The sequence below is a fragment of the Rhopalosiphum padi genome, chromosome 1, assembly GCF_020882245.1.
Source record: "Rhopalosiphum padi isolate XX-2018 chromosome 1, ASM2088224v1, whole genome shotgun sequence".
NCBI classification, from domain to species: Eukaryota; Metazoa; Arthropoda; class Insecta; order Hemiptera; family Aphididae; genus Rhopalosiphum; species Rhopalosiphum padi.
The window spans coordinates 15,924,264-16,065,133 of NC_083597.1; the positions used below are offsets into that span (position 1 = coordinate 15,924,264).

The window sequence follows — 140,870 nt, forward strand, 5'->3', positions numbered from 1 at the left end:
GCCCTCCGTTTATTTTGTGTTTTATTTTTTTGTTTTTTGTTTATACCACTACCTACGTTCGTTTCACGTGCACGAAGGAAGCGCCGATTGGTTTCGGTCGGTATCCATGTCGGATTGTTTCACCCTTGTGATTCAAATCAAACAGTCATCATCGCACGGTGTTTATTATTGTTGAAACTTCCATGAAACCACATTCACCCACTTTGGATTACCTACTAGTGTTTTTTTTCTGTGTAATTACAAAACCTATTGCCACCGATTACGAGGCAATTCAATTTGAAACCAGTGTAACGGAATGTACCTATAAAGTCGGTACCTATATCTGACTGCTACTATTCCACCGTGTATCAATAGTAATAAAATAAAATACACATTTTACATTTATTTAAACTGCAAATCCTAAGTGAATTTAATAAGCATTACGGATATTGTTTTATTGTCTCGGATAAAATTCAAAGCAAATTTAAGTAGATAGGTAGGTACTTATGTTTTCAAATTATACAAGTTTAAACGATAATAATTATAACGATGTGACGGCAACCATTGGATTGGTATCGAATCTTTTTAAATAATCTTGGTTTTGCTATTTAGGTATTATTGGATATAAAAGAAATACATAATGTATGACAAAGTACCTACTTGACTTTTTTTTATACTAACTTTTAGTAACGAAAACTCCAATAGTCTTAATAAAATATACGTCATGCCATATAACTATACGTCATACATTATGTACATTTCACTGAACCCCCCTCAACCCATAAAAAGGTTGTGCAAACATTATGCTACTTGCATTTTTTTTTAATATTCTGAATGTGAAGGGGGTTGGGATAATACATACATCATTAATTTGATTCACGAATAATATATTTATATACATTATTTAATAGGTATCTTAACTTTCCACCACAATATTAAGTATTCTTCGTCACTATAATATTACTTTCATAATTTTAAGAAAATAAAAACTACCTACTTTACACTTAAATTATCTTATTGTTATAATAAAAATAATGCTAACCAGCGGGGCTCAACTATATATTATAGATGTAGATATGAGTTATCTAGTAATCATGTTATCCTTTACCTCTTCCTAAGATATAATTCAATCAGAAAACTTCTGGTATAGTCAGTTATTAGAAAAAAAAATGTACAAATCACGTTTCATACGACTGTACATTTTTTTTTATATTTATCTAAATAGTATATTATGTTTTTATTACTGTTTATTACGTACAAGTGTAAAGCGTCATTTTAAAATGTAATTATATTATATTTGATATAAAACAATTATTTTTAATAAATGACGATAGCAAATAATAACTAATAAGTATACGATTATGAGTACTTGGTAATTACTAATTAGTATAGATATATTTTGACATCTTGCTACACCAATAATATGTAATCAATTTAACAGTTAATAACCCATTATTTCAATAAGTTTAAACTTTTTTGAAAATATTTTACTTAATCATTATAATTTTTAAAGTTTTTATTTATTTTTTTATTGGTAACATAATGTATCGAAGTAGAATATTTTTTTAGATTACTAGAAAATTAAATTTCGAATAAGTAATTAGTTATTCTTATAATTATTGAAAATGTTGATGAGCGGTGAGTTTTCCGACAAAACAGTTGACCAACATTTTTTGAGGTACTCCTGTGCCACTTTACTCCGCGTTTATATAAGCTTTGAATACCTTTTGAGTTGTAAGTTTATAACTAATAAACCACTTGTCGGAAATTTGATTATTACGTATCAAAAAAATTTTAAAAATCATTCCGCTTTAGCATATGAAATAATTATAAATCCATATTGTGCTGTCATTCAAAAAAGTAAAAAAACTTAAAAAATGATAACAATAAAAAATTGTATATAAGTATGTACAATAGGTGTACCCACTCAATATGGTGAAAATTGATACGATAGTAGCGTAGGTAGGTATATCGTATATGATGACAACGTCATACTTGTCTTATGGTATAACAATTCTCATGACTCATACACTTCCTAATTAGTTCCTATTCCCATGGCCATATATATCTGCTTTAAATAAAGTATGGGTAAAGTTGTTAGTATAGATATAGGTATATAATGTATACGATTTTATATTATAATTTATATAACGAAGTTAAGAGCACAAGTACGCTGTGTGTGAGTGTGTAATAAACTGACAATTGACATACTGTACTGTAGTAAGTACTCAACAACATGTTCTCTCTACGTATCAAATAAAACAATTCATATAATATTAGAACGGTGTAATTTATGACGATTACATAACATCCGTATGACAAAACATTATATAATTTTATTATGCTTTGTAAAGCGAACGAATATTGAACTACATACCTACATCTCCGGCATTTTCCGGATTAATCATAAAACTGTGTTAAAACAAGTAGGTATAAGAATACCATTAAATTACAAATATTAAATAATACTAACATGTTACAATTTAATATTGTACTTATGTTAGATTATTGTTACTATAAACATCACAGTTGAATTTGAACGACTAATTTCAACCAAAATCTCACGCAATTTATACCTACTTTGCATATTAATATTTTACTATTGTTCAATTAGATATTAAATACAATTAGTGAATACAAATGCGATAAAGTTATACTCCGTGCGCATATAGTCATATAGGTAGAAGAAATTAATCGTTGTAGACTTGTAGTGTATATAACGTTAATAAACCAACGTTAACGCTTTTAATTGGCATAGAACGAGCACATCGTCGAACTGGAATCGTTGTTGCAGTAAATTAATCGCGTGTCGCTTACTCTATCCGCAACATATTATTATAACGTAACTTGTGTATAAGCTGTATAAATCATAAGTATTGTAGCAGTAAAAAATTTGCTAATTTTCGCTTAAATATTATGCTCTAAAAAACACAATAAGATAAAAAAAAAAAAAACAAAAAATGATTTTTCTTACAAAATATTAAACTTAATATAACATTTTTATTTGTTAAAGTAAATTAATTAATAAAATAAAATACCACGATAGAAGAAAAGTATAAAATCAAAATGAAATCATTTTATGTAAAAGTGAGCAAACAAATTTCATATTTCACTTAACTTTGTTTTTCTTAAGGCTTAATATCTTGATTTATTAATGGTTTAAAATTACAGAATAAATATACAAATGATAATGAAGTTTTATTTTTACGATAATATAATTAATAATTCTGCAGTAACAAACAAGTTCAATTATTTTTATGCTGGAAAGATAAATATTACATAATTCATAATTTCTTATATTATAACACTAGTTTTATTTGATAGAGATTTTTTAATAGTATTTATAATATGTAAAACAAAATATTACACAACTGGTTTTACCAGAATATAAAAACCATTTGTTTTTATTATAACATTGTTGTGATTGAGTGAAACAAAATACACAAATTCTGCAAATTGTCTGTCCTGATTAAATTTAAAAAGATTTTTTTTTAGATTTTATTGCTGATGTTATGGTGTAGCATAATATTATAATGTAATATTCTGTGATATTACATACATTTGTCGAATTTTATTACAGCAGTTTAATAGGTTTTTAGATTTGTTTTGCAGCTTTATAAAGTTATAAGATATAAAGATAATATTGTTATACTATATAACATATATATTATATTATCAAGTATGAACCTTATTTATTTTTAATATAATACTAACCAAAATAAGTATATAATCAACGTTACAAGGTCCAAGACATTTTGAACAAAATATTAGATCCATACATGTTTATAAAATTATACACTCATACAGTCATTCTACAATAAACCATGGTTGATATGGTTGAACTGTTTTCAAGCACAGATAGATTTTTGTATGAATTTTTTTATCAATGGATGAAGACTCAGTTGATGTAACCAAGACCATAAATAATAACAATACAAGTTAACGAACCCATGATCCATGGTCACATCGATACCAGTTGGTATAAAATATTTTTTACTGCAATTTTTTTCAATAAAATATGATTAGAGAATCTATAGGTAGTAAGTATACGCGTATACCTGCATAAGTTACGGGTAAGGTACAAAAACGAGTAATGTACATATTACTCGGGTGGCCGGGTAATTTAAATCTTATCTATATGAATAGTGTAATCTGTAATGTATATACATTCTATATATATATATTATCTATCTTAAATATGTACAATGTATACATTATATCCTATCGATATTTTTTTGTAGCTAAAACTTCTAAAATATCTATTATTGTTTCAGTAAAGTAAGTATAGTACCTAAAGTAAATATTGTTTCATACAGTAAATTGATTTCTCAAATAAAGTTGAAGAAAACTGAAATTTTTATTCTCGAGTTTATCGTATAGTGTTGACTATTACTAATAGACACAACTGTAAATAGTACATTTTGCGGATCACCTACTTCTGTCTATACTTTTATGTAGTTTGACTCGAAGTGTATCACGTACAACGCCTACAATCGTTATTTTATCGTACAATTCATTAAAGTATGTACTTTACCTACTCAGCCGGCTAATTTACGAATTAAACATTTTATAAATTATATTTTTACTTTATCCAAAAACCATGTAGCCCGTATGATGAGTAGTGTTCACTTTACCCAAAATTTGGGTCCCGGATAATTTATAGGTATATTATCCGACTTTAGTGCTTTAACCATAAAATAATATATTATATATAACTATTTATATTTTTAATGAGTCAGTTCTTACTTGATGAAATAGTATTATAATATTCTCAGATAAAAATATACTTATAATATTAGTAAATTAAATATTATATTTAAAAAAATATATTTATTTTTATTTTATTTTTAAATTACAGTTAATTGATTTTATTCTATAATATAATATTTTTTTTTACAAATAATTTAATTTATAAACACTCGATCTATATACTCAATTCTCAATTATAATGAATGGAGATAATAATATCGGTATAGATACTAAATACAATTTTTGTACCAAAATATTTTTTATCTTTGAATATAATTAAATAAAAAATACTAATTCTTGTATAGAAAGTATTTACTAAAAGTATCGTGAAAGAACCCTGCTTATTATTCTTCGTTAAATACCTACTTATACATTCTTTAAGTTTTCAATAAGTTTGCTAAACTTTTATAGAAATAACATTATCTACCCAATTATATTATCGATGAATAGAGGTGTATTTAAATATTTTAAATTCAGCAGAAAATGATTTACGATTTCAAATATGACTAATAATACCTACTAAATAATTGTATCAAAAGCGGAGTAATTCTATTCATTATTTTCTTTCTCTATTCATGCAAATACGCTCTTTCTTTATCTCATAATTTGTATTTTATTGTAGAATCCTATCTAGTATATAATTGATGGGAAACATCATATTATTTTAAATATTAATAATAATAGAAATAAAATAGTAAATTTTTATATGATTGGAACAAAAAATTCATTGAAGACATCGTTAAAATATAATAATTAAGAATTGATAGGTAATTTAAAATTATATAGTCTATGTCAAATTTTTAATAATTTATTATTCTTTAATATATATAATTACATAGACCGTATATGACAACAATATCTGAATATAAATAATTATAAGTAAATACGAGTACTTATAAAAATTAAATAAATTATAATACAAAAATAGCTAGGTATTAGAATTCCCCTACCGTAAATTGCAATAATACACATTTATATCATATAATAATTAAACAAAAACATATAATTTAAGATAACATTTAAATAATAAAAAGAATGTTATAGAAATCATTTTCAAAATATATTTAGCTTTTATTATTATTCAATTGAGTCCGCGACAGCAATGACCATAGAACAAACATTAATATTTAGTAATTATTATAGAAAGAAACTATTTACATGTAGTGTTCAGATTTTGTTGAGCATTTTTGAGTTATGTAAGAGTGTTATGTCCATAGTGGCTTTGACGTTGTGTAGCAGATCTGCAGAATTTAGAATTTCGGCAAGGTGGTTATGACGAGAGAAATGCTTTCGTTTCTTTTTAAAAAAGTCGACATTCCGTGAGGATGTATTTAACGATTTTAATAGAGTACCACAGCTAATGAAAATTGGTGGTTCTTTCTCTTCATGAGGTGTTGGTGCATAATCTGAGTAAAGTATTATAGCTTCTTAAGATAATAAACATGTTTACAAATCGAACGAAGAGAACTTTAATTTAAATTAAAATAAGTTTATGAATAAATACATTGATATTATTTAGTGAATATTAAATTTGTGTAATAACTGAAATGTATTCAGTTAATGCTAATAATAATTAAAGTAAGTAATTATAAATGTGACTCTACGTGGGCAAAAGTTAAGACTCACAAAGATTTTAAGGCATTTTAAGGCAATTTATAACCTGTAACTTTAACTCTTAATTACAAATTAAGGATTTCTTAAAAGTTTATTTACTACGTAACTCAACTATATAGTTTATTTATTGTAGTCGCTTTGAGAAACATTCCAATTAAAATTTTTGTTTACCTCTGTTTGAATGGACTGGAAAAACTTTTTTCGTCCACCAGGAAAGTTTCTGAAATGCTACAGTGATATTGTTTTAAAAAATAAAAGATTTGAATGTTCCTCAGGGGTCACATTTGGTGTTTTTTCAATCTACCCCTAGTTTGAAACTTTAAATTATATTAAACAAATTTTGAAAACAACATTAGTTATATCGGTAAATCTTAATAGTTGTATGAACGATATAGGTACCTGCAGTAATCTATATTATTGTGATATTATCAGACATTACCTATACGATTTATACATATACAAACTATATTGTAAATGGATACCTAACATTTTAAGATAAATAATTATGAACAAAATAAATATCGAATTCTGCAGTTGAAAACTAAAACGATATTTGAATGAATTTGTATTCTATATTATAACAAGTAATTGATTCATTGATATAGACAACATATTTTTTTTATAGATTTTTAAGTTTAAATTCATGGATCTTTATGCTTACCAAAATTTCAAGTAAGATGCATGTAAGTTATTATGATATTAAATTAATAAAATAAATATATTATAATATTTTAACAGTTGTTTTTTGTTTTAATTAATTCTAGAAGATTTATTATATAAATATTGATGACTAAACACTTGAGAGTATTTCATCGAGTGCATTCACTTCTAAACATATAGACAAGCAAATAATTTGTGTAATACTAATATTTTTAATATTTTCACTGAATGCCACACATATAGGTACTCAGGAAAGAGAAAATTCTAAATTTCCGCAATCCCTGTCAAATCGCTCGAGTAGATTACAGGACTCTTATCAATATCTCTGTCATCGTCGAATTCATTGTTTTCACCTATATAGTTTGCAATTAAGTTTATAATATTTCCTAATCGTTTATCTACGAACATATGTTTTACGCAATTTAATACGATTTTTATTGTAATTTTAGATAAAATACATAGATGTTAATCCTATTGCGGTGACCACTGTTGTGTAAAGGGTATTATTTATAATTTTAAAATAAAAATTCTCCAAATTACATACATTAAATTATAGGTATTATAAATAATAATAAATGTATGATACCAAATAATGTACAGGTTTTTTTGCGATAGCTGTAATATTTGAGTATTTCATATTTTCGCACGATACACACCGCGAGTCAATGTTCAAACTTAAATCAAAAAAAGAGGGTGCATTGAACTGCACGAAGTGTGAAAAAAATCATGGTTTTTTTTTTTTGTCATTCATCAATAATATATTTACCGATAAGTCGTGAAAAACCCCAAATGTGGAAAAAATACTTGATTTCTCACATACAGTAAGACCATATCGTATTTTTTTTTGTTTCGCGGCCATATTGTCGTCTCGGCGGTTAATTTTCACGGACAAATCCATTTTCTTTTTTTCTCTTATTTTTATTATTATTTCGTGTATTTCCACAATTCCACGGCGTGTGCCCTCGCGCGCTTCGGATAAGTTCAACGCATCCTGTTCTCCCACTCCCTTCAACGAATATATAGAGTTCAACGACCAAATACCTATATATTCTCCACCGCCTGCTCCCGTAGTGTTCGCGCAATGGCCTCTACCTTCGTCGCGTACATGATGCCTACTAGATATACATATACACACAGTGGTTGAATACCCTTTACGATAAGAGGCGGCAATAATAATAATAATTATATTATATACACATATACTTTAGGTATACTTATAGACTGTATTTTCAAGTACGTACACGTAATAGCTGTATCTATAGCTGTGTTGTATGTATACATAAAGGTATATTACAGGCATTAACTGGAAATTAAAAAATAATAATTGACGTGACGCCTTCCGCAGAGCGAACCTTATTGGACGGTCGTCAGGCTCGTGGGGGGGAGATAACCCGGCCCCTGAGACCCCCTCCTAGGTGGACCGGTCCTCTCGCTCGCCCGCACTAGTACCACTTCCAAATAAATCATTACACCAATTGAACCGGCAAACGGCTCGCTGAGCCGCCGGATACGGAAATCTCAACGACTCCTCGTGTATCCACGTCGTATGATGTATGTATATATATTATATATTTCTAAACCCGTGAAATGTATTGTTATTTTAATAGTAATAATAATAATATATAAATATATAATACAAAATCATCTAATATTTTTGTTGATCGACGCCCACGAGGCCACGAATATATTATAAACACATTATATCGACATTGAATATTATGTATTTTTACGTCTGCAATAATGTTTAATTACCTATCTAAATGATGTAAAATGTTGGTTGTATAATAACGTTTTATTTTAAAACAACAGTTTTCCTATTTTTATTTTTTATTGAGTTTATAAATACACGCGTTTTAGGTATAATCAATGATTATATTATTTTTGCATGATCAATGTTGCTTACGAAAACGAAATAGCTATTACAAAAAAAATTATATATATTACTTTTTTTTTATAACTCGGTGTACTTATATACTATAATGTACCTATACAAGATGTAATTACTGTGAGTAATGTGAGTTATCTAGAATAATAAACAATGTATTACTATATTATATTAGTTAAACGAATTACAAAACTATTACGCGAAAGGCGAGTACCTATAAAGTTATCCCATTCAAAGGGATAAATCAACAAGTGTCTATATGTTTTTGGAGGCTATGCAATTTTCGTACTTGAGTATTTTATAGGTATTATATTTTATACTAAGTTATTATAAACATTTTTAAAATATTTTGAGTATAGATGAACAGGATAGTGTAACACAAAATAATTAATTAATTATCATAATATTATATTATTATATATTATTATAATATCATTCTATAAGGTATCATATTTTATATAATATAATATATACCTACACACGATAAATCACTGATCATTACTATACTATTTAATTATTGCCTTTTAATATATATTATATTTTTAAAATTATTATTTCATTTTCTAAGTCTTACATTTTACATTTCAAATACGAGTATACAACTAATTGAATTCAACATTTTTTTACACTATGGTAAAAACACTAATATATTACACAGTACTTTATATTAAAATATATAAATATAATATATAGATATTATGTTTTTGAATACAATAAATGGTAGATATATACGAGTAGTTATTTACAAACGGAACAATTAAATTCAAATACGTAGCGAGGAGCTTAAATGGAAATAATAGTAATAATTGTCAAATTTATAATTATTATTATTATTCTAAATATTTAAACACTTAGTTATACGCCAACTAATAATGCTTAAGTTTAACTTTCCGCATAATATATCAAAGATATTGTGAACTCTCAACTATCCATGCACTGTATATTTATTTTGCATTAATTATACTAACTATTGAATCATGGTAAATTTATAGATAGTTAATGCTGTAATTTTACAGTATACGCAATTCAATAGTTTGAAATTACAATACTATCTAGTTGATTGTGTAATACCACAATAGTTTTGTGTATATTTACGTCAAATATTATTTACAGACTAACAGCAAGAACATTTTCTAAAATATTTGATGCAACTCAAACATAATATAAAATATAATATATCAAATACTCGAAAACGTTTTACAGTAAAAAATAAACTAACAATAAATATAATAAAATGATTTATAATACAATATACATTTTTTTTTGTACTGTTCACTAGATAATAGTTTTGCAATTCTCAGCTCTGATGAAAATATTTGTGTATAAAATTATTTATACCTATTTTCTATGATGATTTTTTTTGTAAATCAGATAACTTTTATATATAATAAATAAAATAAATAATCAGATTATGCACAAATTGAAAAATTAATAAATAATACAAACAAATATAATATATGTAAATTTCAATAGTTCAGTCAAAACTTTTTAATTTAGTGCATATTTCGTATTTTTTAGTGCATTGCTATATGATATTTTTTTTGTATATATAATTATGTGTTTTTAAAGCTGTCATAGTCCCTAAACCTACACTGGTTTCTAATATAAGACATATCTTCTATTTAATTATAAATTGTAAAACGCATATTGTAGTATAATCTTATTTTTCGTGAATCATTATTTATAAAACTAATTAATGATATTTTAAAAATGTAGAATACAGATAGAATTATAGACATAATTGAATAAGTATTTATATTTTATATTGATTAAATAATATATGAGCTTAAAAATGTTAAATTGTCTAGAAGTATACCTATAGGCATATCTACAATACGCTCTTTCTAAAAGCGAATCATAATTATACAAGTCATTTATTTATTGACAAATTATATAAAATATAATTTCTCTTGTTAGGGTTTTTAAATTTAATTTTGTAATTTATTTTATAAAAAATAATATCTTAAAGACTTCAAATATTTAAGATCTAGACTTTTTTAGTTTTAGGTTTAACAAATAATATTTTTATTTAACTTCATATTTATATATTTGTTGTTTAACATTATTATCATGTATAAACAATATTAATATACCTAACTAATAATAATAATCATTATACCCACACCAATATCTATACTTACATAGGTAGCGATTACTGGCTATACTATTTATTCATTTTCTCTTGATGAACAGATAATATTATATTATAGTGAATGTAAATAGAGTTTTTCTTTTAATATTGAAACCAACTTTAAACGTAAAGTAAACATACCTAAACAAATAATTAAAATTGACGATATAATAACGGTTTATATATTATTATTATTAAAGAACCAATCATTTATAAATTGCAATTTAAAATATTTAAAATGTATTGATCATATAATACGTTACGGTTGCATAAGTTGCAATGGGCATTAGCTATAAACAATATTTTTCTTAACTTAGTTTTTATATGAAATAATAAGTTTGATTTTTTTATGGAAAAATAATAGGCTATAAATTATATAATATTGTATTGTATAGCCATATTATAGGTATTGTTATCGACGATGAATTTTTATTATTAGTTTATTTACAACTACTTTACCACACTATATATTATTATGTTTGAATTCACAAGACCGTTGATTTTAAAAATGTATAATATACCTATAATAAATATATTATTTATAATTGTATAATGTATATTATATAACCAATGACAGGTATCAAAATGTCACGTAGTCACCTATATAAGTTGAAATGTTTAATATATTATAAATTATAATACTCTACACAACATGGTATCATATTATATTGGGAACCTGTCAACTTGGCAACTTACTGGTGCTTACATAATATAATAATACGTACTCGTGAACTACGACGCGAAAATAGTTTTATTTAGCGAATGGGACGGTACGATGGAAATGGTGGAAAAGGCCCCGGTGGGTTTTAGTCAGACTAACCGACGACGCGGAAATTATATAGCATATTATACGTATTATTATACAATGTTAACAACGGTCGGGCAAGCAATCGTTCAATTATGGTTTACGTTACTTGCGAGCTGGTAACCGCCAACCGCGGTGTTTACCATAATTCCGATGATGTTATAAATATTTAAGGAAAACGGTGGTGCCGCCGAGCGTTTTTATGAATGTCAGCGACGCTCCATCTAGTATTGAATGAATCCCTTTTAGACTGACCAACCGACCAATAAAAAATAATATATGGTGTACTGTACACTTGCGAACCGGTAGCCTATCAACTTCCCATCGTCGGTTGATGGTTATATTAGTATGAGTCTGAAGAAAACGCTGTCTTCGTAGCTCTCTTGTTTTTATCGCGTTTTTTTTTTGTCTCGTTCGATTCGATTGATCAATCCGTTTTCGAGATACTGTTCTGTGTTCATCACAAATGCGTAAAGCGTTATGTAATGCGAAGATGTTTCGAGAAAAAGAATTTATAAATCTCGAGATTTGGTATAGATCTGTACAGGATAAAGTTCGAATTCGAAACAGTTTCAAATTGTATTGGTGTTGGTTTTTAAAACCGGGTTTTAAGTTTTTGATTTCGGTTGAGGTTACGAATGAGTTGAAAAGTTAAAAACCGAGGATTTAACTGTAGTTTTTGAAAAACCGTGGTTTCAATTTCTATACTAGTCCAGGGATGGTAAAATTTCCATTTTTAATATGTATGTTATTTAAAAAGTTACGAATAATTATTCCTTTTAGCCAGGATGTCATTATAAAATATATTATAAGAAAAAGGGGATACTTCCTAAGAAAATATTTTATAAGAATAATTTCTAGTATTGTATAATATTAATAATATTAAATAGTATTAGTGTATTACTATGATAAAATAAATTTTAATATTATAAACAATGAAAGTGTATACTGTATATTATTAAAACAATTATTTATAATATCAATAATGAGTAAAAAAAAGCATTAGCCTTTTAAAAATTAAATATATTATGTTTAGTATAAATTAATTAATTTTGATATGACTTTTGTTGCTGATTTTGATTGATTAGTGATCGATTCTCGGACTGTGATGAGTTGATTTTATTTGAAAACACGCTTCGCTTATATATATATATCTGTTTCGAATGTGTAATATGTATATACAGTGTAAATTTAATTTATAAGGAATCATCTTTATATTTTTTGTGAGTTTCAATATCTCCTATTTGCATTGATCATATTTCTCGTAGATTTGTTGAAAGTGGTGCCTGTACATGTAAGTCACACATCGTGGTCTTCTGCAGTTGTCAATAGTTTTTAAATAATCTGTAAAACATAGTTGAACAAGGTACAAGTTATGTTTGTATAATTAATCATAAAAATATATTTTATTTAAAATCAAACTGAGTATGGCTCAACATATCGGTGACAACGGATCACTTCCACGCAATTGGTGTATGGTGATAAATATATACTTAAATGGCGTATTTTTTTAAACTCTGATTTGCAAGTAATATTCTTGAAAATAGAAGGAATAAGTATAGGTAATTAAAAGTTAGATTTATGATGAAATTAGATTAAGTGCCTTGGCGGTTTTCCAAATGAAAATTTCGTTTTTTTTTTTTTTTTAAATTGATTTTGCAAATGATGTATTTTTATAAATCATATTAATGCTGATACATATAATTAAAATTTGGACAAGAAGGGGTTTTTAGTTATTGTATGCACTAAATATAAAAGTTGTAGATAATAATGGTATTGTTTATGTATATTATCCAATTATCCATACTACAATATAAAATTATAAAATAATAATTGGAATAACATCAAATATGTAATTGAAAAAATAAATATTGTGTTGAGTATAGCGTGAAAATGTTTGGTAAATCTCCAAATATTTATTATAGTTATTTGTTATACGTGTTTTTCAGTAACTTACTGTATTTGGATGATTTTTTTATTTACGCTTTTTTTGTGTTCTTGGAATATTTAACTTATTTTCAATTATTTCCACGATTACAAATTTTTCCTTCGATGATGCGTAGTCTTGAGATTTATTGTCCTTATATAATGGTTTTCGTCACTTGTCAGTTTAACTATTTTAACGTTAAATGTACTTAGTTATGTGTGCATTATTCTTCCACAAAATAATCATTGTTATCAAAAATGTTGATGACGGGCATGAAAAATATTTTAATCAACACTTTAAGTTTATAAGATTTAGATTATAATATCAAAATATATTAATTATATAGATGTACACTATTTTTATTTTTTACTGTAAAGTACCAAAAAAATAAAATTTGTTATTGTATTTTCGAATACAATAACTGAATCAGCTGGAAGTGAAAACATAATATTTTGACATTATTACCATAATATTATCTATTCAACAATAAATCTTATTTAATTGCGCATATTTTTATTTTGTACATTCAATTATATACTCTTCGTAGACCAGATAATTTAACCTAAAAAGTTAATGTTTGACGGGCGTCTGTGATCGTGTTAATAGATTTATATTATTCATTTAAAGTAAATTTGTCTCCTGAAGTATCGCGATCAACGTCATAACCTGCGACAATATTAAATTATTAACCACATCGCGATTATTTGATAACTACTTATTAATTGTCGACCGCAATACTTACTGTACGAATTTTCTATAGCAGAACGACGCTTAATAATAATAATATAATTATTATTAATTGTACTTAGATTGGAAATATTTTATTATTATATCATAATAAATTGTAATAATTATTTAGGTAAAATATTGGATTAAAAATGTTGATAATATTAAAATTTTTTAAAGAACAACATTTTTAACATAATAATATAATCTGTAAAATTAAAATAATGTTGTACGTATTTTTAATATTAAGTATAACAATTATTGTAAAAAAATAAATAATAATAACTATATATGTGTTCAAGTTTTAGCGAATAATAATATTTTGGTTGCTCAATTACGTTTTCAACGCATTCTCTCGACATACCGTTCACTCTGGTTGTTACGCACCAGTAGATCGCGTTGCAGTATACTCGTAGTTGTGTTTACAAAATCAACAATAATTTATTTTACCACTGGTGGACCATATTTTTAACTTACTGTGTATAATGCCAATGCGTATAATAAAATGTAATCAATTCAATAACAATTAATAATATGATTACTACTTAATAGTTACTCATTACCACTAAATAGATTCAAGTATTTCACTACTTTGTTTTGTTTAAGGAGATCGAGGAATTACTTTATAATACTTATCTTTTATGCATTTAAATTACTGTAAATAAATCAAATGCACTTAAAATTCTTAAAATTAATTTTTTGATAAAAACCATTTAAATCCATCGCTTAATTTATGTATTTTCTCTCATTTTTAAAACAAACCTATCAATGTTTATATTTTATATAAATATAATATTTTACTTGGTATATTACATAGATACCTAAATTTATTAACAGATATTAAAATATATAAATGTATACTATAAAGTTATTGCTTATTTATAAGTTACATTAATCAAATACTGGCAATAAATATACAAAGTTTTTATTTTTTAGTTTAAACTTTAGTGGTAGCAAATTTTATCAGGTTTGTATTAGTGACGAGGTGTGGATAAAAATAATAAATACCAAGTTCTTTTTAAAATAATCAGAAAATTATTTTTTTGTTTGTTGTAGTTAAAGAAATGATTATTGTTCGTTTGAAATGTTCACCAAACATTTAAGTAATAATACTTTCTATAATTTTCAAAATATTTTGGTTTTCTTTCAACTTTATAAACATTTGAAATGGACGACCAATTAAAAAAAAAAAGGCGCATTAATATGATGAGCGTTTGAAGTTAAGAGGATGTCAACGTAATGTTTGTTTTCTCTCTGGCCCATGCACAACATCGACAAAACGCATTTACGCAGAATCATTTTTTTTAACATTTGAGTAATCTTAGAGTAAAATCAACCATTACAAAAATTATAGAGAATAATATTTTCGTGGGTAAGGCATGTCGATTTATCTAAATATTGTTTCCAAACAATTTAAACATAATTTAAATTTACGAAATTATTTTTTTTATTTTGAAAGTCAAATACAAAATCAAATAACAATAATATATAAAACCAATGTCATTCCTTCAAAAATATTATCCTTTATAATTTTTATAATCGGTGATTTTACTCTAAGATTATTCAAAATTCATAAATAAATTGTTTTAAGTGAAAACGTTTTATCTATGTTGCACAAAGATCTAAAAGAGAAAACAAATATTGCGCTGACATCCTCTTAAAATACTTAGACAATTTAGATATTTGAACGAAAAGTAATGAATATTTGCTGTAACAACTATATTCTAATGTACTTCAATACTTCGAAAAATAAGTAGGGACTTGTACGTTTTTATCATTACGAAAATTATTATTTTCTATATATAATGAACTTTTTTAATAATTTAGAATAAATTCAAGCTATTTATTTCACGAACCTATTCACATCGTCTTCTATATAGTATATGTATTATACTATTTATACTATAATATGATGTGGCGTAACTACGAGAGGCCCGGGATGTGGTTGATACATTCAATTCCCCTTAGTAACCATTTTTTAGTCCAAAATGTAAGTATAACAATTTATTTTGACATGTTGTGTAAGTTTTAGATCGTACGATTTTTTTACAGCGAAACACAGTGTGAATTGTGATAAAGATCTATAATATTAGTATCTTAATCTAACAAAAACAACAAAAAAACTATAAAAAATATTAATATAAATCTAAGACCTAAATATGCCAGAAGAACAATATACCTATGCATACTATTTAATTTAAATTATAAATGATAATATATCGTACGTACATAAAAATTATAATTATACGATAGTATATATTTATACTACTTCCACATAAACAAGCCAATATTTTAACTTATATAAATAATACCTTATAGACTCATTCAAGACACTTCAGATAGGTTAAAAATATATGTGCTTTAATTAAAAAAAAGTACTTTACAGACAACGAAAAGGATCCATAAAATGTGAATCTATACTAAACAGCACTTTTTTGGCTTAGAAATTATACGTTAAGGATGTACTTATAATAAAATATGCGTTACTCTCATTAATAAAAGTAATAAATGTAAACACTGCTCTATTATATAATGTATAATCTTCATAGTTTTTAGGTAACCTATTACTGAAGTGTGAAGGGATCCTCCGAAAGTTCAAAATATGCAATGTTATTACTTAACAATTTTAAAATACCCGCATCACTCGCATATACGTGCTCATATCAATTAAATATTTAAATGCATTTACTTAGAGGCACCTGTACAACAGTACAATATAATAATATAATATACCTTTACCTACTGTTTAATGGTTCACTAACAAGAGGTACAAACAAATAACAACAGTTTTATGTGTTTATCAGGTTGTGTCTCAGTTGTATTTTTATTGTTTTTATTTAATCTACATTTAAATTAAATCTACCTATACCTATAATATATGTTTAAATTATAAAAGAAAGAAATAGTGATTTAATATTATAGGTAAAACCTTTTGTTGTTAACACCTAGCTATTTCAAAAATAATAATAATAGTTGTTATAATTATTGATAAACGCCGATTAGATTGATTATAATGTATTTATATGTAATAATTAGGGCCCGAAACTTGATGACCTAAAAAACAAAAAAAAAATGCATAAAATGACATAAAAATGTTAAAAATTGACCTAAAACTTACTTTAGAATGTTAAAAATACGGGAATATTATTTATTATTAATAAGTAATAACATACTATAGTTGTAACCCTATCTCGATTATAACATTATAAACGTGGTTTCGATTGCCAGTATTTCAGTGGCGTAATTTAGGGGAGGGGGGCTAGAAGGGCATTCACCTCTAGAATTTTTTTTAGTTTAATTATTAATGAATGTTTAATAAACAATAATTAAAGTTGTATATTTTCATTCGTCAACGTTATCAGTTACACATTTTTTTCTAAACACTAATTATCAAATTCAATATGATGTGTATGATGTTATATAATCTATAACCATGATGTAGTCAAGGTGTATTTATAAAAACACCTTGGATATAGTCTTAAGTCCTTTTTATATCATGTTCATAATCTAATAATCATTGTTGCAAATATCTATATTCGTGATTCGACCAAGTGTGTACCTACTGTACCTATATAATCTACAAAATGTCTAAAAAAAACGCTATTTTTAAATCGATTGCCATTTTTTTGTTTTTATATTTATAACATTGTTCTTATCGTTTTTTTAATCTACTGCCATTCCGGTTTGCTGTTGTGTAATCAGTTTTTGTGAAGTGTCACCATGAAGCGAATGTCAATTGAAACACACGTGTGTTGGTTATTAAGACCTTTTACCAATCTAACGAAAGTGGTGACTGGTGCAACAACTTCATATGTTACTCGGATGGGATGCTGCTCCTAAGTCCTAATGTGTCATCGATTCAATGACTAATACAAAATTCAAAAAAACTAGTTCGTCTAGTTCAACTGTTGAATAATGATTTCAAATGCCCTGGTTAGGTTAATGCTACCTCCTGAAACTTAGTAGAGAGAACTGAGAGGTAGATATTGTTAAATGTTAATTTTCTCGAACGCACTTCGGCCTCTCAACAAGCTAAGGGAGGACACTCGAATGATATTATTTTTCATACGTAAACCGCATATTATACCGAAACTTTACATACCAATCCGTTTTTGTATTTATGTATATATACATACATACATACATGCAGTATTTGTTTAATTCCTTAATTTTTTTCCACTCTAAATATTATGTTACTATTACCATAGGGTTGTCATTGATTTTTTTTTATGATTTTAAAGTCATAAGATATTTAATATTTTGCTGCTCCTTCTCTTATAGGATTAAATATTGCATATAGATAATACTAATACTACGATACGCGTTATATCGTGTAATATTAGGTACAATAATATGAATTTCGTTGTCTATTTAGACTTTGCTAATAATTCACAACTATATTATACCTATTGACTATTGTTTGCGTAATAAAACTAAGACCTCGTCGTATTATATATTAATTATACATAGCTAATTACTGTATATTATTATTGTGTACTTTTCTAGTAATTAAATTCAGAAAATATTAAAGCTTTTAAAATTAAAATTGTAATGTGTTTAATTGTATTATGTATCTACATACTACATGTATATAATATAATTTTCTATAACTTATTATGTGATAGGTATAAAGGTACTTACATTATAATAATGTGTCAATTGGCAGTAATACATTTAATAATTTTATATTTTGCATTCATATCTTTTTCGTGTATGATGGCGATGTACGAGTAACAATATATTTATCCGTAAAATCTTTTATATTTAAGAATTTCATTAGGAGCTCGTAAAAATAAAACTATATGAACAAATAAAACGAATTGGTAATACTGCAGTCTATATTTTATCTGTACCGCTATAATATATTTTGGTAAATAATATACCTAATACAAAATTATTATGCGGTTGGTAGTATTGCTGCAAATGTGGTCAGAGCTCATTTAAGAAACAAAATATGTATGATGGGTAGATATATTCAGAGTGTATCACCAAGTTCTGACAAATGAAATAACTTGTGTTCTAATCAATATATATTTTTTTTTTCATAAAATTAATAGACACTTGTATTACACGTGTAATATAAACTTTTTATTTATTTTATTTTTACAAAAAATAAAATTGGTAGTTAAAATTAATATGATAACCATATTCTTTATTATTTATAACTTTTCTGTCCAAAAACCACCACGATTTTATCTAAATTGTAAATATTATTATCTGTAATCGGATATGGTTATCATTAACTCCAGACAAAAATTATCTTAGCAAAAAGTTGAACGAATATTTAAACGTTCATAAGTCGTTAACAGAAAAGTCAATTTAAATACTGTAAACATTGAAACAATTTTTTTCGATATATTTATAAATTGGCCATTTTGAACTTTTTAAAAAAAATTTAAATTAAATTTGAAATAATACCAAAAAAATAAAAAGTTTATAATTTATATTACACGTGTAGAACAAGCGTTGATTAGTTTTATGAAAAAAAAAACTAAAAAATATTGGTTAAAAGTTAAAACACAAATTATTTCATTTTTCAGAACTTTGAGATACACCCAGTGTAGGTATATATATATTTATTGTTGTGTACTTTTGTGTATCACCATCGAGTATTTTATATACTATGATCTATACTCTGAAGTTAGATGTTTATAATATCATTTAAATATACCACCATATTCACAAAAAAATACCTATAGGAGGCACATAGATTGAGGTAACGTTATTTTTTTTCTATTTCAAATTTATTCCCAAAAAAACCGGAATAAACATAACCGAGCTCTATGTATATTAAGTTATACCTACATAATATATAAATCTGTGACACAATGTTCTACATAGGTTCTATACTCGATGTATGTCTTGTTCGCGTGAGAATGAAAATAACAATAATAATATTATTACGGCAAACGTATCACAATCGCATGTATAAGGCTGCACGAATATATCTACACCCTGCTGCAGTAATATAATAATTGCATAAGATGTGTCTCGGTAAACTATATATACTGTATATATAGTACCAACTAATAGTAAAGTATTTAACAATAATAGGATACTGCATGTAGTCTATATACTGAGCACTTGCAGTGCAGTCGAGTGGAAAACGCTCAAGACTCAGAAACAGGACGTGTTGTTGTTTTTTGTATATTTTTATTTTCCATTTCTATTTGGAGTGCGTTATAATAATATGTGACTATGCCTCTATTATATTTGTATATATATATTTATACACATTTAGTGTGTACGCGTATATAGGTATACAGGTGATTCTTTTATCAAGCATTCATTATTTCAAAATCTATATTAACATTTTTCTTAGATAATTTTCATTCAAAATAAAACAACATTTTTTTAAAACTGTATTTTTATATTTTTTATTGTATTATATTTTAAGTTTTTACTTTTTTAAATGAGATACTTATAACTTGACTCGTATATAGTAACCACTCATTTTTATGATTTTTATGTAACGAAATACACCGAACAATATTCAGCTTCAGAATATAAAATTAGAAATGTTTGTTATTCAAAAAAGTAAAAACTTAAATATAATTTTTCAAAAAAATGTTGTTTTATTTCGACTAAGAATTATGGAAGAAAAATATTTTCAAAAACGTAAATCAATTTTAAAATAATGTAAAAAAAAAAAAACCTTAGATTATTATAAATTAATGTTTACATTCTTATACCTGTACCATTGCTTGAAATTATTTAATAATCAAATTCACTAACTTTTAATTAAAAATATTCACTTATAAAAATAAATTAATATTCATATAGCTAGTAGCTACGTTATATATTTAATTTTCTTAGTACGTAATTAACATAACGTATTATATATACGCATTAAAATCCCAAATTTAAAAAATATTTATAATATATGCAAGTTCCTCACAAGAATATAATATATATTGTATGTATAATATAATAGTCAAAGTTAATTAAATATCTCCTGAGTACGTTGTGCTACCTATTGTTCAATAACATTTATAAAAAATAATAGTTATATACTCCACTCATATATTTTGGGAATCAAAATAATATACATATAGGTATATATACCTGTACCTATTCGTTTTAATAAAAAAATCAACTGTAGGTTTATATTTTTTCGTAAGACTAAAATATAAAACTACAAAGTACATTTTATTTATTACAAATTAAATTAATTTATAAATTATTAATAGTTCAGTATAACATTCTCGTTAAGACAAATAATATTATAGACATATATAGAGCGATTTGAAATAGTAATATATTATAATAATGCTTATCGGACGTACCCATATACAGACAAACGGACGGTATTATAATAGCTGTACTGCACATCTGCATATTATTATATAATATTATTATAACATTGTATGGTATAGTTATGTCGTCGGCGACTCGTGTGGCTATAGATGTCGCGCGAATTACTTGCACATTATCGATGCGGCACGATGACCGCTGTGTACACCGCGGACGTGATGAGCTGGTGTAGTAGGTGTATGTGCTCTGCAGTGCTCGTACGGCAAGTACAATAATAATAATAATGATAATATAACAGTATAACGTGCGTAATGTGGCTGGTTATTGGTAAATATAATAATATATAATATTGTATGGTGAAACTTATACTGTGGCGGGAAAGAACTAAAAAGACGCGGGTGGCAATAAAGTCGTCGGCGTCCCCCGCCGCAACCGAATCCCCCCCCATAGACGCCGAGCACTAGCGTGGGTGTGCGACAGGGGGGAAGGGGGGGGGAGGTAATGTGTTGCCCCGTGTGCGTGTGTGTACCCGACAGGTAAATGCGCGCGCGCGCGAGTGTGTGTGTGTGTGAGTGTGTGGGTATGTGTGCGCGCGTGTGGCACCTGTTGCGGGCGGCCCCGGCTCCGGGCCAATGGCGTGCGGCCCGCGTGACGGCGGCGGGGGAGACGGTGTTCCGAGCGTTTGGTTTGCCAGTGGACCATAGTACAGACCGGTACCTCCGCGCGCATAGTAGCAGTGCCTAACCAGCGAGCACGGCGGACGACGGTCGTGACGCACCATCGGTAGACCATATAGAGAGCTTGCGATCGCGCCCGTGTGTGTGTACGCGTATATGTGCGTGTGCGGTGTTTGTGCTTCGATTGACTTATCGTAATTTATTTTTTTTTTCTCACCCGGTTTGCGTCTCCGCACCCGTGCGCATCGACGCTTTAGCCCTTCGGACCACTCGACCGGATTTCGATTATTAATTCCGTATTAATATACATTAAACTTTGATAATACCATAATATTCGGTATTTACCGCCGACGTCGCCCGTTCAAAAATCTAATACGCAAATCGTCCATTTCGCCGCGTCGCTCCGTCAATACGATAATAATATCATATTTCATATTATAGTATTATCATTAACCGTTTGTATACACGTGTGGCGTTCGACAATAATAATATTATTATTATCACCCTCGTTGTCGTCGACCGATTTCGCGGGCCCATCCGTCGAGAGTGTGCGTTCGCGTGAACAGAGCTTACTTCCGCTTCGGGACACGGGACCTGCCCCGGAACGAGCTTTGATATACTGATTTTGGTAAGTAACTATATATTATATTATGTGTCCATCTGCATTTACACGTGACTCGTAGCATGTGACTGCTGTAAAATTATTAATATATTAAACGTTTTATAAAATAATAGTGTAATACAATAAGACACCATATTATGTGACCTACCACACCAGCCGAGTAACTTTAACGCAAGTGAACGCCGGAAACGAATTTTTTCGTAGTAGATTTTATAGCAATAATTCCTTTATTTTCTTCGATAAATATTATCTTTATTCTTACCAAACTACTGACATTCGATATCAATAATATTATTGTCTCAATCAAATTTAAGGTGTAGTCTATAATAATAATAAATACCTATTTTTTAATATTTATAACATGAGTTATAATACGGCTACAGCGACGGCATTTTATATAATATAATACATTATTTTGAAAAGTATGTGCAAGTGCCATTTGAAAAAAATAACATCATCTCCTTGACTTTATCTACGGCAAGATTTGCGTACACATGTTTTCAATATTTTTCTACAGCAGTTTGCCGTAAACACATTTCTTTTCCTCTCGTTTTCATAATATCCCACGGCCATTCGTTGTATAATGCGTAAACATAATAATATTATACGTAAATTATATATAGTTATAGTCGCAACATAATAAGTTTATCGTGACACTGAGCTGTTTTCATATAATTTAAAAAAAAAACAAAACAAATATATTAACAAGCCTAAAACTGAATTAATGTTTTCCCATGGAGTTAATAGTATTATACCTATATTTTAGTTATCATTGCTGCAATACTAATATTATTTAATTAAGTATTAATTCAATTTTAACTGGCAACTGTTAAAAATCATGATTTTCAACATAGATAAATAATTTTTCTCCTTATTATGTACATGATATTCGTTGTTAAAATTCACAATTTATATAACATAAATAAAATGCATTCACCCAAAATATTTTTTAACATTTCTGATTAATTTTATGAGGAAAATCGTCAATCACGAAAATTATAGAGAATATTATTTTTAAGGGTAGATACATCAATCTGTTTAAATGTTATCTCAAAATATTTTAATACCAATAATATCCATTTAAATTAAAAATTTTTTTATTATCGAATTTAAAATTTAATAATATTTAAATATAGTACCGATATATCAAATTATGAAAAAAATATTATTCTATCATATATTTAATAGGTGATTTTACTCTAAAGCTTCTCAAAAATCATAAAAACGATTTTACATGAATACATATTTAATTTTATCTATATTCTATTGTGCGTGGGGTTTGATGGAGAAAATAATATATTTACATCTTCAAATAAAATAAAATAGTTTTCTTATTTATTTATTTCCGGCTGAGGATTAATATGCTATGTAATAATTAGGTTATGTATTAGCAAGAATGTTATGAATAAAATAAATTAGGTACATACTAAAAATAAAAATATAAAAAAATTAACAAATTAAATAATGAATGTATAAATTGATAAAAAAAACTAAATAATTGTATTTATGTCAGTACTATATGGTTAAGGGTAGTTTATCATAAAATTTCAGTGCTGTAGAAGGAGTTTAAAAAATGCGTAAAGTTTTAGTGGAATAAACAATTCCAATTATTATGTTTAACGCACTAGAGGGATTTGTCAAGATTAAGTTTTGATAAATACAGTGAAACCTGCTTTAATTATAAACAACACTCTGGTACTGAAATGTTGTCCACTATTTAAAGTTTAGAGGGTTTAGTTTGTATAAAGATTGTATTTCGTTCTCAAAAAAGTACGCTATTTATAGGTATCCATTAGGGGAGGTTTTACTGACTTACTGAACTATAATATGAAATAGAATGGAGTTATATAGTATATAATTTTATATATTTTTATATATTATTTACAATTATATTATGTATATTTTTAAATCTCACGTGATTTTTATTTTAAATTCCAATATGATTTATTTTAGCGTATTGTGATCGTGATGCATAATTATGTTTTTTTCAAAATCATTGTCCTCTTGATTATCAAAAAAAAAAAAAAACTAACAGACACAAACAAACGACGTGCGGGTGAATCCACAGGTCGGTGCCCAGCTTTGCTGGGCCGCACGTTTATTGTTGTCGTTTCCGCCGATTACCATTCTTCTATCACACGTACTCTATATACAGTATACACATATATATGTATAAATTATTATTATTATATCACCCATTACCTATTTGGTTATATCCTTTTGGTACAAGGTACAATTTATATGTATATATACTAAATTATCATATTGGTACAATATACGTGTAAAATATTATAGGTATACGTAAATTATATTGCGTAACACTATTAATAATAGTATAATACAAATAATTATATGTACATAGTACACAATATACACTTTCGTCATTCCGATAAAACTTTTCGGTAGGCAATACAATAAATTATATGGCTATCTAAATATCGTGGCAAACTCATTTTCAGCGTACACGCGTCGCACAAACGCTCCATTCACGCAAATTCGTATATCTAATCGTTTTTTCGCACATTTTCCTACTATCGGCCTCCAATGAAAAACGGAGTCATTGACATTTCGACGGACACGTCACAACCCTTTTTGTCCCGGACTTATAATATATATTGTGCGTGCGTTTATAGTTTTGTGTCGTTATCAGAGTCGAACAGCAGCTGCTGACATTGCGCCTCGCACAGACATCAAGGACAACACAAAACGATAATAATTACGGGTTATACTGCTGATGACGGGTCCCCTAGTCGTAGTTGTAGTCGTCGCCGTCAATCGTCTATACCGCACCCGCACCCAACGTCTATACAATATATTATAATGATATTATATGAACACTATGGGCATAGGTATTATATATATAGCAATATAGGATAAACACTATAATTATTGCGCGCTACTGTGAGTCGTTTTACACAACACACAGACGGCCAGCGTCGGGTGCAGTGCAGTTGTTCCACAAATCTTGATTAAGATATTATCTATGATTTGGGATCATACTAGTAACAAGTCGCTAGTTTAATAATCAAAAGTCAATTTTACTAGTACCTCTATGAATATTATTAAATTGCAAATTTCAAAATTATTTACGTTTTTAAAGCCGTTTTATTTTTAAATTAAATACAATTTTTCGGTACAATTGTTCTGATTGTATTTTATACTTATATATTAGCTTATAAGTAGAAAAAATAATGTATTTAATTATTAATTTATTTTATTATGAGCTATGAGTTATATACTTTAACAAGCGTTTATATTTACTTATTTATATTTAATAAAAAATAAAAATATGAACGATTTATTCAACAAAAGTGATTATACTATGAGAAAAAAATTGTATTCAATACTTGAAAGTACTTCAGTAATTAAGCATTTTTTAATTTCTCTATCAGATCTTGAAATATTTTGTAAATTTCAAGGAAAGAGTACTTGTACATTTTTATTATCAATTATTATTTTAATTTACATTTTGAAATCTATACCTTAACAATATTTTTATCATTTACCAATAAAATAAAATAATAATTTTTCTTTCGTGTTTCATGTACTTATGTTCTGTTTTTATAATTATTAAACGTTTTTAATTGTTTATAACAATTTATAATTTTTATAGAAAATATAAGACGTATTTATTTTTGTAAAGAAAAAAAAATAATAATTTTCATAATAGTATCAAAACACATTTTGATGAATAAAAATTTCTTTTTAAATATTTTTCTCATTTTGAATAGAATATTTTTTGGATATTTTAGAGAAAATTAGTATAATTTTGTTGAACTTTTAAAATCTGGATGTTACTAATTATAAATATTTTCTTAATTTTCTTACTATTTTTTTACATGGTATCAATATTATTTGTCTACATTTAGTGGTATATTTAATTATTTTTGTTAAATATTATTAAGTATATTATGTACCAAGTAGGTAAATATATATATGTGTGTGTGTACCAAGTAGGTATATATATACAGGTAACAAGTTTGCTATATACATACTTAATGTTTTATTATTTATAGGTATTTAACTGTCTCGATAATAAATACATTACTTCTTCGATGAGGCCTAGTATTTCTTTGTAAGAAGATTAAACTAAATAAATAAACATGATTTCACAAAATTAATTAATTTACTTTTGTATTTTATTTTAATTTTGAGCTTAAAATATAAAAATATTTTTTGCAAAAACGATTTTGAAACATAAATTACTATAGTCATATCAAGTTGAAATATTTTAAAATAATACTAATACCTTATATTTTTGCATAAATCTTTTAAAATTAGAACACATTTGAATATATTTTTATCAATATTACAAAATATTTTAATGCAATATATAATAACATGTAAATTATTTTAAAAACAAAATATTATTAATTATTTGTGCATATTTTTACTAGAGATTTGTATTAAATATTATATTAAATTATTTCATACAAAGAAGAATTTTTCACCAATCATAGATTTAGGTACCTTTAACGTTAGTCTTACAATTCTTCAACAATAGTGTCGTTTCTAAAAAATTTAAAGCTTGGATATCCAAATATTATTTAATTAGATATTTATTGAGTTAATCAAAAATTTGTGCAGTGTGTGTATTATGACGGGGAAGAAGAAAATATCTCGTGAAAACCCATAAAAGAACCAATCGGTTGATTGGAAAAAAGGTGTATAATAAAAGTGTATATAAAATAAATATATAAACCTAACCTATACATAAGAAGGAAATGAACGAGAAAAAACCTCAAGAGAAAGTGGCAGATTAAATTTTCCTACAGTGGAAACCCGTCCCAGATGGAAAATCCAATTAATTGCGTAACCATCGGTTCTTTTTCCGGTCATTCGTAACTGCAGAGATAAATTTTTTTTATATATATATATTTATCGATTTACATTATTACTTGACGTAGCTCGTACCGTTTTATTTGTACCACGGAAATCGTCGCGTGAAATAATATAATTTATAACGAAATCACGCAAATATATTAATATAGGCTATTACGTTTTCATTGCCGTAATAATATCGACGGGTTGGACAGGGCCTGGTCATTATAATATGATATAATACAATGATAAATGATAATAACTATTATATTTATCTATATTATTTTAGTGGAATGATGAATTTGTGCGGGCCTGATTCGAATTTCCCCAAGTCGATTTTACTCGATGACTATTTTATGTATATTTCATGTCATATTTGGGCACTGAAATGATCTGTCGTCCCAAAATTTCTTATTACTATAGTACTCTCATAAAGAGTATACCTACATAGATACTATAGATAGGTATTATATTGTAGCAAGAGACACTGCAGTCTGCAGTATACACGGGGTTATTTCTTCCGCCACTACCAAGCCCCACGGAAACCCTCGTCCACCCCTAACAGCACGCAGACACGTTGCCGTCACAATAGACGTTAATTGTCTGTGACGTTTCCACTGCTGCCGCGTCGGATGTCACAGGGTTCTGCAGTGTATGATGATGTAGTGCATATATACGCAGGTATATTACTCGCATATTATTATAATAATAATAATAATATAATGTATATTAACACCAAAATGAGGGTAGCACTTAATATATTATATATATTATATTTATGTTTAAATGCGTTGTATTATAGAAACGAATGTGTTGTACATGCGTTTTGTTTGAATAAAACAAAAGCTTCGATAGATAATATATTATATACCATATATTATGTTATGTATAAATGTGACAGGAATTACAGATGAATAGCACAGAACAGTGTTAAAAACCCGTCATATTATATAAAATAATATACTCACGTATATTTGCCCACTAAGTAGTCGGAACTTTCTGTAATAGGTTTGATATCTACGTCATAATACATACATATAATGTCAATGAATAATAAAATATACATAATAATAAAGCTGGCACTAAAATATTACGTTGTTTTTTTCTTTTGATTCCGTTATTTAGCTCCGATCAAAACGTATAAAGGATAATAGGGAAACAATGAGAATTTATTTAAGTCTAAGTCATAGATTTATTTTCAAACTTATTTCATAGTCTAAAATGTAAAATTATAGTTATCAAAAATATACTCGCACGCACGTACAATGCCGCAAGGACTTCCAAATAAAAAAATACAAACAATCTTTAGTAAATGATTTTTTATTTATCTATTTGGTAAAATAATTGAATCGACCTTCCTGAATTATTGCTTGTTCCTATATTTTATTATCAACTAAAACGGAAATTGTAGAAAATACATTTAAATTAAACTCGAGAAAATGTTTATACCTTATACTATCTGTATGGCTGTATCACTTATGATTCGTGACGATAATATAATGAAAATTTAATTAGTGAAATAATATTGGCGATAATATAGGTACATATAGGTATAGTAATGTAATATTAATATATATATATAGCTCATGCTATTACTAAATTCTATTAAACAAATAATATTATAAAGTTCAAAAAATATTTAAAAATTAAATAGATCAATAGTCAATAAGTTATTCGTTAAAATATGTCTAGTATTTTTTTTTATTAATAATAGAGGCAGAAATGTTGAGCGCTGCACTTGCTTTAGTGTACTTAGTTTAAATTAAATTACTAGTATTATCGATAGGGAGTTTATACGTAATTTATTATGAAAGTTGCCATACTAAAAATAAATGTTTTTTATGTGACAAAATAATATAATTATAGCAATATAGCATGTATTATTATATATTTGAATTCAGAAATAAACAGTTTCCGACTATAATTACCAGCTATAATAGACTTTATAGTAAAATGAGAAAATGAAGGATAACCGTTTTTTTCTTCTAATACGAAATTAACTAATTTTTATACCGAGCGTCCTTAGAAATAATACAAATACAATTTCCAAAACTATAGAAAATCACAAGGTTCAATTTTACCGTAATTGATCAGAATATTATCTTTAGTATTGTAAATTGTTATATATTTATTTTTCAAAAATAGCTAGATTGCCGCTGTTTACACAAGTGCCAATTGTTTTTTCAATCTTAAATAAATGTTTAAAAATATTTTTTATAATTATAACTGTAATAATCTAGAATAGATTGTATATAGTTTTTTTATATTCTTACATTAAAAAATGGATTTGTTATTGATTTAAGTTCATCGTTAAGACATATATTACGTGATAGCCAACGTATTATATTAATTTCATGTCATTACGTTAACAAGTCCAATTACGATATTACATTTTTATTTTTTTTTTTTACAAATTGTCGGCACCTATAATAACACACAATTTTAACTAAAACTAACAATAGGAATTTTATCTTACATAACCAAAATAATACTTATAGCTTATTTATTATTATAAATGATTTAAAATAGACCAATTTGTTTGCAATGACAATAAATTATTTTTAAATATTATTCATGGTTATAGCGTTGAAAATCAAGTAAACGAATCAATGGTATATATTTTATATAATCTAGAAAATACATTTTACACAAAACAATGTATAATTTAACTTATATAAATATTATTTTACTCAATGTTCACTATGAATTTAAATTAATTAATATCTGTATGCGTTTTTAATTTTCTGTTTATTATGCGCTTATTGAATTTGTTCGATATATTACACGCTTTTCTCATAATATGGTGTAAGTACAACTGGTACAAGCTGACGCGGTGGCGACAACCTATGCCGCTTACCTACACGAATAATATTAAATAATAATAATAATAATATTGCGTCGAATGAATATACTATTATACACGCCAAAGTGTTTATGCATACCTATATAGATGTTTACCAATATGTGCTGTATTTATTTCGTTAAGATATTATATACATCATATTATACCCATGTATATACGAATAAATGATTATAACCTCCTGCGTACGTCGAAAAGTTATATTATTATTATTATTACGGTCACGGATCTGTGAACACGCGCTAAGTCAATAGAATATACACCACAGTACTCTTACAGTATAGTAGTGACAATACTATATTATAAAGTCTGATTGCATTAATTTATTTTTTAAATATAATGTATAATATTATGCATTATTGAAAATATGTTTTGCCTGTGTCGTGTTATTATAGTTTTAATATTACACATTACACTATAGTGCAAATATAATAATAAAATATTAACGATGTTTTCGTTTAAAATTTAAACAAATGAAATATTATAATAATATAATATATATATCTAGGTGTTTGTATATTATTATGGGAATAGAATCGTCATCGGCGACCGACGTATAAACAGACGGCCTTTCGCTGCGACGTTTACTTCGACAACGATTTATTATAAGGTAGGAAGAACGCGACTTGTAGCACTGCGCGTGCACGCGTTACATTGTTTTTTTTTACGCACATATAGGTATATGTACTACGCCGTTGTCGGTTCATCCGAGTTTACTCCGCGAAAGCAATGATTTATTTCACTTTGTCGTCGTTCTCTTAATTTTTTTCCCCTCTTTGCGCAGAAAAACGCAAATATTATTCCGATTTCATGATTGATAAAGCGGTTAAAAAAAAATGAGGTTAAATTTCTATTCTTCTGTCTATGTGAATGTATAATGTCAACGCGGTTTTACAACACGCGAGTGGTCATGATAATATTATTATTACTGTATCGTTATAGTATAGTTGCAGTGTGTGATTATATATACCTATATACGCGGTACGTGAAAAAAAAACGAAAAAAAAAATCTTTGAAAGTCAACTGTTGAGCCGCGTAACGTATCATATATATATATATGAGGGTATATTATATGCGATATAGGTACTTATGTGCGGCACATCGTATATTATTATATTATTATGTACTCGTATAATATCAGCCGTATACTATAACAGCGCACGGGCCCAGCCATCGTGACAAATAGGCCGTCGGACTGACGGAAGTTATTGGGTTCGGACCTTCCAACCTGTACTATAAAATCGATGCTAGTTGATGATATGATAATACACGCCCGCCGTATTAAAGTTGTCTGGTTAGGATAATAATAATTATAATACAATAACATATTTCACGCTCACACCTCACAGCACCTGTCGAACGCTTCGTGGGTTTTCGCACAAAATATAACGTCGCACACTGCTCCTTTTTAACATAATCTAAACGATTAAACACACATAATAGTAATAATAATAATAATAAGAAAAACAACAACAATAGAAATAATCTAAGTAGATATAATTTATTATATATATATATATATTGGTAGAGCCGTAGAGGTATAACTGTATAGCATATAAAGTACGAGTATGATATACAACGTGCACGCATTAAGGCGGTTCTGTCGGACGCATCTCGTGGACAAATCAAACTCAAACTATACTCGGAGCGTTGTTATTATTACTATATTCTCTGGCGCGAGCGCGTGTCTCCACGACCGCGATCGGCATTCTTATTGCCGACCGTCTCGCCTCCTCCTCTTATTTGGCGGTATTAAATTATAATAATATAGTTATTTATATAGATCGCACCGGCTCGTCTCGCACGCCGGACACACGCTCACCGCCGCCCTCGTACATTTGTTTTCTTCCGAGTATTATAATATATACATCGCGCGGTAGATAAAACCCGATTTATATGAGGCACGTGAGAAAAATGCCAACGCGAAATAATACCTCGCAAGAAGATTACATTTCGGACGGTATATTTTATTGTAGAAATGGTACACGTCCATTCTCCCTGCCAATTGCTTAGTGAACTTAACGATAAAAAGTTAAACTTTGCTATTTTAATCGTTCAGATAGTCCGTTCGTAGCTCTTTGATGTACCGTATATGTATGCATATATTATGCGGCACCTACTTGAAATTATCGCGTATTCGATTGCAATAGTCATGATATTATTTAATAAAATATTATGCTTTTCGCTATTATTCTCTTAAAAAATTACAGACTTTTTAAGACAAAATAATTGATAATATTAAAGAATATGTATATTGAATACATTCAATTATCTGTGTATATACCTATACTTGTTTTATGTACAGTTCGAGAGCGAGTACTTTTCTCTTTAAAGGAACTTACGTATATTATGTATAAATTCGAAGAGACGCTTGAATAGGCTTTTCGTATTGAGATAATTTTATTGAGAGATACCCACGAACTGATTGTCACTGGATTCTGCGTTCGTGCAGTGACACACGTGAGCATAACGGGCCCGATGCGCGTAGCTTCACGGGAATTTTTCCTTCTCTTATTTTATTCTTTTATTTTATTTTTACCTCATTTCTTCATTTTTTTCCCTTGTTTTTTTCTGTTCTCATTCCTTCATGTTGGTTTCGTGTTATCAAACACACACAACGCGAGATGACCCGGTGTATTGGAAGAATATCAAGCCACGATTCTGACCGGACCCGCGTGATCGAGATTTATACGCACACGCGCACGCCGCAGAGATGACACCCCACAGTGGTTGACCGCTAGCGTCATCACGAGCTTCAATTTTCACACTTTTTCGTTTCTTTCGCAGTGTACTTATCCGCACGACTCGGAACATTTACATAAACGCGGTCGTTACAATAATATAATATATATCCTATCCCGATAAAAAAGCTGTATTATAATATGGTATAGATGTGTATACCTACCTTGTTATATATATATATTTATATAAAATATAGTGCATATAAACGACGTGTATATATGAGCGTGTGTGTCGGCAACCAAAATAATAATAATAATAATACTCAATAAAATAATATTTTTTTAAATATGATAGTTGGAGGGGGGGTGAGATAATTTATTTTACAAAACTAATCTGAGAAGAAAATTTGAGAGTTAAATACAGGACGCATGCGTATGTGACATATGTGTATATCACGGTACGAGTCGAAGAACAAATAAGAACGTAGTAGACTGTCAACGAGCACAGCAGGCCACCGGGATAGCGAAAACTATTGACCGTTTGTAATGATTGTAATGACACGATGACAAAGCAAAAATCTTCTACTTAAACACCTATCAATGGTTTAGAATAACCTCTACGGTAAAAGACAGCCGTCTAACATCAGTTTAAATTATTTGCACCTGTTTTAAGTTAGAGTATTTGCATATTTTATTTACGTATTATGTCAGTTATATAGAACTATAATTACCCAGGTATAATATAAGTCGTAAACTAAACTTGAGATTAAGTCACAGCTGATACAAATCGAATTAGATTAGTTTCTATTCGTTAGTAACATTATTATTATATGTTTTTCGAACTTATGTTTAATCTTGAAATATAAGACAACGAATATGTTTAGGGGGACCCACGAAAAATAAAAATATTAAAAATATGTATAACAAATTGAAAATAAAAAATAATAATTATAAGTATTATTGGCGATTATATGCAAAATAGTTTATAAATATTGTATACAAATAAATTTATGCATGTGATTATTTCCAATCATTGTACTTTTCTCGGTAGAATTTAATCAAAGTGCAATTATGTTTTTCAGACGAGGTGAATGACATCGTGGAAGGGGTTATGATTGGGATGGAGCTAGGCTTGGGGCACCATGGGGGCTCCTTGCACCCTCACAATATGCCACAACATCAGATGCACACACAAGGTCTTATGCATCAAACACAACAGCAGATGCACCATGACGATGGTAAGTAAAAATTATTTTATAATAGTCGTATTAAGATTATTACTGCTCTAATAATTATATCATTATAATCAATAATCATGGATTATTATTTCTTAATATGAAACAATTATAGTCTATATAATATAATACTAATAAATTACTTCGCTCGTCAATCGGCGATGTCACGAATCCTGATAATATTATAATATGTTGCAACTTTAACTTAAACATTTCCTTACGAAAAAAGTTTTAACTTTAGGAATATAAAGCAGTGGTGGATCCAAGATTTTTTTGGGGGTAGAGAGATCCAAATTTTTTATATTAATTTATTAAACACAATATTTAGGATTTGATTTTGGGCCTTACAAATATAATAAAAATACCGAGGGGGCCTGGCACCTCAAGCCCCCTTCTGAACCCACTGGTATAAAGTGACTTACCTGGCTTTATTCAGGTAATTAGGAAGTATAAATATTATACGTATACAAGATATAAGATATTTTTTTTTTAAAGTACTCAATTGATATTATTTTTGAAACCGAATTCGTGGTTAAGCTGCGATATATATAAACCATGAATAGATCCATTTGGAAAAATTAACTTCTTGTGGTTTTTTTTATTTTTTTTTTCAGTGGGATCGGGAAACATTAGCAGCAGTAGCAGCGTCAACGGTTTTTCACAAGAAGGTAAGTGCACAAATAAAACATATCGTAGATAAATTAGTCGATTAGGTACTTGCATATAATTTAATACCGGTTTGGGTTTGGTGTAGCTTGTGATGATGTTATATTATATTACACACAGTCCAGACGCGTATACTTGGGGAATGGGGTTTAAATCTGATATCGCCAAATCAAAAATAATATAATATACATACAACATACACATTTTTTATGCGAACATCTATCTATTATATGTCTATATAAGTACTTATATGACTTCCTTTGCAATAAAGTTATACATGTTATAGCTTAACCTTTCCGAAGTATATAATTGTTTTTTGTGTACCTATTTATATTTTATATTATATGACTTTAACAGTCCCACGAGGCGGGTAGCCATGGCGCATATTATGATTCTTGACGTTCAAAGTTATAGATAATAGTATTGTACCTGTGCATAATAATAATATAATCCAATCGAAATCTCCAGGACGGGCGGTGATCGATCCAGTCGATCACGACTAATGTAATATAGCCGGGTGAAGGAGGCACGCGCGAAACATATATTATAATAATATAATATATATAATACCACAGTCTATAGACCTGCATTCACGTATAAAATAATATAAAAGGCGGCCGATAAATTGTTGTCGCCGCCGCCGCCTATGTCCGTATGTATACACATATTTATTTTTTAAACAATATATTATATGATTTTACGTTCGCCGTGTTGGAAATGTTGGAATATTGTAGTATAATATAATGGAAATACCGTGTATGCTCGGGAGTACACGTGTGTGTATGTGTGTAGTTCTGTTATGTGTGTGTGATGGACTAGACACGACTGGATTAATTCGCATGTAACATATGGTTTGGAGTTGGACAACAGGTGTCGTCTTTACTCATGAGAATCGTCCGAGACCGCTATCGACGTACGATGATAATATTATGATGGTCATACAAAATATTCGTTTTAAAAAATATGTAATTTACTAAATAAGTACACAGTCGGACGAAATGGTGAATTGTATATATAGGTATTAGTATGGAAGTCAGGCTTTTAGAGAAATAATATAAATAATACCCATTATATGATCATAATTTGTATTATTATTATTATAGGTTGAGCAATAATTATTATCGTTTTCACTTTCATTGGTAAAAATAGTAATTAAAAAAACGATATTTTCTTCCAATTCGTTGAACACAGTATTGTAATGGTATTAGATATTTTAAGACATTATGTACTCGTATAAAGTTCGAACGAAAAGGCGAATGTAATTTTCAGAATTCGAATTTCAAACTACATAGTGTCAACACATTCAAACGCGGCTCGTAAAGTGAAACGCGACCGTAGTGCAGCACTATAACATTAACAAAGTCGATCGCTGTCGTCGTCGCCGTCGTATAAGTGACATCGTGAAACCAGACTGTAATATTATAATAATACACGTCATGCTCAAAGGATTAATCGTTATCTATTCCGACCATACGCCTATATGTATGTATATCTATAAAATATAATATATATAATAACTAGATTTTTTCGTTAAAAAGTGATTTTCACGTTCTTAATTACATTTAGCTTTTTTACGGTATACGTCGTTTATTCCGATTATATAGTAAAAATACCATTAATTAGAATATAAAAGTGTGTGTTTACGCGTAATTATCATCTGATTGATTTGTTTGCAACAGTTTGTTATATTACTATTTGTACGGTTTATGTGCGGTTGCAGTGTGGGTTTTGTACTACTGTCTACTAATAATAATAATATGTGCGAACATATATTATAATATTCTTCTTTCCTAGTTACAATCGGTATAATATACACGCTAGCGGTATATTGTATTAATATAATGTACCATGTATCTGTATATAGGTACACGCGCCGGAGAATTTGCTCACAATGCCCTAGGTCAAGACTGCCGGTGGCTTATTGGTTATGATACACGAGACAGATACATTAATTGAACATATACAAACACACACACATTATAATATTATTATACATACATATAGCGTTATTATTATGTGCGTACACGTATATAGTGCAGCGCTGCTGATGCTGTTGCTGAACAGTAGTAGTTCCAGTTACGAAATTAGCATAGGATAAGGCTAAAGTTTAGCGAAGGGTGCGGGTATGTGCGGAGGACCGCTGCAAGTGAATTATTCATGAGATCGTGCTCGGCGATTCGCCGGCGCTCATTGAGGGCCGTCTGGATTGATTAAACAACGAAAAGATAGAGAGAGAAGGTTGTATGGTGTGAGGCAGAGTGAGATAGATAGAGAGAGAGAGAGATGTAAAGATATAGTAGGAAAAAATTCTACGTTTAAATATTCATCATCACGACCGGACACACACTAGAGTATTAGCATGGACCAGTTATTAAATCCGGATCGCCGCTTAGTATTGTTTTACCGTGTCACCGACGAGGCTTTTCTCAACTGCTTAGCAAGCACTTATAATATACATTCTAAACTCTATTTGCCTACACAACCACCGTTTTTCTTCTTCTCGTCCTCCGTATGTACTCGTCATACTCGTATACTATAATGTTATAGTCTTATTACACTTTTTTAATTTTAACAGAAGTTATAATGCAAAGATAATGAGAATACTGAGAATATAGTGACCACTTTGGTTCGTAATCGTCACGTTCTAATCGTACAGCAAACCCCTATCTTGAAGGGTAGTGCTGTTCAGAAGTCCCTAAATATATTGTAAATTTTTTCGGAGTGCCAAACTTAGGCTATCACAGAATTGTATATGTGGTTACATTCCGTATAATGTGTATATTATAGGACTTATAAAACCTTTAACTCGATGTACAATAAATTATTATTCAACAGTATATAGCAAAACACTTAATATATTCTTGTAACATTGATTTGGTATTGTCTACGACCAATTTAGATAATATCAAAGTTACTTCAAACGTGAAGTGCAGACCTGTATCTAGTGGCTTAAAGTTTTATAATTTTTTTTCGGTTACTTACTGGCGCCTTGGGGTATGAAAAATACGACGACGACCGATCACAAAAAGTGGTCATCTCAAAATTAAAAAGAAAAAATAATAATAATAAAATAACCGTCGAAAGTCGTAATTATTTTTAACGGACGTTTTTTTCGTCCAATACCATCCATTTGTACGAAGAAGCGTGCTTCCTCAAGAACAATGGGCGAAGATAATGAAAATAGTATGTTTTTTTTTCCGTTGTACAGTAGTCACATTATTATTACTGTATACACTATACGTGTACGTATTATATAGGCATACGTGTGTGTGTGTGTATTACATATTATTATACAATGTGTACAGTGGTGGGTGTATTTCGCGTCCGTTGACGGCGGCGGCGGCAGTTGAGAGAGCCGCGCATCTGCCCCCCGCAACGGTTTCACCACATGTCGTACACCGCCACTACGCCCCCACCGCACCGACACCACAGGTCCCACCCGCGCTCGCACTTGTTACGCGGCCTTGTCATTAACGTGTAGTTGATTGCGTTTTAAATCGTCCGATTGTGTCAAACACCCCCGAAATCTTCTATTTAACGGCTCGCCGACGAGAAACGTATTTTTTATTATTATTATTTTTAACCGTTTTTTCTCGGAGACGTTTTTAACGTACATATTATGTTATATTTTTCCTGTGTAGCGTACCAGCCTATATTTTCGAACCGAATGAAAAGTATAGTCGTACGTCTCTCTTTTTTTCCTTAAAGGTATTTCAACTCGACTATTCGGATAATAACCGTTGACAATATTATAAGTCGGACTTTATTATCACAACATTTTTACACGTGTTAGGAACACGATAATATGACCGATGTGCTGTTTAACTGCGGACAGTACATATTACACGTCTCGTTGATATTATGTTATTATTATTACTATCATATAGTTTTCTCGGGTTGACGTTGTACTAACGTTCGCTCTCGGGACGATAAAGCGATAACGTTTTAACGACGTGTATATGTATGCGGACCGATTTCCTCGTCGATTTCGTGTGTCCGCGGCTGATCAGTAAATATATTCTACTATACCTCCTGCGTATTATTTTATTTTTATATATGTATCGATTTAAAACATCAACCCGATCATGTTTGCACGAAAATTTTCAGACCATCACGATTTAAACGTAACCCGAGGAGGTATAATAGTTGTAGCGTTATATGGGGACGTATATATATATATACGTATGTGTACGGGAGAAGGTCGCAACGTTTTGTGTATACATGTTTTAATTTTACGACCTAATCACATAATATTATAAGTGTGACGAAAATGATACGTATAGCAAGTTTTTAAATAGTTTTCAACGAAAAACGTAGGCAGAGAAATTGTACCAACAATTTGAATAATTTTACAAACTTATTAATTTTTTTTTTTCAAATACTGAAAATAATTAGACCCTTTTGCCTATACATTTTTGCGTTGCAGTAATACATAATATACGAGACAACGATTACGATGTGACACAATAAACAACCTTGGTTTGGTCCAATTAAAAAAAAAAACATATTTTATTTCATGCGCTTGCAATGCCTAAGTAATTATTATTGTACAAGTAAATAATTATTAAACCCATCACATACTAACAGTCGTGTCTTTAATGAATATAAGATCTTTATTCATCCATTAAATAGATAATTTTACGCAATTAAATTCTATTCAATATTCTAGTAGGTAGCAAAATGTTTTTTTTTTACTTTCACACAAACATTCTAAGATGTGGCATATAGTTAAAATAATGTAGAATTGTTGTAAAAATCACCTTCTTTGTTTGTGCGTCAATTTCAATTGACAAGTCTGTTTAAATGCCTAGCTGTTTTTCTATGCATATTTACATTTTGTTCAGTGCAAAAATGAGTGTTACGTTGATTAAAACAAAATAAATAAAATTATAAAACAATTTCCATTCATTTTACGTCTTGACTTTATCGTTTCCAGTTCTTAACAATTAAATTATTATTAGGACAGTTATTTTTTGGATCACGTCATACGAGATATAACTCATTGCGAATCGCTGTCGTTAAGTAACAACCACCCGAAATAAATCTATTTTTAGACTTATTCAATTCCGTAATTCGCCCATTTACGATCGGTCATGGTCTTATGGCGACGTGATCGTTTTCTACACTCGCGAGAATGATCGTATGTACTACATATATACCGCGCATGTGTATGCGTACTTGTATATTCGTCTCTAAACACACACATATAGGTACTCGCGAGCGCGTGTTTGTGTGTGTGTTTGCTCGTCGGCAGATTAAGGGTTTGATGACACCGTATATAGACGTACTTTTTGCATGATTATCTCCACACACTCATACATGCATCGTAAGTACGTGTACGCGTATTCCGACAATGGTATATATAATATATATTGTACGTATAATATAGAAGGTAAAAAAAAAAAACACTAAGAATAATAACACAAAGAACCGATTTGTTGTTGTTTTTTTTATTTGTTCTCTTTTATCGCGCGCTGCTGCCGCCACTGTATAGAGGTATATTATGTATATACACAACTATTTTGAATAGGTGTCGGAGGCGAAAAAAGGCACAATGGCGTTAAATCTCCGTGTGCGTACTGTTTATATACATGTATAATGGATGTATATATATTTATATATATGTGTATATTATATATTATTATAAATATATGCATACACGCGCGTAACTGGGCACCGGTAGCAGTTTTTCCAGTAATGTGCATGTCGAAGTGGTATTTGGCGGCGCTTTCGTAACGTCAGTCCGGCATACCGAAAAACATAACTCAATAATATTATAATGATATTATATTACAATATGTATACCGTCGGCAGTGGCTTAGCCGTGCTTGCACAGTTGCACTGTCACAGCCACAGTGGTGTATTACACAACAAACGAAAAATTATGTCCAATATTTTCGGGGTTAACGAGAAACGACGCGTACATAAGTATATTTACATTATATAATATATAATGATAGGTAATATTATACATATTATAATAGTGGGTGGAATATTTGAGTGAATGACACAACTTGCCTTTTATATTATATAGGTATATATATATATAGGGACTCGTGGTATATATAATATATAGGCATTCTCGAGTCCACGACAAATTGGTGATTATCCATTTTTAATAATTATATATAGTTATAGTCATATAGTCTTCGGGAGAAAAAAACCATTCTTCCTGTATTTACTTATACTATAGAATAGAAAATTAATGGTAGCGTATAATTTTTCTCCAATAAAAAACAGTACATTTCATGATTTGCTTGCGTTAACCGTATAGTGTACATATATATTGTATACTTTCTACTATAAAAAAAATCGTCTCAAAAGTCTCACCAATTTTTTTTTTTATATAAATATATTATATTGAATTGACCAAATCGGTTATTATACAATAATTCAAACAAATAGAAAGATTAATTTATTAGAAATTTACTTATCATCATTATTATTATTATTTAGGGATACCGTTTGGCGTTTATAACTATCTATTGACTTTTCCAAATAACCTATAGATAGCTAAATAATACTAAAAAAAAAAAAATTTAGAAGAAAAAACTGTAAGACCTGGGTACAATAAATACAAACGGACCTAATCGAGTATAACATAGCAATTGCTCACTTAATAATATTTTTGATGTAAAAAAATTTAACTTAGTTTTTGATGATCTTCTTCCGGTGACGTGGTAAACATCACTGCAGGCCACAGCAGAATTCCGCGCTCGGTTTTTTATTTGTGTCTCGAGTACCACAACATATTAGATAAGAATCGTCACGGGGGATTATTGTCTATGTTTTTTTCGCATCGGGCGCAAAATCATCTTTCGTTTTCAATTATCCCTGGACCATCTGTTGTAATCGCCGTATAGGTTACCCGCCGCCGGTAGGCGTATATAGGTGTCAAGTATACGGTAGCACAAAGGCGTAGACAACGTAACAAAAACAACAATAATGTTTATAATAATAATAATATCACAGACGACGGCAGATTGCGAAACGGAAAACATTACGAACCGTCAATCATCGCGCGCAAGCGGCGAAAAGCCCATACGGCGGCCGCGGGGCGCCTGCTCCAACGTCATAAAATAATAACAGCTATATGGCTGTACGCACAAGATGACGCGAATTCGTTATGCAATTATTGTATTATATTTTTTCGGGGTGTGTGCGTTTAGGTATATGTTATATATATCTACTAGAACTCACTCGCTCTTCCGCCCAAATCGCCACCTAAAGGGAACATTGTTTTTAATATTTTTCAATCTCACGTGTACAATGTTCAAACGTCAAACACTAACAATGAGTTTGATAACAGCTGAGCCGACCCGATCTGCCCGTTTACGAAAAATATTATAATATTATCATTATTATTATTATTATTATATAATAATATAACGATACGGTGAAACGGTGAAACGGGAGCCAAACGTGGTGGTCACGACGGCGACAACTGTATTATTATAATAGAAACAGTTGTCAGGTCGTATTCGCGCGAGTCGATGCAAGTTGCGACGCGTGCACATGTGTGTGTGTGTGTGTGCATAATACATATTATATATAATATGTCCATGCGTGAGTGTGTTCGTGTGTGTGTGTTAGTGCGCCGTCTAATATCGGCCGAGAGTTTCCGCATTAACGCGCCGCGCAACCCGTTCCGCAGCCCACATTGCCGCCGTCCAGGTATATTATAATATTATAGTTGTCCGTACACGGTTTTTCGTGTTTAATCGGCGGCGGCGGGCCTACGACGACAACGCTAACGAGGTCGATACGATTCCGACTGCATTATTATATAATATATATACACCATATACATAGGTACACAGCGCGTATGTGTACTTTTGAAAGAAAAAAAAACCAATATTCCATTTCGTCTTAATTCCGACCGATACGCCGTTATTATATTATATTATATTATCGTATAATACACGTGCAAAGCGTATATATAGGTACGCAATTACAACGTACAGCGACTACAACTCTGATCCATTACGCGTGTATATGTATAATACGTATATATACGCACATGCACTATATATTTTTATTTTGTATACACGCGCCTACATTATACAGAGGTACCACGAGTTATACACGACGGCTATGTACTACTACTACTACTAATAATAATAATAATGAGAATATTGTAATGTAGGCACTCGGTCTCTCCTGCTGTACATATTATATTATTATAATACGTAGGTAAGTGAATTTGTCGTCTTCGAAAAGTCGATATCTAACTTTCGTTTTGCGCTGTTCGATCGCTTTATCGGTAATAACTGCGCCAGACTATAATATTATGCACACGTAATATAATAATATAACTGTATGTATATAAGGAAGCAATGCGTCTGCCACTCCTTATTATATATTATTATTATTATCGAAGTCCGGCCGTGTCGTGCAGGATGCACTGAAATGCATCGCGAGGATTCTACAAGCCGCGAAATACGAGTAGCTATTACACTGTTGTAGCAGTACTATTACAATATTACGATCCATCCGATATTTTGTCATAAAAATATATATTGCATTAGTATTGTATGACCGACGTGCGTTAATTGCGAGCGGTACCTGTTTTACAAATCTTCTCACCTGACTCTATTATTATAATATTATTTTAATATACTAACCTAAACTGTTTCCCAAAAACTCTACAACACTAATGAAAGCTAAAATGAAATAATTCAAGGTACGTAATTATTATAAACAACTTAAATGAAATTATACTTAAACATTTTTTCTTGCTTTAATCGAATTCCTACTGCAATATTTTAGTGCCGGTATGTACTGCACATGATCTTAGGCTCAGTAATATAATGTAATATACGAGCACTGCAATAATTCGTATCCAGTATATAAATATAAAATATAAGTACGTCTATATTATGCGTCCTGTAGAGGTAGCATCCGTGGGAACTAAACGTTCTTAATAATCATCATAATCCACGTGGTGGGAGAAGAAGTAAAATAAAGATAATTCCCGGGTTGCAAATTATCATTATATTGAGCACCTCTCGTAGAGCTAATTATATTCTCTTATTTTGTTAATCTCCCGTATTGGTGACCGTTGTAGAGCTGAGCATCTTACCAAAACCAGCAGCAGCTTTGGCCGCTGCAAACCTTTTTTCTCTTTTAAACACGCCGCCGCGCTGCACCGGTAACCTGCAGATTGCTCGACTCGCGTATCTCTATAATAAAGCTTATACGAAACCTAATCGTTATCGTGGCCGGACGATAAATCTTAAAAACGAAAATCCGATGAAATGTTATGCTACAATGTAGTCAGCACGGTGAACTTCAGTTCGTGTCCGATAAAATAGTCCTAAATATTCCGAAGACGAGGACGAGGAAGACGACGAAGAATGACTCGAGGCGACCGTCGGTCGGTTAATTATAATCAGTATCGGATCTGTGCGCCTGTTCTACTGCGCATCACACACACACACACATAGACACACACGCGCAAACACGAGAGATTATTAAAATACGGACCCGATAAATTAAACGCGTATCGGTCGGTCGGGCCGGTCGAACTCTCGCGGGGGCCGCACGTCTGCCGCCGCCGCCGTCGAGAATCGTGTTCGACTCTGGTCGATCGTATCTCTTGGGCGCGCGCGTCGTTTTATGTGTAGCACATATAATATCATAACAACATTTATGTGTATACGCGACCGGTACCCTCTATGCGCGTATATTATAATATATACGACGTATGCGCACAATATAATAACGCATAAATGCGAAATAGGTGAAAGGGCACGAATTTGTAGTCTAAGCATTTTTTTTCTCTCTTTCTCTCTCTCTCTCTCTCTCTCGCTCTTAACTTCCATCGAAATGATAAACAATAAGCGCAAGCCGTTTAACGATGCGCGGATATGATATTTTTCAAACGATCGCAGTTAGTAGGTATGTAGATGATACGATAATGATGTATATTATATATATATAATAATACGAGTGTATGACCAATCCCTCGTATATGTAGTGTGTACGTATTATAATGTATTCTATACTCGTACCTATATTATGTACGAATGCGTTTCGAGTGTTATGATACGGAGTACCTACGTCATAATCTCGACAAGTTATACTGCATAAACACCCCGAATACAACGTCGATAATCTAATATGATTTGAACTTATATATATACCCACCAATGTGATTATATTTCGACGAGGTGTATATAATTCGTTATATTATGCAATATACTATATCTACCTATAATAATAAAACAGTGATGCATATAAATAATATACGCTTTTGGTGATGTTATGATTTTGCAGGTATGTCTACAGTTTTTGTATCAGCCGAAATATTATGTAGAGTATATATTACGTTAGTTATTTTTTTAGTCTAGTCCTCCAGGTTGGGGGTAGTTAAACACAGGATTGAAAACCCTGCCTCGTAAACATGCTTTGATCAGGAACTTAACAACAAGCTTTGGACTAGATTTAATGGTATTTTATACATTAATACGAAAGTCACATTTGGAAAGAAAATAACCAAATACATCACAAAATCACGATGCCAAAACGAGCGATTGCGACGTACGATACGCGCGTATTAAATACGCACATAATTATTATTAGCGGACGATTCGGAGCCAACAAATCGTAGGTACAATACGCGCATGCATATTATATGGTATACATGTATATAATATAATGTACGGTCGATGCACGAGACCGATTTGCGGTTTTATTACCCGCGCGCCGACAATATATTATAATATATATACAGTAAGCCACCGCCGCCGCCTCTCTCGATCACCTATAAGCTCAGTATAAATATATATAAATATATGTATACCCACTATCCGATATCCCCGAAGGTGTTGTGTATGCCGTACAGGAGAGTACGGGCGCGTGTGTGTACGAGGAAAAAACACGGCTATAAAAAAAAAAATCAAAACACTCACGACCTTATAACTCATGCAGATAACGACGCACACAAACGGCTATATAGCGCTATTAAAAAAAAAAAAATTTAAAAAAAACTAACGCTTATACCGGCTTTCACACCTCGACAGTGGGCCACGCCCGCGCAACGGGTAACAACAAATTGCCCGGCCAGAATACAATATTATATAAAATATTCTTCGGCGGCGGCGATGGGTCCAGGCGTATAATGTTATTATTATTATATATATATATATATAAACATGTCTCAGCAGCCTCGTGTTTACCTTACAGGTATATATAATATTATTATTATTATTACGTTGCCGAGCTATACGGACCGACGATATTCGACGACCGACGTGTACGGGGGGTGCACGACTTTTGAGCGCGCGCGAGGCTCGTGTGTAACGGTGCTGCCCTGTGAGAAATCGGTCGGTCGAAAGTAGCCGACGTCGCAATAAACAATAAATCTGCAGACCAATAGCGAAGATTTTCGATTCGTTGACGTTTGGAGAATGCATTGACGACCAAAAATAATGTTATAATACGTACGATTAACTTAAATATATGATATTATTTTTATTTTTTCCAAAAAGACTCAAGTAACACAGTGTTCATTTCAAAGCGCCATCCTCCAACAAAACGTAGTAAAATTTATTGTAATTATGTATGCTCACTTTTTTTTAATAGTTTTAAAACGGTTAGTCGTCTGATCTCCAGTAAACTGCAATTCATGTGTACAAAGAATTGTTTTTACTATTGTTTGTTAATATATTTTATATAAGTAGAATTTATATAATATGTAATAATATTACATATGTACGCAATATCTGTTGCATGTTGGCATACATATCGGCGGTTTTTGAATGTATTTGACAAAAAGAAAAGGAAAATATATAGTTTATCGTATATGTATAGTGTGGGCAAAACTATACGAAGAAAAAAAAATACTTGACTTTCCGTGTCTAATTTTCTTATTATTTTTACAACCACCGCATGTCATCGAAAACAACAATATATATCGACGTAGAAAAAATATTAAGATGTAAATAAAGTATTCATCCCACAAAAGAATTTTATATTTTAATATGGAATAATCATTGTTGCTATGCCGCACAGCCGCCGCCACCACCACCGCGATACAAAACAGTTTGTTTATGTGTATTATAATAACAATATTAATATAAAGTATTCCGGACGACAAGAACCAATTAAGAACGGGTTGAGAATCGTGATAGAATCACGTGGAAATCTTTGGATTTCTCTTATTAAGACAGTATGTTAAAAAAAAAAAAAATGAAACAGAATTACACGTAACACACCGTGCGTCGTATACACTATATATGTATATATAGTTTATTTTTTTTTTTTTTCTAAGGAGTAATGAATTATAATGTACCTAAGTATTCCCCGCCGAGGGGATCCGATCTCGAACGGATACGACGACGATACTACAACGCGCTGCAGTGTCCACTGTCGATAATAGGGCGCGATAGTCTCCGCAAATCCGCAAACGTTTCACGAATTTCGAACACTGCCATATAAACACGAGTATACAATACGTCATTATATCGTGTGTCTTACGCGGCCCGGGAAACGCGTTTTATATTCAAATATTCTCGTCTTGCCGCAACATATATATACACTATTCCGTGCACCATATTATATCGGCGTCGATGTTTTTTCTATTTTATTTTATTTTCTTTCACTCTCATCCGAGTGGACGTAATTTATCCCGCACCTTTACAACACATACGCGCACGTATATTATAATATAAGTAGGCTATTGTGCGCACGCCGCCGATCGCCGGCGTAAAAACACCGGCACAAACGACACCATAAATAATTGTTCGTGTGTGCAATATCCAACCTACGGGCCGCGTGCTTTAAGCGAGTGAAAGACACACGCCGACTGCGCACCGGCCACTACTGCCCAAAGATACGATCGCACGAGTTTCCACCAAATCGCACAGAGCCCGTCGTCTGTACCCGTACAGAATATCGTCGTGGCGGTGCAGTGCTGTTTACACGCGTTTAGATTTCGCACGATAACGCCGACCCACTGCAGCGGTATAGGTAGGTACCTGCAGCTATTAAATGATAAACAATATAGCTATATAGGCGCGTGCAGATCTAACGAACTCTAGAATATGTACACCTAACTACTACTATAATATGGTCCATCGTCACCGGGCCTTCGGTCGATCTCGTCTCGGGTCGGATTTTCGACTTTAGCCCATTGATACACATTCGTCGACGTCCTTGATATTGGCCGCGCGAATGACACACCACCAAAACAACATAAACGGTGTCCGATGACGCGTTTTCGTGTGCATTTATGCGCTACACCATGGACGGCTGGCCAAGCGCGTCGTCGTCGCGTTAGGGTCATACCGTCCGCCGTCATCGATCGCTTCTGGTCAGACTGAAAGCGAAATCGCGCGCCCAAAACACACACACACACAGCTGACTGTCGGTATGAATGAGTGAAGCCCACCCCTCCTCCCCTCTACTAATGCTGCGTCGTCAGTTCGTCGAGCAAGACGGTTTTTGCTCTTTACTCGTGCGCATCAGAGCGTTCCAGCAGAACAAGTAGACCAAACTTGGATATGGGTCAAAGAGCAGCCTACTCGATTGGATCTCGCGCCGAATCGTAAAGCGTGCCGCCGGCACTACCGTGGATTTGCGCGTATATATGGGTATAATACGACTTGAGACGTCACCGCTATGATATTAAGACGACTATCGGCAAAAGACGGATGTAGACCTGATTTTAAGCCTCCTATCATATTTATGTATATTGTGTAATAATAAGAAGCTTAGCGTTAAACTCGGGCTAGCGCTAGCGCACGCGCATTTGTGTGTGTGTGTATGAGTAGACGAGCGGTAAAGGATGTCAGACCAGTTAAGACGGTGCGGTTACACAATGAAACCGTATTCAAGGCCGTTCCCATACTACAACTATTATGATTAAAAATATCACGTTGAAAAGGGAACGACTGTCCAAAAACGGCTTTCGGTAAACGTGAAATGTAGAAGAAAAATAGTGACGGTGTGTGTGTCTGTGAAAAAAAATAATAAAACCGATTTTCTAGCGTTCGCATCGCTATGTTTACGCACCTACTATCGTCACCGATGATTCAAGAAGAACTCCCACGCCTAAACACATATAACATACACTATACGTGTATAAAGTAAAATGCAAAACACGTGAAAAAAGTGAAAAACCTGCTGCCAGTATATCGCGTGATCGTTGCGTTGTGTTGCGGAAATTGACCATATCCTCTCTGCGGACACGTTTGCTCAGGTGCTCGTTGGAAATAATAACGAAATGGCGTTCGTGTGTTCGAGAAGCTCGACAAATATCGGTGAAAACGCGGGAGAAAATTCATTCAAAACAACTGCTGAAGAGTATTATTATACGTACCACACCGTCGTTGCAATGTTTTACAAACTACCTATGTATAGGTATTGAATATCATAATAATAGAATATATTGTATTTACTGGCACGCACGGGAAGTTCGTACACCAACTATATATATATATATTATATTATTATGTGTGTGACTATCGCCTGGCTAAAAACGCATAAAAATATCTAGTTCCCTCCACCCCTTCACCGGCCAAGGACCGCGGCGACGATACATGTCTTGTTCGTGAGTGCACGTCCCCGTCGTCGGCCGGTGTCGGTGGCGGCGGTAGCGGCGGTGGCTGTTGTGAACCTGCCAGTCAGCATGATCAATGTGGGGCATATCTAATGAACCATGCGGCACGAATTCATCTACAATGCTTTTATAGTGCAGCCGCCGCCGCCACCGTCGTTCATTGAGTTTTATACCGACGTTTAATGTGTCCGAGAGCCGACAACGCGTGTATATCCACCCAGTGTTTCGTTTATAATGTTTATATACATTATGTTAAAAAAAAAAAAAAAAATAGCGGACGAATTACTGTCTATGTGCAGTAACTTTCAATATCAAAAAAATTGGTTTTACAATTTTCTTTAATTGAAAATCGTCTATCACTATATAACAGATCCGTCGACAATTTATTGTACTTGTATGGTTTTAATATTTATAACCCTTTATAGAAATCGTTTTTTGATTTTTCGAAGGATAACATATGACTCCCTGCAATGTTTGTTGTTCCCCAAGAACTGTGACAAATTTTTGAAAACGTTAATAGTATGTTAGTAATTTTAATAAGTTTTCCCACAAGATAGATGAACCATGAACGATGGTAGACATTGTGGAGCCAGGAGATCATATTGATCAGCTGACCGAACATTGTAGTGATTAGCAACGGTCGGCGGTCACGCATGGTTCCCTGTTCGATCCATTCATACATTTTTTTCTTCTTCTTCTTCTTCTTCTTCTTACCAGAAGCTGCTCCCGGTATTTGCTATGTATGATGTGTACAAACATCCCATTCATGGGTGTCTTATGCTACCGTCGTCGTCGCGTAGTGTGAAATAGCTTCGGGCAAGGTCTCAGCCGCGGACCATTAACTGCTACACTGACTCCTAAACAGAATAATACCGGTTCGGTAACTGAATCGTCGTCGTAATAATATGTCTGCGGTTTTGTTTTTATTTTTCCCTCCCATTTCAAAACCCGACTGACTGTGACAGTATTAAACTCAAAACACTGATATACGTCAATTAAAAAAAAATAAAACGTAATAATAATATAACGTGTACGTAGGTACACGCGTACTTGTTGAAGGGATATTCAACCCTACCTTAATTGAATATTGGTTGGTTATTTACGATATTGATCGTTGTTAGAGACAAAACATAGAACATTATTATTTATTTCTCCAAAGAATATTGTAAAAATAAAATATAATAAAAATGGCAGCGAACAAAAACCGAAGAAACTATCTGTATTATTTGTGGTGACTGAGTATAGTGGCAGATTATAAAACCGATGACCGACAGCAGTTCATTGTGGAAGGACTCTACTGGTAACCTTGGATCGACCGGACGCTGTAATGAGCGAGAAGTCGGTGTTAAAAACATAACCAAGTTTCGAAAAATACCACAAAATTTTTAGTCTGACATCATAAAAAAATGAATACATTTGTATGTATAAATATAGTGAACAGTTGCATCATAACCTTGATACTATGTGTGTGGTGAAAACAATAGGTTTCCACGTTCTGTAGCAATGGGAGCGATTCCCATCCGACCCTCTTCGACTTGCATTAAGTACATCGTTGTCCTTGACATCAGTCGACTCGAGGTTAAGAATTCTGCGAATTGATACGCGTCCCATGTGAACACACTATATTTTTGATGTCGCATCTATGATGAAAACGACCAACCGTAACTGTGAAGAAATGTAACAGAACTAAATAGTTTTTGAAACTCAATAATCAATATAGTGGTAATGTGAATAATATTTACATTAAAAATATTTCTATAACAAACTTCCCAACTAAATTCACTATCGTTTAAGTCTGTCGCTTTTCTATCGATATGAAAAACAATGATTTTACGCCTTGTATGTGGTCTCGAAAGCGAAATTCGTTTGACCGTGGGACCATGTCAAATGTGCGCCACACATAAAAAGCGAATAAATCGTCTGCACGCAAAATCGGAAAATAGGAGAGGGGATTCAAATTATATTAAATGTCTGTGGATTCTAAGCCCGGAAATGACGTCACTAATTAGGGTGGGGTTTCCGATATGCATGCAATCATCTTGTATCCCATTGTTACCTGTTAAAAATGTAACCAGAGTGAATACCTCCTCCCTCCTATCCACCCCACACCCGTTTCCACTACGGCCCTATTCCACATCCACTGGAGATGACTCTCTACACGCCCTACACTGTGACGAACCGATTACAGTACGCGGCTTCCTACAAAAAAAGATTCGCCGACGAGATGGACTAGTCGATTAGATAGCATGGTGAATATACCGCAGACACACAAAAGAACGATATTTTATTACACATTATTATTATACCAACGATTTATTGAATGTGTATAATGTATATTGTAATAGTAGAATAACACATATTATTATCATTATCGATATGGATAAAGCTAACTCGAGTTTCGATAGTATATGATCGTATTATTATTAAATGAATATTATAGTAGGTAATCATATTATAGTACCTAACACAATTTAAAAAAAATAATTTAAATTTGCTTTAAACTAAAATGAATTAAATTTTTTTAGTATTTAATAATTGTAAAAATGTTTCATTTTAGTTGTACGTCTCTTGCACTTATTAATTATTATTGCAGTTGAAAAACCTTTCAAATAATTAACGCCAATAAATAATAAATACCGCATACTATATTTATAATAATAATACAGTCAATAAATGACATACGTATACATAACGTAAAAAATAAAAACACACACACACACACACATATAAATATATATATATATATATATATAATAAACATTCATACATATATACATACATACATACTATGATACTTGTGCAGTACTGGGCGCGGAATGAAAAGTAAAGTCAACGAATAATATAGTCGAAAACCATTAGGACAGCGTACGAGTTGATTGATGATCGGTTCATCGGAGGAATGTTCATTGACTGGATGGGATGAAACGGAAGTGGCCGTGATTAGCGCGTACGCAGCGTTCTGACCGCAGTCGCACATCGCGGCGGCAATTGCTCCTCCACGGCAGCAGTAGTCTGGACAAAAAAATAAACCTTTTTTTGTATCACACACACTCACACAAAGGAAATATACCTATACTAAGTATAAAAGTAACAATGAAATAATGTTTGTTTTGTTTTACATTATTCAATATATATACGCCTGTAATACACAAGACAGGAAACGGGTACCGGGTACCTATATCAACTATACAGGAAAAAAAAGGAAACGACACCCAACCACGGAGGTGTTCTTGGAATGTGAAGGTAGTACTTATAAAATAGAACGTTTTCGGTCACACTTTTCAATAACTTTTTTATAATGAAACTCTTCAAAATAACCGCCATATAATAATATAACATTGGAAAAATAAAATCCCAGTTTTCTCACAACAACAATATTATTATTGTAATATTCTTTATAGGATAGCCATACATTTCGAATGTATCTACGTATACTTTACACGATAAACATAAATTAAATACGAAAAGATGATTTTTGGATAAATCAATGTATATTTTTTAAATTCTTATTCGATAATATTATTTTTACAAATCAATTCAACGTATTCAATTTAACGTTTTAGTTTGATTTTGGGTTAAAAAAAAATTGTAGACTGTATAGTCTAATCACACCGAATAGAGTTAAAATCATAATTTGGCCGGAATCCGTGATGACAATTACCTATTATTATTATTATTATTATTTTCATCGCAGATATTATATATCTCTAAATCTCTTTTAATTCCCACGATTTCGATGTAGATGTTTCCGATGAAGACGTTCCTTTCCGTACACCACGACTATGAATCCTATACATCGGGTCCCTGCGCTTAGACATATGTATATAGACATTACGCGCATGTGCGGCGTATGAAATGTCGATTTGTCTACGCGATTCGCGTGCTCCGGGGCAGAATAGAAGAGAAAACCGTGTCGTCACTACCGCCAACAGTCGTGACCGCCGTGTTTTTGGAGGCCCATTACAAAACGATCAGCCGGCGCAATAAAGACCTCACACGAAATAATGAAAAATAAAACGGGGTCCTCCCCGTCCAGTCACCTCCTCCACCGCCGGTTCTTCTGCTGCTGTGTTCTCATCTTTTACGGATTACCCGAAAATTGCCCCGCAATCAATTATCATTACCCGTTTTCGCGGCGGCGACATGACTGAGAGTGAACGGACGTGTTATAATAAAGTCGGTAGCTATATAATATTATATTATAATAGGACGCGCGCATTATTATTCCGTAATTTTCTTCTCTTTTTTTATACATTATTATTCCTTATACCGACTTTATAGGCAAACGAAAATCATAAAACATAAAAGCCGAATCAATAGCGTGTGGTACGATTGTTTCCCCGTGTCTACGTATACAAGTGAGGACATTTACAGTTCTGAATGAGTATTATAATATTATACAATTATGTACATGAAACTGATTTATCTCTTAATGAAAAATTGTTTGTAGGTATATATTGATTTTAAAATGTATATATATTATTCTGTAAACACTATTTTATTTTTATTTTATAAGGAACTCTCAAAAAATTCTATAATCCTTAAATAAATCGATTTTACTTAATACTTATATCTACTTTAAGGAATTATATTTTTAGTTTATTCGACATTTTGGATTAGTGTAAGGATAACTTACCGGCAACCGTAAATCATAGTATATTTTTCTTAAGAAAAGCAAGAACGGCCTTAGTGATGATTTATTATTATTTATTGCTTTTGTGGTAATATTATTAAAACACACATCTATCTTGAGTTAAGAAATTAATTTTTAGTATCTGACGTGTCTGTAATTATACCTATATCATTGTAAACATATTATTATAATATTTTCTTTGTCAAAATAACAAATTTATATTATTACATATTTTGTAAGGATGTTGAGTGATTCCGATCAGAATATATTTTTTATAAACGTGAATAATAATAATAATATTTAATTTTGAATCTTCAATTTGTCGGTTTTCCTAAACTATTTATTTTTTATCGACATTTTTCTGTTTCACGCAACCATTTGAGTGTCATTTCCGTAAGAAATTATTGCTTTTAGTGAATTACCAGGATCCATGTGCTACTGGTGACCCTTCGTTTTTCCAAATCAACGATATTAATCAATTTCCAACGAAAACGAGTCACGTAGTACAGTGGAATGTAGGTACATACATCTACGCGACAGTAGTGGAATAATAATAATAATAATAATAAAAAAAAATTCACCTAATGGAAAGAGAAAAAATATCGAAAACCGATCGATGTTTTTGTTATTATATTATATTGTTTTGGTACTGAAGTCGTCGTTTTTTCAAAACACCACGGGTAACGTTCCGTGACACCTGTACAATCTGCCAGTGTGGGAGTTCCAAATTATCTAAAATTTATCACAATTATTGATTGTTTCTAGTTCGACCAATTGGTCACACTCGGGCGGTATATAAAGAGTTAAGTATAATGGTGATTGATATTATTATTATTATCATTAATAATATACAAAACATCTAGTGGCTAATATTCAAAGGTATTACTACGTCGTGGTGGGAATAAAGATTTTTTTTTTATATATATAATTTTTGGAACTCCGAAGAGACCATAATGCATGATACGCGGAGTTTTTTTTCTCAATCACCAATCCAAGAGCGATTCAGAATTTATTTATTAAAATAAAAAGTAAGATTATAGAAACGAGAAAAATGCATCTTTCGCCTTTTCCCACAAATCGATTTGTAACCATCTCAAAGCTTTTCCACTTTGGCAAATTACACCGGGGGAGTGAAGGAAAAAAATATAAGAGAAAAAGCAACGGAGAAAAATAAAAGAAAAAGGTGCGTGCGTTATGTCTTTAGGCCATAACAAAAGCCGAGGAAAAATAACCGAGAGAAAACGAACTTTCCGTAATGGCGCAATAAATATCTAAAAGTAGTGTATGAGAAGGGGTGCGTATAAATACATTTGAACACAGAGGCGGGGCGATGTGGTATAGGGTGCTAGTAGAATATCGTCGATTTTATTTTTTTTTTGTTTTATTTTCAAAACCCTAGAAATATAAAATTTTAAAAACTTTTTCAACTGGTAAGATACTTTATTAAAACATATTATAGTAAAGAAAAACAATTTATTTAATCGGCTTATACAACCACTGTTTTTTGGTCGTGCTATAGCATCACCGGTTACGCCTATACAAACGCTGTTTGCTTGCAACACTGACAGGGATGACATATTTTTGTATCCAGAAACCGGTCAGGCGCCAACATATAATATTAATTATCTTATTAGTTTCACTACAGCCAACATATTATTAATTATTATACATCTACTGTTTTTAAATTTATAATTTTTATTTACACTAGCAAGCAACAAAATAATAATCAAGAATAATTTTAAAATATTAAATCAAAATAAAATTTGGTTTACGTTTTCTATAAATAAACAATTTAATTTATTTACATCAAAAATGAACTAAAATAAAATATTTGAAGAACGAATCTTAACGAAAAACATTAAAGAATGTTAAAAATAGATCTACGAGTATACTATTTTATAAAAAAAACTATTTTAAAAATGTTAATTTGAGAAAAAAATCTGTATTTTATGAATTTAATACTACATATTATGAGCTATACATAATTTGCACAATAAGCATATTTATTTATTATTTTTAAAATATGTTTACATGATAATATGATAAAATGAGTTATCGTCGGGGACACTTTCATCTATGAAATTGTATGACGAACTTATTATTATAAATTAATTTCATCTTTATAGGATGTGGTGTTTTTTGATATCAAATCTCAAAGTATCTATAAAGTATAAATTATGGCCAGGGCAAGGATTTATATGCACCAAGTTAGTTGAGATAACAAATAACAATATTATTGTTGAAATTTAAATATACATATTATACAATATTGTAAAAATAATAAATTGTTTCATTGTTAAAATACTCTAAAATTATGCTTTGACCATCGACAACAATTAATAAATGTCATATTGAATGAATTTATCATTGGTGTACCTATATGTAATACTATAATATATTATCCCTGATATATTTATTACAAAACATAGTAATTATTATTAATATTAAATATTTATGATAAATTTATTATCATTGAAAATGTTTTTATATCTTATTTGAAAAAAATACAATATATATATATACTTGTAGTATATATAATATTTTATTATAATTTGACGTATTATATTAAACTTATTTAAGCAAGACTGTAATATTTTTTTGGCAAAAAATAATTTTCAATGATTTAATGTCTTTAATTATGTTTTAGTGAATAGACTATATTTTACGAAAATATGATATTTGTTTGTCAATAAAAAATACTGTTAAATTTATATTTTATATTATAGCACTAAAAAATCAATAAAATAGAATTAAAAATAATATTGAATGACAGTTTTAATAATTATCAATACATATTATATTAATAATTAATATAGTATAGTAACTTGTCTATATTGTTCCGATTTAAAAATAAAATATGCGTAACTTGTGTTTTAGAATTATTATGTTGGAATAAAATCTCGGACGAAAATAAAAATGGTTTCTGTAGACATTAAATAAATCAGATTAATCTCGGCTTGCATAATAATATTATTTCGTTGGTTCAATTTGGATAAAATATTTATTTCGTTAGTATTTTTTTGTTTTTGTATTTTCGGGCACGTCATATTATTTTGAAAATGATAAATTCAGCAGCACTCCGTTCTCATCTCTCGCTATAGCTCATGGCCCGCAATGTGCACGCAACTGTGAAATATGACCGTGTACCACTACCCGGCAACCCCGTATATATTTTCGATCCGGTTTTCTACTATTATACAACAGAGGTATTATATTTTCTGTTTTTTTTTTTTTTTTTAATTTCGCGGACCGTCGACTACCCCTTACCCGGGGAGCCGTGATTGATTGCGCGCCGGTCTCGCGAATTATATTCAAATTTGACCTAGCACTACGACGACAGTTTCATTAGAAAACCCCGACGGAGTTAAATCCAACTTACGATACTCTTATAATAATAATAATAATAATAGTAGTAATAATCAAAGACCAAAGCGTTATGACAGTGATGAATCGCGATAAACGTAATCACCAATCATAAAATAAAGATGCCCTAAAAGAAAACAATAAGAAACTTATTCGTTCGTCCATGAATTAAAAATTTTTATCAAAGTAAAAAATTCCATTAAAACAAATAGAAGAATTCGATTTCTTTCGAACTGTCTTTTGTTTCTCTCAAATAATCATAAAATTACTTATGAAGAATATAAAAAATACAAAAATAAAAAGAACTGCTAAATTTTCTGGCACGGGCATTATACGTTATTCGTGGTTAGACCACGTTTTCGTCGAATATTTCAAAGGCCAACGCCTGTGTGTGTGCGTGTGTTGGTGTGCGTGTGTGCGTGCGAGTGTGTTTTAAAGAGAAAAAAGAGAGTAGCGGAGGTCGTACACTGCTCGTACCGGTGAAGTTTCAAAGTGTTGCGACCATAATCTGCAAACAGCATTGCGGGCTTGTGCGATCCTTGATCCTCGGACCGTGAACGGCCCTCCGCGGTATTATTTATTTCTGCGGTTGTTTTCCGAGGGATAATCCAATCTTGAGAAACCGGGTGTATAATAAACAATGCGGGGAGCTTTTTAAGTGCTTTCCGCCCACAACAGCCTTTATCTTTCCGTCTACCCCATACCCCCCTCACCAGCATCTCTACAAATCCGCGTATACGCATCCCCGCCTGATGTTCACCGTTTCTTTCTCCATCTCTTTGACGACGGTATTATAAAACGGTAATGGCAAAAATACAAGCTCGATCCTCCTCCCGCACCACCACGACCACGACCACCAACGTCTCATCAGTTAACCAAACTCACACCCGCTACTTCGGGTACATACATTTGATGTATATCAACAGTTTATTTATATACACATATATTTATGATGTGTGTGTGTAAAAAACTTAACAAACCACCACTCCTCTCCGTCGTAAACCACTTTTGATCATATAAACCTTCCCGCCGTCTCTTCGGTCAAAGCAGAAAAAGCGTTTTCACAATTTTCACAAACCCTGGAATTAATTTCTCCTTAACGACGAAATTTCTGCGGCTCCCTACCCCATGTTTCTTTAATGGAATCCTATAAAAGGCTTGTTTTGCACTTTTGTACCCGACCGAATGAATATCATTATAAAACATATTAAACGAGATGCGAAATTATTTATTATCAAAAGTTAGGTTCTGAAACATTCATAATATCTCGTTGTCGTCGAGCTCATAAATCTCTCAACAATTATATTAAGTATATATATTTTGTGTACATGTTATATATTATTATGAACGATTAATGCAAGTACTCGGATAATAAAAAAAAATAAATCAACGTAATGCGATGTTCGTCATTTAATTATAGTGGCTTAAATCGATTATTGTTTACAAACGTTTAGATATTAGAAGATGTTAGGTATATATTATTTATACAGAAAATATTTACGATAAAACGTCGTTATCTAGCGTATGTTGACAAAATAATAGTTTAAAAATGATTTTTTTTTTTTTTAAAGCTTTGCTCTCGTTACTACGACTACGACGTTGACAAAATGAGAATTAAGCTTATATAATATGCGAATAAGATTTATTAAATATGTATCTTTTCCGTGTATATAAGTAAGTATGAGTATATACGATAGTGAGCAGTATCTTAAGGCTTCGCCGTTCGTTTCTTCGGGAATACGAATAAAATATTATATGCACTGTGGTGGTGATATATCGAAGGGAAGTCGATGAGATATTCCAGCAAACTTTGGAATCGTGAGAATTTCCCACCAGGTTCTATATTATTATAGCGTCTTCGTCGTATACAATTGGAGAGTAGTGAGTACGAATGTAACGAGCTGAGGAAATACGAACAGAAAACCGGACCATTGTGGTCGGCGACCGGCGTAATCGATACTTTACTGGCCATATTCAATTGCACTTGTGTGACAAGAGCACTGTGAGATATTCGTGATTCCCGGACACACCCGAAGGCACAAGCCACTCTGAAATCGAAACTGCGATGCAACCTTCGTCGTCACTAGGTGTCGTCGACGGCGAACAGTACACGCTATACGAATACACGTGTAATGATATTATAATATTCGTATAGTCTTCGATTTCCTAGGCGTGATATTCAGAATCACGACATATATATACGTCGTACGCGTGTTATAGCCGCATGTGTAATATCCATATTCGGTTGAAGCAAATGTGCAATTCAATAATATTTACACGAAAACAATACATTGCATATTGTTTGATATTATATAAAATATGTACCGACAAATCGGACTAAAAAAATATTATTAAATTCGAAACGGTTAGATAATGATATAATAATTATTATTATTATTATTTACCCCAAAACGAGTTTCAACAAACTAGTTTGTTTGTTTATAGCATGTAGTGTATTCGTGTATGGACAACAATATTATATTTAATATTATTTTTTTTTACATTTGGGATCAATGGGTAATCGTTCGGTAAACATCCGACAGTATATAATATGTAGTTCAAAACACTTATATACATATAAATATACATACATACCTTTATGTATACATATTTACCTTATAGCAATATACACTCGTCGAATCCCTCTTTCGGTAGCTGCTACTGTCAGCTGCATCACTGCTATTATTGTTATTATTATATATACCTGATTCATCCTAACACACCTTTTGCAGGCTTTTACGATCAAGTGCCCCCCCCCCACATTCATGACGTACTCGCGCCGGTTTACAGTTCCTCGCTGTATCCCTCTCGCTCAATCTCGTTCGAGTAAACGAACCTGGCGTTTAATCGATAGGGATATATTATTATACATACACGGCTGCCGTCACACATATCATATATACCTCCTGTATACACGTCGCGCGGGGTAGCCGTGACAATCCCGAATTTATTAACTCCCCATTGTGCGCTCCGACGAGAGGGACACACACACACACAAACAACAATATAATAATAGTGTTATACCGCCGACTTGTGCAGCGTCTGAAACTGCGAGGGACGTGGTTGACTATACGACAATGTAAAGAATTTTAGTATTTTATTCTCTTTTCAATGTGTATAGGTAACGTTTTGAAGTTTTTTTCTTTTATGACTTTCTGACACGACGACAATTGCCTCATCGTCTTACCTCGTCGCTATATATAAGTACTACACGTCGGTCATAAAATATAAAATACGGTTTCGTTCAAAGTGTTGTTTCGTACACGGTAATATGTTTTGCCGGCGCGAACACAAGTGACGTTTAAGTATCGGTCCAAAGGCTACCACAACCGTCACCGTCATCGACGACGAATAGCCGTTCCGGTAAATCGATCATCCGCGACCACGGTTCAAAACACCAGCGCCGCTCTGGCTCTGTTTCTCATTTTCAATACGACGATCTAAATCCGTACCACAAACGATTTTAAGCGCCGGCGTCGTTAATCTCCTGTCGTAATAATATCCGCGCATTTTTATTTTGGACGTTACCTAATCCCCAGCACGATATTATAATATTATCGCGTACGTTTTTTGACCTGACTCGCGTGTACTATAATAATTGTTATGGCGCATCGCGCCGCTTAACGTCCACTGCAGCGGTAGGTACGCGCGATCGTCCGCGCAGGGCGCAGGGCACGCAGCAGCAGCACCACACGGCCCGGCGAATCTATCGTCGGGGGCCACCCACGCGGGCCGCGGCACGACAGCCACACACATTGGTGCACACACACACACACACACGTCATTGCGCATCATTAACCGCCGCGCACCGCACGCACGTCACATCACGCGGTCCCGTCGGCGCGCGTGTTAAGTAGCGTTTTTCACGTGTCGTCGTGTGACAATCGTCACGAGCGTGCGACAAATTCGCGTCGGGACCAGCCGTGTGAGACCGGCCGGTGGCGTGCGTGCGGGCGAAACGTATAACGTATATAATCATAATAATATGTGAAGAGGGAAAAAAAATGATTTAAGCGTCACACGTCGTTTAACGGGTCTTTTGATGAGCGGTGGCGGCGGCCAAAAAGGCAGTCGCCGCCACACGCAAATCGTGTAATGTACGACGACGCAGCCGCGGCCGATAAACGATTGACGCCGCCCGCGGTACCGCTGCACCTCCGCCGACACCGCCGCCGGCCGACTCGACGTCACGGACGATTGTGTGTGTGTGTGTGAGTGTGTGTGTGTGTGCACTATATGCGTGTGTTATGAGCACCGGGCCAGGAAAAGGCGTCAAGTTATAAACATTTAATTACCGCAGCAGCCGTGCGGTCTTGCAACGTGTGTCCGTATTATAATTATTTATATTTTTCTGCTGTACATTTTCTCTCCTATTTATTGACGTTAAAAGGCGAATAGATATTTTATGCAATAGCCTTTAAATAGTTTATGATTTTTTTTTTTTTTTTACAAAAAAGTATGCGTCCTAGTTATTCGAGTACCTACGTGTGTGTACGTGTACAACACTTATTGTGTATGAAAAACCTCGATTCGAAAAAAAATAACGTCCAAATATAATATATATATATATACATAATATGTCGTATATTGTATATACACGTATGTGGTATGTCGTACCTATGTATATGTATAGAAACGCTTTTTTGCCTTATGTGTGGCATTTCGATTGCCATTCCCCAAAGGAACCATTACACGGCACAAAGGACGAGCGGGATGGAAACAAACGTTTTGTAACCCGTAAAGCTTTTGCGGGCGCGGTTTAATAACACAAAAAGCTCTGTGCTGGCTTTTTCGACTTTTGGCGCTTATTAAATATTTACGGCCCCACTACCACCCGTATACGTACATATACATATTATACACTATATATAAGCGTACGACAGAGTGGAAAAGTCGGGAAGAGAGAAAGAGAGAGAGAGAGATAGAGTGAAATGGTGAGGGGTGACGTTCGCGGAGATCGAGAAGGGTGAAAAAAGCGTACGTAAAGCGTTTTCGGGTTTCCGGTCCGCCCATTGGCCAATGGCAAAGGGTCCTACAGGAACCTCCGCGCGGCACATGCGTCATCCACCACCACTCTGACGTCTCTCTGGCAATACGCGGTGACGGTGGAAAGGATTTTTGACGGGGGCCCAAAAAAAATCAAAGTATGCGCCGTCGTGGGGTGGCTCCAACGGGGACGATTTCAAATATTTACGAAACCCACGAATTCGGCACGCTTCGACGCTGCAAATAAATAAAAAAAATTTCTTCCTCGTCACATAAACCGAATGAATAAACAGGATTAGAACTCGCGATACAAGAACGTGTGCAGTGCAATACGATATTATAATATTGTCGTCTGGGTTAAAAATAAAACTAACGGTGAAAGATCAACATTCATCGACTATTGTAGGCCTATACTAACCTGCAGCCTTACGAACAAACTATATATTATAATATTCTATATTATTAGTATAGGCACTACAAAATTGATATTATATAGCTGCAGGTATTGAGAAATTATTTGAAGTCAGATTTTTCTTATTTGCACTTTGGTTAAAAATAATTTTTTTTTATTGTTGTATTGCGTATTTATATTATTTTTGCCGTCTCTCTTCGGCGGCGGCGGTGACGGCGGTTGCAGCAACCGTATATAATAATAATAATATTATAATATAATATTATGCAAAAACAGATAGAGATAAAATAGTATAACATGATAATAATATACAAGAGGATAAAAAGATGAAAAATCAGACTCCGCGCTTATGTGGACGACGGGGGTGTGCGGAGGCAACGGTGGGGAGGTGGCCGTCCCCACCGCGCAAATCCCTTTGTCCCGCCCACCGGCGGCGGCATATAGGCACCACGACGACGACACTGCCGCCGCCGCACATAAGCCACCCCGGCCGGTCGTCGGCGGCGGCGGATACACATATTGTGCACGTCGTCGCGCGCGCACACACGCACACCGTTAGTCGTACTCGTCGTCGTCTCTAAGTCTCTAAGTCTCGTAGTCGTCGTGGTAGTCGTCGTCGTCGTCGTCACACATCGCATCGGTCACAGGATTCACTACCCCTCCCCCCCAAATTATATTGCGCCCCCTCGCGACTCGTGTTCGCCGCGTGCGTGTTATGTGCCGGCATGGTGTTAGGCGGCGATTCCGTTGTCGGTGAACTCGGCGCGGCCGCCACCAAACTGGATCCGTCCTGCAATATCGGACTGTTCTCCGCGCTCAGGCCAGCCATGGACCTGTCGACGGCCGCGTACCGGTACAACCAGAACATGATGGAATACTACACGTGTGAGTACCGAAGCACCCGCGTGCCTGTGAACTTATATAATTCGTAGGTCCCTATATTATAATCATCGGCACTAATAACACTATAATATTAATACACAACTACCTATCTAGCGCAATACTTATGTGCGCAAATATTATGTTTGATAGTATGTCTGAGTGGTTCGTACCAAACGTAGGACATCAAAATGTTGGGAACCTTTAATGCACTTAAACCATGTTAGAAGCATTTTTTCCTTATAGTCTGCACCGTATCAGCGCAATAATAAGCGTAGACATCGCATTCATATAATGTCATATTTCCAATATCGTTCGATGTGAGTGCACTTGCGATCATGTTTTCAATAGCCTATATAGTTGGAAACCTTTATTTTTAGCTTGAATATAGACGCTGGAGGACCGTTTTATTTTGTTGCAGATTACCTATAACATGCGATTATTCGTGTGCGCGCTGCAAAATATATTCGTGTATTCCAACCCGACGGTTGTCCAAGTCAAACGCAACCAAAATATAATATGTCCGTCCCGTCAACCGGGAAGACGGCCATAGCGATATCTTACCCGAAATATCGAAATATATTCGTTTTAATTCTGTCGTAGGTACACACGCACCAATTAGCCGGGAAAAAAAAACGCTCGGGCTTGATTGGCACAATAATAATACAAACGTATGCAACTCTCCTGGCACGATATTTGGTACCGTCCAATTAAGATTTCTTCTCGGTCCATTCGAGTAGACGACAACGGCTCTTGATTGTCTTATAGACCAGACAAATAGTCATTTTCGTATCCCAAAAATAAAAGATTTAATTAACCACAAATTACCAAAACTGCCGTTGTATGTGGAGACCACAGTTGAAGCTATTTTTGTTGTTCATCGCTTTTGTGTGTTTACCATGCCAGTACGTTTAAATTTAAATTTTATTAAAACTTTTAAAATCGTTTGGACTTATGATTAAAAAATAAAAATAAAATTGCTTTTTTTGTTAATATATTAAATAATACATTTATCATTGTTTTCTGTACTTACAATTGAATAATTGTAAAGCTTTTAAAATTCGGATTGACCGGTACATTTTTCTTTACGTGCGGATTATTTGATGATACCCAATTACAAAATAGAACATTTAAACTATATCAACGTTGAGAATTTACTTTTTTTTTAATCCAGTAAGTATCCGGAGTAATTCGTTGTAATATCAATAATGATATCATCATGATTATATTTCAGACACGGGGCGACCAATATATATATACATTGCATACACGTCGAGTGGTGTGTGCGCGCGTGGCCCTTTAATCGACACTCGATTCTATAGGGTAGATTCATTAAAAGCAACAAGGGCGAGTAATCCCAAAGGGCCAAACACTCTTAACAGGGATAAAACTGCAATCTCTGTGTAGGAAAAGTTACTGATTGTTTTCGCAACAAAAACCGATCCAATGTGGGCAGTTTATCTTTTAATGCACACTACATGGTGTGTTTTTTTTCACGTCTATATCGACCACCGGAGTACACGTATTTTATTATTTTATTTTTTTAAATTGAATTGTATACGCGACTCGAAATGGCAACGATGTAAAGTTTCGTCAGAGATAGCCGCAGTAAACAAAATACAAATCCCATACGTTATACGATAATATATAGGTAATATATGCTTGTATTGTATACATGTAGGTACCGGTTCTCTACGCGATTTCGCAGGGTTTTTTTTGTTTTGAAAATATAAATATACCAAAATAATATTGTAGTACGATAAAAAAAATAGTTATCATAGAGTCGACTCGTTTTGTTATGCGGCGAGGTCGTGAATCGAGTGCTCTTCACCGAATAAACACGGTCGTGTAAGCCGCGGCGAGAGGTGTAGGTATATTATTTACACGTATAAATATAAATTAGCGGAGGTTTATTGTTTTCACGGCGGCGCGGAGACTCGAGAGCCACAACATGTCGACCCTTAATAGCCACCGCCCTCTTAACCCCGTCGTCGGCATACTCGAGGATAATCTGCTTAATTCGTCGGCCGACCCCCGCAAAGCCCCAAACGAGATTATCTCGTTAGACCATCTGATACGCGCGCACACGACTGCGGGTAGTTTTGTCCGTAATCGTAAACGCCACGTACCACACCCACAAACACCCACAAACACGAATATTTACACACACGCGCCCGCGTGCAAACGGCCCAGCACGATAGATTTTTCGTACGATATATGCATTATTATTATTATTACTACTATTATTATTACTGTATATATATGCTGCGCGGTATTATATTGTTGTTGTTGTCGTTGTTGGCCGGCCGAACCGGACCTTTTCACACTTTTCGCCCGTCCGATTCGGACCGTCCGCCACTCATTTATTGTGCGGTCGTTGTAAACAAAATGATTGTATTAAACCGCCGCACGCGACCTCGCACAATGCAGGCAGATGTTTTAATTAAAACGCGACGAGCTTTGCCCGCAAATAGGTGTGCACAATATTATATTATATCGTTATTAATAGTTGTTTAAAACGTCGTGTATTTTGCATGATGCCGCCGCGAATATCGTTTTCCCGTACGGCGTCGCCGGCACACTGAAAACGCCGAACACTATAATACATAATATATTGTTATTTCTAACCGTTTCAATCTTGGCAATCTTCGAAACGATAATATTGCAGTCGTCGTGGTCGCGTAAATATTATTACGATACCTATCGCGCGGTCGAAGAAGTCGCACGACGTACACTGTACGATATCATATTATACACCCGGCAAGCTCAGAGAACGCGTCGCGATGTGCATAATATAATGGTCGTCGCGGTGTAACAATTTCGTGTGCGAAGCGGACGTTCGGAATGCGTTCGTCGTAAACCTAATAATAATGTAATATGTTATTATAATACGTACAGTGTGACATTAGCGAGTAAAAAACCGGGACAATACGTGGTTGTGGTACTAATAATAATAATATTTAGGCACTGCGACGATCGCGTACAACGATACTTAGGCGTGTATTAGGTATATATATATATATATTATGTGTGTGTAACAATTATCGGTTTTCGGGGATTTTTTTTTTTATATATATACACTCTTGAGTTTTGCGGTGTGGCAATAGGTGTATACATACGAGTATATGACACACAGTAGTATGCGATCATAACCGGCAGTGTAAATATGCGTATACGCGAAGACGGACAAAAGAATAACGCGTCCATCGAATCACCGTGTACCCATACGGTTAGTCGTGTACGATATAACAATATTATGTATATGCAATACGCGATTTATATTATTATTATTATTATTATTGTCCACTGTGTAATATATTATAATATATATACGTGTGTGTGTATGTGTATATGCATATAACTAGTACATAATATAATATTTAATACTTGAAATCGATCCTTTTGTTTTGTATCTTCGCCAAGGCTATTTAACGAGTACACATATTATAACAGATTATTGTTTATTGTCGTTCGCAGGTCACGGCGGTGTAAATCAACTGGGCGGAGTATTCGTAAACGGCCGACCGTTACCGGACCTGGTCAGGCAAAGGATAGTCGAACTGGCACACAACGGGACTCGACCGTGCGACATATCCAGACAGCTCAGAGTTTCTCACGGATGCGTTTCGAAAATCTTGTCCAGGTAATAATCATTGCAACGACGGAGAATTGTTAAATTTTTCCAATCGCATATATATATATATAGACCAAACTGTATTATACTTTATATTATATCATGCCATTATCGGTTCTCCCGAAATCTCGACCGGTAAAAATACCATTTTATATTTTGCAAGCTGCGGCCCGGCCGAAAGCTCTACCGAGCGTAATGAACTCCAATGTATACATTATTTATAGTATTTATCTCGCCGGAATCATCTCCGTGTATATCAACTATCAACTGTTACGCCGTATTAAAAAAAAAGTCCGAATACTTGAGTGTATACCACGAACAAGCAGATTATTATATTTACCACTAGATTAAAAACCTTTTAAAATAAACAACCGGCGACTTTTTATGGTTCTAAGGACGATTTCCTTTCTTCTCTGGTATTCATATTTATTTTTTTTTAGTAACGTCCAATTCAATATATGAAACAATTACCATAGTATACCGGAACCAAGATAATGGATCTACTCTTTCGAGCCTCAACCGCAACCGATGTCCACGGGTTTTTCCCCCGCTTCCGGTTCTTCCTGGGACAATATCGTCCCTGTATAATATATATATATATACATTTATATTGTATTTGTTTTTTTTACAAACGTACCCTAATAAAATAGAGAAGGTCGTAAAAACCATGTCGCCGCTATTAATTTTTATGTTACTCTCCCATCCTCTCTTACCCGTACGTTCTATACGCGAATCTTTTTGCCATTTATTTTTTTTTGTTCGCGGAAACGGGTTACGCGTGCTGGTGTATTACATGCATTATGCATTAAGGCACAAGTGGACCTACCAACAAAAAAAAAAATATCAAGTACGCAAACTTCATATTGTGTCTATAGTCTACACACATAACATAATATACGTATATATATATATATATATTCGTGTATATTATTTTGCGATAGAAGTACCCTAAATTCGATTTAAAAATATAAATTGTTTGTATATAATTTGTATGATAATACGCCGTAATCAAGAGCATTGGGCGTTCGATTATAAAGTTAATAGCATATAATATTTTCACGCCATTAACAAGAACTGTCATCGAAATCATTCGTGTGCGTAATAATAATATGATTGCTAGCAATAAATTTGCATTATAGATATATCCGTACGCTTTAGCCAATATCAACTGCAAGAACTCGATTGAAACTCGACTGAAAATTATATTTGTTCTACTGTCTGAAATTATTTAAATATTATAATTTATATACATAGAGGTACTCTCAAATTACATCGTCGTAATGTCAGAAGCTTTATTGTATATAATCAAATGAGTTCTAATAAAATTGTTAACAGTTCAAAAACGTACGTCCGCGTGTTGTACCTATATTATGTATATTAACAAAGACAAAAAAATTAATTTACAACAACTGTGGCGCGAAAACCATACCTACACACAATCGAAACTGTTTCTCTCTTTTTTTTTTTCGTATTTTAAATATAATATACTGCCACTGCATCGTAGCCCGTATTATATGTACGTATATCGCTTAGAGTATCTCCCATCCGATCCGTTTCTTCCGTCACCGTCTCCCGTCCCTCAGCCTGGAGCTGCAGGCTCTGTCGCAAGTTTCCGCCCGACGCGAGTTTTATAATAACATTAACCGCGGCCGCGTGTATTATATCCGTGCGGCGGCTTCTGGGAAGTGTCACCGCCTGCGCGCGCGTGCCCAGGCTAAGTGCAAAATTGAGTTAGCTATATACGCGCGAGAACGCGGTGGTGTATAATACGGTTTTAGTTCGGTCGGCGGCGGCGGCGGCAGACCTATAATAATAATGATGATAATAATAATAATAATAATAATAATAATAATAATATACGCGACGAAATTATTATATTATATAGGGTCGGCGGTACGTGTATATATACATTTATATAGACCGCAGTGGCAAAAACAACCGTGAAAAATCGTTGTATACGCCCGTCCCGCGAACAATGATTCTCGATTATATTATATTATTTATTAAATATGATTTCCAACACTGCACGCGCGAAAGGGTTGCCCGTCGACGGGACCGTGTATAATATTGATAAATTCGTGAAAACCGAACAGCGATACATCTCACGGCGGCGGCGGCGGTGGTTTCGATCCGCTAACACGTCACACAATAATAATAATATATGCATATTGGGCAATGATATTGTAATATTACGAATATTATTGCGCACGAATGTGTATACGATATAATAATATTAATTAGTAATCGTATCACTTGGAATTTTAACGGTGTACATATATTATATCTGTATAGGTGTCGCCGAGTATGAATATACATACGGTCGCTTACATGCAATATAATATATCATAACAATCACCTGCACAATACTGCACAATACTATTTCTGTATATTCGTGGATTTTATCACGGAGATCGGCTCCCGGATCACAATAAACAGCGCACGCCACATATTTTTATTCGGTTTAGTGTACTGTGTATACGATAATAATAATAATAATAATAATATTATAATATCGTGTGTGTGTGTGCAGGCGGTAGCGCAAACGACGGCTGTAACCGTGTCGGCGGCGGGTCCAGTTGCCACGGGGAGGGGGTATAGGTGAATTAATAATCGTATATCTCGCGCCGACCGCGCGTCCAAGAATAATATATTATTTTCGAGTCTTGTGTATTTTTTCGGATAAAAAAAAGTGACTTAAAACTCTTTGTGATTTGCGTACACCGGATCGTATTTTCGACTCTCGTGATTTTGGCTCAGGTGTAGACATTGACAAACTGCTATGTACTATAAATACCACTTTAGATACGGAGATTTTGGGGTCGAAAAAATACACCGCTTTAGAAACACAGTTCTAATTTAACGACTCGTTTGTTCCAATTAAGCTGCTCTGAACTTTGCGTTTTTAATGCGTCGAGACAATATTGTCAACGCGATCACTGCGGCGTGTTAATTGAACCGTTCTAATAGCAAGCTGACTAATTTTTCCCCAGCAGTTATGGTTTTTTTATTTTTATTTATTTATTTTTTTAAAAGCGTTGTACATTATTTTCAATACTCGGACTAAACAGCGTCAGCGATATTAACATTTCACCGCGTTCCGCGCCCGGCATGCAAATACTTTTCAGCAGTGTCGTTTTTAAAAGCACCGGAAACAATGGTCGGACCTACATGAATAGACTAAAATCTGCATTTTCTATATACTATACGCGGGACGTGGAAAGGACGAAAAAATTACAATCTTCCAAACACAATGATAATAATATATAATGTTATGTGTGTGTCTGCGTATATTATTACTATAATAAATAATCACTATATAGCTCCTTTGTTTTAAACGGGATCGTGTCCCGGAAGTAGGGCATCTTCATATGCATATAATGACCAACGGTCATTTTCCATATCCTGGTGATATGACCACCGTCGCGGGGAGAAGGCCTTTCATATGGTAAAAAGGACGCATTGTTTTTTGCAGCACTCGGAGGTGTGCCTTTTACAGAAAACCAAATGCGGTGATCACGAACTCAAAATATGCGTGGCCACCACTGCAAACATATAATAATATAATATTGTGTAATATCATGTGTGTTATCGAATGCTAACATTTTGCTCATTTTCAGGTATTACGAAACTGGTAGTTTCAAAGCCGGAGTTATCGGAGGTAGCAAACCCAAAGTGGCTACGGCGCCTGTTGTAGATTCCATAGCGAACTACAAACGAGAGAATCCTACAATGTTTGCTTGGGAAATCCGTGACAGATTGCTGGCTGAAGGCGTTTGTACTCAAGACAACGTACCCAGCGTTTCGTCAATCAATCGGTAAGCAATATTTATTATTTTTAAATATACGGTGACAGTATAATTATCAAGGTATATAATAACCCAGTGTACTAATACAGCGTAATATAGTATAGACACTTGCATTTTAAATAAAACTGTTAATTAAAGATAAATAAAAATTGTTCTGTAGATTTTTGAAATTAGGTCGAATTAGGTTGGTTATCTTTTTAACATTTATAAATTTGTTTAATTTTTTTTTTATTTGAATAACGCTAATAACATCCCATATGTCAATAATATCGTTTTATTCCCTTTATTTTAAATTCAACAACTTGTTTGATTAAGATAAAGACCACTGGGTTATTACAGTAACTTGATCGAGGGGCCATTAGAGATTACATGATTAGATGGTGATAGAAAGCAATAACAATAAAAAGGGTGTAACGCCCGGGGATTGGAATATGAACGAGGGGAGGGGGCTGGTAGTGTATATGTTTTTATTAATCGCAAAGTAGTAGAAGCGACTGCACCCGTGGGATTCGGTGGCGTTTTAATAAAATTCCTTGCCAATACAACACTATAATAAATATATATAAAAGTATATACGACTGAAGCAAGAACATTTACTATACCAAAGAAGCAGAACGCTATACATAATACAAATGTAGCTGTATCGAATGAAAGTATGAAACTTTTTTACTTTTGAAGTCCGACATGGTTGTGCGATTTGTCGTAGATGTTAATAATTATTGTCGGATTTGTAACGCAAATCGCGCATTAGTTTATACCCTATAGGACATAGATAGCCAATAATTCGTATGTGTGAACAAATCAAACGCGGATTCATAAAATTCGTCATGGAACAAAGAAGGACCTACAGTGAAAACGACAACGGGAAATTACGTAATAATTTCTTGGCGTTGAGAAATTTCCAATTCAAATTACTGATAATAACCAATACCTACTCTAAAATACATTTATATGTATAATAAATATTAATAATAATAATAAATAAAATGAAATTATAATAATATCACATCCAAAAAATAAAATGCCAATTATTTTTTTGTTTATATTCGAAACTAAAAACTTTTCGAACAATCACATAAACAATAATTATAAATAGTCTTGTTGTTTAAATAAAAATGCATATTATACAACATACGTTTATAATATTTTTAAATTTCAAAATAATTATTAACATTTATTATGAAATAATTTTGTATTATTTTATAAAAACACTTATTTATACATTATAAAAAAAAAATTGAAATATTTTTAAGTTCAATAAAATGTTAAAAGAATTTAGAATTTAATTGTGATAAAATTATACGATATTATTCGTTATTATAATTATTAACAATACTAATGATACACGCCCAATCAAGTATAAAAATACACGTGAAAACACCCCTTACTGTAACCCGATACACGATAAAATAATGTTCGTCGACGTTGTCTATTTAAAATATTCAGTGCTGAAAAAACAACCCGGACTAGACCTTTGAACGTCGAATAATACATAACACATTACAATGTTTAAGCTTCACTAAACTCGCATTGTTATCGATCATCGTCGTTGTCGTCGTCCGAGGCTGTTAATCATTGACGGCCAGTCGAAACGGAAAGACCGGCGGCGGCGGCACATCTGTTGTGCTGCAAAAATCATCGGGTCGTGTTATTATTATTAATATCATTATCTTCATAAAGTCGCGCGGAAACGCGCAACCTGTTGTGTGCGTTTTTCACACCCTCGCACCACTTCATATAAGAGAGGTCTTTTTATTCCAGTGGCGGGCGCGCGCCCCGAGTGTATATATACACACACACTCAGTGTACACACGCGTACATACGGCTATTTATCATTTCCGTGCGATTGAGTCGAAAAAGGCTAATCTGAAAACGATAACACTCTGTGCACGGAATCGTGATGACTCGATGACTCAATGACCCGTCCCTCGCGTTTAACGACGCGCACCATCCGAAAATCACATTTCACAGTGGCGGGTTGCTGTGTAGTAGCAGCAGCAGCGGCAGTGGCGTAAGGCGTTCAAATCGAGCGCGAGCGTCCGAGTCAAAACACCAGACGCGCGACGTTGCTATACATCGCGCAAACACGAGCCGTAGCTCATAAGTACCTTAATAAACCGTACGAGTGATACAGTCTTATCATCAACAAGTACGGGTAACACTACAGCAGTTATACAACAGTCAACTATACGTCTATACACTGCAGAAGGGCCACAGGAGCTGTTTTGGCGGACACGGTCGAATACGACGGCTAGAGCATATATAATTGTATGCGCGTACAGGAAAACGAATGCAAACCATGTATAATGTATATAGTATATATATATATATACGCGCGTGTGTGTGTGCTTAAAGAAAATAGAACAAAAAAACACTTTTGTCGAACGCAGTCGTATATGTATACGCGCACACACCGACACGGCAAATGGGAAAAGAAACGTGCACTGGATTCTTTGCGATATCGATCTCTCCCTTCTTTTTTTCTCTCTCGACCCTTTGAGCAGCCATTCGCCCCCGTCAGCGTCTTCTCTTCCCGCCCAAGTCACTTTCCACGACTTCCTCCTTAACACACACACACACACACCGTCTATGCCGCCTGCCCGCCGCCTTGCGTTCCGACCGGAAAACCGTGGAAAATTGTACCCCTTTGGAGTTTTTCGTGTGTGCGACAGCATACATGCCAGAAGCTCTGCGCACATAATACCAGTCACTATATTATACCGTGTAAACACCGTATGCGCTCTTTGCACTGTTCCCATCGGTCGCAGGTTTTTATTACTCGATAATATATATAAACAACGCTGTGTCTAATGACGGCGTACTTGTGGTCGAGAGATGACAATCTACCCCAAAAAATAGCCCTCACCCCGTTAGAGCGTTTGTGAAAATCCGACGACGATGGTTTATTAAATGTGACAAATCGACCGAGGGTGTGGACCGTACATCATCACAAATAAAATATGCAGCGATCCGAAGATGTTATCAGCATCGCATATGTCGGGCTAGTAGCATTTTAAGCATCGATTTCATACAATACGGCTATATGCAGTATCCAGTGACAAAGTAACGCGAAAATTTAATTACCATGTTCATTATATATTTATATCACATGGCGTACAAACGTACAGATCGATAGTACTGTATTATATTATATAGGTACCTCCTGTCGTCGAGAGAGCCGAATATCAATATTGGCTCAATTGTATATATTTTTTTTTATCTATCGTACGTTTCGTACACGAAAACTGAGCAGCACTGAGCTGGAGGGGAAAATAATAAAAACACACGTAAGCACAATGGCGTTTTCCAATCTTTCCCACTCCAGTATCCACACGAAAACCGCAGATTTGCCACGGTAAACTGAACCCGCGTCATGCTAAACACTTTAACAACACTATATAACCACAAACGTCACACCACAAAATGTGTCCTATAGTGTCGCAATAATATGGCTGAATGAGTACAATATGTTCGAATATTAAATTCGTGAAATTTTATTCTTGTACAATATATTAAATAGGCAGGTACCTACTATATTATAGTGTACATAATGTGTATGCATACGCTGTAGTTTTCCCACTACGTACTGCATGTAAATGGTAGATCAAATTCATCTGTAAAATGTCGTACCTACGATATTACATAATAAATAATAACTGTTTAGGATCTAATACATATATTATTTTATTAAAAATATTACAAAATTACAAAATTATTACATACTATTTTGTCTATTAAATTATATTTAATTTTTAAGTATTATTATACTAATATATAGTATTTATAATTCTATACTTGGGATATTAAAAAAAAACAATTTATTATGCATTTATACTTGATATTAATATAAACACCGAATTCTAATAAATGGAAAATACGGAATATAATTAATGTAATTTACTTTATAAAGAAAATGTATAATAATTGATTCACAGAATTTACATTTTACGCTAGCTACAAAAAAATACGTTATTAAAAATTAAAATAATGATATTATAGGAGCATTTACTCATGGTAGTTATGGAAGTTAATTTTTAAATTTTGCATGATGAAGTATAGCTAACTCATATTTTTTGCGAAACTAGAACTGAATCAATAGAACCATTATTAAAATAGAAACCTTTTGAAAATCATAAAATCGAAACTCTATTGAAACCTCTCTTTTTAATTTTTTAATGACCTTAAATAAAACCCGATCTGATATTTAGAGGTTGACGGTTTTTCGCTATATTCATAAATTATTTTTGATTATAATAAATGATTTTTACTTAAATTAATAGGCGTTATGAAATTTATAGGAGCATTGCAATTTCGAACTAAATAACTCGGAAATAACTTATAAATCATAATAAAATACAAACAAATATTATATTATTTTCTTATAATAAAAACAAGTACTAAAGTATATTTTTGCATAGATATATAAACTAAGTTTTTATTAAAACAAAAACATATTATAGCAATTAATATAGCTAATATCAAAATTTTTATATTTAATATTCATAGTATTTTACTTTTTAAGTATTAAATAAATGAATTTGTAAATAGTACGGGTTTATTCTCATATTAACCAAAGACTTATCTTTTTTTAAAAAGCAAAATCTATTATTTTACCCTGTTTATTTTAACTTTTAAGTATAGGTACTTAAATTTAAATTAATCTAACTGCATATAATTAAAATATATGTGAATGCATTTTATACAAAATAAAAAACGAAGTAGAATAAGTAAGGCTACTTTTTTGTGGTTCTGTAGCAACAACAATTTAAATCATGAACCTATTAATTTAGATTAGTAAATTGGTACTCATAAATTTACTAATAATGAGTTTGTAACTCTTTACAATCATATAAGTATGTATTGTTATTTAATACTACAAGCTATGCGATATAGTGTGTCGCCATACATTGTATATATTTATATATCAATTGTTTTACTTTTTTACACTATAATATTTCATTCAATATTACACAAGTTTTATGAATTTAAAGTAAAATATATTTTCTGAAAATCTTTCTTTACTTTTTTTTTTATCTTAATTTAATAATATGCTAACATGTATGTTAAGAATATGACTAAAAAATAAATAGGTAATAAAAATAAACTGCATGGTCCATATTTTTGAGGGAAGTACTATAATTTTTTCGACGAGCTAAAAACCTGCCTACGAACAACAGGCCGACGTATCGAAAAGAGGGCACCTAAAATAATGTAATTTTCCGTGTACGCGAACTGTGTACACACTACACGCATAATCCTCGATTACGACAGCGGTGTATGTAATACGCGGGTCTGTCACCGGTGGCTCATAGTGGCGGAATAACGACGACAAGGACTTAGGGTCGCGCACCCCTTACGATAATCATAATAATATATAACGGCAATAATTCCACCCCGACGCCGCGTATCCGGCCAATCGGACGCGGCAAATACCATTATAATGCAACCAATCGCGTCGCGAGCACTTCTACATCACTGTACCACGGCAATATAATAATTATTATTATTGTTATACGGTACATATAGTTGAAGAGTACACGCTTATCGTTTACTTTATTATATATTATATATACATAAGTATATTCCAGTGTTGGTTCCAAAACGAACTTAGAGAAATGTACTCGGGCCAAAAAAAATAAAATGAAATCATTAATATTAGGTTGGACAGGCCTCTTCGTACGATCGTATTGGTATATTATTCTGTATTGTGTTCGTCGTCGATTATTACCGTGTATATAAGTACTACAGTAAAAACAATAATAATTCGTCCATCACGTCCATTATTGATACAACATAATACATCACGTGAGACGCTTTGGTATACTTACACTTATAATAATACAAATAATAACAATACTGTAGTACCTACAGAATAATATGTCCACCATGACGACGTTACATTTCAGAATCGTTCGAAAAAATAATCGATCCGAAACCGAAAAAAAATTTAACTGTGAAATGAGCATTTTGCTTGTTTTAAATTTTTTTTAACGACATTCGTTTTGAGATAATCGCTTAACCGGAAAACCAATTAACCCAGATTTCGTTTGCATCCTAATAGTCAATCAACTCGCAACTGTCACTTTAACCAAACACTGTATATTATATGTATATATATAGTATGTAAATAGGCATCGACATTGCCAGTTTCTAAATTACTCGGTGGTACGTTTTTATATTATTTTATTCGTAATTAACGTGGTATACTAATCTATTATGTAAGGCGTACTTCGGGGTCCATAAAATATGTTTGGTTGGATATATTATTATAAAAAATAACCTAATTAAAACAAAACTTTTATTGTTTCATCAGTTTTATTTATTTTTAATAAGTACTCTTATTGCATTTCAACATGTCTATATAATATGAGTATTTTTAATAAATTTGAATTACAAAATATTTTCGTGTATAAAAAAAAAATAGGACAAACAAATATTATATTATAAAATAATGGTTGTCTGCAACTATGAGTATATTGATTTTAATTACTGACATTGGTTTTATTTTCATGATTCTTTTACTTTCTTCTATTCATAAAGTTCCGGATTGAATGAACTTGTTAAACATTTCAAGTCAAGTTGAAAACTTAATTTTCTAATGAACTTGATATTCTAACTAGGTAATCAGTTTAAGTGACTATTGTAATAATTTAGCTTCTTTCAGTTAACTTAAATATAAATCCGTAAAGTTAATTTTCAATTGTTTTGTTTAATCATCCATTAACTTTACACTATATATATATATATATATATATCACATAATTTACTAGGTTTTAATTAAAAATATAAACTAATAAAATAAATCGACGATGCATAATCGAGTATAATAATGATGATAAAAATTGTATTTCTTAAATTTTTATACGCGTAATAATTTTATTAATTACAAAATACAAAATACAGTCAAAATCTAAAAATTGGAAAAAGTTCTAAATATGCACTATGACGAATAAAAAAAACAGTTCAAATATTTTTAATGGACCCATTAGGCGATAATAATTTTAACTTAATCATATCCATACGATCATATACTAAATTATTTTCGTTAATACAGTTAAATAGATATACATACATTACGTATAAATAGATATTGTAATTTTTTTTTTATGTAAAACAATCGTTTTTCCAGAAAAATAAAAAAGAGTAATAACTTAAAAGTTAAAAGTGAAAAACACTTACACTTGAGAGAAGTTAAAACTCGTAAAACCCAACGGAAGAACGCATATAATTTATTATTTTTACAATACGAGTAATTAAAAACGAAAGATCGATTTCGACAAGAACGTTTACTTCACAGGCAATTTCGCCTTAATTGTACCTACCGCGCGCATAGTTATGTAATGACATAACTAATGTATCTTTGTATTAATACACTGTAATATATAATAAAAGTAATAATAATATGCGTTGCGGAAAATCTCTAGACATCGATTTATTTTAACTGCAAGTTGTTATACGGTTGTTTGCGACAACGACGCAGCCACCCTAATCCAAAATATCGAAAAAATACCCCCTCACTTCACATCCACGTAGCATCAACACCGTCGAGGGCTCAGCTCGCCCGGCAAATCGTCGTGGTGCGTGTTAGCTCGTGCGTTTCGAGAGGCTTTTCTCGGGCGAAACGTGCGCTGGCTTTCCGGCTACAAGTGAAACGTTTTACTGCGGTCTGCGCTTGCCGTCATCGTCACATATACATGAATATATACACGCATACAATATTTAACGTAGGAAACACGGTCGGTGATCACTGCACTAACGTCTTTAGAACATAATACGTATTATTTTATGTTTATATGTATATATTATATTATATTATTATAATATGTATGTATGCGATCCACCGTCGTTCTCAAAGTATTATATACGTATACACAAAAAAAAAAGTATCGTAACGCACTCGGTTCGACGGGGACGTGCTTGAGGAACGTCTGTATGTGGTGTGTGTGTGTGTGTGTCTGTGTATGTGTATGTGTGTGTGTGTGTATGTGCATCTGCCCAAAGACTCCCTGCTGATCATTGTGCGCGCAACTCCGGCAAAGTCAGTTTGACTTATGCATTTATGTGTGTGCGTCGACGATCGCTGCAACCGACTTCACTCCATCAATGCGCCATTTGCACAATATAATATATAAGGTTCATACAATAACCATAAAAGGGACGTGTGCCCCCTCTCGACGGACCCTACTGTACGTTGCAGCAGTTTATTATTGTTATTATTATTACTATTATTATTATCATATACTCGATGAACATGTTTGCCCCGCGAAAACCTCGTTCACAAAACTCATTGATATGCTATTATAATATAATATACCACCACACCACACGCTCAAGATGCAAACACTGAATATTATTACTACGTATTATTTACCACTCGACTATATAATTTTAGCGCGTGTCTTGAATAAAACTTAATGCTGCAAGAAAAATAATATATTATTATTAGTTATTATTATAGGTACAGAATTATTATTGGGTTCCTTTTTATGCTTATAGTTTCAAGCAGTACTTGGCACTTTAGAGTTAATTATAACTGTGCTAAAACATTATTCAGCCAACCACGCCAAATAATATTTATCTGTCTAAATGAATAACTTTTTTTTAATAATTTATAGTCAATAATATTATGATCTTAAAAATGTAAAACAACTATATAAACACGTTAATGAACTTAATGTAAAACTTAATTTTGATATACTACTGTAAAAAAATTAAAAAATACTTTGGTACCTATCTCGGCGTGTTCTAATAAAATAGGCAAAAATAATAATTTTTTTACCTATTTCCTTCTTAATATCATTAATCATTTTATTATTATAATAAATTGTACTGAAATATCTATAATATTTCAAATTATTTATACTAAAATATATAAATATTGTTTCACAACAATAATATTATAAGTTATAATCTTATATACATTATGTATGTGTATAAAAATTATATATTTTTTTTTATCCAACATTGAATATCACTTTTATAGTGTATTACTAATAATTATAAATATTAATATTTATTTCCAATAGTATTACTGAAATAATATTTTAATAACTAACTATTATGGCAATTTAATTTTTAAACTATCAATCCGATTCTCTATAAATAAATATAAGCACCGAGCTTACTGTTTACTATTAATTTATTAGATGTACAAACAATTAACTGTTCGCCAAGGGTTATTTTGTGTTATTATCTTTTTTTTTAAAAAAACTTTACCTGTTGACACGTCCGGTCACGCGTTCATTTATGTCAATAAACAAATAGAGAAGTAACTCCGTTTAATTCCATGCATTATGTTTACTAGCCCGTAACAATTTTTGGGGAAAATGCGTGTAGCTGAATAATATATGATTGTCAAAAACAAAAGTCGAAACTGCCCATTGTCCGCACCATCGGACACACACAAACAGTACACCAAATAATGATAATAACAATAATCACCAAAATCCCGTGGTCGAATAGTTTTTTAAAATAATAGTTTATGTAATAACATGATGTAATATATTGTGATATTATTGCGTTTATAATTGCCGCAAAATTTAAAGGATATTTTTGACATTCGAACAATAATGGAAGGGACGCACATTAAATTCGCTGTCGATCGGAATGCATATCATGAGAAAAATCGTGGCTTTTGTCTCAGCGCGGGACGAGGGTGGTGGCCTCCGAAAGACCGTAATAAATTTGCGGGACGATGATTAATGTGAATCGTTACAGTATTAAAAACTAGTTTGGGAAAAAGGACTCGCGGGAAGAGAGGGCACGTGCCCGTCACTGGGCCGGGCACGTGCGCACCGAGCTTCCTGGACTTATGACAATTACCATAACTGTTATTGCGTTAAGTTATTAATCTACTCGATAGGTTCTCTCGCACCCCTTAGCTCACTTTTTTAATTCATAAGTCACCAGACTGCTATAGAGTTTACAATTTCTCTCTCTCTCTCTCTCTCTCTCTCAATCTATCCATCTCGTTTTCTTCACCTCTCCCCATCATATATTATATCGGCGTGCAGTATAAATTCGAAACGCGTAACAAACGCAAAAGATACGGTGCGGAACATCGTCTAATCAAACGCCGGAGCGCGCGTATATAGCGATACAACGTGGTCTATAATTTTCGGTGCGGGGAAAACGCAATTCCGCACTTAGAAAACTTTTGCTCGCACGGAAGGCGATCCGCTACGTCAAAAGAGGTGTGGTGCGCATTGCCCCCTTTCCCCCCATATACGCGCGCGTTGTATATATCGTATGTATATACGTTGTTTCTGCGGGGCTTTCGGACAAACGGACCGCGAAGCTTTTAATATAGTTATGCGTGCATTGTGCCGGCGCGTAACTTTCGGCCCGAGTTTAAAAGTTGCCGGTCCCCGAGGAGTAGCACTGGTTCCACCGCTGCTTTTTATACGTTAGCGCGGCACAACGACTGCTGCAGTCTCCGCAGTGGCGAGTGTACGCGCGCGGCGTACAATATATCATTATGTTGCGCGCGCCCGCCACAAGTTTTAGTGCAACTCGCCTGAACGACGACAATAACTATTATTATAATGTTTGTTTTCCGAACCGTTAAATATGCTCATTGCCACGGCGGTTGCTTAATTATTGTATAGCCACTTATAAATATATAACTATCCGGTCTAATGTTCCGCCGTCGCGTTATTGTTGCAGGATCGTCCGGAACAAGGCGGCCGAGAAGGCGAAACACGTGCACAACCAACAGCAGAACCTGCACCACCATCAGAACAGCAACAGCAACGGTAGCACGGGCGGTCCGCCGAGTCAACAGCATCATCAGCAGCAGCAACAACAGCAGCAGCAGCAGCAGCAACAGCAACAGCAGCAACAAGGATCCGGTCCCGTGTCGGTGATAGCCCACGCACCGGCCCCGCAACAGTCGGCCGGCGGTGGCGGTCATCTCCACGACCGGTATAGCATAAACGGTATACTCGGTATACCGCAACACGACCCCAACGGTAACGTGACCACGGCCAAACGAAAACGCGATCTGGACCATCACCACCATCACCAACAACATCAGAATCACCATCACACGGGTAAGCATATTGCTCATCTATATCGTGTTCGGGTGACCGAGCCTGCTGTTTTATTATGTCGGGGTTCCGCTATACCTTTTTTTTTTAAATATATGCGTACGGATGCGCACATCCGATAATATCTTAGTTTGCCGACAAAAGTTCGTGACGTACTTAACCTAACCTAACGTGTTATATAAACGTATTATACCTTTGTATATTGGACATACGAAACACAACACTAACCTAACCAGATTACCGGAACTTGGATTAATAATAATGTAACGTAACCGCTTACCGTTTACGGTTGTCGAGAATGTGTGAGCGCGTGTTTCAGTTTGGAAACGGAAGAAATGGGGGGGGGGTCGCAATGTATGTTCTCTTTGAATGAGTTTTTAGTGGATAGAAGCAGTAATATGTAGTGGTTGAACGGCGGAGGTGGCAGAATCGTAAGAGTAGGAGGTGGATAAAGAGGATAACGATGACGACGGCGACGACGACGACGAAGGGTATACCGAAAAGTTCTACAAGCTATATTGTTACCTAGCAACGCTCCATTACACCGCCATAGTTGTCCGGCCCGCGCCGTCCCTCTGGGCGAGGGCGACATCCTTCGAAAGCTTTTACTTCACTCTCCTCCTATGTACACCCTTAACCTCGCCCGCCTTCCTCGCGGCCGCCGTCTTCCTTTTCTATATACTCGTATATGTATATAATATATATATATTATATGTATATACACATAAATGTGTATGTGTGTGTGTGTTCGTTTTCCGATAAGTTTATACCGTTGCCGTCGCCGCCGCTGCGCTGGTGCAGCCGCCCGGTCGACCGTTACGAACATAATAATATATCCCCCTCTTCCTCCGCGACTGCCGCCGGTGGAAGTAGAAAACTACTTTCCACCCAAGTGCGTTACAGCCACGTCGGAAAAGTCTTCGACGTTATTACTACTACCACTGCTACTACTACTACTACTTCTACTAGTAATAATAATGATAGTGTAGTAGTATAGTAGGTACAGCAGTGCTACCGTTGGCCCTTCGACTTATCTAGTGCGTAGAGAGGATGAAAAGGGGTAGATGTCTAAACTGCAACGCGCTACCTTATCTATCTGCTTAGAACACAGTACTCTCGTAGTTTTTTTAAGTACTTCTACCGTCGTTTACTATTTTTTTATAAATATTTCCACCGGTATTATAATACGTAAATTATTATAGGTACTTAAAATAATAATTCTTATTTTCATAAAAAACGGATGCGAAAATTACCATACACCCCTATTTCAATTATTTATCGTATAAATAAAATTGTTCATACCTATACTTTCTCATACACTGCATAATATATAATATTTAGTTTTATTAGCGCGTGGAAATGGAAATAATGGGATCTACTCTAGTTGTTCAATTAAAATTAATTATTATAATAACCTTTGAAATACAAATAAAAAGATATATGCACTTTATTTTTGTACCTATTTTTGCAGTTTAAAAATTTTAAGTATACATTTCGTACGCCATTCCAAAGTCCAAATACGTCTAATGAAAAATGTGTAAAACATAAAAAACTGATTTCAGATAATTTTATAATTATAACCTGTGTCACATTTGACTCGTGCATAGTTTTCTGAATAAAAAAACTGTGATTGTTTTAAATAACTTTTATAACATGTTTATAGATTATGTTTATACTGCATAATGAAAATTTAAAAAAATAACACATGAAATTATTAACTAAAAAAATCACGGATGAATGGCATATAAAAAGTTTTAAATTATTGTAAAACACTAAATACTGTTGACCTGAATTATCCTTGAATTTGAACAAACGTTACAATAAAATACCGTAAAACTTCAAATACAATTATATATATATATATCACTGAAAATCAAATTACATAGTAGACACTTTATAGAACAACATCGAAGGCAAAGAAGGAAAGAAAATCGTGCTCAACAATATTGTATTTGTTTCAATCCACTTAGATTTGTGGAACAATTTTGAGGGTATAAAAACGTGCGTTGAATATTATTGTAAAATGGCATCTCGAGCGTCTTGAATTATTTTCCCTTAGAAGATACTTGTAGGCAAACTGCAAATTGAATAGCCGAACGAAAAGCCTTTCTCCCTGTCTGGGTATCCGTGTAAAGGGTTTTCTCTTTCGTATCGTTCCTTTCCTTTCGACGCATTAGGCTCACTTTGTACAACGATACGCCATCGATATTGAAAAGGTCCTTTTATACACTTATATTTATATATACACCCGTACACGCTTTCAAGAAACTTTGACAAACTTAAAATCCCTTTTGTCTTCGTCAACCCTTTCACGGTCTGTGTATATCCGAAGTCTTTGTCTATATTGTATTGTTACATAAACAGTGTATTATATGTATATATATAGAAAGTAATTCAGAGAAAACAAAAAAAAAAGTTTAAATTATTTATAAACAGACTTTTCGAATTAATTAAAACCGATACTCGGGCTATGTCTAACTGTCCAAGAGATCTTTAAAAAATGCAAATTTTCATTTTCAAAACGAAAAAACCTCATAAGAAATTTAATTGCAATTTTTCGGATAAGAAAATCGTATTTTTTACCACGGAACAGGTTAGTTAACAATAACATTGTATACAATACAACCGTCCATTAAACTACTAGATTAGAAAAGTCCAGCATGTGTCATTTTATTTTCACTGTGGTCTATGATTTGAATTTTACAACAAATCCAATAATAATCCATATGAAATTATTATCTAACTAAATAGCGTAATGTCAAGCACTTTATTCAAACGAAATATAATTTGATAATTAATGATAATTTATATTCTACGTATTGTTGTTATGTAGTCGGTTTCCAGAACGAATAAGGTATAACATTATAGTTTGTCATCGCTAACTATATAGTGCACTGTGCGCATGGACAATAATTTCGTGCAAATCAAGTAACGTGATTAACGGCCTTCTTTTTATTTTTCGAGGGGTAAAAACTTGGGAACATTTTCTACTCGGTTCTTAAAAAAAATATAATACGACGTGCACCTCCTTCCGACACCGCCCGACCACGACAAATTTAAAAGCAGTCGATAGAAATCGATCATTATTTCTCGGAAAGCCATTACCGTCGAACGCAAAGCGAGCAATCAGATTTATGTCGAATTGACAACATTAAGCGCGGGCCCGTGTGTTTTCGGAAGCTCCGGCGGGAGGGGAACACTCGCGTAATTCAATATATTAGTTTGACATTTAAAGCTTTGAATGCATATTCCCAACGGGAACGGGGTAATAAGCAGCGAAACACAATCTGCTCTTTGACCCCGAGGGAATATTTGTGTAGTCGGTGTTTTTATTTTCCGAAAGGGTCAGGACCCGGATGCATGTGTAAGTGTGTATGTATATGAGTGTGTGTGTGTGTGTGTGCGCGCGCGCGCGCGTGTGTAGTGCATTTTGTGTTTTTTATGTTTTTTATTTTATTTATGCAATCATGAGCCGAACTTAAACGAAAGGTTTTTCTATCGGAACCCCGGCGAGGCGACGCGGTCCCAAAACGCGCGGTTTGTTATAATAATACCTCGGTGCGTTAATAAATTATTGTTTTCCGTTTTCCAGACGAAAACCGAGACCTGAACGGCCACGCAGACCACCAGCAGCAAATCAAGAGGGAACGATCTCAAGTGCACTACAACGGCGACGCGTCGCTGTACTCAAATGTATCTGTAAGCGCTCGTTCGATTTCTCGATAATTATATTATTTCATAATAATAATAATATGTCCGCATACTGACTACGGATATCATATTATTATTACCATCGTGGATTTTGACTAACCGTATTTCTTTTCACACGACAGCTTTGGCCCGGCAAGTGGTGTTTGAAAGACGAACACAAACTATTCTCAGAGCTGAACGCGGCGGGCGTGACGTCCGGCGGGGGCACGTCGCCGTTCTACGACGCCAACCAGACGGCGTTCTCGGCGACACCGCTGTCGGCCGACCTGTACGAGAGCATGCAGGCCCAACCGCCGCAGCAACAGGCCCAGAACGCGACGCCCGTCTACACGCCGCCCGTGCCCACCACGCTCGGTGAGTTATTTATAATAATATAATGTCGTTATTGTGCAACGTGCGCGAAATGTGCAGTTGGTGCATGATTATAGCCGCCGAATGTATATGTATATATATAATAGTGCCAGTTTATTATATTATTATAATGACGTACTGATAATTATTATATTATTATTATTATTATGTCGAGTATACACTTATATATAGTTTAATATAATACAACGATAGAACGGTAGTGTGGTTTTAGAACGTGTAACGTACTTACGTAGAGTGTTTTGTTATAGTTTTGTTTTTTTTGTTTTTGTTTTCCGTCCAGTAGGCGGAGTCACTCCCCTTGCCCCGTTGACGATGCAAGAGATCCAAAAGATGAGTCCCAGTACCGTTTTAGATCATACCCATTTGTCGCCCGTACAATACCACACAGGTGAGTCTTTTACCGTGGCATGACCACCGACCGAGTCGGTGTTTTCGTTTTATATAACCTTTAGAATGCGTTCAGAACGGACCGGTCAAAACGGATTTAGTTAAAAGTATCGCCAGTGCGTATATAAAGAGCACATTGTATTTTATATACCGTGTATTAGTCATATGTATAATAAATATATACAAACAGTTGTAATATTAAATGCGCAGTTACGTGTGTTTAGGATCTTATTACCTTATAGCCACCCATTAAATACACATATTTTATTTACCGTCCCCTTGTACTCTGTGCCTATTCGGGAAAGCGTTCTCTGCGCACTATCTCCCCTCGCAAAATATAGGCACTAATTTAATATACTTTTATCGGGTAATCATTTTAAATTAAATTTAAAAAAATTAAATACAAATAAATATTATCCAATTAATATATAGAATAACGCATTTCAATCGTTTTTATTAAAACTTTGCTCCCGAGACAATATTTCCCAGCAAACCACCTCTCCCCCCGCTACACACTCACACACACATTGATGCCTAAATACGCCACTGACTAGGGGTAATAGGTATATATACATATATATATATATATATATATATATATATATATGTATGACTAATAATTACACGATATATTACAATTATAATAGTGTATAGTCCACTGCCGTATATTGACCGGGCCGGCTCGACGTTTCGATCGCATGGCATTTTGTTTTCGTTTTATTTACGCTTATCGTGATGGTTTGTCTCGCGTAGATAGCGGTACCGCCCCGGGTGGGTTTAGTAACGGCGGCAGCGGCGGCGGTGCCGGACCTCAACAGTCCGGCGGCGTCTCCCTGTCGTTGTCAGCGGCGGACGTCACGCCCGCCGGATCGCCCGACCCGTCGAGCCTGACCGTGTTGCAACCGGCCAACAACAACCAGAACAACGGTACGGTGTACGCGGCTTCGGCGCCCACCATGTTACCGGGTTTCACCACGCACTACGCCACGGCAGGTAAGTCGCGCGCCAGCATTGGTCATAACAATTATTACATATTATTATTATATAAACTGCGGTCGATATAGTATAATACTACGCGTATATTGCGCTTAAATCGCGGCCGGCGAACTTGTCGATTGTTTTTCGCTTAACCTCGCGAAAGACGACGAACGAGACAATAATGATTTAAGTGCGTAATGCGCACGATATATTTTTTGATGTTATTATTTGTATGTGAAATGACGTTTTTTCTCCGTTTTGTTTCAGGCGCCGGCACCGAATACGCGTCGTACACCAGCTCGCCCTACAACCAGTACGCGTCGTCCCCGTATGCCGGTTACAGCTACAACCCCACCGGCACCAGCGGTCTTCTCAGTAGGTATTTCGCGTGATTTCTTGGTCTACGCGAGTCCGTCGGTCACGGACATGCACCGTGTGTTAATATTATAGTAAAATCTAGTCCCCCGGGGGTATCGTCGAATAAATATCGGAGGGCGACTTTAGAAATTCGGGAACTTTTTTTGGAGGGGGGGAAGGCATCGAAGTGTTATGTGTACACGTTTATCCGTCCACAAAGAGAGCATAAAGAGACGAAATAAAAACGGATGTAAACCTCGTTCAATTCACCGAATTAATTTTCATGCCTGACGAAGTGTATGTCTACGAGTCGAGCCATTCAGTCACCCTTGCTACATTATACAGCGCATTGCGATAATATACACCATTTTTATAAAGCGTTAAGTGCATAATATATCCGGAAAGTCTGTACTTTGGAAAAACCGTAAACGCAACATTACATCATGATGATTGCTACGGGTTAAAAATAAGGGCAGCGATTTTTAATTTGTATATTATTCCATAATATTATCGTTTAAGTCTACACGCTCGTATGACAGAGACGTGCGTTCATTATAGTGATGGGTAGGGTGGGGGGTAGAGTTCTCTAACAGACATTCCTGCCTAAATCATGACCGAGTTTCTATAGTCAGTCGACTGACATATTATTTTTGGAACACGATTTCGTTTATAGCACCGAAAACATATAATATAATAATGACTGCGATCGGCGGTCACTATATTGCTACAGTCGTCGCGGATACGACGTGATAATAATTTATATACCACCCGACCTATAACCGCTGTTGTGTTTGTGTGTTATACAGATCACCGTTACTATTACAACAACAGCAACGGCCACAGTAACAACGCGCACGAGATCTGCGGCAACGAGACGGGCAGCAGCGCCAGCATGGCGGCCAGATCGCCGGTGGCGGCCACGAGGGCCAACTCGGCGGCCTGCGCCAGCGCCTCGTCGCCGCTGGGCAGCGCGTCATCGCCGTGCCAGGCCAACAACCCGGGCGCGGTGACGTCGCCGTACATCGGCATAAGTTAGAGGAGTAGGACCACACGGAGAGAGAAAACGCCCGAGCCGCGGCCCAGCCATCATCAAAAATATAATTAATACGATATATTATATAATAAACATGACGATAATCGTTATCGTTGTAATAATATATATTATGTAGGTATTATACATTTATAACGCATTTATGTAAAAAATTAATATATTATATACGTAGGCGACGTACAAAAAACGATTTGTGCGTCGATTAAGGCACATAGCAAGTGTAGGTACTGTGCGCGCGTGTGTATTTGTGTATGTGTGTACGACACGACTATATACCCGTCCCGCGGTTTAGGTATATATATCATGTATATGTACTCGAACGATGTTATAATGCGGAGTGTTAATTAAAAAATTGGTTCTTATTTTTTAGTTTTTTATTTTTTTTTTTTAACGCGGGTGATTGTGGAGACGGATTTCGTGAAAATTATCAAAATTACCGATTAACGAGTACCGATCATTTTTATTTTTTTGTTTTTATTTATATACGTTATGTATAGGCATTTTATGTGTACGTGTAAAGCGAATAACTTAAGTCATAACTCAGAAAACTATATTATAATAGATATATAATATAGTGTTTTATATAGTATAATTGATGAAATATTGAGTCCGATAGTCGTGTAGTGCATGAATAAGTATAGACACGATTTTAGAATCCAAACACGATATACGATACTATTATTGTAATGCATTTTGTTTGCCGACTCTTAATATTATATATTTTCCCCTTATTTGCTTTTTTTTTATATAGAAAACCAAAGATATATTTATAGTGTTGTTATTTATATACAGAATCCAAATCTTATGTATATTAATTCTATATATAAAATACTATACATAATATTATATTATATTAATCGATCAAATCGCAGTTTGTTTATCATGAGTTTTAATGTTATAATGTGTTATATACTTGATGTACATACAATATTATAAAATATGTAACTATATTATTTAATATAATAATCACACTCTATCTGAACATTTTTTGTGACTAGCCAATAAATATTATTGGATTTATGTACTTTTAATTATAGATACATTTAAATTTGTATATCAATGGTTCTCTCTTGTTTACTTAATTAATTTTTGAAGACTACCTATGTATTATGTACCTCCACTACTTTTATTTTTATTTTTATTTGAACAAGGATAACGAAAAAAGCTCATATTTAACGCTCTCTCGAAACAATTGATTTTTTTTTAATCAAATTCTAGTCTAATTTTAATTTTATTCGTATATAATTATTAATAACAAATTTATAATAACCAATAAAAAATAGGTTATATTTTGTTCATGTGCAAATTAATATCTATAAAATCCAAAACAAAATTTACTTGTCTTTAAGACAAAATATGTGCAATGTCTGTATGAATTTGTATTTATATATTATTATTATTATTTTTATTTTTTTTATGTATACATATAAAAAAGTAATATTATGTATCCTATTTGAGTACTTTTTTTAAACATAAATCGAACACACCCTAGTCAATAAGTGATGCTTCAACGCACTAATCAATGCACTTAAGTGATTTTGTACTTACATTTTTCAATTTTTAAATCTTTAGACGTTTTCTATTTATTAAAAATGTTTATAAAAATATGTAAGACATTATCTTTATTATACATTTATTTGTTATTTTTGTATTATTTTTTCTTATTTCAATTTAAATGTATTATAATAATTCTCATACTAATTTGTAGGCGTTTCATGACTTCAAACAATTGTATTAAGTAATTTATTTATTTTGTGTTAGAAACTCGACCAGTTATTATATTATATACTTACTTACCAAAGAAAACTTTTAGAAGATCTTGAAATTCGTTTTAATAAAAATATGATATATTATTATAATAAAACTATAGTGTTGATAAAACTGTATATTATGCATAATTAAGATGTTTGTGGTCCCTTATGTATGCTGTATGACCAAAATTGTACTTAATAATAATGAATATAAATTGTAAAAACAAATTATTATACTTATAAGATAATAAAAGAAGTCTGTTCATGAATATTGTATTAGCTTCACCTAGCATTATCCAGCAGCATATCTTAAATGGTATATTCGAAATTCGAATGTATTAAACTCAATTATTATTCGTAATTAGAATAAGTCTATTTTCAATGACAATGTTATGTTTATTTTGTTTTACACTAAATTCAGTATATATGTAGTACATACCTGAAAATTAGACTCTTGTATAAAAAAATAACCATTAAGAATAAGTATAAACATTAAACGTTATACCCATTACCTGTTTATTAAAGTCATTCAATTGTCCATGAGGCCATGACATACTAGACATACTAAATACTAGAACGTGGACAAGTAAATAACCATTCTACTGTACAATATAGTTATAGAATATAGAGTGTACCTAGTTATTGAACTGTTACTGAAATAGATGACGTGTTAAATTTGAATGTAATGACATACAATTTAATTATTTAAGTCTCAACAATTACAATTTTTGAATAACAGTATGACAAATTTTGACAAGTTTTTTTTTTAAATATCCAATTTTGGCAAAATTTGAAATTCAACACTTGAAAAGAGAGTGACTTTTATATTTTTGATACTTACTGAATGTTACAGTAAAATTTAATGGTGAGAATTATATTAATTTGTCAAGATTTTTAATCAAAAAACAAAAATAAAACATCATTAAAAAAAAAACAAACTAAAATTATCAATCTATAAGTCTAAATATTTTGAAATTTTATAATGTATGAAATAATACACAGAATAGTAGAATTTATTTTTTAGTTAATTTGATTAATATTTATTAAATAACTATGCTTTGGCATTAGCCTATTAGCTTTACTAGAGTCGTATGACCTATTAATTTATATTGTATATTTTATTTTTGAACGTATTCAGGGGTGTATCAAACATGTATGTGTTTTATGTAGAATTACGTTTTAGTCAGTAGGAATAATTGTAGGTAGTATAGTATAGTTAACATAAAACATAAATAATACGTTAATTTATATAATATATATAATATATATTATATTATATACAAAAAATATAACTATACATTGTAATCCATAATAACTACAATATTAGAATAACATTAGAAATAAGTTGAGTTTTTGAAATAAAAATTAATATAGGTACACTTATATTATAATTACCGCATAGCATTACCATGTTGAGTACATCAGTATTCGTACCATTTCTGAAGTTACCAACACGGGACAAAGTTAGTATAGGTAGATACATACTTAATTAGGTGATTATAAGTACTAAGTTTCGTTGGCATTATTTTATGCATTATTTAAACAAATTTAACAAGATTAAATCACATCGTCGAAGTTTTTTTAGAACAGACTAATGATTTGTAATTTGAAAAAATATTATTCTTAGATCACACTTTACATAATACTTATATTCTACACGCCATACCATAATGACATGACTCATAGCTAAAAATCGGATTCTCGTGAATAAATAATTAAATCTTTTGAAACCGAAACAAATTAGAAATTAGAATCAAATATCAGATTAATCTAGACCTAGTTTTATTTTTCACAAAATTTCAAGTTTCAGGGATTTTGTGTTAAAGTACACATTTTTATTTTTATTCATTGTATTAATCATTAAAAATTAAGGTACTAAAATTAAATGTATAGGTATTGTGTTTATACTTAATATTTATAGATAATAACAGTATAATCAAGATTTTAGGTAACTAAATAAGCGTTATTAATACAAAAGCATGCTAATAATTACTGTTATTAATTTAAAAAAGATAGAATTATTTTGAAAAAACTACATTTCATAATTCACACATTATTTGGGTGAAGGAGTAAGTTTTCAAATACGAAACTTCTATAAAGTGTATTGCCAAAACAATATACAAATTCGAAAACGTTAAAAAAAATGCAGTTATTTTTCTTATATATACCTATGGGCTACGCTACGGAGTTTTTTTTAAAAAATTTTACAACTTTTTAACAGTGAAAGGTAATCGCAAGAGAGTTATAAATAGACTAGAACATTAAACGGAACGTCGCACTACCTTTTAAAACAATTATAATCGCGATTATCTAAAAATTTACTACTAAAGGTCTCGAAAAACCGTTTCTTTTTAAAAAAATGAAACTATACCTCAAACATTATCTGACCGAGCCAGTGAAATTTCATAGGTATTTAAAACAATATACCAATAAATTCATTGTTTAGTAGTATTATATTTTAATATTTAAATTAAAAATATGTACTTCCGATATAAAAACTATAAGCATATAATGCTGATTACTAATATTGATAATTATAATAGATTTTAATGATTGTATATAGTGTTGAAATACTTGAAATAGGTACATAATAATAATATTATTCATTTCGGTCGCACAGTTTATTGTTATTTGTTATTAAATGCAGTGTTATTATTACAAATAATACGTTGAATAACATATTCTGTTCTATATGTATATTGTTATAACGTAAATTTATCGTAAAATATATTATTAACGTATATCATAAACTATACGTATAATCATTAATCAAGCAAAATAATAATATTTTTAATATTATATTTTAATATTAATAATAATTATAATTATTATGCCCGACATCGAAAACCGATCGCAGTCTGTGGTGGCCTGCAGCCCAGTAATGGTTTCGAATTCAGCCAAATCACTTGCAAATGGAGTCCCAAAAAGTATGCCATGATTTCTTTAATTTGATGATAAAACAATACGGATCAGTTCCCAATATTGCACATCGTCTGGTGGAGGTGATGCGTTGAAAATCCGATCATCATCACCGGTATCGACGCAGCTAATATCGTCAGGCTCGACCAAACCGGACTCCGCGAAGGGTGACTTGACTTCACCCGTCTACCGGTGAAATCACGGAGTTCGATGCCGAACATTCACATAACGTTTATTGGTGAAACCAAAGCAACCATAATATGAGTGCATTTCTATGCAAGTTTTGGCCAAGGTTGAAAATGTATTAATAAAACCGGCCCATGTACACATTTATTTAGATCCAATAACCGGTGCCAGGCAGTCATGTAACAGAGTGTGTGGAAATATACAAAAAAATTTATCCGTCGAATGTTTTGTTGTGTGTAGTATAGTTTAAAATATAATACAGTTTGATTATTTTAGCTTGTACGTAGTTATACGTTAAGTATAATATATATATATTATATATTATATTATATTTATATTGTATATTTGAACCTAAAAAAGTTCCTTATGGCTGAACGGGTTGGTTTGGTAAAAAATTTTTTATAATGTGTAATTTAAAAATTGTAAAAAAAAACAATTTGACAACAATAAAAATATTTTAATAATTTTAGAGTTGAAATTGGAAATCAATATTTGAATTAATCAATAATAAAAAAATGCCAACGGCACGTAGTGTTCCCAAGCGGTCACCCATCCAAGTACTAACTACGCCCGACGTTGCTTAACTTCAGTGATCGGACGAGAACTGGTGTATTCAACGTGGTATGGTCGTTGGCGATGATACGCAATGAAAATGTTAGTAATTAAATATCATAATCAAATCTTTAAAATTTTAGATAGTGAAATAAAACGAAAGCTGAATTCTATTTTACTGAAAATGTTTACATGCACTTCAATAGAAGCTAAACTATCTATATTAAGTTATTAACTTTACCTGTTTACCCGTTTACAATTGCAAGTCGCTATTCGTTACATTTAGTAGAATTAGTAGATGTAAATGCTTTTCATAAAGAGAAAAACTAGACTATTTCTAAATGCCCGAACAACATGCAAATCAAAAATCCTGCTAAATGCTATAATAATACGACAATTTAACAATTTAACATTCATAAAATATATTCAACCGCCACGGCACGATGTAGGTAATGATTAATGAATTTAGATGTAAATTTTGAATTTTCTACATCGTTTGTTCAACCCATATAATATTCTAAAATTACCGTACCGCAATTGCTGAGTTCAGCAGTTGGTCACATTGTAATTGCTCGTTATCAAGTTGTATACCTTTTGTTGATTATCGAGTTAATTATATTAATACACAGAATAATCAGAAAAATATGATTTGTGATTGTCCCGGTTATTTTTTTTTTCATTCAAAATATTGTTTTCCTTCCTTTCGTCTATAAATTAGTGTTTTAATATAATAAGATTTACTATTTTAATTATTGTTTTAATATGGATGAACGCGGAGATGTAATAGACAAAACAAAAGAAAAATTGAATGACTGCCGTTTGTGTTTCAGCTCCACCAACGTCACAGTTTACATAGGGCAGAATGTTGACAAAAATACAACAATTATTGAAAAAATTCACTACTGTACTTCACTAGTCGTATGTTTTACCGTTTATTTAATATCTCATATAGATTTTTGTTTGTCAATAAAAATTATATTGAACATACCCTTTATATTTTCTTAAAAATACTAAATCAAATAAAACCAAATTTAAATTCCATGAATATATCATAATGATTATATATTATTATAATAATAATAAACTTGAAGTACAAAATAATATTATACTTGAGTAATATTTAGTATCCGTTTACTGTTTAATATATCATTTAGTTACAGTTATTGTTATAGTTATACCTAAAATAATATTATAGGCAATACATTATTTTTATCATTACATTTTCAAATAATATGTATAATTAATATAATGAAAGTACCTAGATTAGTACCTATAACTAATTAAATTAAAATCTTACTTTAATGCCTTAAAATTTAAATACATTTAATCTACCTATTTCTTTTTCAGTTCTTGAAAACTAATATGTCCTTTAAACCTAATGATATAAATAATTTAGTTTTTTTTCTTTTCTACAGTACTTTAATTTTAGATTAATTTTTAGCTGTTAAAAAGCTTAACACATTAGCGGATAACTACAGCAGTAATTTCAAAGTTAATGTAAATATATGCTATAGATATAGAATATATATCATTAAAATAAACACAATACTGTAATAGCAGTAATATTTTCAATGGTTTCATATGAGAGAGCATGTCTTATTGTCCCACTTTAGAACTTCAAAACACTGACCACTAAATTATGTTTCTTCATTACTTTTAGTATTTTCATCAAACCTATAATTTCTATATCAGTATTATTATTATTTTATAATGTTACAACATAATAATATAATTCAGAAAATATTTTGCTACCTCAATTTCAAAAGAAAGGATTGTTATAAAAATTTCAAAAATCGTACAAAAAATAAAACTAAAAAACGATCACATTACTAGTGTAAAGAATGTAAAATAAATAGCCCTTTTGTGAAGCGACTTACTTTGAAGAATTTGATTGTAATATTAACATCAAGTAATTTTTTATTATTATCATATATTCATATGTCAATAAGTATTTTTTTTTTACTTTCATTTTATTTTAATATTCAATTTTAAAAATAAATAAACTAAATTCATTTTATTAAAATGTGTTTATGTTTTATTTTTGAAATATCATTGAAATTAAAAAAAATAATTATGTACTCTTATATGTACTTGTAAATAGGATAGAAGAGTACACTACTGTTCTCTGGGTATATATAATATTAATTAAATTCATTATTTTGTATTCTTCAACTAAACTTGTATACCTAGTTAGGTATAATTAAATGAATATAGATAACAAATCCAACAACACGTTTGGGTATAGCATTCTCTTAATATTGTAACTAAAATAAACTGAAATATATGACTTTTTTTCAGGTGAAAGTGGGTGATAATTTTCCTCAGAATATTTGTACAACTTGTGCTGAAACTCTAGATTTAATCTACAACTTTAAAAGTAAAGCAATAGCATGTGATCTAGAATTATCAAAAAATGTTCACAAAGACGTACACTTTACTTATATTCAACTATCAGATGATCCTTTAAATGTAAGTGCTATTAAATAATATTCATATATTATGAATGTATTATTGTATTCATTAATGTTTTGTCACTTAATACTAGATTACGTACAAGTTAGATTTGGAGGAACAAGATTCTTCAAATGATTTAATTGATAGTTGCTTATACAACATAGTTGATGGCGATGAACTAAAAATAGAACCAGTCAATGTTACTACTGTGTACGTAGATGAGAATGCAAGTACAGATAAAGAAATCGTGAATAATGACAGTAAAAAATCAGATGTTATTACAAACAATTTGAATGGGAGTTTGAACAGCTATCAAGGTTCAACAACTAATAATGTATGTATATAATATATATATATATTTTAAAACCATAAACAATTTTTCATTTAAAATTAATGTTATTATTTATTTTAGCAGAAAAAAAGTACAATAGTTGATCTCAAACGAAGTCCTGATAAATCTTTCTTTGATAAAGAAAAACGTAAATCAAAAAAAACAAAACCTGAAAATGATGTGGACAATGAAAAACGATTGGTTGTTGTTAAAAATGGTAAAGTTGTATATATATGTGGTGATTGTGGTTTTGAAGCAGAATCAATGGTGTTCCTACTTAATCATCAAGCTCGCGTTCATTTAGATATAGGTAGTTTCAAGTGTACAGAGTGTCCAACTTATTATAAAACTTCCGGACAGCTGAAGCGACACATTTCAATGCATCATAGTGTTACCCATATTTGTAAATATTGTGAAAAAAGATTTTCAAACAAACAAAGTCTTGAACGTCATACCAATTGCCATCATAATGAAACTCCACTAGAGTTTCAATGTGTCAAATGCAATGCTTATTTTGATACCATGGACAAAATGGAAGACCATTTAGTAGTACACTATACAAGTCCTTCAAGTACATTTAGCTGTAATCATTGTGATCGTACCTTCACTACATATGCGGCGAAAAATAAACATATTGATCTTGAGCACATGATTGAAATTGAGTGTGGAATTTGCCATGTTGTTTTACCGACTAAAGAAGCTATGGATAAACACAATAATTCTGTACACCAACCTAAAAAAAAGGAAAACAAAATGTATGAGTGCACTACATGTGGAAAATATTTTTCTGGTATTAAAGAAGTTTTAAACCATAGAGAAACACATTTATCCTAAAAGGTTTATGTTTAATAATTTATCAAGCTGACTGTTTTTATTATTATAATTTTAATGTATGGCATGACTGAATTTATCATTGTTTTTATACTTATTTATTTATGTAAAGCAATGCATAATAAAATAAAAATTATTAAATAATAGAGTCAGTTAGTAATTGTCTAACAGCAGATAAAAATATTAGTGTTTATTACAAAATTGACATTTTATTAGATATCTTTGTTTTTTAATAATAATTATACTGTTTTTTTTAATCATAACAGCCAGATTAAGGCTATTATGGAAATTTACAGCAAAGGCCTATGTAACATAACTTTTAAAAATATATTTTCAGTTATTAAATATATTGTACCTATAACTTATAAATAAATAAAAATACTTATTAAATTTTAAATTTTAATATGAAATGGCCAGGAAAAATGCAAATGTCTCCTATATGTCTTGGGCAAAATATCATACTTTGGCTTTTGCCCTGATAAACCTTTCTTCTTTTTTTATAGCGGTATCGATGACACCATGGTAACTATACTGCTGAGATGCTGCTATCAGTGCTATCGTTTATTGTAAGAGTCTAAATACCTACATAAGATAAAAAAACACAAATTTTGTTCCTTATAACTTTGAACTTTAGTATTACAAAACAAGGGGCCTCTAACCCTCTTGCTTTGGCCTTTGTCCTACATATTATGTAGGTAGGCATATAGTTTAATCAATAAGAATTCTTCTTGTATCTTGCACTGCAGTCTGCAAGGGTAGTGTTTTGCATTGTACCTGATGTCCTTGCACAGCACACACCTCTGTGGACTTTTGTATTCCATGCGTTTATTAACCTAGTTATGACCAACCTCATTTGAGCAAAACTGTAGTAACTTTTATCGTAAGATTTTATCACAATTATTAATGACTACGCATAGTTAATTTATTATTTTTAACATATTTTATCTACTATAGATATACAGAATATAATTTATCTAATAAATTGCTATAATATTGCAAGCGGGTGAGGGAGTATAATAATTAAATGTATTATGTAAGCACCTCAATTATATTTATATATTTGTCGTATTTTTATAATAAATTTACTAACTTTTTTAATTCTTAAAATTAACATCAATAACATCATACCTACCTAATATCATTACCTATATTTTTATTATTATTTATACGTGTTAAATTATATTAATAATTTTTTTTTAATAATAATTCACATAATAGTTTACAAGAATAGTATTAAGCATTCGTCAGAATTATGTTAATGTAAAATTCTATTAAAAAGTATTTTCAGAAATAATAGCTGATTGAAAGTTAAATTATTATATTTTCATTTGACCTTATACACTTACCTACCATTTTTAGACTGTGGCATTAAATATTAATGTATGGTAGGTATGTCTTATGTAGTAAGTATACACAAATAGATGTTATTTATTACTACAGGTATATTATTTACCCTTATTAATATAATTATATATTTTAACAATAATTAAGTAAAACTAAAAATGTGAATTTCACTAACAAAATGTATAAAAGAATGAACTTATTTTACTGATTTGTAATCAAAACAATTTAAAGACCAAGGAAGCCATCTAATTTAAATGTAGTACCTAGGTACCTATAGGTACTATTTAAAATAAATAGCCATTAACTATTAGGGAAGTACTAAGTATCTAAGGTATGATTTTTTTTTATTGAATAACACTCATGATTTTGAAAAGTGTTAAATTTTAATAATTTTGAATTCATACTTTTTTGTTGTTCATAATTTTAAATGTTTTATTGTCTTCACCCTTCACCATTATACTTATCGGGTTGTTTACATAATTAGCAGTGACAACAAAATGAAAACGACTTGGCTTTAATTTAAATACAAAAAACAATTAATAGTTTCATTTGAAAATTAATAATTTAACACGTTCAATTTGATGTGTACCTATATCAGTAGGTATTCAGTGAAGACGTACTAAATTTATCCAGTATTGAAGGGCCCTTTGCAAGCTATGCTAAATACAATTATCTTCCGTATAATTGTCATGTAGGTAGGTACTATACTATTATAATATGTTATGTTATAATATTAATTTCAGTAGTATAGGTAGTAAATAGGAAACAACATTTTACGTAACTACCAACACTCTTTATTATTTATTTATAAATGTATCAAAATTATTATAAAAATATAAGTGAATATATATTAAATAACTGCTTAATTATAAGAACAATGTTTCACAAAAAAAAAAAAAACGAATGCAATATTCATATTTTACAAACACAAGTAACACAGGTAAATAATTGCACAGTACACTTTATAAAGTGACTTAGTTAATCTTTATCTTTATTCTACGAACTGTTTCAAAATGTTTACATGTCTTCTGATTAATTTTTTTTTTAATGTGTGTTTTATTCTTATATAATTAATATTCTATATTTACATAAATATTAAATTAACTTAAATGTTTTCAATAAACATGTCATGGTGTTTGTATGTTTGTTGTTACCTATTGAAATTAGTAGGTATATTGGGAACTGTTTGGGGGCGAAGTAAATTAAATTATTAATTAATAATAATATTTTATTATATTATGTTCAGCCTAATTGCTTTTTGCACCAATTGAACTTTGAAGTTTGCGGGTGTGTGTTCCCGTGACTCTTGTTCAATAGTCGAACTACAAAATATTCAACCCGTTAACTTCGAGAAAAATTGTGGTTATATACCCAGTGGATTATAATTTTAAAATTGAGCAATCGTTCACGTATAGCTTTAAAAGTCTTTAAAAAAATAACATATTATATCAGTTTAACTTAACTAAACGTATACAAAAATATAATATAATATATAAATAAATAATTAAGCGTGACTGCGCGTACGGCGGCAAAACGCTTATCGAGTGTCGATGTCGACAAGAATTTCGTAAAACGAAAATTAATAAATTATAATAAATAAATTTCACTGCGATACAATATTATTATCTACTCATCGTATATATATATGACGACGACGGATATCGGCGTGTAAAAAAATAGTATATAAAAAATATATAGGTAGTGTCGATAATATAGCTTAGCTGAATATATACATGAACTATACACACAGTGTATACCTATCGTATATAGTTCACATACCGAAATCGCGTTCGTATATTATTATATCCGGTCGCGGGGGTAGGGGGGAGGGGAGGGTGTCGTAATAAACTACAAGTACTCCTTATAGGACTAGTTGGCGGCGAACGCGTTGATATTGGCCGCGCTGTACGGGAACTGGCTGGGAGCGTGTCCGTTGACCGACGACGACGACGATTCGGAGACGGCCACCGATTCGCTGCCTTCCATCAGCTCGTCCGCCTCGGCGCCCTCGTCCACGTACTCCTGATTGGTGCGCCTGGACGACGCGTACGTGCCCTCGTACAGCGGCACCGACTGTTGGATCTGAACCGAAGTGTGCATCTGCACCGACTGATCGGACGGCGACTTTTCCGCGGGTCTCGGCTCGTCGGCCACCGGCGCGTCGCTGTTGGCCGCCGACTGGGCGATCTGCGCCAGCACGCCCGCCGTCTGTTCGTTGGGAACGGCCGAGTAATACTGGTCCCTGATGCTCTGCAATTTCTTCTGGTCGTCACGCTCGTCGTTATCGTCCGCGGCCGCCGGTGACGGTTGTTGTTCGACCGATCCCTTGACCCCGTTCCTGGGCTCGTATTCGTCCTGTTCCTGTTGGTACTGCACGTCATCGTTGTTGTCCGGCTGTTGCTGCTGCTGCTGCTGCTCCGCGTGTTGCTGTTGTTTTAGCTGCTCGCGTTGCTGTTGCTGCAACTGGACCTGTTGTTGCTGCTGCTGCAAAAGCTGCTGTTCCTGCTCCTGTTGCTGTTGTTCCTGTTGTTGTTGCATCAGTTCCTGTTGCTGTTGATGTTTTTGTGCTGATATTTCAGCGGCGGCCGTCTGCGCGCCGTTGTACTGTTCCGCCGGCTGTTGTTGGTACTGCGGTTGCTGCTGTTGCTGCTGTTGCTGCTGTTGTTGCTGCTGCTGCTGCTGCTGCAGCAAATGTTCGGGTTGAATCTGGTATTGAATGGTTTGTGGTTGATATTGGACGGTTTGTGGCTGGTATTGGACGGTTTGCGGCTGCAAATATTGGAGTTCGGGGGCGGCCGGTTGCGCGTACTGCAACTGGACACCTGTGGCGGCGGGCTGTTGTGCGTACTGTAATTGGACCGGCTGCGCCTGGTATTGGAGCTGGTGGCCGACTTGTAGGTCCAAAGACTGTGGTTGTGGTACGGCGTACATGACGGGTTGCGGTACCATGTACGTGGTCTGTGGTACCGTGGCGGCGGCGGAGGCTGGGCTACCGTTCAACAGCGAGTACAGCTCTTGGGGCGTCAACGTGCCCGTCGATCCGACCTGTTCGGCCGATAACTGTTGCTGATGTTGGTTGTCCAAGTGCTGTTGCAGGGCGATGTCTAACGGTACGGCTGGTACAGCGTTGGGGTCCGCGTTGGACGGCTCATTGTAGGCCGGTTGGCCGCCAAACTGTTTGTAAGCGTTCGTGTCTTCGGTTACCTGAAACATGGTGTGTCGTAAGATTTACTTCCGATATAATATGTGTATATATGTAATCTTAATAATAATGTTTTAATTTATAGCAAAATACAACTGTCCTGTTCGTTACAAATCACCGAGGTTAACAAATTGTCATCACGTCCGTCGTGTTTCTTTTTGCAGCAATATAATAGTGGTGACTTAAACAATTTATTGCTGATATATACTGATTCGATTGTTCGAATTACAATTTTTGTATTCAATCAATTGTTATTGATATTTAATCTCTACGTTTCTCGAATTAATTAATTTAATGTGAATAAACTAATCGCATTTAATATTTATTCAATTATTTACATTCGTTATTAAACTAAATGTATCTACTTCATAGTTCATTTTACAGTAAACAAATTTCAAAAAAACGTTTTTCGCATAATTTTAAAATAACTTTTTTTAATCTTTAAAGTAAATTATTTTATATTACACTCTACTGTTTAGTAAAACTCATCACGCAAACTGTAAAAATGACTGAATACAATCCTGGTAAAATGTTTTAATTTTCTTCATAATTTTTTCTTTTATAGGATTTTAAAAATCTGTGTTATAGGTATCTAAAATACCAGTAATATTTTTTTCAATCAATCTTAAGATTGGAGTTGAAAATTTAAGAATTGTATTATTTATTGTTTTGAAATTAAAAAGAAATCTCTTGCAAGCTTTTGGAAACTTTTACTATCGACTTCTCAGTATAACTATAAGTGTTATAGTAATTATCTGATTTTATTTATTTATATTATATTCAAATGGAAAACGAGTTGTAATTATAAAAAAATAATAGAAATAGACAATCATTGAAATAGTTAGGTTACGCATGGAATCATAAAAAATGGCCAATCTTTTTAACAGTTATAATAACGATTTTTTTGTACATTTTCTAATAGGAAATATATTTTGTCTGGCGTGCACATATGAATGAATTTAACGACTGTCAACGAATGGCATAATATGTAGGTAGTTAGATTCTACGCTATGTAAGAACCTATTGATTGTTATTTACAATCGTTCTTACCTTTCTCTGATTTAATGCCATATTATTATAATGAAATTGACATTAAATATTTAATTTTATCATTGCATATGACATATAAATTTAAATTTTGATTTTTTTGTTAGTATTTCCTCATAATTTCTATTCCTGTCTTTTGAGAGAAAGTAATATTAATATTTTCACGAATGTATTTTAAAAAAAATTGTTTGAAAATTTTAAACAATTATTAACTACCTTTATCTACTATTACATTATTGTCTATAGATATTTAATGAGTAATCTGATACATTCTAAGCTAATAGAAAGTATATTATTATGGTGACCGATCTAAACTATCATGTATTAAAACATCATTATATCTAGATAATATATACGTTATAATAAATTGTAGTAAAATATTATATAATTTTTGTTGCCTTCTAGAGGTACTATTCAAGATCGTTAAGTAAATAGTTAATAATAAGTAAACTTTAAGTAATTTATTATATTTCTAAAGTGAGTGTAACCTTTAAATTTTCTAATAAATTCTTCGAATTCATAAAAAATATGATAGTATTATTAAACATTTATACCTGGTATGAAAGTTTTTCATCGGTTATTGAATTGTCCAACGGTTGAACATATGATTGTTGATGTTGTGCCCTATACAATTGTTCTTCGAAGTTGGCTGGTTTGTCTGCTGGGTTCAGGTTTGGCGCCGGTATGGTCTTGATAGGACCCCTTTCATCATCGCTGTTGATTATATAAGGACCTCTGGGTTTTTCCAAAAATGGGACCGTAGTCACTGGAGCTACGGGGGTGGCGGCAGCGGGGAAACGTGGCGGGAAGTCCGGTGATCCTGACAATTTAGGACCCGTCCAAACGTTAGTTATCTTAGGGGTGGGGCGCGATGATGCTAATTGTACACGCTGTTCAGGAACATTATTAACTTGGCCTTGTTGAGGAGGGGAATGATGAGGTGCGCTGTTCTGTAACAAGTGTGGTTTCGACTGGAACTGTGGTCCTAGTGGTCTATTGTTGGCCGATGGGTGGTGTGATTGTAATTGATGTTGCTGTTGTTGCTGTTGTGGATGATGATGCAATTGATGTTGCTGTGGTTGATGTTGTTGGTGTTGTTGGTGTTGTTGGTGTTGTTGTTGTTGTTGGTGTTGTTGTTGTTGTTGTTGATGCTTTCCAGGTGGTGGCAGATTAGGGTACTTAGCAAAAGGCGGTGGCAGTTGGGGTGCAGGCCCACGTAAGCCGGGTGGCAATGAATGAGGATTAAATTTCGAATAGAATTCGTTTTTTCCCGAATGACTACTAAGATGAGGAGGATACTGAGGATACTTGGCGGGGATGGGTGCACCATTCGGAGACCTGTACTTGTGCGGAATCGGCAACGGTTGTGGTGGACCATAAACCGGTACGCCTAGTACCAGCTCTGTGGTAGCCACGAGCGCTAAAATAGTTAGCGCTACTTTCATCTGAAAAATGTAAACAAATTGTAGTTTATTTGACTGAGAAGTAGACTTTAATTTCAGAACACGTTTCAAGTAATCATATGTTTATATCTATAAAGTACAAAGATATATTATATTATCTTTATAATCCTATTGCAGACTGACGTTTTGATTTGGAATCTACAAACAAAATATTTAATCTTTTATTAAGGTTATCACTTATCATATAGCCAAAGTTTTTAAATTACAAAAGTTCAACCTTTTAATTCAAATCATCACCAGTAACCTTCTATTCTTTGAGGACTACAGCAGCGAATTATCAAGAAAGTGGCAATTAAAATATTTGGTTACCCATGTATTAATTTCATATACACAATATAGTTATTATTTATTTTAAAATAATTTAGCTAAGAAATCATTTCACTTGTTTCTAAACTAAATAACTAAATATTTACGAGGATAATTTATTAGCTAAAAAATATTGATATTTTAATTAATTAAAAAATCTTTTCTTTGAAACAGTATTAAAAATACCTAAGGATTTTCGTTAGTGAGCTGTTACAAAAAAAAGTTTGAGGAGATATCTCTCTTAGCCCTTGCGAATGCTTTTGGTCTACGCCTTCAGATTAATCAAAGAAAGTATTAAAAACAGAAATCATAAGTAATATTTCAAACATCCCAAGTATAGTAATCACCGTGATCTACAACACATGCCGATATAACGACATTTTGACCGGTTTACGCGATATCTCCAACAACGATTACAATGGCGGACCGTGACAGCAACGGATAAATGTATAACATATATCAAGTATGGAAAGATGAGTTTCGTTTCGGATTTGTCGACTATGAGGATGGTGTTCTGACTTCTGAGTGAAAGTCCCGATCTCGAATTGCAACATATGATTATTTATAATATGATTAATAAATAGAGAACTCGATCGAAAAGGCATTGGTATACTGGTGGTTTGACCGGACTACGGTGACGATGTTTTACAGTGAAATTGTGGGTATCATAGGTATATGCGAAGTACAGTGTTTATCTGTATTTCGGGTGCGACCGGAAAGAAAGTGGTTTATAATATAATTACTGCACAAGACATCGTTCGGTCAGAGATGTATATTATTATTATCCGGTTTATCTGTACAACACACGCATACGCAAGAAAGTCTATAGACTGCTTTCGCTAGCTAATCGGAACCACTGGAGCACATAGAAAAACCAATGTGTGTGTGTGTGTGTATTGAATTCCGTTAACGTACAACTATGATGATCTTGTTAAATCATTTTGGCAAGTGATAAAGAAAAACGAAGAAAATCTATTGAATAATTAAATTATTTATATAAAGCGACACAATGAAATATACGTTTACTACGTAGAACTTTAACTAAAGAACATTTTTAAAAATGCGTTAGCTATGCATTATAAGCAAGATACATTAAACACATTAAATTGAAAAATTATATATATATAAGTTTTATCCATTATAAAATTAACTTGACATTTAGTAAAGCTATTAGTCTTGTGCGTTTTTTATATTACACCGTATAAAAATGAAATTAATTTGTGATTAGTTTTATCCGACAATTGTAAATTTTATATTAAAGCATAGATTAGGTTAGGTAACTGTAAAATACACAGACTTATAGAAATTGTGATGTGCGTCAATAAAAAGTGTACTGCAAACATATATAATATATATGAAACCAAAGTAGCCCCAAGTGGCCATATCAAATTTGTTAAACAATGATATTGGACAAGGCAGTTATGTGTTTTCCTGTATTGTGTTTAATATTTAGGTATTATAAATTTAAAATATAATAAAATAATTTACGGTCACTAGTGACTGCCGACTGGTATGTCGCTAATTAATAAATATCCATTCTCATACTCATCACAACCATACACAATACACATTACACATATTTGTATTATAATATTTATTTATGTAGGAATAACGTGTAAATTGTTAATGTAATGTAATACATGTATTACATTGCGTACGTTGTTTACGGTGTACACCCACACTAATATATTATACATATATGATGTAGGTACCTACAGGCTATGCCGTAAATGTAAACATATTATTTAATAAACTGCAATAAGTAACCTACTACCTAGTAATCACTAAACATATTTCAATAGGTCAAACTATAATCCTTCTAAAATACAGTGTCATCGCTCATGATACACTACATACTTTTAATGATTATATAAAATTCGATATTATGTGAGGAACCTATGTCTTTTAATCAAACGTACAAAGATATTTATAGTTAAATATATAGTATACACAACGACAAAATATGTATTAATCGACAAATCGGTCAACTTTAACTTATGTATTCGGAACGAACGAAAATCATCATCATTAGTATTCAGTTACTGTAACTCATAATAAGCTATTCTTTTATCGGGACAATTCACTAAAAGTATTTTATGCGTGTTATGTGCATTTAAAAAAAAATTGAATTAGAAAGTGCGAAAGAACCGTAAAATTTTGTATACATATTGACCCGGTCAGTAAAACAAACCAGGATATATATTATTACGATGCACACTAAGCTATAGTAAGTAATTATACGATAACGAAAAGTGTTTACTAGGTACATATTAAATAATCATAATCAAATATGTGACAGTCATCCAGCTATGTAATACTTTGAGATAGTCAAATTAAACAGACCTTTAAAAATATGTCGATATTATACCTATGCTAGAACTATTTAACTATTTAAGTAAACCTAACAGATGTTAATTTTGTATCTAACCTATATCGTGTAACGCATACCTAATTATAGAATTTTTTTAAAGTATAATTTTATTTTGCGAGAAGAATACACAGTATTTTCCCATCAATTTGTTCCTCATACAAAAATATTCACCATATTATACAATAAAAGTATAATTACATAGTATTTTTTGGGTAGACTATGTGTAAGATAAATGATAATATATATTGGTAAATATTATTGTGTTTGTCACAAATCAACGGTCAAAGACTGTGAAGTAAAAAGGTGTCGTAAACATATAATTAAATATATACTACTCTAACACTATATTATAATTATTTAAAATAGTTAATTTGTTATTGTTTATCTAAAAGTTGAACCGTAAGAATACTAAACACTCAAATGGTAAATTGATGTAAAGGGACCAATTGTTTTGAAAAAAGAACCAGCACTATAATTCAAATAGTTTGTCATAATAACAATAACCTAACTTGGCTGTGTTTAATTAAAAATGGTTAACATTTTGTGAAAAAAAACAATTTATAATTTGTTATTAATATTTATTAGAAATTGTAGGAATAAATTTAAAACTGGGAAGTTCAACAACTGACATCTTTGGTCTTCTGATGCATTGTTCTATTACCTATATTTATAAATGCTAAATTAAACTTTTTGAACTTTTCTTGTTTCGAAAAACACAATCGCAAAACCAAAATCCAATCCAAGTATAACATATGTATATCGTATTCCGATCGCGCTGCATTTCTTCTACGATTTCGGATTTCCGTATTATTTTCAACTAAACTATATATTGTAATGATAATAATAATAATTAATGTACTTACTTTTAATGTAAATTGATTATGTCACGTAAGTTCCAATAAATTATAGTTTAGTATCGTTCAGCATTCGGCCATGACCGACGACTGATAAACCGCGTGAAGGTGTGTTGAACTTAAACTTCGCGCGAGAGACGAGCACTGGCTAATATAGGTATGGTGGTATAAACAAACTAGCTACTACTATACTACTGAACGGTTAAGAAGATGGCATGCCCGGCACACACGACCAAGGTCACGACGGATATGTACGAATGATATTTGGGTCACTGGCCAACCAATATTTATAAGTTCCTGTGTACCACTCACTTTACCCCACCAATGTAGTGAACATCAGTTTCTCTCTCTCGTTTATTTTTCCTCTCTCTGTCTATAGAATATAAAAATATATATCCATCACACTTTTTTCTTGTTTCTCTTTCTCTCTCCACACTTCTTCTCGTATCCAGACCTATAGCCAGTAAATACGAAATCATCGATATTCATATTATTGTGTATCTATAATATCTGCCGGCGAGTACGGCTTTCGTACGCCATCCGCAGCTTTCCCGCCAAGGACACAAAGATATAATTATCGCAATTTTTACAACGGATCGCATTTTCAGGTTCACCGTAATCTCGTTGACATATTGTCTCGGAGAAATTGTTTTCGCCGTGAAAGTGAATTGGATTCCGATCTCCTAACGCTAGTATTCCAATGTAACCTTATACGAGTTGCCCGCCGTTGCTGCTAAATTAATGACCAAATCGTAATTTTATTATTTTAACTATATCCTCTAGGTGACGATGACTTTAGATGACGGTATTATATCTAAACCTCCTTATCGCAATATGCTGTCGACACGATGTAAAGTTCATGAAACTAGTCGAAAACGAGTACAAGTGGCATAAGTGTACTTGGCATTTTGTGAAAGCCAAGTTACTTAGTACTATATAGTAGAAAATTATTCTGATTTTACCTACGTAAAAAGGTCAATCACTTCGTTATTGGTATATTTCTAAACATTATTTATCACGATTCGTGTTATTGGTATACATTTTTTCCGTGTCTAATAATACAAATATTTATAGCCCCAGTGGCCAGTATACTGAAAGTGTGCAAATTCATTAAGTGCCTACTGCCTTGTGATTATAGATATAGATTATTGATTAACCAAACTTTAGATTATAGCATTATTGGTTATTTAGCAATAAATTTGTATGAACTCTATGTTTAACCATGTTAACCTTCCCATTTACATTTATATTTGTACTATATATATTTAAAGTAGATATCGTAGGTTATCTCATTTAAGTTAAAAAAAAATCAATTTTTCCAAAACTGAGTATTGGGTATTTGGGTTTGTGTTTTTTCTTCATTTTTTGTTTTTTTCCCCAAATATTTTGAAAAATAATAAAATATTTTAATGTTGGCCTTATTTAAGTAAACTCTAGATTCGATTTTTTATCAGAAACCACCCACATAATTGAATATCGAAGTTTTTATCGACTACTTATCATTACCACAGATATGAAAAAATCAGCATTTTAAAATCAAATCTTTCCACTCGGAATCTAAAGTTATCTGCTTCATTTTGTAATAGACACTTTGCATAATATTTATATTTACAAAATATGTTGAGTTAACTTATTAAAATTATTTTATCTTAAATTATATTTATTTAAATTTACAAAAAATATAACCATATAACCAATATAACATATTTTATAGATACTTTTCTTTGATATCTTTAATGTTGTATTATTTTTTTAAGTGGTCAAATTAATTTAGGAGTTTATAAGTTCCTTTTTTAAAATTTATTAATAACTTAAAGTAAAATTTACAACCAATACCAAATAATGAAATAAATAAATAAAATCAGCTGTTTCGTTTGTAAAATAAAAAAAAAATATCAAATTTAACTCATAAAAATAATAGGTACTATTTTAATGTTATGTATGCTGTTTATACATACTTACTAAAATTAAAGGTTTATACAAATAATTTTTTGATGTTCCATAAATTATGTATAAATTACTCATAATGATTATTCTTAATATACTTACTATTCAAATATTTGGTATTTTAAATATTAATAATCGAAATAATAGTTAATTTAAGTGTAATTATAAAAATATTAAAAAATAGAAATCTTTATAAACATGATTGGATAGATAGGATAATAAATTGGATATTATGTTTATATTTTAAATTTTTATGAAGCTGCAATCACTTTCTTTCGTTGTTCCGTTTTAGGTAGGTATTTATTATATCTAATCAATATATACAAAAACAAGGATATTCATTTTGTAGGGCGTGGGTATTTTTCTCAGATACTAAGTTAATAAATGCTAGTAATTAGCTACAATACATTATAATTAAGGCACCAACATTACGGCTAAGTGGTATTTTCATATTTTGAATATCTTATCCGTGGGGATATTAATCACACATTTAAAAACCTCGATAAATGATATTAAATGTTAATTTTAATAAATACTGTATTCGGATTATTCGGTTTAATTCTCTTTGAATTGAAATTTATTATAAAGATACTACACTGACAATTATTATTAAAAAAACTGCATATTATATAATGTATAGTGCAATGATTGGTAAACGGGAAGCGGATAAAAGAAAAAATTTCCTCAATAAAATAACAACCTGGTTTGTACCTGGACCTACAGTTACGTGGATTCGCTTAAAAAAAAATTGTATCCATAATAATAATAGTATCAGTGTACTAATTGCTCTCTTTATTTTTAAATCAGTAAACCGTAAATCAATAATTGCGCTTACCTTTAAGTTGTACCTTCACCCATGAAAATTATGTTTTGTCTAATACGATTCCGTCATCATTGAATTAAATACCATATTATTCATAAACTATGAGTACAATATTAGTTTTTTTTTAATTAGTACAATAGTAAATTCATATTAGATCAATTGATTACTAAATATTAAGTGATTAAGTTTAATTATTTTTTTAGTTTTGAAAAAATTAAAAATATTCTTATGTATTATGTAAAATATATCGAATATGTATGCATATTGTATGTAAATCTGATTTTTACAGTAACCTTTCTGGCAGCTATTCCCGTAGTAGGCTTTTCACTTCACCACCTTTCGGAAAAATTAGTACATTTCTCAATGTTTCAACCGGCGAATAAAAAATTAAACTTTCCGTGCAAATGTGACAATTATATTAGGTATTTATCTCATTATTTCACTGAATTTTTATAAATATATATTTTTTGTTCTTTATTTAGTCTAGAGTCTTACTAAACTATAAATAACAAATATATGGTGTAAATTAAATTAAAATTAGAATACCTGTCTCGTGCGAATTACAAAGACAATAATATTATGTGAACATTTTAATTAACAATTATTAAACAATACTTTGTAACTACTTACATTGATGACACTGCAAGGGTTATCAATTTATCATGAGTTTAACGGTTTGTAAAACTTAAAATTAATAACATTTTCATATTTTTAATACATAAATAATATAACAAAATATTTAAGTGTATTTATACTTATGTTTTATTTATTATTTAAATTAGTTTAAAAGAATTTTCAAATAATATGTTCTGTTTTAAGATTAAAAGTGTAAATATTTATTTTTTGCTTAACTTTATTTAGTTTCCATAAGTATTAAATATATTTTTAATTATTATGTTAAATAATTTATCAAGTATTTGATTATGAATAAAATATAAAATTTTTAATTTGTTAAGATTGTCAATCACGCAAATTATTGATTATTATAAAAAAATGTATATGAATTGTTTTAATTTTATTCTTTATAGGGTTTAAATTTTCCGGGCACTCTAGCAAAGTAAATAATTTATTACATTTTTTAAATTTATCACTTTACTAATAAAAATTTCCAATTTATATATTTGTATAAAACCGAATCGCTTAATAATTTATTGATAATGTAACTACTTAATATGTTTTATTTATATTGTTTAAAATTGTTGTTGTTGTTTTTTTTTTTTACTAGATAGACGACATCAACCATAAATTCAAAAAGCTTTCACAAAAAAAAATTACTATACATCCATAAAAAAATAAAATTGTTAGTTCTCCTTCACAGAAGAAGCTTTCACTGATAACATTTATTGTGAGTTATACATAGTCTTAACTACTCCATACTTTGATATTTAAGAATTTGACATTTGTATACCTATACTAGGTACATTTAAGTTTGCGCGCGTCCGCCTTCGCGTCATATGATACAAATAAAAAGTACTAAGTATAGATATCTGTGGTTATAATGGTGTAATACTGTAATGCATAAAATAAAACATAGTTTCATCCACGTGCGTTTATATATAACGATAATCCATCGCAGTCCTCACAAGGTATTTTGAACACGTTTAACTCGCGTTTAGATCCTGATATCAAAATTATTCAATAGCATCTGTTTGAAAAACTGGTTTTATAGTGATTTTTGAGTTCACGTGAGGATTTGGTATGAAAGAAACTCGTTTTTACTTAAGTGTAGTACATTTTTTTGATTCTATATAATATTTATACTCTATAATGTATGTAAGTAATTTAAAATACAAAAACTAGTGCTCTATCTATTATATATCTGTGGGTTATAAATACTTACAGTACAGTTAGTATAAATAGTTTAGTTGTTACATTCTATTTTAATTTATATTATACTAATATATTAATGTACATATCTAAGTGCTATATAAGCTTTAAAGTTCGTAATAACTATAGATAGTCGATTATTTGAAAAATCATCCGAAAAATATTTAAAACTGTACCTCCTAAATATGTTACATAAATAATTAACTCCGACTTCAATACATGACTTGTCTTACTGAAATTGCATAACAAAATCTATTCAAAGTACTAATTTGTCACACTTTAATTAATACTTTGTCTTTGTTTGCATATACAAACTCATCATAAATATTATAGAATTATAATTTGAAGTAAATATCAAAAGTTGTAAATAAAATATCTATAAACCTGCAATTAAACAATTAGTTTTTTATTGAAAAATATACTGTTTTAATAATCATAAAATTATAAAAATAAATGTAAAATAAAAAAGTGTATACATTTAATAAATAAAGTCTTTATCAAAATAAATTTCAAATATTTGAAATATTTCATTACTAAAATATTAATATTATGTGAGAATGTTGTTATACTAACGGGATTTAAAAACCAAAATTTAATCATTATACATAGTGGTCATTAAATTATCAAACGAGAATTAATTTCATTAAATAATAAAATAACGGAGTTAATATTAGGACGCAACACTTATTTTTGGTTATTTACTTACTTGATGTTTATTACAATTATCAATTATTATAATTTTACACAGAAAATAGATTCATTATGTATACTTATAGACTATAGTCGATAAATCTAGAAAATAAATTATATAATTTTCTAATAAATTTAATATAATCATAATATATTTTGATTTTTGACTGGGAGTGTAATTATGTTGGGATTCTGGTAGCTATATCAATTATAGACTGATATTAGTGTTATTTGAATATTTGATAATAACGAATTTTAAATTCTTAGCGGAACGATGAATATATTATAATATGTATTGATTTTACATTGGCATGTGCTTTTTATATGGATATATAATTATGTACAATTCTTGTTTTTAAATAAAAAAATTGAAAATTTAGTACAAAGTTCATCGTGGGTTGTTCACGTCCCAAATTAAAAATATCGAAAATATATAATCACAATTTAAAATTTTATATGAATTAAGAGTATGTAAAATGTTACAATTTAAAAATTTTCATATTATCATGTTACTAATATTAAAGTTAGAACAAGAACATTGTTAAACAATGTAAAATTATTATCTTTATACTGTGACTTATGATACTATTATTGTTATCTATTTTCTAAATGTCTAAAATATGTAATACTGTTAACAATAAGTTTAGATAACAAAGACAATTAAATGTCAAAGAAACTTTAATAAAAATATTAAAAAAAAATTTATAAAATGGTCATATCACGCTTCAAAATTGAAATAAAAGGCCAACATATAAACACAATTATTTTCTTAATTTTAAGTTGTATATAATATGTCAATTCATAAATTCATTATTAGTAAAGAAAACTACACAAAGTTTGTTGTTTGTTTTGCTGAACACGAAATTTCTATACGGTGCGATTGTCAAGAGAGAAACAAATAGTCGCTGACATCCTCTTAACTGAAAAATTGATGAATGATGATAAAAAAATATATCGTACAAAATTACATGAAATAATTATTATTGTATCTACAATATAATAATATAAACGTTTATATAGTAATTTTTAAATATTGAAAATTGAAATATTTTATAGGTTAAACCATCAATTTAAAAATGGATTTTTTTTTCAAAATATATCGATACCTATTGATTTAAGACTTTAAGAGTATAATTTACGTTTTACACTCATGTGTTGTTCAGTCTTACAAATTCTTAATGTTCTTATTTAACAATTGATGTATAGTATAAATGGAGAGTACTGAGTAGGTCACTATAATGGATGTGTTAAATTTGAATGCAATGACAGGTATCATTGTATACGAAAAACGATTCTGAACAGAGATGATTTGTCAGTCTAGGATAATTAGTGGGATATATTATATTATTACTTATATTTAAATTGTAATATATCGTTATTTTTTCTCGATTTCGTAAAAAAATAAAATTCATACGCTCATAAAATTTTTCTGTATTGACGCTTGAATTTTTGTTTACAATTATTTGAAGAAAAAGTTATGGAGAACCTTTTTGTTGGGTTTTTTAACCTTAGATATAAATTACAAAAAATTTATGAATTTTAAACTTCGAAATTCCTTGCAAATTTTTGTGAAATTGACATTTGTAAACATTTGAACTTTTAATGCTTATAAACAAAAATTAAACTAAAGATTTTTTTTTTTTTACTACAATAAGATCAACTTATAATAAACATTGTAATTTTAAAGATTTTTTGGAAAGCCAAATTTTTTTAATCGACATTTCAAGAAAAAAAAATTAGAAAAATCGAAAATTTCAATGGTCTATAAATAGTTTTAAAAAGTTCTAAATATTTTTAAAATTTAATCGTAAATAGATAACGCTAATATAAACATTTTGTGAAAATTTCAAGTATTTACAATAATTTGTTTTTGTGTTACAGCAAAATGAAAAAATCGATTTTGTCAAAAAGTGGTTATGCGTAAAAAATGCCGTTTTTTTGATTGTAAAATCAATACATCACTTCGTTCAGAATTTTACATAATATATTTTTGTCGCTAACCTCATATTCTAAAGGAATATTTTGTTTTTTATTTTCTTGACCAACTTGTAACTTTAAATGTAACTGTTATTGTAACTGTAACTTGTAACCGGTTACAAATTTGATATTTCCAAATTATCTTGTATCTTGTAACTATAGACCATTTTAAGTGCAACTTGTAACCAGTTATAAACTAATCGATTAACTTATATATCTCAGCAAAATAAGTAGGTACATACGTCATATAGTTATAGACACTTCTAGGAGATATCATATTTGTATATAATTATAATAGTAAAATATTTACTCGACAGACAACAATACACATGACACATTCAACGACAATATTAGATGATGATTATACTATCTATCAATGTTATCAGAACGGACAGAACGTGATACTCCTGTAATTTGAACGTAAAAACATAGTAGACGCGTAACAGAATTTACTATTAATTTATTTTATTTTTGTTAATAATTATGATAGATTGACAATTTTTTTTGTTTTGTTATAATAAGAAGAACTTTAACTATAGGACTATAGGACTTTAACTATAGTATTTTTATTTTTCAGTTGGTACAAAAAGATTTAAAAATATTAATTTTTAAAGTTTATAAAAATTTCAAGTTTTTATTTATGAATATAAAGTGATAGGAATATAGAAAACGCAACGTCACAAACAATTTTCTTCTTATTAAACAAAAAAAAAAAAAAGTTTTATCTATCATAGTTATTAAAATAATGGTTTTGTTTCGCGCCTTAAGGTATTGATAAATACAATATAGATTGGAATGCCGATCAAAAAGCAGTCATAATAATAATAATTTATTATTCAATTTCAACATAGTAACATATACAGATGGACGTAGTAATGTGATTACACATTTGAAAAGTGATTTGAATTTATTTATAAATACATCTACTTGAGATCGATCAGCCCACTTTTTAAAATTTAGATCTCTAACTCCATTAAATTTGGTTAGATTATTAAAAAAATTATGGAAATATAAGTGTTGATTAATGATTATTCCTTATTGAAATATAAAATTATTAAAATTTTAAAATATGGCTTGATAGATCTCAAGTGGTCTTCTCCATCGGTAGGATTAACAAAAAATACATACATTACCAATTGTCGAATGCATAAGGAGTTGCCTACAAAATGTTCCTGAAAATTATAATACCTTTAATTTAAAAATAGAAAATTAAAGCATATTTTAAAATATTGGCAGATCCAGGGGAGAGCGGCGTTTGTGGCACGTGCTTGATTACGTTCTGAATGGGGCTTAAGTCGCTTAAGAAGCTTAAGCAATTTAAGCTCTCCACCAATATCCACTTATGTATCTCTACGTTTACTGAAAACATGATTGAGATCTAGAATGAGCAAAGAAAGATTAACAAGTTAATTAAAAAAAAACATAAATATTTATAATAATATTAAAAATTAATAGATTTTCTAATAATAATACAGACAATTGTATTTAATATTTTAGTTATTTAGTTTAATTAATTGTATAATGTTCATATTACAAATTAGGTATACATTTTAATAATTTTATACTTACCTTATTATAACAATAGTACGAACCTATTTTATTTGTTGAATAATTTTTAATAAAGTTTTACAATTGCATAATTTTATTTGAATGTACCTATTAATTAGTAAATGTACTTTTACCTTTACTCTTAAAAAGTACACCCTCCCTTTGAAAACTCTTGGATCCACTCCTATTTTGAAAACATAGATTCAATCATTTTTTATTGTATTAATGTATTATGTATATTTTTTTTTACTTTTTAGAGCGATTTAGATCGATAGATCCCATATTCATCAATCATCACATTTTGTTATTCAGATCATCACATGTTGTTCACCTGTCCTGTAGTTGTTTCCGCACCGACTTCATGGAAGAAATAAACGACGGTGGCAAGCGTTCGGTTACTCCATGAGTAAGCAAAGACGTCACGCAATCGCTCCCTCTCCCGGTGGCGTCCGGGACTCATTAGTCATTATGCTCCATGCACCAACAACACTGACACTCACACAGTTACACACATTTACACAAAAGTACACAATTATACGGTCCACACACAAACTTAGTATACACATACACATCAGCTCAGCTATTTCGTACACTCAACACTGACGTTTTATCCGAGAATTGGTTCTCTTTGACTCCCACCTCCATCGCCGCCGCCTTCACTCGTAGTCTTATGTTCAATTCGTATGTTGATGACTAAATTTTTTTTTCGTGATTTTTATTAATTTTTTGTCGCCGTTCTATCTTGTCGTTCAAACACTTAGGTACGTAACATAAACCCGTCTTGACCGCCGTGTGCGCAACGCTACAACTTCGCTACAGCCACCGATCGACTGCTGCCACTGCTGCTGTTGCTGTTGCTGCTGCCGTTGCTGTTGCTGCTGCTGCATTCTGTTGTGCTTCGTCCGTGTGTGGTGAGTGTATGACGTGGTTGTCTTGAACGCACACGACAATATTGTAAATAACAACGAAAGCAACAACACTTGATCCACATCACAGTGTAGACGAGAAATGCGAGATTTTGACCACAAACGGGGCAGACAATTGGTTGACTGTACCACTGAAGAGGACACCGTTGCCGAGGAGACAGCCGGTCAGTATTATAAGCCGCCCGGTCTCCGCGACTCCGCAATGTCCATGCGCGCGATTGTTGTTAACGATGTTACAATAATAATGTGCTTGCGTACTGGATTTTATGTGTGCTACTTTTGTTGTTTCTTAGTACATTCCTCGTAGAGCTTGTCCAAAGCTCAATAGTTTCTGTTTCATGTTATATTTTGATATTAGTAATTCATCAATAGTTTATGTCTGTGTGTAAGAATCATTCTCTATGGATGGAAGAGTTCATACTTGGGAAACCCTAATGTTGTAATCGTTTGTGTTCTTGTGTAAGATATTGTGCTTATAAATAAATGAAAGAAGTCTATTATAACATTAGGTATGCATCTGTAAAACCTTTCATATACCTATTTGCCTAAATGTTTTTATTCACATAATTTTCAAAAAGTATTAAATTTGATATTTTGCTAGAGCTAATGCTTTAACTTAACAGATTATTTCCAAACTAGTATAGTATATTGATAGTTGATACAAAATAAAAGTATTATCTATTTGCATATTATTTGTATTTTACAATAAGCTATCTTTTTGTTAACTGAGTATTGACTATTGTCCAAACAAATAGTAGGTAATTGGAGTAATTTTTGCTTTTATGTGGGAGAGAAGCTGGAGTCATAATATTTTAATAAGAAAATAAAGTGTAGACAATTTATATGAGTATTAAAACATGTTGAAAAAAATTTTAAAATTTGCAAATTTGTTAAATATACCTTACCTACTTACTTATATAAAATATAATTGATTTAGTAAATAATAGTTCATTCTACATCAAAATACTTAGGTATACTTTAATCTTATATACTGATATCAATAATATTGACGATAGATAGTAAGGTTTTTTACATACTCTCATAATATATAAACAAAATGGTTCTCAAATATTTTTCATTGATAGTTTATAAATACGACGGTAATAAAGTTTATACCACAAGTCTCTTTTCTACATAATAATGAAGCTTATAAATAAACTCAAATAAAAATATTAGATACAAATCATAAATATGTTTATTACATGTATCAACAATCAAATGTTCAATTATTATCGAGTGTTTACTAGATAAAAACATTAAACAATATATCTATTGATGTTTTTATTAGCAATATAATTATTGTTTCCAAATATTTATATTGTGATTTTATTCTGAATAACTAGCTAAATATTTTTACTAAACATAATAGGTATATACTTTTAAAAAATAAGTTTAATAAAAGTAAAGAATATTATCTACATATAAATGTTTACTTTAAAATCTAAGTTGGTTATAAACTTATAAACAGTTCTGGGAGAGCTGAAGCTCTAGTTATATAGACATGTTGTACATCCATTTTTACATGTTAATATCTTTTAACTAAACTGATAACTAAAATACTATTAAAAATACACATTTTCGTATAAAATATACTTAATACTTGGACTTACCTACAATTTATATACTTCGGTAAAAATCTATAAGATTAAAACTAGTTCCACATAATTAGCCATTACTTTTTATCTTCTTTTATATCTTATTACCCAAGGAGACAATTTTGTATTATTCTTAGCATCTGAGTACTCCTTGTTGTATTAACTATTTTAATATTATTCACATGTATAGCTTTGACTAAATATTTTAGCTTATGATCTTGGATTAAAATGGGTTTGTTGAGAAGTAAAAGGGAGTACAAAAATACACATTTAGGGTTACACTATGCAATACCTATCTATAACTTTTTTATTTTTAAATAGTATGAATTTTAGCGACTAACTTAACTATGTTTATTAATTTTTTCAAATTACTAAGATGGCAAGGTTAGAGGAAGACATAGAGAAGAAGTACCTAAATAAAATCTAATATTTTTTTATTACAATTTTATAATAATTTTATCTACTTTAACTGTATAAATTGTCTTTTATCTTATCTTGCAAGTATAAATGAGTAAAATTAGAGTTAATTACATAAATACAAAAAGGTATTAAAAACACAATTTTTAATTATTCATAAATTTATTCAACTTGCTCTAAACTACTAAATTTAACAAATAATCAGAAATATAACATTCAATTTGAAAATTAATCTATAGTCTATCTGAATCTGTAAACATTAATTAAAAAAAAAAAGTTGTAAATAATACTTTGACATGTATCAAAATGTTATTTCAAAACTCTTTTACTTCACAAAAAAACCAACTTTTCAATCCAGTCATCCAGCTGAAATATACAATAGCATATTGACCACACTTTTCATCAATTAATTTTTTATGAGTTTTATAAAACATTTAATATTATATATTGAAAATTATGTTTTACAGCAAAAGAAAAGATGCCGTCTGATACTGAAAGTAACACAAGTTTTAACAACAGCAGCGTGAGGACTTTTAAAATTTTCATTGGAAATCTTTCTGAAAAGACTACATCTAGTGATATCAGACCACTGTTTGAGAAGTATGGCAAAGTTGTTGAATGTGATGTAATGAAAAATTTTGGCTTTGTTGTAAGTATTTAGAAATTAATATATAATTATATTGTTTTTTATTGCTAGAACTTAAATAAAATTATAAATAATCAATTTGTATATTATATTAATGCATACCTTTATTTTATTCATCCAAACATTTCAATTTTTCAATTTAGCATATGGATGATGATAACACTGGACGTGCAGCCATAAAAGCTTTGAACGGTACAATGGTTAATGATTTAGCCATGAAAGTAGAAGCTGCCACTAGTCGCCGTGGTCCCAATACCCCAACTACAAAAATCTTTGTAGGAAATCTTTCTGAAACAACTAAAGCCAATGAAGTACGAGAATTATTTGGTAGATACGGAACTGTTGTTGAATGTGACATTGTCAGAACTTATGGTTTTGTGGTAAGTGTTAATATGTTAATTATATTTTTTTTTAATTGTAAATTATATTCTTTATATTTAAATGTGTCAATTAAAAATATGTAGTTTTTACCTATTCGTTCATTTAAATCATATGTTATATGTTTCATTCATTTTATCATTTTCTTTTAAATTTGTATTGTCATATAATATCACTTTTTTATTGACTATTTAACTTTAGCATATTGATTCAACTGATGTAAGCAGACTTATTAAAGATTTAAATGGCCATATGTTAGATGGTCAACCAATCAAGGTCCAAATCTCAAATAGTCGTGTTCGTCAAAGACCTGGAATGGGTATGCCAGAGCAGTGTTATAGGTATATACTGTTTAGTTGTTCAGTTTAAAGAAAATGTGTTTAGAAGTAACTTGCTAGTCACATGTTTTGTTTGATATATAAAATAAAAATGAAATGAATTTCATTAAAAATGAAACGGGAAATTTTGTTCAGGTGCGGCAAGGGTGGCCATTGGTCTCGGGAGTGCAGTCGTGAAGGGTGAGCCTTACAACTTATTTCGCACATTGTTCTTTAACTCGTAGTCATCATTTATAAAAATAGAAATTTATAATTAAAATTAATCTTTTTTTAGGTATGGATATGGAAGAGATGCTTTACCACCACTCCCACCACCACGTGCCCTACTTTATCCACCACCGCCTCCACCTTCATTTGTTCGTGATCGTATCCTTGGTTCTTATGGTACTGGCTTGAAAACCGATATGACAAGAGTAAGCATTATTTAAACTGATACTGTTTAAGTATTTTTAATTTTAACTCAGATGTACATTTTATTAGACTTATCCAATGAGATTACTAGTGTTTAGATTTAAAGTTTTAATTTTAAGTTCAGAAATTATTTCTGACTTTGTCAAACTTGACAATAATGAAACATAATTTTTAAACTATGTTTCACATTTCATAATTATTACATTTATTGTCTGATAATTGATGAATATATATAATAAATAAATAAATCCACTTAAATTTTAATCATTATCTGTTTTGTGGAAATACAGAGAAACTAGTGATGAAAAAGTTTGAATACCTCTGGGTTATTTAGTGAAAGTTAAAAGTTTTAAGTCTTAAATAAATTGAAAAACTGAGTTAATTAAATTATTATATTTATGATTACTTTTTTATCCATTGATAAAATAATAATTTGTATCATTGTTGTATTTCTATCAATTCTGTATATTTCTTTCATTTTTGCAATAAATTGTTGAAATATAACTTAATATAATTGAAAGAGGTTCTTTTGATTTGATTCTACTAATTTATTTCAATTAGAGTAGAGGTATATAATATAGTAGGTAATAATTAGATAAAACCATTTTTTCAAATTTATTCTGAAAAAAAAATGTGGTTTATCATCAACTGGTACAACAATCTATTCTTTCCTGTAACAATAATCAGGTATGCCTAAATGTAAGAATATTATAATTCATATATTTTTTTCTTTTTGTACTTAGCTTAATAAATTGTAATTCATAAATTACAATTAAATAATTTTGTAATATATGTTATTCTACAATTTTCCTTTTATAGATGGACGATTACTCAATGTTGTCACATTCTGAACTTGGTGGTCATATGTATGAAGTAAGTGCTTAAAGATATTTAGTTGTATCTTATTTATCCCAATTAATAATTTTGATTTTAGACTGAAGGCTTATATGATCGTTACTATGATCGTAGTCTTATGAGAACAGCCGCTGATGGCTATGGCATGGATAGAAGAATGCCAAGAATGCCATCTAGTCGCGATTATTTATCATCATCCACACGTATTGGAACAACTATGCGTGACCAAGATTATGTATTCACACGCCGTTCACCATTGTCCAGCAGTCGTACATCGTAAGTATTGAAATAACAATATGCATATATTTTCAACGTAATATTTATATTTGTATATCATTTCATTTAATAGTTCATCTCATGCATATGATGATTTCTCTAGGGATTCATATGATGATCGCCGGTAAGTTTTTTTAATTAAATTTATTTATATTCTTAATAGCTATTCTTAATGTTGGAATGATTGCAGTTGATTTATGATTTATATATCTTAAGTGAACTTAATAGATAAATAATATTTTGTAACTGTAATATAATATATTATGCTTTATTATATTTAAATTTCAAAATAAATACTAATACTAGATTTATAGTATAGTCTCAATTTTAATTTTAAAAAAACTATCTCATGTATGAAAACTAACCATTGAACGACTTAACGCTTTCAAATAGCTTAATATTGGTTGCAGTGGTGTATTTACGAAAGGAAGATTAGTGAGATATATCTCCCCCTTGACTGACCCCCTTTTAGATATTCTGATTTGGTTATAATTGTGTTTTTTCCATTTATCAGTTTATCAGTAGGTAATAAAATGCTGAGACGTTTTTACATCGACAATTTTATTTATCTCCTTTAAATAAATCCTAAATACGCCACTGATTAGTTGTCATAAATAGGGCTGGGTGATTGATGACTTTGATAATCAATTTTTGATATTTTATTGAATAATTTGTAGACAATCTATTACAATAATTGTTAACAATATATTAGCTGAAAATATGATTATTTTTGATGTTTTTTTTTTCAGTATAATTATTTGATTATTATCTATACAAATTTACAATTACAATTAATCAATTGATTTCCCAGCCCTAATTTTAATGGAATGTGTGTACCAAAATCATTTTTCGGTGTACTCTTAAATGTAATTTTAGATTCTATATCTAATTATTAAAAAAAAAACTTTTTTTATTTTATATCATAATTTATTTGTTTTTGATAGGTTTTGTATATTTCATACATATATACAAATATACTTGACATTTGAATGCACATTTAAACAAATTTTGTGTTTATCATTAACATAAGGGCAGCTTCACTCATAGCATTTCAAAAGTTTAAATATTCATAGCTTAGATTTTTTTATTAATTTTAAGGCTGATTAATTTTTTTACATCGGGTATGGTTTATTAAAAAAAAAAAAAAAAATAGTATATTATAGTAATTATAAATTATATATCATAAAAATTAACTTTTAACTTTTTAATAATATAATATAATAATATGTATAATATTAAATTCCCAATCTTTAAGAAGTTTAGCAATACTATTTTCAATTTTGTGATAAAGTCGCACAACTTAAAATTATTCCCAGAAAATAATAAACCTTTTTCTATACAAAGAAGTTATAGATTTAATTAATATTTTTTTTACTGCTGTGTATATAAAAAAAATTAATTTAACAAAGAAATCCAAATATCGAGATATTTCTAAAAAAAAAATTGACAAATATCAATAACAAAATTAATTTTAAACTTAAGTATATATTTTAATCCTTTTTTATATCCAGAGGATGTTTTACTCATAATTGTCATGACATAATGTTTAAAAATTAAAACATTAAAAATAACAGTAAAACTGATTCTTCTTAACAAATAATTTTCTATGTGTTAGTGATTTGTAAACTACATATTATGTAATATAAAATTAATTTGTTAAGTTTTTTCATTTAATATATTTTATTTATTGCAAAATTTAGAATGACTTCTTTCATTCTTATTTTCATTAAAAATGGCATGAAACAAACTATAATGTACTATTTTTTGTTTTTTACTTAAGAGAAAAATTTGTTGGCTTTTTATTTAAATAATTTAAGTATGCATGCTTGTAAACCTTAAAATGTTATTTTTATTTATATATGTGTGTGTGTGTATGTATATATATATAAATGTATTTGGTTAATCCCCGATTATGTTTTTCTTTTTCCGTCAGAGTTTCGGGATCTCGCGGTTCGTCGCGTTACACGCCGTATTAAAAAAAAACCGTGTCTATATTATCGTGCCGCCGCCGTATATTCGCGTCGCCGGATCGGATAACCGTACACTCACACATCGCCGACCGTCAACAATTTTTTATTTAAATCGGCTCAAGTTTTTAAGGAGCCAAAATTACATTTACGAAATCTTATAAGATTATTTGTCTACATAGGTTTTTTTTTTTTTTTAGGTTTAATTAAAAACATATAATTTCTTAGTGTCACAAATTACAATTTTATTTTATTTATAGGAATTAGACATAAAAGGTTAAATTATCTGGGCTCTTAGATTATTTATATTGATTCATATTTTCTACCTTAGATGTAAACAAAATAATTTTCTAGAATTATTTTAAGGTAATATTGACTATGTTTTTTTTTGAATATCACTATAATCACATCAATCATATATTAATAATTATTTCTGGAATTTCTGTTTGTCGAGTTATTAAACAAATTTTCTTTAGAAAATTAGAATGTAAGCCTTTATAGTCAAAGGTCTTTACAGTTAGGTTAATGTATTAATTAAATTACTAAAATATATTAATATTGTAAGCCCAAATAATCTTATGACAACATTACATTGTAATTCTCATTGTAAAAAATTTAATAAAATAAAATAAAAATAAGTATAATAAATACCATCTAATTTTGTAGTCCCTATATTCTCTTATATATTAGTTAAGTGTTTTTTAGTTTGACCGTTACAGCCGACCGATCTCGTAGTTTGCCGAAAACGTGATATTTCCGTACACTGTTCGGTGCGTACGATGTTCCGAGGACTATTTGAACGAAGCCGGTGCGTTTGCGATTCGTGTAAAATACTCATTCTTAGGTAAACAAACATTAAATTCATTTAATTTGTTCGTCTGTGTGTATTTCAATATCATTGGATTGAAACAGGCCACACATTTACCAAGAAAACTTGGTCGTCGTGGTATAATCTGTGCGGTAAATATTTTTTTGTTGAAAATGGTCATTTTCAAATCTTAAATTAATGATTTTTAATGTTAAAGTTATATAATGACCATTTTAAATAATAACTCCAATATCCAAAACTTTGTATTTCTTAATTAAAATACAGAAAATTATGCCTAATGTTAGAATATAAATTCATCTAAAAATTTTAAGTTTTAAAAATATTTGAATATTCTGTGCAAAATTATATTTATATAACATATTAATTAGTTTTATACAATCTTAAGATTTTGGTTATTATGTTACAGAATATTATTAACATGTGGCTGAATGTGGTCAATGTGGATAACACTGACCAGTGACCATACTACAAAATCATGCATTTTTAATATGAATCATTGTGAATGTCATCTTCTGATATATATGATATTGATAATGATTATCATTGGTTAGTTATTTATAGTTATTATTAATAGGACACCTCACCCACATGTCTTGTTTCTGTCTTATTAATATACAACATGGAAAATTGTACGTTCACTATAATCCATTTTATTTTGTTATTTTTAAAATTAGAGTGAATAGATTAGTTACAAATGGGCTTGGTAAGATTTTAATTATAAAGTAATAGTTAAGAGTATTAACAATTTTATAAATTTTAAAATTATCATAACTTATTTAACATTAAAATATCAATATAACTCCAAGATACCCTAAATATTAGATCAATTTAGTCTAACTTTAAGAATGAGATAAAATGTAAAATTTTCCATATTATATGTTTGTAAGATGGAGATAACTCTTAAGTCTAAACCTCATTAATCATAGCATTTATTATCTATATTTTATTTTGTAGAAAACAAAAACAAAAAAAATACTTAAAAATAATTTATAAAACTACCTCTATGAATATAACAATGTTAACTTGCTTAAATATTAATTTATCAAAAAAAGGTTATTACATTAAAAAATGTTACCTACATAAAAATTATTAATAATAAATTACTTATAAAAGGTTACTTTCATGTCATTCACAGAAACTGAATATTGAATCATTTGATGGATGCATAGTTCTACAACATTCTTCTTGTGGCTGCCTTTCAACCAAAAATTAAGGTCCAATTTGATTCACATAACACAATTTTGTTTTGTAATATGCCACAAGCATACATTGTACTCGGTAAGGCTCAAGTTGTTGGTCTGTAAATATGTTTATATTGTGATTGGTCTTGAATAGATCAAAAGTTATGTATGCTTTTTATGCATTATCCTTTTTGCAACTCATTTCCACATCTTGATGTGCTAGCATTTATCTTGGCTGTTGGTAAATTTACCCACAAAATTTTTATTTTATCATTTAAAAAAAAATAATATTTTAATACCAATTAATTTTTAAAATGTATATTTAACAGTTAAAATAATTATTCAAACTATAACTATTATGTCTATAGGTCAATAAATAAAATTATACTTACAGATACTTCTATCTTAGGATGATTTTGTATCAATAATGTTACCAGATGAAAACATAAAATTCCTATCGCATAATAGAAGAATTTAAAAAATAGACGTTGAATTATTTTTTATTTTGATACAAGTTTTAAATAATCTATAATTAATTTTTACTATTACTTGTAAACTAAATAATTAGTTAGTATAACTATGTATGTAATTATTCTAAATTACCTTAATAAAATTACCAAGTATTGCTGCAGAATCAAGTTTTAAAACTATAAACTATTATTTACTTATACAATAAAAAATGGCATGTATCCCAATATCTCTGAATAATTATTTGTTTTAAACTTAGATAAATTAACTATATTTATTTTTTCAGTTTTGGTATTTTATGTATGGAGTATATCAGTGTTACAAGTAAAGCCCTAAAACTAATGAGCTTAAAACATATTTTTATTTTTGAGAATATTGTAATTCGATATTATGTTCAGAAAAGTGGATTTGATTTTTGACTATTCATATGCTAATATTGAATCTATAAATTATAATAAATTTCTACAATAAGCTTAAATCATGCTTAAAATCGAGAGCTGAATAAATTGTTTCATATTTTTTGATATTTGAAATAAATATAAATAATATAATAATTGTTGTTAATTATTTATTCTTATTTTTACTGTATTGAATTTATTGTAGTTCAAAGTATGAGTTAAAACGATTTAATATTACTATAATTAGATCAATAAATAAACTTATTGTAGGTACTCTGCTAAGTGGTAGGTTTCTAATGTACAATTAGATTGTCATTGAGTAGCTAGTGTGCCCACGATGGATAAAAGTAGATAACTGGTCATATCCATTTATTAATCTACATTTTTCAGCAACAAAAAGCTATTTAATAATTAATTTTTAAATACAAAATATATTACAAAGTTATGTCAAGTTACTAAAACATACATATAAATTCCTCTTTTACACAATTAATAAGTTTGAAATTTCAGTATAAATTAATATGTTGCTTGACTTGACTGGACTATGGAAAAGACAATAGTATACATTGTTGACATTGTGTTTACTTTTGTATTTGAAGCATTCAATGTGTGGAAGAAATATAATAGGGATCTGAGAACCCATGTATTAAATTATAATTGAAAGATATTGCTTATTATATAAATGATGAGTAAATATTTAGAAAATTTCATACTCTAAATTTAATTAAAATACCTTTAGTTAAAAAATATTAGTATATTATTGTCTATTGATGCTGAGACTGAATACGCCACTTAGGTAAAGTTTGTTGACATGTAAATTTTAAAATATAAAATACTGAATAAAAAAATTGTTTTTTAATTACTTATTATTAAACATTATAGGTAATATTGGACTTAAGAGCAATTTTAAACTTTTGGATCTATTTGAATACTATCTGAAGGGTATATGTAAAGTATAAACTTTCCTGAGTCTATAATAACTTAATTTATACATTATAATTTAATGTATATAATAGTATGTACATTGTACATATACAATTTTTTTTAAATGTAATATAGGTACATTTTAATCTCATTTATAAAAAAAAATCGATTATATAAATTATAATAAATAATAAAAATTTAATTTTTATAATAATACTAGCTGTACTACTACTTCCTCACCCGTACAAAATGCACCCATGTTAAGTTGGGTTGCCTATAATGCTAATAATGCTTTCATTTAACATAAGGATAAAAACTATTTTTGGTTTTCTGATTTTGTGTATAGATGATATCTCTGACATACCTATCAAGTTTACATAACTGTCCCGCCAATAGTTGCATTTTTTCAGTCGATTAACCGATAATGTATCATTCGTTAAAAATAATCTATTATTCGAATAATCGCACAGCCCTAAACATATTAAAGAGGTCATTAACCGGAATAAAATCTATCCTATCTTATGACGGAAATAAATTTACACACATTGATCAAAATTTTATCAAAATCGGTTGAGTAGTTTAGGAATGCATCGAGAACATGTATGTGTACCTATATGTATATTTAATTTATTCAATTTATACAATTTACACGTTTATTTTAATTAGTAGATAACTCAACGGTTTTTAACTTAGACAAATGCTATTGCGATAGAAACTTTCTCCGTGATATCTATACTCTTTCGTTTAAAAAAAAAATCAAGAAGATCTGATAAGTAGTTCTAGAGTTTACCCTATACAAAGATTTTAATTTCACATTTATATATAGTTAGAAGATACATGTGCGTAGAGAGTTAAAAATACTTAGGTGTCTATTTTTTGGTCTTAAAAGTTTAGAATTTATATGTATACTACTATTCGAAAGTCATAGAGCACTAATAAATAGAGATTAATAAGTAAGTACTAAAAAATATATGTATTGAAACATTTGAAACGATTCACAAGCATTCAAAGTTAACGATGATGCTGTAGTCCACATTATTCAAAGATATGATGCATTTTCATCAATATGTGTCTAAATTACCTAAGTACGAAGCAAAAGTTTTCAATTTCTAGTTTTATGGAGATATTGTAGCTAATGTGATACCTATGTAAATACATCAACATTCTCAACTACGCTTGTGTCTGTCATCTTTGTACATTAAAACTGACTCGAGAGAGTACATATTTCCTTCAGGTAGGTACTTAAACATAATGTTGACCCGGGAGAGTACCACCGTCTGAACTTTTATGAATTTATTTTTTATATTATACCTATTAAATGCGATTATACGAAAAATTAGCTAAAAAATAATTAAGTAAACAGGTAGATATTATTATATATACTATGTTAACAATACATAAAAAAAAATGTACAAATAGTTTTTAGTGCCCCAAAAAGTTAATGATGGACAAAAAATAATATATAGATAGTAGAACCAAATACCAATAGGTACACATAAGAACATTCTGAATACCTATTAGTCATTAGGAAATAGGTAAGTATTTTCAGGCCTCTGAGGCATCTGCTGATGAAAAATCATTAATTTCAAAACTTTTTTGATAAGATACCGGAATTGAGCTTTTATTTTTGGTGATACTAGTCACTTGCATAGGTAAGTAACTATGTATATCTATCTAATCAAAAAATTGCTATTCCAGAATGTTACATTTATGATGTTTTATTAATTTTAAATAAAATGTAAAAAAAAAATCCACAAGGTGAAAATAAAATTAATGAATGCATTAAGCATGTTTATTTTAGTCAAATAAAAATAAAAACATTAAGGTACCTTAATTTTACATAATTTTTTTGGTATAGGTACCTTCCGTATGTTTACCAATTTAGGGAACACTGAATTTCTCTGCCGGACTATATTGGAATAAATCAACTTTTTTACGAACTAGTATTATTTAAATACACATTAACAGGTAAATTTCAAATTTTTAACCCTCTCGGACGCGCATGCGCAATATAACTTTCATTTTTTTAAATGGCAACTGTTGTTTTTGATATCAAATTCGGATAAACTGAATTTTTTTAAGTCATTTTGACCTATTAACCATGGCTCTAATACCAATAAAATTGACTGAATACGAGCCATTTAAATTTTAATGAATAATACATTTTTTCCGTTCATTAAAATGCATAAAACCATTTATAATTATTTATTGTTGGTTACTTATTGAATATTTTTATGTATTTTTTTTATACGTCTTATAAACAAGATTATTAACATAATATGGGTATAAAATTATATTTTATTAAAATAAATACGTAAAAATATTCAAAAAGTAACCAATAATAAATAATTGGTTTTATGCATTTACTGAATGTAAAAATGTATTATTCATTAAAATATTTAAATGGCTCGTATTCAGTCAATTTTATTGGTTGTAGAGCCATGGTTAATAGATCCAAATAACTTTAAAAAATGCAAGTTGTATTGTGCATGTGCGTCCGAGAGGATTAAAAATTTGAAATTTATCTGGTAATGTGTATTTATACACTGATTATAGTATTTTAATTAGTTTATATACTAGCTCGTAAGAAAATTCGATTTATTCCAATATAATCCGCCTGAAAAATTTAGTGTGCCCTAAATTGGCGAACACACGGTTTACCTATACTCTATAGTCTATACAGTCTATAGGCTATAATAGTGGTAGGTAGGTCGTAGGTACCTATTTATCTAGTTCTTTTTTTTTCATATTTGAATCTACGACACCGGGGGAACTATATAATATATTTTCGTATTACCTATCTACTTCATCTTATTCAAAATATAAATGATACATATTATTATTTAATTTTATATAGGTAAACCTATGTTCAAGTTATATCCCTTATGGGCACACATAATTATTTCATATTTGTACATATTTTATAAGAAAAAATTAACACATTATGGTTTAATTGTAGCGGCGTCGAGTTGAGGATATCTGTGGCAACTGGTAATGGTATTTGAGTTTGCAATGTCGTGATCATTATCCCTCCCAATTCTCGTAATCCGTACCCAGGTGCGACCTATTTGATTTTACCATAATCCAGTTTATTATAAAATAATATATATTATGCGTTGATCTAGGACAGCGGTTCTCCCAACCTATGCACTGCGGTCTGCGAGCTCATTTCAAGGGCACCATTACTGCTCATCCGAGAATGAAGACAATTTTTTACACTTAGTTGTAGTTAACACGTTGACTGCCACATGGCCGCCGGCGGTCATTCAATGGTATTTGTTATACGCCAAGCATATTTTTCAATGTATTCTAAATTTGTATATCCCAAATCTTTGAAAAAATAGAAAAATTGAAAAAAAACGTATTATATCAAAAAAATTGTAATAATTCCCGCTACACCACGGTCCTTATTTTAGTGCATTATTGTAGCGCCATAGAAAAGTTAATAATATAAAACCAAATACATTTATGGTCGTCGGCGGTCATATGGCGTGGTATATATAGTAATGATGAACTATGGGTGCCGGCGGTCAACGTGTCTTAAAAAGACAAAAAATTGTTTTACATATAAAATTACTTAGCACACTTAATATTATACCTACCTATGTAATACGGTGTTTCTAATCTATATATCGTGCCATCGTGGACTATACATACAATGTCCAATTGCCCGATGTCCATAGTTACTTTACATTATCGATTAATAGGGTGAATGTAAATTCCTAAACGAGGCCTAGTGACTAGCAGGTAAAAAAAAATACACACGATAGAATAAGGTGCATAATGTAATTTCCTATACGGTAAAAAAAGGTACGTATGTATAAGTTCCTACACTACATTTTTATTAAATATTCCAATAATTGTAAAAATACTATATTTTATATTATAATTATATAATACTATGATTTATAAGTTGTCAATCTAATGGTATATTGTCATACATTTTAAATTTTAATATAAGAAAAAAAATATTTTATGTGGTTTATTTCAAAAACTTAAATGTTTAAAATAATCGCATTGGTTAATTTTGTTTGTTGAGTTGGTTCTCTACAATTTTATTTTTTTATTTATAAAATTTTATTTTTTGCTATATTTTTGATTAATTTTTGTTTTTTGTGACTATATGCAGTTTTTATTTTTATGTATGTATATACATGTATTACTTGGAATAGTTTGAGAATTTAATTACTACTATTGAAATATCGGTACTGGTTTAGTTGACACCCGCCAGCCCGAATATTCTCCCGCCGCGCCACTCAGATTTAGTTGACATCCGCCACTTATATTTCTCATATTTTCGATGTGCTAATCATCTTTTATACTGCAAATAAAAAAGGTACGAAAACCGCGGTATTAAAAATAATAATAATAACACAATAAATATAAAAGTATGAAAAATTATATTAATGAATAATATTATAAAATAAAAATAAAAATAGATGAACCTATGTAGGTGGCCAAAATTCAGATATAACTCATTATTTCTTCAAACGGATCGCGTCTGTTAAATTTACTTCACCACATAAACTGATATAGCGAAATATCATACTTTTGTATTTATTGTGTTGTTATTATTATTATTATTTTCAATACCGCGGTTTTTCGCACCTTTTTTTTCTGCTGAATAAAAGATGATTGGCACATTGTAAATACGAAAAATATATGTGTTCATCGGCATCAACTATAACCCTGAGTGGCGGGAGAATACACTGGCTGGCGGACGTCAACTAAATCAGTACCAAAAATCGAAATATTATATTAAAATGTATAAAAATGAAATGTATTATAATATTTTTATTTTTGTAAGACAACAATATCATCAGTTTGATAACTTATAAAGTTATAATATACAAAATATAGTAGTTATATATTTTTACCGTGTATAGGAATTAACGTATGTAATTTTTTACCTGCTATTCTCGTGTATAAACTTACGTTTCCCCGATTAACAGATAGATAAATAAAACATGTCGCGTAAATTTAGATGAAATTATCCACTCATGACTTCTTCAGATCGGTGACAGTCATTAAAAATTAAAATGTAATCCAAACCAGACCAGTTGAGCTTTTCTACCTTCAACCTGTGAGAGTAATTTTACTCTATTTTTTTTTTGTTTATACATTAGTTTTTTTTTAAACACGGACCATTGCAGGTTAAAAAGTGGATCATCTAAGACGTCTGCTACAGAGTCATTTTGTTCTATTCAACCTATAAAAGAAGGAAGCATAACCGATGAAAACGGAGCTCATAATAACAAAAATTGTATCGATATGTGTCTGATAATGCTAGGGCAGTGGTCGACAATTGGCAGACCGCGGACTGTATCTGAACCAACCCGACTATTCCATACAGCCCGCTCCAAAATTACAATTAATTTGAATATTTTATATTTTTAGTTATTTCCTTAAATCTACACATTTTATAACTGTAAATGATAATTTAATAATTCAATTGTATATTGCGTCTCGATCTTATGTTACGTAAGTACTTACGTCAAGAGATATCTATGCGATTTTTTGAAAGAAAATGTAGAAGATGTTCCTGTGCTTAAAAATGAAGTTTGGATTTCTGAACTATCATTTTTTGTTGATATTTATTGAAGTATATGAATGAAGTCAATAATTATTTCTTTTTAAATACATTTGAAACGTTTAAGTTCTCATCTTGAAAAAATGAATTAATATATATTTCTTTGCTTGTAAAATCTTTTTGAATTGTCAAAATTTTCATTTCATCAGTTAAATTTAATGAATTTATTTCTACACTAGATCATAAATTTAATAACCGCTTTCAAGATTTTAAATGATGTTTATAATATTTCCAATTACCCAACATTTAATATTGATGTTGACCGATGTTCCTATCGAGTTTCAAATGTAAATACCTAATAGATTTTCAGTCCTAAGATTCTTAAAAATACATTCAAACAATTGTCTTTACTTTATTTATCTGAATTTATACTCGACCATTTTTAAAAATTAAAAATATAGCTACGAAATATATTTATAATTGTATGTTTGGATCTACATAAGTGTGCGAACAGGCTTTTTCTCACGTTAAAAAAAAATAATTAAAAACCCACACCAATCACGTTTAACAGAGATTAATGAGAAATAGTGTTCATTTTTATCATGTTCCTCGTGGTATTCACACTTTACAAAAGGCGTCATAGTTAAATTTTATCCAACAAAAGGGCACTACCGTCTACCGGCTAAATAGGTTGAGAACCGCTGATATAGGAATATGTTGGTAATTGGTAGAAATGTAGAATATAATAAAGCTCATGAGAAACAATCTGAGGCATATCATCCGTGATCCGTCCATCATCGGGGGTCCCTTGTGTTTTGTTTAGATTAATGATCAAAATTATAGGCTGAATAAAATTTATATACCAACAATCTACATATTATATTATTGATACTATTTTATTACCTGTTTATACATACTGGTTACTGCAAATCTGCTTATAGTTTATATCCGACATTTTTTAAATTTTTTAAAAATGTCACATTGACGTATTGTGATCTTCAAAAAAAATGTCTTCACTTTTTATGACCTTTGTTTATGCTCATAATTTAGTTTTTTTACATTAAAATTAGATAAGTACAATTTATATTTATATTTTAGATTCTGAACGGAGTGATGAATGTATTGATTTTACAATGATGTATTATTATATATTTAATTTTTGTGCCTGTCATCATGTTTTGGAGTAGTAATAGTGCTTTGATGATTTTTAACTTCAACCTCTCTTTGAAAAGAAAAATCAATCTAGTTATAGTACTTTGGGGGGTCAAAAGTAAAAAATGTTCAGTAGTGTTCAAGCGCGTCAAGAAAAACCTTAAAAAAGTAACGGAAAAACGGGAATTTTTACGCATAACCAGTTTTGACAAAATCGATTTTTTAATTTTGCTATAACTCAAAAACAAATTATTGTAAATATTTAAAATTTTCATCAAATGTTTATATTAGCGTTCTCTGTTTATGATTAGATTTTCAAAATATTTTGCCTTTTTTTAAGCTATTTATAGACAATTGAAATTTTCTAAGTTGGTTTTTTGAAAAAACTATAAAAAAAAATTGGTTTTTATTATAATAGTTGTACCTACTTATCGTAGTAAAAAAAAAAATCAATAATTGTTAGTCTCATTTTTTGTTTATAAGCATTTAAACTTTAAAGTTCAAATGTTTACAAAATATGTCAAAATCGCGAAAATTTGCAATGAATTTTAAAGTTGAAAATTCATATCATTTTTGTGATTTATACCTAAGGTTAAAAACCCAATACAAGATTCTCCATAACTTTTTCTTCAAATAATTGTAAACAAAAATTCAAGCGTCAATATAGAAACAGTTTTAATAATATGATTTTTAATTTTTTACGGAATCGCATAAAATAATGATGTTAAATTTAAATATAGGTAATAATATAATATATCCTACTAGTTATCCTAGACTGACAAATCATTTCTGTTCAGAATCGTTTTTCGTATACAATGATACCTGAAATTTCATTCAAATTTAAACACATCCATTATATAGTGACCTACTCCCCAATTCTACTATATAGCAGAGCGATACCCATTTGCCCACCATTTTTTATTTACTATTATTTAATTTTTTAGCATACCTAGAGAATATTCGTAATACGTAGTTTAAAAATTGTTGGTTTACATTACATAACATTAATTATACGGTATAATAACGAAAAATATCTTATCTGCAGTATTAAGAAAATAATTCCATAAATGTCTTCTGGTAATAATATCTATAAAAGTATAAATAACTTAAAAAGAATTAAAATATCTTAAAATTATAGTATGTGTAGAAAATGATAATATAAAAATGTTGTTTTTTAACCTAACCTATTCGTTTTTGAATTACAACCTAATAAGAAAATTGATTTATTTAAAATTATAGCTGCGTAAAAATTTTGTTTTTTCTTTATTTTTTTCCTCCGATTATTTTGAAAAGTATACTGAACATTTTCAATTCGCTCTCAGAAACCACCCTCAATGTTGAAAATTGAAGCATTTTTCCTATTATAAAATATGTATCAAATGTATAATATAAAACATTTTTTTTTTTTGTTCCCCACATAAATACTTCTATATTTCACATACAAAAATATTACTAACATTTCACGAGTGTGTATTTTTTGAGAACCCTTTTGCTAATATCATACCACGACACTTCCATGATATGTAGGAGTCCTACATTGTAGGACGTAAGTACTATAGGTAGTAGGTAGATAGACTTACCTATACCCTTTCTAAGCATCGAAATATATTTTGTTTTTATATAAAGCATATTATTATTCAAATATATTTAATGATCTAGTGCTGGAGAAGAGAATAATTCTGATGACGTTATAAGATCCATCATACTCTTTTCACTGGAACATTGGTCCTCTAAAATTGTTATTATGCTCTGGCTACAAAATTATCATAATATATATAGTCTTGAATTTGAAAGTCTAAGAACTAGGTATATGATATTTTGGTATATAAAATATACACTATATCTATATGTTGTGTAGCCGTATAGATATAAATGTATATAATATTGTATATAATAGGTATAATATTACCTATATTACCGTCAGAAAAATATGAACATAAGTGGTTGAATCCGGGGACTGAAATTGTGTGTATAGTACAAAATGCTAAGTGTGTAATACGAAACTAAAAAGTGTGTAAAGGCCAAACTGTGTTTTACAGTTTTTCTTTATATTATTTTTGATTGATTGATTGATTAATATAACATATATTAATACACTGACATACGAGTATTTAGTAAAAATATCTTTTCTGTATAATATATATAATAGCAATATGTTATAAGCAAAAGTCAAAATTGGGTAAAACTTGAATTTTTCATGATACTAGAGAAAAATATCATATTTAGGAAACATTTAATATAAATTGTGTAGTACAAAAACATTTATATTTTAGTTTTTAGTTAGAAAACCTAAGACGTATAGGTATTAGGTATATAATTTTGGTACATAACCAGACCATGATGCCCTTATACGCTATTAAATAAATACATTTTAATCGCACTAATAATAGAACAATCAATAACTGATAAATTATCGGAATAAAATTTCTTGTGCTCAAATTTTGTATTACCTACCTATCTAAACACGCATATTATATATAAATATGTGCTAAAAATCAATAAAATTACTTTAAAAATATTTAAAAATGCTCTTAAAATGCCTAACAAAATTTAAAATTAAATCTTAAGTTTTCAATTCTACGTTGTATGAAATGCATTTTGTACTTGAAAAGCATTTCCTTGTAACAAAAAAAATAATGATTTTATGCATTCAAATTCGAGCCCCAATAACAAATACACAATGTATTATAACAGGTATACAGTATATGTATATAACTATTAATTTTAATTCGAAAAAAAAATAATCGAATTCGTCGCAATTCGTCCGTTTTCTGGAATGCGTGAACGGATCTTGATCTTTTTAAAGAAATTTTGCACAAACTATATGTATACGATGTTACGATAAATCTTATTGCCATTTATCAGCGGCGACGGCGCCACGACGGACGTCACGCCGACGATTCAGCCGTCTACTATATAGACTAGGTACTGCAATAATAGTGATCTTGCGCCCTTAACGTTCACGTATAAATATATGTGTTTAATACGAACAACGTATACAACAGCGTTAAAAGATTTATATGGCATGGCAGCTTATTCATTTGTTTGTTTATTTATTTTAATATTATCTAAAACCAAGTTGTTTGTAAATTACTTTTATAATTTTATTTTATACCACGAGTGTGCAAAAAAACGCGCGTATTAGGTAAATACATTTGTATGGTTCAATAAAATCAAGTTTTTTCTATATTCATGATTGCATGATAATAATACTATTATACTATTATACATGACAACTGATAACATAAGTAAAGATGTATTATGTTCATATGGTTAAGCGTAGTCGTTACATAATTAATGTATACCTATGTATAAAAATTAAATTGTATATTATTAGGTACACGTATATTTATAAATATACTTACGTGTCAATAATGGGAAAATTTAGGGGTCTTTATTCTAAATGTTATTAGTTCATTTACTCTTAATTATTTTGTAACTGAACTGTTTCTGTAAATGACCTTAACTGTAGGTATAGTTCCCTACGACCTACATACAGGTGCATATATGCCTGTGTCCTGTGCATATAGATACTATAATATAATGTTAAATTTAAATATTTAAATATTATTTTAATATTAAAGTTATACCTATTATATTTTGATGTCTTAGTATATAATTTCATCATGTGGTAAAAATGGTCTAGCCATAACTTCATAATTATTAAGATTAGCCTCTTATATAAGAATATGTCATACCCTCATGTATTGTCTCCGTTTAATTTACGCATAAGTGCATAACATGGTAAAAATGTATTACGTTCAGAAAAATTATTTTTACTCTATTATTTTTAATATTATATTGAATACAACGCTCTAATGACTTCCAAACGTGATAAGGAATAAGAATAACATAATAATTAATATATAATAGCTAGTTAGGTATGTATATAATATTATTATAGTGAATTGACTAAAAAAAAATAAAAAATAAATATAAAAAATATAAAATATTTAATATAACAATAAATTCTATAGCAGCAACTTTTTATTAAAAACTAATAAAAAAATGGGTAGAATATTATTTAGGGGACCCGTGTAAGAATTTTTTTAATGTTGTAAGTTTAAGAAAGTTATGAGCAATTTAAAATTGTTATTTTTTTTTGTATTGTACTTACCTATTATTTTTTGTGAACGAAAAATAAATTGGCATGCCTGTAATTTATTCCCGATATTTCGATTTAATTACGGATTCACGTTTACCTAATAGTTTTATTTGAAATCTGATCATCAGAATAATTCGTAAAACTTGTAACTCGTATCATATATTATTATAATATTATATTGTACCTACACTGAATCTGCTTTGAACGAACCTTGAAAAACAAATTACACAGTAATAGGTACTTGTGTACTACATTATGTAATGCGATTTTTACATACTTATTATGTACCGAACGATGAGCACTAAATGTGTAAATACCTAATGAATACATAAATAGGTATCTATATGTAGGATATACTATAGTAGTACAGTAAGGTCTATATGCAGACATTCAGTATATATTTAATCACACACCGTCGTTTATTTATTCTCTGGTTTGAGGAAAAAAAGGATTTTATTTAATGTTATATTAATATTTATTTCTATCTTTGTGCAGCGTTATATATTATAAATATTATAAAATATTTATAAACCCATACCAGATACAACTATATTATATAACATAAGTACCTAAATATTC

General features: G+C 30.9%; 4 protein-coding genes and 1 non-coding gene across 10 annotated transcripts; 3 read left to right on the top strand and 2 right to left on the bottom strand.

Moving 5' to 3' along the window:
- The first annotated feature begins 22,433 nt into the window (after window positions 1-22,433).
- LOC132929186 (paired box protein Pax-5) lies at window positions 22,434-91,492 on the top strand. The gene is made up of 12 exons (XM_060994343.1): window positions 22,434-23,035; window positions 34,474-34,629; window positions 35,241-35,294; window positions 67,606-67,771; window positions 71,380-71,577; window positions 82,234-82,619; window positions 86,209-86,315; window positions 86,450-86,681; window positions 86,980-87,087; window positions 87,840-88,079; window positions 88,332-88,439; window positions 89,228-91,492. Exons 2-12 carry the CDS (start codon window positions 34,503-34,505, stop codon window positions 89,455-89,457), a joined length of 1,956 nt encoding a protein of 651 aa, XP_060850326.1. The 5' UTR covers window positions 22,434-23,035; window positions 34,474-34,502; the 3' UTR covers window positions 89,458-91,492.
- Window positions 91,493-94,844: 3,352 nt separating this feature from the next.
- LOC132918744 (5S ribosomal RNA) lies at window positions 94,845-94,963 on the bottom strand. The gene has a single exon (XR_009660542.1). It is a non-coding gene; the product is annotated as a 5S ribosomal RNA (ribosomal RNA).
- Window positions 94,964-95,498: 535 nt separating this feature from the next.
- On the top strand, window positions 95,499-98,893 carry LOC132917737 (zinc finger protein 34-like). 2 transcript variants are annotated; one of them, XM_060978617.1, is made up of 4 exons: window positions 95,499-95,798; window positions 97,179-97,349; window positions 97,426-97,668; window positions 97,747-98,893. In XM_060978617.1, the coding sequence occupies exons 1-4, from the start codon at window positions 95,643-95,645 to the stop codon at window positions 98,497-98,499; spliced, it is 1,323 nt and encodes a 440-aa protein (XP_060834600.1). In that variant the 5' UTR covers window positions 95,499-95,642; the 3' UTR covers window positions 98,500-98,893. The 2 variants fall into 2 exon arrangements, with proteins under 2 accessions (XP_060834600.1, XP_060834601.1); XM_060978618.1 differs by having other exon boundaries at window positions 97,750-98,893.
- A 1,718-nt stretch (window positions 98,894-100,611) lies between these two features.
- Window positions 100,612-109,350, bottom strand: LOC132920036 (putative uncharacterized protein DDB_G0271606). The gene is made up of 3 exons (XM_060982073.1): window positions 109,093-109,350; window positions 104,644-105,534; window positions 100,612-103,044 (listed from the first exon to the last, which is right to left on the bottom strand). The coding sequence occupies exons 2-3, from the start codon at window positions 105,532-105,534 to the stop codon at window positions 101,710-101,712; spliced, it is 2,226 nt and encodes a 741-aa protein (XP_060838056.1). The 5' UTR covers window positions 109,093-109,350; the 3' UTR covers window positions 100,612-101,709.
- Window positions 109,351-118,422: 9,072 nt separating this feature from the next.
- Window positions 118,423-128,736, top strand: LOC132924531 (RNA-binding protein lark). 5 transcript variants are annotated; one of them, XR_009661342.1, is made up of 12 exons: window positions 118,426-118,985; window positions 121,301-121,482; window positions 121,623-121,859; window positions 122,059-122,198; window positions 122,331-122,375; window positions 122,470-122,608; window positions 123,426-123,479; window positions 123,541-123,737; window positions 123,811-123,861; window positions 126,940-127,079; window positions 127,669-127,811; window positions 128,469-128,736. XR_009661342.1 is itself a non-coding variant. In XM_060988909.1 (11 exons), exons 2-11 carry the CDS (start codon window positions 118,904-118,906, stop codon window positions 125,711-125,713), a joined length of 1,170 nt encoding a protein of 389 aa, XP_060844892.1. In that variant the 5' UTR covers window positions 118,423-118,576; window positions 118,657-118,903; the 3' UTR covers window positions 125,714-126,352. The 5 variants fall into 5 exon arrangements, 4 of the variants coding, with proteins under 4 accessions (XP_060844892.1, XP_060844884.1, XP_060844911.1 ...); XM_060988909.1 differs by lacking the exons at window positions 126,940-127,079; window positions 127,669-127,811; window positions 128,469-128,736 and adding an exon at window positions 125,671-126,352 and having other exon boundaries at window positions 118,423-118,576; window positions 118,657-118,985; XM_060988901.1 differs by lacking the exons at window positions 126,940-127,079; window positions 127,669-127,811; window positions 128,469-128,736 and adding an exon at window positions 125,671-126,352.
- The last annotated feature ends 12,134 nt before the right edge of the window (window positions 128,737-140,870 follow it).

Bases quoted from the DNA above. Each gene is read 5' to 3' on its own strand.
- LOC132929186 (XM_060994343.1), top strand. From the start codon at position 34,503: ATGATTGGGATGGAGCTAGGCTTGGGGCACCATGGGGGCTCCTTGCAC. The intron at 34,630-35,240 runs GTAAGTAAAAAT...TTTTTTTTTCAG, and splicing joins GCAGATGCACCATGACGATG to TGGGATCGGGAAACATTAGC. The intron at 35,295-67,605 runs GTAAGTGCACAA...TGTCGTTCGCAG, and splicing joins CAACGGTTTTTCACAAGAAG to GTCACGGCGGTGTAAATCAA.
- LOC132917737 (XM_060978617.1), top strand. From the start codon at position 95,643: ATGGATGAACGCGGAGATGTAATAGACAAAACAAAAGAAAAATTGAAT. The intron at 97,350-97,425 runs GTAAGTGCTATT...ACTTAATACTAG, and splicing joins TATCAGATGATCCTTTAAAT to ATTACGTACAAGTTAGATTT. The intron at 97,669-97,746 runs GTATGTATATAA...TATTTATTTTAG, and splicing joins AAGGTTCAACAACTAATAAT to CAGAAAAAAAGTACAATAGT.
- LOC132920036 (XM_060982073.1), bottom strand. From the start codon at position 105,534: ATGAAAGTAGCGCTAACTATTTTAGCGCTCGTGGCTACCACAGAGCTG. The intron at 103,045-104,643 runs GTATAAATGTTT...ACCATGTTTCAG, and splicing joins ATGAAAAACTTTCATACCAG to GTAACCGAAGACACGAACGC.
- LOC132924531 (XM_060988909.1), top strand. From the start codon at position 118,904: ATGCGAGATTTTGACCACAAACGGGGCAGACAATTGGTTGACTGTACC. The intron at 122,199-122,330 runs GTATATACTGTT...AATTTTGTTCAG, and splicing joins ATGCCAGAGCAGTGTTATAG to GTGCGGCAAGGGTGGCCATT. The intron at 123,738-123,810 runs GTAAGTATTGAA...TTCATTTAATAG, and splicing joins TTGTCCAGCAGTCGTACATC to TTCATCTCATGCATATGATG.